This window comes from Gopherus flavomarginatus, chromosome 1 (genome assembly GCF_025201925.1).
Source record: "Gopherus flavomarginatus isolate rGopFla2 chromosome 1, rGopFla2.mat.asm, whole genome shotgun sequence".
Lineage (NCBI taxonomy): Eukaryota > Metazoa > Chordata > Testudines > Testudinidae > Gopherus > Gopherus flavomarginatus.
In genome coordinates this window covers 334,306,829-334,451,007 of record NC_066617.1, presented here as the reverse complement: position 1 = coordinate 334,451,007, position 144,179 = coordinate 334,306,829, and the positions used below count along the sequence as shown (strand labels likewise).

General features: G+C 42.1%; 2 protein-coding genes across 4 annotated transcripts in view; one reads left to right on the top strand and one right to left on the bottom strand.

The window, feature by feature from the left end:
• The first annotated feature begins 35,337 nt into the window (after nucleotides 1-35,337).
• Nucleotides 35,338-94,423, top strand: ZC3H12C (zinc finger CCCH-type containing 12C). 2 transcript variants are annotated; one of them, XM_050927870.1, is made up of 8 exons: nucleotides 60,999-61,499; nucleotides 62,151-62,285; nucleotides 65,006-65,191; nucleotides 68,075-68,838; nucleotides 80,202-80,341; nucleotides 85,372-85,606; nucleotides 87,507-87,613; nucleotides 89,632-94,423. In XM_050927870.1, the coding sequence occupies exons 3-8, from the start codon at nucleotides 65,165-65,167 to the stop codon at nucleotides 91,026-91,028; spliced, it is 2,670 nt and encodes an 889-aa protein (XP_050783827.1). In that variant the 5' UTR covers nucleotides 60,999-61,499; nucleotides 62,151-62,285; nucleotides 65,006-65,164; the 3' UTR covers nucleotides 91,029-94,423. The 2 variants fall into 2 exon arrangements, with proteins under 2 accessions (XP_050783837.1, XP_050783827.1); XM_050927880.1 differs by lacking the exons at nucleotides 60,999-61,499; nucleotides 62,151-62,285; nucleotides 65,006-65,191 and adding exons at nucleotides 35,338-35,541; nucleotides 36,195-36,326.
• Nucleotides 94,424-135,882: 41,459 nt separating this feature from the next.
• The window catches only part of RDX (radixin), a 100,213-nt gene continuing 91,916 nt past the window's right edge, over nucleotides 135,883-144,179 (bottom strand). For both annotated transcript variants that reach the window (XM_050928005.1, XM_050928012.1), the window contains exons 11-14: nucleotides 142,000-142,160; nucleotides 139,992-140,084; nucleotides 139,332-139,577; nucleotides 135,883-138,282 (exon numbers count right to left, since the gene is read on the bottom strand). In XM_050928005.1, coding sequence (XP_050783962.1) covers nucleotides 138,118-138,282; nucleotides 139,332-139,577; nucleotides 139,992-140,084; nucleotides 142,000-142,160 — 665 coding nt within the window. In that variant the 3' untranslated portion in view covers nucleotides 135,883-138,117. The remainder of the gene's footprint in view (nucleotides 138,283-139,331; nucleotides 139,578-139,991; nucleotides 140,085-141,999; nucleotides 142,161-144,179) is intronic.

The window sequence follows — 144,179 nt, the reverse complement described above, 5'->3', positions numbered from 1 at the left end:
TCATGGCCCTTCTCTGAACTCTCCAATTTAGCAACATCCTTCTTGAATTTTGGGCACCAGAACTGGACACAGTATTCCAGCAGTGGTTGCACAGGTTCCAAATCCAGAGGTAAAGTAACCTCTCTCCTCCTACTCAAGATTCTCCTCTTTAAGGTGAGCATTAGATCTTTTGGCCATGGCATCGCACTGGGTGCTCACGTTCATCTGATTATCCACCATGACCCCACAAATCTTTTTCAGAGTCATTGTTTCCCAGAAAAGAGACCCCATCCTGTAAGTATGGCCTACATTTTTCATTTCTAGATGTAGGCATTTACATTTCATCCTATTAAAAAGCATATTTTTTGTTTGCACCCAGTTTACCCAGTGATGCAGATCAGTCTTAATCAGTGGTCTGTCCTTTTCATTATTTACCATCCCCCAGTTTGAGTCATCGTCAAACTTTAATAGTGAAGATTTTGTTTTAATTGATGAAAATGTTAAACAGCATAAGATCAAGTACTGATCCTGCAGGACCCCACTAGAAACACACCTGCTCGATGATGATTCCTCTTTACAATTACATTTGGAGACTTAGTAGTCAGTCAGTTTTTAATCCATTTAATGAGTGCCATGTTTATTTTGCAGTAGAACCTCAGACTTACAAACACCAGAGTTATGAATTGACTGGTCAGCCACACACCTCCATTTGGAGCTGGAAGTATGCAATAAGACATCAGCAGAGACAAAATAAAAAAAAATACAGTACAGTACTGTGTTAAATGTAAACTATTAAAAAAATAAAGGGAAAGTTTAAAAAAAGTTGACAAGATAAGGAAACTGCCTCTGTACTTGCTTCATTTAAATTAAGATGGTTAAAAGCAGCATTTTTCTTCTGCATAGTAAAGTTTCAAAGCTTTATTAAGTCAATGTTCAGTTGTAAACTTTAGAAAGCTATTCTAGCTTGCCTGCATATATATATACCTGCCCCTGGAAATTTCCACTACATGCATCTCACGAAGTGGGTATTCACCCACGAAAGCTCATGCTCCAAAACGTCTGTTAGTCTATAAGGTGCCACAGGATTCTTTTCAAACTTTAGAAAGAACAACATAACATTTTGTTCAGTTACGAACTTTCAGAGTTACGAACAACCTCCATTCCCGAAATGTTTGTAACTCTGAGATTCTACTGAATGAGGTTCTACCAAAATGAGATGCAGTACCAAGTCAAATGCCTGGCATAATTCTAAGTAGATTACATCAATACTATTATCTTTATCAACCAAATTTTCTATCTCTTCAAAAAAGACATCAAGTTAGTTTGACAGGATCTATTTTACATAAAACCATGTTGATAGCAGTGGCGTAGCCAGGTGGAGGGAACAGGGGGAGCAATTAAAAAAAAAAAAGGTGTCACCCACTGTGGCGGTGCTCCAGGTCTTTGGCGGCAGGCTCGCTCACTCTGGGCTTCTTCAGCGGCACTGAAGGTCCCGCTGCCAAAGTGCTACCGAAGACCCAGAGCACTGCCGAGTGAGTAAAATAAAAGTACAGAAGCGCTTTTTTTAATCGCTCCCCCAGGTGAGTACAAAGGCACCGGGAAATTGACAAGGCGCCACTTGTGCTCAGTGGGGGAGCCGGCGCTCTGCCCACTCCCCCCCCCAGCTATGCTACTGGTGGATAGGCATTGATTATATTACCTTCCTTTAATTCTTTATTCATCAAATCCTGTATCAAACCGTTCCATTAACCTAGCCAGGGATCAAAGTCAGACTGACAGATCTATAATTATCCGGAGCATTTAACCTGTTAAAATATTGGCACAACATTAGCTTTCTTCCAATCTTCTGGAACTTCCCCAGCACAGGTGCTGGAACTAGGGGTGCTGCTGCACCACTTGGCTTGATGTAGTTTCCATCATATATATGGTTTACAGTTTGGTTCAATGACTCTCAGCACCTCCACTGTACAAATTGCTCCAGCACCTCTGTTCCCCAGTGCTTCCAGAATTATTGAAAATCAACATTAATGGTCCAGTGAGCTCCTCAGTCAGCTCTTTTAAACCTCTTGAATGCAAATTATCTAGATGGGCTGATTTTAAAACATCTAACCTTAGTAGCTGCTGTTTAAAATCCTCCAGCAATTCAAGCAGAATGAAAAGAGTGCTATCTTATACATGACTACATCACCTGCTTTTTCCCTCGACATACAGAACAGAAACATTTATTGAACACTTCTGCCTTTTTGGCATTATTGTTGATAATTCTACTATCTCTATCTAGTAATAAAAGGGTTAATTGGGGGGGAAGCAGTTTTTTGTAACTGCCCTCAAGGTACGATCAGCCAGCAAGCTTTTTTTCCTGATTATGTAATGCCTTTAATGTGACATCTATTAGCTGTGTATTGTTAATGCTATCCTGCTGGAGAGGTTTGAGGTGGACTTCTGTGGATAGACAAAATGTTTCTTTACAGCATGGGCAGATAAGTTAGTGTCTTAATCAGCTTGATAGCTGTTATTTTTCCACGGTGCCTCTGGTCTGGTAACTAAGGCCGCAGTTCAGGAAAGCTTTCCTATTCAGGACAAAGTTAAGCACATGCTTAAGTACTTCTTTAAATCCTATCGATTTCAACAGGGAGACAGTAGGTGCTGAAGTATTTCTCTAAATTAGGGCTTAAAATAGCAAGGGCAGTGTAATTTTTCTCATTTCACTGTTAAAAGAAATGGACTAACTTCACCCCTGCTGTAACTCCACTGACTTCAACAGACTAACTCCAGGGATGAATGCATTATTCCATCTTTCTCTCATAATTGCTTTCTATGAGCCTGATCCAAAGCCCAGAGAAGTCAGTGGGTCTCTTTCTACTGACTTCAATGGGATTTGAATTAGGCTGTGTTGGCATTACTTCTCCTTTTTCCCATTTTTTCTTCCTTTGTCTTCTGTTGGTACAGATTTTTACTGCCTGAAATATATTGTGGATTATGGCTACCAGTTGTGGAAGCCTGATTCTTTTAGCATTCTGTATCATGTTCTGCCAACTACTCCATCTGCACTTGAAAGGCTGCAGATAAAAAAATTAGCTCTGCTGGAATTATACTGGGACACAGAAAACTGTAAAATAAAATAATTGTATAGTAGATCAACTGCTGTATTTTAAGATGATGTACTTATGGCACATACTAATTCGTGCCACATGCAATACTATACTATGAATTACTGGTATATAGATTTTGCTTTTGTTTACGTGTGTGTAAATGTACTGCTTGTACAAGGGGCACCAGATTGACAGCCCTGAAGACTGAAATTCTTATTTATCCACAGTGATAGTACAGGCTTCCATCTCATCTATGTATTTCAGACTTAAGGTGGACAGATCCTCTCTAGGGGTAAGACTAATTCACTCCCCATGCCCATTCTGTCCCTGGCCTCTCTGCTGAGCCTGACAACAACATTCTAGTAGTGTTAGTTGTGGGACTAGTTTTTCAAGTGGTTTAGACACTGGGGAGCAGGATTAAGAGCACCAAATTCATGTCATCCAGGCGAACAAAGAGACATTTGATTATAACAGTTTTCAATTAATATCAGTTGGAACTGGCTATGAACCAGCAACACAGAGATGAAAAACACTGTATTCTATTACGACTCCCCTAAGTCATCAATTTCCCATTAGTTATTGTTCTATTTTAAAAAATTCATCTACTAACTAATTTACCACTTACAGAAGTATAATTCTCAGATGTCCAGAAACTAGTCTTCCCAGGACTCATTCCAGTACTGCCTCTCGTTAGTTCTCTCTGCCTTATAAAACCCTGGTCTCTATGTCAGATTTTAAATGAAACTGTTTTTACCATTTTGTAAGAGAGACCTGGTTTTGGTCCTCTATCCTAATTTCTCTGTCAGGAAGCAAAGAGGGATGGCAGAGCCAGGAACTCAAAACACAAATTAAGAAGAGCCTAAGAGCAGAACTGGAATTCAGACCTTTAACAAAGGCCAAGAAAAGAACAGAAAGCATGGCACAAGCACTGGTCCATGATTTTAATAAGGGGATAAAGGCTGCTCTTTTATGAGCTATTTGCTTTCTGAGAACCTGATCTTACAAACAATTATTAATGCACGCAGAGTTATTTCACAGAGGAAGGATGGTTCAGAGGTTACAGCACTGGCTTAGCCTGTCAAAGAACCAGGTTCAATTCACTGCTTTGTACTCTGTCATCTTTGGCCAGTCACTTAGCCTTTCTGTGCCTCAGTTCCTGGGGATAACTTTTCCCTACCTCACAGAGGTGTTGAGGGGATAAAGAAATTAAAGGTTGTGAAGTCTTTCGATATCTACTGATAAGCTCTGTATAAGAAAGAGGCATTATTTTTATTATTCATTGTTCAAAGACCCATTGGCTTCAATGCAACTCCACATGGGCATAACTACATTCATGTAATGGTTTGTAGGATTGGGGTTCTATAGTCATAGCAGAACTTCAGGGATGGCCATGGGAGTCACACAGAAGGCTGAGGGCAACACATGGCCAGGTTTAGAGATGTCTCCATAACACAGCAGTCTCCCCTTTGTGGTAATAAAATACACTCCTGATTACATTCGTGCAGGTCACAATATAGATTCCCAATCTTCCTGTTTAGCAGGAAACCTTCACTACCTTTTATTTCACCTTCCACTAGCCTAGCGCTCTCACATCAAATCAGGACCCATTATTTTCCTCCCATGTCCACACAGGGCTGGTATGGGATAAGGGGTTTGGAAGATGTTGGGGGCAAAGATACAATTACAAAATGAACCTTGAGGCCTAGAGATAAGGAAGCCCTGCCAGAGAAGCCCAAATTTGCTAGAACTGGCTTTGACAATCTAATAGCAGAATTTTGCCATTTGATTTGAATTAAAAAAAAGATCAAAATGAAACATTCAGATGCCAACATTTTTAAAGCAAAAGAACAGACAGTAACAACGCTATTACATCTGTTGGGGGACCAAATTTGATAGTGCAGACCTCTCTGTTGCAGAATACAAGAGAAACAATTATTTATTAAACAAGCACTGGCGGTGAAAGACATTTTATAAAGAGATGCTGATGACTTCTACAGAACTTGGCACTGTGTGTGGATCCATTCACAGACTGATGCTGTTCTTCCCAGAAGTATTGACTTTGATCTTACCCTGCTGTACCTGTTTTCTTCCTGCTGCTGCTTCCTTTTTTCTTCCCTCTGCATCCAGTGCGATAGAACTGAGTCATTTGCAGAATGTTACTTCAAAAACAGCAGCAGGTACTTGCATTCTCTCATAACTATTCTTGTCTAGAAAAATACAACAGGTTATGCCACTTTTACAAGTTTGCTGCGACAAAGACGAACATCCATTTAAAAGGGTGCTGGATTGTTTCAGTTTGAAACAGATAATTGGTTTTTTTACAATATGTTTGTATAACCAAACAAGCAAGTGTTAAAGGGGCTTCTCTGGTAAAGGTGAAGGATAAAACTTGTAAATTGACTAACATTTTACTATGGGAGCTGTGAGAATGGAAGTGACAGATCACTATTATGCATTTCTAAAAAACGTTGGCAATAGCAGCTCCTATGGTAATTCAGTGAATCTAGAGATTAGAAAAAACACCTGTACTGCAGAATTTAAAGCCGCAGATTCTGATCTCTGCTACACCAGTGTAAATTCAGAGCAATTCTATGGATTTCAATGGAGTCTGAAGTCAATGGAGTTACTCCAGATTTAGGTCCTGATCCATAGCCTGTTGAAATGAGTGGGAATATTTTCATTGATTTCAATGAATTTTAGATTAGCCTTTTATAATGTAAATGAAATCAGAATCTGGTCCAGAGGATTTTATTCAGATTTATTCTATAGAATATAAAAATATTGTTTGTATGCTGTTTGTGTTGGACTACAGCTAGGATGCAATTTCTAGTAAATGTCATTACCATGACAGCAAAAGCAATGACCTAACACTGACCTCCATAAAATGAAATTCAATCAACATTTAAGAAATTACTGTATTAAGACTGTGAAACAGATATCAGCAAATAACTGGGGAGGAAAAAAACCACCGCTAAATCACATTTCATTGCTTGTAATACTTTTACTGCACAGCATCTGGAAGTGTTGGAAAAGAACAATGTAACCGCAATAGAGAATAGCTGTAGTAAATGTATGCTATTTACTGGGGAGATCAGCAGGGCAACTAACGTTCCTTTGCTTTATTGTAACCAATAACTTTCCGCTGCTTCAGAAGTCATATAGGATTGAGACTAGTGCAGGCTAGTGAAGAAAACCAGTGAGGATTGTATTCACTGGAAGGTTCAAGTTAAATGGGCTCTTAACTTTTAAAAGGCCAGTTTAAAGACAGTCTAATGAATTTTCAATCTCAGTCACATTGTTAGTGGTTTTTGTACTGCGAATAAATTCCCATTCGTACTTGCTGGCAGTCTGAGAGAGGCCAAGAAGAGCACAGGCATGGAGACCAAGCTCTTACTCCTCTAGAAGTCAGCTGCAAAATGCAGATGAAGTACCGTGTATTATCCAGGAGGAGTGGAGAGGAGCTGTGAGATTAAATAGAAGACCTCATCATCCAAGACTGTCCTTCATGCACTCTTTAATGCAATATTAAAGAGAAGCTCTTTTCCAATCAACAGCTAAGAGAATATTATACCTTGTGAACACAAGATTTCAGAGAATGAGTCCAGGTGGCTAACGTCCACAATATATGTTTCACATCATTCGAAAGAAGGAGAAATCTGTAATCTCCATTTCTTAATAGCTAAGATTAAACAATCCATTTTGGGAGAAATGCTTAAAATAACTTGTCAGTTAGCAAAAGAAAAACGACGAAGTGAAGGTGAAATGTGCATCTCTCAAAATATGTATAATTCATGCTCTATACATAAGAAGGAAGGAGCTGCTGTCAGGGACTGAAGGAGTAAGGATCAAAGGATTGCTGAAGGTGGCTTCCAGAAACTCAAATGAAGAGAGTGCTAGATTCACAACTAATTACTAATGTACCAAACCAATGCACAAACTATCAAAATCCTACTCCAGAGCAGGGCTATTGAGGAAAACTTTCCCGTCTGAGATTAGTTGAACAGAACAGAACTCGCTTTCAATCAGTTTCCAAACCAGGAAATATTGAGCTGCACCAATTCCTATGGAGGAATGCCAAAGTGAAGGCTTTAGTGGGGGTAGAGTAAAGGAGAATGAATGTTCCAAAGACACACAGTGGTTCTGTTCTGAAAAGTGACGGTAGCAATACCCTTGTGGAGTTTCATGTTCATTCTGTCAACAGTTTCCACGTCAAACTTGTTCAGGTTGATCTTTTGTCTTACCTGCTAGTCCTGCAGATTTGACTTGGGCTTTAAAAGTCAAGCTGTGATCTTGCTTGTTTATGCATCACCAACAGAAATAGAGACTCTATGGATGACTGCAGAGGTGCTAACCGAATGTAGAATTTGGCCCACCAACTGGAACTTGGTAAAACATTAGAGCTGGTAAAAAAGGAAAAATCACTTTTAATTAAAAAAAAAAAATCAAAAGAATCATTTGGTTTGCGGGACTTGAACAATTTTTCATTGTTTTACTTCCTAACAAAATAAAGAATGATATTCAGAATAGCCAAGATTTTCAAAAGTGATTAGTGATTTTGGGTGTCCAATTTGAGACATCTTAAAGGGGCCTGACTTTGGGACACTTTAACAGACTTGCAACCCTTGCTGGCAAGGTGCAGTACGACAACTGGAGTCAGAGAAAACCTGTGCTGCATACTGACAAAAAGCAGGTGATATATAAAGGCTTGAGGCTCTGGAGGATATATTTTTTTGCTACAGGCTGTCAGGCAGTTACAAGCGAAGACAATGGGCATCATAAAAAATGTTTACTTTTGTTCACCTTAATTATCTACCAAGGAGAAAACACAAGCCAAGGCAGGGTTAGTGGATGCCACTGTGAGCCAGCTAGGAAATGGAAATGGAAACAGAAAGACACACACACACCCCTCTTCTGAGTCATTACCACCTTGTACTAGCATAGAGATACAACAGGATCTTTTTGCCTCTGGTCTCTCTCCCTGCTTCCACAGGCCAACCCCTCACATCTTTATCTGTTCCCCCAAAGGTTCTAAAGCTGTTCCTAGGCTACAGTCTTTGCTCCCACATCTACCTGACAATAACTCTCTCTCCCTCCTCACCTTCTACACTCTGAACCCTGTGCTGCAAGCTCACAGGATTTTATCACAAATCTTTATTTCTTGGCCCAGCCCCTGGAGGCTTGTGATTAGGCAAGAATCTCACCCGGTTTACTTGAAAAAAAAAAAAAAAGAGTTTCTAAATCTCATGGTTGCAGAGGAAAGCATGACCCGAGACAATAAATAAAACAAAAAGACTTTTAACAATAAGTGAATTGTACCAATGAACCTTGGCAAGTGGATACTAGGGATACAGGAAAAATGGAACCCCCAGTATGAATCAAAGAAACCCAAGGCAGTAAATGTATTAAGAAGCAGCCTAAAGTTGACTTACAATATCAGTGTCTGATCACTTTTTCATGCTGTCCCTACCCAGTTAGGTAAATGCACATGGCTAAGCATTTGGGTACAATTAAACTTTAAAGTACTTGCAACTGAATCTGATATATATTTTTAAAAAACATAAGACAACACCCATAGAATGGACTACATGTGGTAAAACTGAATGATAGAGAACAAGTTCTTGTAACACCAATAGGATCTCTAAAACAAACTGACTTAAACCTCACTGGGTTAAATGTATCCAAGGTTGTATCTCAATCACACTCAATCAAACTCTCCATAAGGGGTGGGGTATATTCCAATGAATATATTGGAAATTGCTGTGGGTGGAACTGAATTAAGAGTTGAAATACTAGGTGCTGCTAACATAGAGGTATTGGCAAACAAACTAAGTTATATTCCAGCTGAAACACAAGAATTGGAAAAGTCCATCAGTACATCCTTGTTAAAATTAAAAATGGGGCAACAATTATTTTCTAAAATACTGCTAGTATGGCAACAGTAACGTGAAAAGAATGTATTACTTTTAGCAGAGGCTATGGAAACAACATAAGGAAATGTGTCCTAAGCATTAGCTGTACACAAGCCCAGGAAATAAGTCAGCAATTAGTCATTCAAATGATCTGCGAAGGCATGCAAAAAAATGTGTGTTGTTTGCGGAAAAAAATGTAACTGAGGAGAAAAAAAAAAGACAACTGATGTCTTTGTGCAAATTGGTAAACTTTATCTTTCATAAGACTCAAATAACCATTCAAGTGTATGTAATAACTGTTTTAACTGCCTACCCTAGCCACACCTAGCTGCATAAACAGAGAAGGTTACAATTTAGACATGAAAGATAAAATGTAAAAAACTTGAGTAGGAAGGAGGACACAATCCTGACTGACCATCGGGTGAAATCTGTATATTGAGAGCGGTGAGCATAAGATATTTGCTTGGTATATGTATTCTGTGTGTGTTGCTGATAAACAGATGTTTACAGCACAGCTGTGTAAGGCCTGCTCACTGGGAAAAGGTTCCGTAGGGCCCTGAGGGAAAGAGTGGTACTAAAATTGACCAGGTTTCTTCCTGAACCCCATGGGTAAGGATAGGTGCCTTATACCCTGAGCCCTCAGAAGGGAAAGGATGGAGGTGTCTTAATTGATTAGGTCATGCCTTGAGCCCTCGATAGGGCATAGGTGGGGTGCCCTAAACTGAGTGGGTAACAAACTCTTGTATAGCTGTAGTCCCCTTGCCACATAGGGTGGCTTGAGAAAGGCAGCTCCTACAGACAGCAAAGAGGCTGAGGAAATTGAAACAGACTGCCTACCTAACCTGTGCTTCAGAGAGACAAACAGCCAGTTGAGGTCAGGGCAGGTGACCAGTGACAAGTCCCTCAGATCAGTGGTTGTCAACCAGGGGTACACACAGAGATCTTCTAGGGGTGCATCAACTCATCTAGGTAATTGTGTAGTTTTACAACAGGCTACATAAAAAGCTCTAGTAAAGTCAATACAAACTAAAATTTCATACGACTTGTTTATACTGTTCTATATACTAGACAGTGAAAAGTAAGTACAATATTAATATTCCAATTGATTTTATAATTATCTGGTAAAAATGAGAACATAAGCAATTGTTCAGTAATAGTGTGCTGTGATACTTCTGTGTATTTATGTCTGAATTTGTAAGCAAGTAGTTTTTAAGTGAGGTGAAATTAGGATGACCAGACTTCCCGATTTTATCAGGATTGTGCCAATATTTACTTGTTTGTCCCGCGTCCCGACCGATGTTCAGTTGGGACACGAATTGTCCCGATATTTTGCCCTCCGGCGCACAGGCAGAGGGGACTCGCACCCCCACCCCACTCCTCCCTCCCCCATTGGATCCCTCCTCAAATCCCCGCCCTGGCCCTGCCCCCAGCCCCACCCCCTCATTGCCTTATTGGATCCCTCCCCAATTCCCTGTCCTGGCCCCGCCTCTTTCCCTAGCATGCCACATTCCTCCTCCTCACCCCTCCCTCCCAGGCTTACGCTAATCAGCTGTATGGCAGCGCAAGCGCTGGAGGGACGGGGGAGAAGGAGAATGCGGCAGCCAGCTCAGGGGAGGTGGAGGCACAGCAGAGGCGAGCTGGTGTGGGTGGGTGGGGCATGGAATTGGTGTTTTTTTGTTTGTTTGTTTTGCCTCCACCACCAGCTCTTGGATTTTGTTTTTTTTTTTCCTCTGCCGGCAACCCTGCCGCATCCAGATATTTCACGTCTCTCATCTGGTCACCCTAGGTGAAATTTGGGGGTATGCAGGACAAATTAGTCTCCTGAAAGCAGTACAGTAGTCTGGAAAGGTTGAGAGCCACTGAGCCAGATCTTTGATACGGTGGGAATAGCCATGACATATACACTGAGCCAAGGTCAGGGGACTGTGTTGGGGGTGTGTGGGGAGAGAGCTGACTCCCAGAAGTCAGGTTACAGCAGCTAGGGGAACCCACCTCCATCCTGAATTGCTGTCTGCTGCAGAAGATCCAAGACTGCATTTGGGTTTGTGGCAGGGCCCGCTTGCTTCTGCCTCTGCTCAAGTCCACAAACTACATAGAGATCTTTTGACTAATAAAATACACAGTGCAGTTTATTTACAATGATCGTTTACAGCACCCTTATACTCCATACAGGGCTGGATTTAGGGGCAGGCAACCTGCCTATGGTGCTGGCCTGGGGTACTGTTTTTGTTGTTAGTGACAAAAGGGAAAAATAGAATGTTTGATGTAAAATGTTTCAGGTATTCCATATGTGGATTCATTTTTCACTAACCTCCTAGGATGTTCTGGACCTTTGTAGAATCTCATGGAACCTTCCAGACTTTGAGAACTACATTTTCCTTGAACCTCCTAGAACGTTGTCAGCTATGCTCTTGCGGCTATATAAGGAGCAGGGTGTTGCCAGTCAGTCAGTGAGATATAAGAACAAAGTGAGAGCCCAGCTGTGATATTGTGTACCTTGTTTTATTGCGTAATTATGAAAGTGTACTTGTGTTTTTAAGACTTGAAGAGTGCAAATAGTGACTAATAAAGGACATATTTAATGAGATGCCAGAGATATCTGTCAAACAGAGAACAGGGAACTGCCTGGGCTTCCCAACAAAGGGTACCACACTCTTTCTTCAAGCTCCAACTCCCCAATGAGCTATGTCCTGTTAAAAGATTCTGGAGGGCCATCCTCTTTATTTTTACTTGGCTGTTGGCTTTTGAAGGAGTGAGTGTTTAATTATTTTTTTGTGCAACTGATTGGTTACTCATTTATTTTATATCCTTCATTCTTTTGTCTGTTTCCTTTCCTTTAATTTTACCCCTATTTTTATTCCAGGGAAAGTGTTATTTATCCTTATCTTTTGGTCCAAGGTTCCCTGAAACTACAATCTATAAGATTTTAGAGGTCATAGCTGTGGTCTGTTAGTGTCTCCATCTAATGACCAGGTGAATAAAATGAGTCAAAAGAACCATGGGTCCTAGAGTGGGTCACTAAGCCCTCAGAAAGGAGGGATTCTACCACACTTGAGGACCATGCACAAGGAGGTGGCTATACAGAACTTCTCAGGCATAGACCTCACGGTCCTTTACATGGGAGGTAAGTACCAGTAGTCCCAGTTTACAGCTGGTGAAACTAAGGCACAGAGAGATGAAGTAATTTCCAAGATTGTCCAGCATGCCAGTGGCAGAGCGAGTAATAAGCCGTGGGTCTCCTGAATCCTAGCCCGGTGCCTTATCCAGTAGGATACATGTCTCCCTATCAAAAAAAAAATGTTCCCCTAAGCAAAGACTCTTAACTAGATAAACACAAGAACTGTAATTCTGTGGATATCACCAATACTTTCAATTGCATCCAGAAGTGAAGAAGCAGCCAGTGCCTACATAGACCTCAGCATAGGTGTAATATTCAAGCCAGGCAGCATCACACAGGAAGTGGAGAGCTGTTTTCCATTGGCTGGAGCTTCTAGATGGCTTTCAAGGATACTTCTAAATTTAAAACATTAGCCTGGAGATGATGCCTTAGAGAGGAAGTGCTGCATCCAGTTACAGAGGAAAGGTACCCTATGCCATGGATACTATCTGGGGCCCTTGGAAATCTGGGACATGTGTGGTTGGACTCCTGCCTGCATAATACAACACAGACTCTTCCCCCACTTGTGGGATTCCAGAGATCAGGCTTCAGCCTGAGCCTGAATGTCTACACAGCAGTTTTGCAGCCCCGCAACCTGAGCCTGGTAAGCCCAAGTCAGCTGACCCGTCCCCTTTGTAGGTGTTTAGTTGCTGTGTAGATGTACCCTTAGTGTCTCTCAAGTATTTAAAAGTGATGATGTCACTTCCCTGCCTTATATGGCTTTTGTATATGAGGGGAACCCTTTGTTTCAAAGCTTGGTTACCACACCAGCCAGTGGAAAAAACACCAACATCCCAAGATGGAGTCCAGCACCAGGTGACTTGGTCACATGTCCCTGTAGTGTCACAGCAGCCATTACTTGGAGGCTGTCTTGTACTGTCCTCTGAAAGGCACCCCAGGTGGGAAATAAGCTTCTTCTAAGTCCTATTGTTCTCCCTAATGGTTTTTCATAGACTATCAGGGTTGGAAGAGACTTTGGGAGTTCATCTAGTCCAACCCCTTGCTCAAAGCAGGACCAATCCCAAGACAGATTTTTTACCCCAATTCCCTAAATGGCCCCCTCAAGGATTGAACTCACAATGCTGGGTTTAGTAGGCCAACGCTCATACCGCTGAGCTATCCCTCCCCACAATTTGAATAGACCCTTCCCAGCCAGCCATCTAGACTGAAAGCCTCTTGTCTAGCGGGCGTTCCCCATATGTAAACACATTTGTAATACAGATACATAGTCAATATTCCGAACTTCAGATACAAAAATGATACATGCACACAAATAGGATAATCATATTCAGTAAATCATAACCTTTTCAATGATATCTCACATGACCTATCTTGCATAAAATAAGTCATAAGAATGGCCACACTGGGTCAGACCAGGGGTCCATCTAGCCCAGGATCCTGTCTTCTGACAGTGGCCCTCAGGTGCCCCCAAGGGAACGAACAGGTAATCATCAAGTGATCCATTCTCTGTCACTCATACCCAGCTTCCGGCAAACAGAGGCTAGGGACACCATCCCTACCCATCCTGGCTAATAGCCATTGATGGACCTATCCTCCATGAACTTATCTAGTTCTTTGATACTTATGCCATAATCATATAATAATAATATCTCTATGAAGAATATGGGGTGCAGTGTCACTGTCGTAAAGGGCTTTGACTATCAAGACAGAGTCCTTGAACTGGACACTATATTCAATGGGAAGCCAGTACAGAGAGCAGAACAATGTACTGAAACAGACAAGGGAGTGGTATTTTGTACAAACTAGCATTTCTAGCTGATTGAGACATAAGGAATTGTCACAATCAAGCCTGCAGATGTCAAATGCATGGATCACCATGGCCAGGTTTGTGCATGAAGGATAGGGTGCACCCTTCTGTCCAGTCACATATGGAGGCATGTAGTTTTTGGCTACTATGACTATTTGGATATGCAGTACCTTCTAGGTGACCAAAAGAATCTCAAGGCTGCAGACTAAGAACAAAGTTTGGGACTGCAGGATGCCATTTACAATTTTCCTTCTTCCCATTCAGTCCAGGAAACAAACGGGGGAAAACATTAGTTGTGGTGTGGCTGGCCTATTTGTCTTCACCTCTTTAGGTTTTTGCCTGAACTATTTATGCAGTAACTTTTCAATTGGAAGAGAGATGTTTTTGATCAGTACATTTTTAGATACCTGTAATACTTAAATGGCCTCCCCATTAGCATAGTATCTGAGCACTCCAGTCTTCTCTTAATGTATTTATCCTCACAACACCCTTGTGAGGGACATTCTATTATACCCATTTTACTGATCGGTTACTGAGGCACAGAAACTAAGGCCCAGAGCAACAAATACCTAATTTACACTGATTTCAAAGGATCTGGGACTAAGCAACTTGTCCAATGTCACAATCTGCCGCAATACAGAGAACTGAACCTGGATCTCTCAAGCCCTATGTTAGCACCCTAACCACTGGACCATCTTTTTTTTTCCCCCAGAATTTCAGTGGGAACTGGGCAACTAACTCCCTTAGCCACTTTTGAAAATTCCACCCCACATCCTTAGCTGCTGTAACTTGACAAAGTTCCATTGAGTTCAGAGCAACAGCAAGTTACACCCGATAAGGATCTGACCTTAAGTCTTTAATCAAAAAGCAACATGTGCACGAGTTCCTCCAATAGTCACTGGCTGACAGTTATCATAACTATTTTGTGCAATGATCACAGGTGCTGTAATAACAGAAACATGATCTTAGCTGGTTTGTCAGTTACTGTAAACACAATAGGAGAAGTATGCAATGCTTTTGGTTTTAGATTACTGCAAAACCCATTAGCAGTTGCATTTAAAGAGAACAAGGATCTTCCTATAACCACTAGCACATAACCTTATGATGAACCATATTTCCTTTTAAATGTTAGACCCTACTTTTGAAAGCTTTCTTTGAACAGAAGAATACATCAGCATTTAACAAAGCCCTTGCACAATTTCACTGGGGAGAAAATAATCTCAATCAAAATGTTTTCTGATCAGAATCTATTCAGCAAATGAAAGGAGGAAAACTGGCAGGATACAAATGCATTAAGGGGTGGGTGCACGTGCACGTGTGCACACACACCTCCAATGCTTGTGATGAATCAAGAGCAATATATAGCATGTCATGCTGTCTTAATCATTTATGTCATTCTTTCTGATAATGCACAGATGTTGGAAGCCAGTAGAAGAAGTGAAAATCATAAAAAATGCTTGGATAGAAAATTATTTAGAACAACTCATTGAATAAAAATGCAACTGCAAAGACAATGGGTATTGGAACACGATTTTATATTCAAAACTTACACTACAGTACATAAAAAGGGACCATCCCATAAACTCGCTTTAGCTCTTAAAAATACATATGCAAACTTCTCAATTGCTCACAGATCACATTACACCAGCAGCAACATTACTATAACAAAAATGTAATTAGCAGAGTCCCCCTCACACAACTCCCAACTTCCTGCCAGGAAGAAAAATTTACCCTTTGGTGGTGCTGGAGAAGGATGGGATCCACTTTACTGGGGGCTATATTGCCTTTTTTAAACATTTTCATTCATAGTTCTGTTACTTTGACATGAGATGAAACATTTTCAAGAAGGCTGATGCCATTCCAGAGCTCTATTTTGCTTGAGAAACAAGAGAATTCTTCCAATCAGTAAAAAGTTTGACTTAAATTATATTTATGTACATGTGGCTGGTATACTCCGTCACCATTTGGAGGAGGGGTGTTATGGTTTCGCAACTTAGCTTGAATGATTGCCCCTAATCTCAGGGCAATGTGGCCTAATTTCTGGGGTCAACAAGATGGCCCTCCTAAGCTGGGCTGTCGGCTCAACAGTCAAAGTCAATGGGGTCACCCTCCCAGTCGGGGCTGTGTGGCCTAAAGGCCAAAGTCCATAAAGCTGCCCTTTTGGTAAGGGCTGTTGGGTTTAATGGTCAAGGTCCATATAGCTGCACCCTCTGTCAGGTCTGTGTAGCCTAGTGGCTAGTGTCAATAGGGTTGCCCTTTCTGTCATGGCTGTATGGCCTAGTGGCCAGAGTCAATAGGGTTGGAGGGAAGCACCACTGCCTCAGGGTGGGTAGCAGCCCTGGTAGGGGGATCCAGGCCCAGGTCCTCCCTACTCCACTGGGTACCAGCCCCCGGCCCTGGCAATGGCAGGGTTGCCCACCATCAGCTCGGCAGAGAGCCTGTTGAAATTAATCTCCAGTTCTACAATCGATTCCCCATTAAGTTCCCCTAGGTCACTTCCTACCCGTTCTTCTGCAGCTTGTGGTCTAGGAGTTCCCACAGTCTCTTTCCTCTGTGACCTCAGGAACCTGGGGGTCATGGGTCATCACTGTCTGTCTGGCCTCCACATCCTGAAGTGCCGACGGTCCTTCTGCAGTAGCCTGCAGTGCACCTCTGTTCCCTCCAGCAGTAAGCCCAGACTGAGCTGAGTTGCTCCCTTTTAAATCCTGGTTCCAGCTGGAGCATGCCCAGCAAACTCAAGGATGCATGACCTCCTTGACCCGCAGGATAGGATTAACCCCAGCTGAAGCCAGTGCAGAGCTGGGTACACCCTGTCACAGTACAGTAATAAAAATGTGCTAATAGGGCAACATTTCCCGCTGCATGGAGGGCTAATACAATGCCACTACACCACCTAAATCCAACTTGTGCCGAGAGCCTCCAAACAGAGCTCAAGGATGTCATTCTGAAGTGTCAAAAACAAAATCTGTAGCTCAGTCTTGAACACCTGGAGCCAGACTATGGCTTTATGCCATGCTCCATGTTGTTCTTTACACCATTCCTCTGTTTGTCCAGCCCACATGAGGGCTTCGCACAGTAGCAAATCCTGCTCACAGACCCAGTCCATGAAGTGGGGCCAATGCACCAGAGAACAATGGAGCAAAAAAAAAAATCATCCCTGTGAACCCCAATGAGGCACTTTCTCCCCCAGTGCTCCTTCTGAGCCTGGGTACAAAATGCACACTATCCCCCAGAATTCCTTCAGGGCTCCCGGGAGCACTGGGGTAGCAGCGCTGAAACCCTTTCAAAGGGTGTTTCATTCCCTCAGCAACAGGCCAGGACTCAACCAGTTTACAGTTCCAAAAGGTATACAACAGACTTGCCTTTTTCATGGCATGACAATCCTAACAACCATTCCTCCACTCAAGTCATCCCATGGTCCAATCCACTAATTCACCTAGTCCAAACAGGAGGAACTGTCCAAGGAAACAAAGTGGATATAAGAAATCAGATTCCAGACATCTAATACCTATACACTGCACAGGAACATTTCCTAGGCACAGGCCAGAAGGAGACAGTATGAACTAAAATTGATGCTGATTATCTGCCATCAACAGTCAATCCACAAGCTCATGAGTGATGAAGCACCTGCCAAGGGGAAGCGGCAACTGCATTCATTTTCTAAAACATCAAAGCCAAAAGAGGTGCCTCAGGAAAGACAAATGCATTCACCTGACAGTAGAAACCAGAGCCAAAAATAACAGGTTTTATGCTCATTTATGGACCACCATAGGGTAAAGGATTCATAAAGGAGCTCTCTGATACCATGTCAGCAGTGGTGGCGAAATACCCCAGCCTTGTTGATATGCATGTTGAAATCTCCCAGGATGACAAGACCTCAATGCACAAACTGGAAAAGTCATCATCTCCTCACTTGATTCCCTAGGACTTTCATAAGTCATCCCTGATCCAACCCACACAGACAGTCACACCCCTGATCGTCAGCTGAGATATTAGTTTCAAGGACATCACAAACCTTGACACAGTCTTGAACAAACTATCATCTTACTAAGGCAGTGGTCAGAGACCTTCTAACTCCCATGCACCAAGAAAGGCCCATGATTCTGATTTGATCATGAAGACTGATGGACTCCAACAAATGCCAAAGCATGTTGAAGGACAACAAAACCACCCACAGAATGAGGAATCAAAGACTTGGTGGATCACCATCGTGCACCAGCCTCAACCATTGACACATTGGCCCCCCAACTGACCCCTTCCTCCCTGTCACCCACATAGATCTCCTTGGTTTTCTGACAACCTGTGCCAGAGGAAGAGAGGAGGCAGAAATCTGAGCACCGATGGAGGAAAACAAAGGCTGATACAAAGAGAATTAAACATAACTAATTCCTCCAAGCATATGCTGTACTACTGATGAAGGGAACCTTCCTTTCAGCCTCCATTGAAGTTGCCAAATCCCACCCAAAAGAGCTATCCAGGGTAGTAAACTGCTTCATCAATCCTGAGTGCCTAAAATCTTCATCAGAACCAAGCAGTGCAGAGAATTATCATCCTACTTCACACACATTCAGGAAGCCTTCTCAAACAACACAGATCCACCCCCACCCACCATCCAATAGCTTGCCTGCATTCACTCATCTAGGAGTTTGGACATGCTAACACAGAGGTTCTCAAACTGGGGGGGAGGGTTGAAAAATGTATTCTGGGGGTGCGTGAGCAGAGCAGCTATATATGTAACTGGAGCAGGGAGAGGAGGGAAAGACTACAGACACAAAGAAGGGGGACATAATCAAATAAGTTTGAGAGTCACTGCCCTAAAGGAGTCCTGACACGAAACTTGTAAATCTCACCCATGCCATTCCTGGCTCATGAAAGAGAGTCATGAACAATTGGTGCCACCTCTGACTGAAACAGCCAACCCATCATTAAAAGAAGGAATCTTCCCTTCCTCTTTCAAACACACAACAGTCCCATCAACACTGAAGAAACCCATCCTGGATACATCAGTTCTAGATAACTAACACCAAGTGTCAAACCTCCCATTCCTGAGTAAGATCATAGAGAAACTAGCCAAATGCCAACTTCTATCTCATCTAATTGAAACTAATATCCTAGACCTTGCACAGTGTGATTCAGGCCAGGACACTGAACAGCAAATGCATTAGTGGAACTGAAGGATGACCTCCTGCTGTCAATAGATAAAAGACAGACATCCATTCTCATCCTCCTGGCCTTGTATTCAGCATTCAACACTGTTGACTATGAGGTACAGCTGTCTTGCCTGAGAGAGAGAGAGAGCACAGGGCTCCAGGGTAATGCACTAAAATGGTCCGAGTCCTTCCTGGAGGGATGCAGCAAATCAGTAGTGATGGGAAACTGCACCTCTGCCCCTAGACCCTCACTTGAGGGAGTCTAAGAAGGATAATTTCTCTCTTCTGGACCTTTTCAAAATCTACTTGCAACTGCTAGGTAAACTGGTGAGATGACAGGGACTCAAGTGCAGGCAATATACAGAGGACACACAGCTCAACTTATCCTTCATCACACATGACCACACCACTACCACCAAGATGGACCAGGGCTTTGAGAGAGTCAGCGCATGGATGAAGAACAGCTGAAAAACTGAACCCAAGCAAAAAGAGAGAGGTGATGACGTTGGGAAGAGGAAAATCCTTTGAAGAGTTTGCAACCAGAGAGCAATCTCTGCTGGTTGCATGTACACACCCACAATTGGTCAATTCTGTCTGTAGCTTAGGAGTGCTCCTGCATTCCTCACTGATGCTAAGCATCTCACATAGCAGCATCCGTGAATAATGCTTTCTAGCATCTTTGGCATGCTAGGAGACTCCATCCCATTGTGGAAGACGATAACCTGGCCTCTATTACTCATGCCTTTGTCACCTCTCATCTGGACTACAGCAATGCAATATACCTGGAAGTGAAGTCTTGAGCATTTGGGAAACATCAGCTGGTACAGAAAGCTGCCATGTATCTTCTCAGCAACACAGGCTACCATGAAATCGTCAAACCTGTCCTTCACTCCCTACAGTGCTTTCCCATAGAATATTGAGTCAATACTGACTAAAGTTCTGGGATAAAGACCATGGTCAACAATTTCAGGGCCTAAGTTTATTTAAATAAAAAAAAATTATAAATCTACTTTTCACCATGCAGGCTCTTTCTTCACACTATTTTTTCGGGGATCGGGGGGGAAGAGAATCTTATGAGCACTGTTACATAGGAGGTCAGCTATATCAGCGATTTTCAAACTGTAGGTCGGGACCCCAAAGTAGGTCACAATCCCATTTTAATGGGTTCGTCGGGACCAGCATAAGACTTGCTGGAACCCAGGGCTGAACATGAAGCTTGAGCTCCACACCCACCTGGGGCAATGGAGCTTGATCTGTGGCCTCTTTCCCCCAACCCAGAGTGGCGGGACTTGGGCTCCACCCCCCGCCCCCAGGGTCATGTAGTAACTTTACTGTCAGAAGGGGGTGGGCAATGAAGTTTGAGAACCCCTGGACTAGATGATCCCAATGGTCCTTACTGGGCTTGTAATCTATGAATCTCACTTCTGGCACAATGGAATTTCCCCTCCTTCACTGTCTCTTCATCTGAGCTTCACTCTATAGCTACCCTTCCTCCCCAACCTATCCTCCTCATCCCCTTTCCCTTCCATTGAGCTAATCCCCTCCTAAGTAAACTCACCTCACTAAAAAACAAACATGATGTTTGCCACCATCACATTGTTCACTTTGCTTTTGTGTTATAGCTCTTCCGCTACCCTGTGCAATATTGTCTCATTGTTTCCTTGTACTCTCCTGTCTGTCTTTATCCATTTGTTGTTGCTTGTCTTATTCTGAGACTGAAAGCTCTTTAGGGCAAGGACTGCCTTTTTGTTGTGTCTGTACAACAGCTAGAACAACGGGGTCTTGGTCCATGACTGGGGCTCCTACACACTATTGTAATACAAACAAATAACAATAACGCTTATGTGTGCAGCCCAAGATTGCAGAATGAACTCGTATAGAAGCAAAGTACTCACGACCTGCCACTCTAAGTGCAAGACCTTCTCTAACAACCATATAAGAACGTGGGTTTATTATTTTCAAAATGTCAAAACAAAAAACACTCCACTGCACGCACTTCACCCCTAGGGAAAGGATGAGAGAACAAACATCTGTGAGAGATGTTAGTCATGTTGCTGAATGCATAACTGGAAGGCACTCGCATACTACAGCAATGAGCACAGGACAAGAACTTCTATAGACTAAAATATGGAATCCTCTTTCGAGGGATCCCCCAAGGGCAGTCATAACCATTGGAGCAGTGCTACTGGGAGGGGAGGAGAAAGAGCAGAGCTCCTGAGCTGGTACAGAGACATGGGGCCTCCTGAGGATCCCAGGGGTTTGTGGGGATTGAGGGTAGATCCACAGCTCATTCCACTGGGCAGGAAGAGAAGAGGCAGGGGGCAAACTCTTCCCCCGACCTAGAAGCACAATATGGAAGAAACTCCACAAGCAGAGCTTTATATCATTTACTAACCTTCCCGTGAGTTCCATTATATAAAGGGGACAGTCCAGCCCTGTGTTATTATTTCTCATTACCCCAGAATTCATTTGGCACGTCACAGAAAGATGATAAGACATGGTCCCTGCCTCAGAGAGCTTCAAATCTAGATAGAGACAAGAAGGTTGTAAACAAACAAAAACTGGGGTTGGGGGGTCAGAGTGGAACAGACAAGGGTTATAACAATAAGGTTGCTTAGTAAGCCATGCTGCCAAAAATTTGTCTTCCCCTCCAATTTACTTCCTTTTCTGGAATGTAGTGGGGGTTGCAGGTGGTCGCCAGTAGTATCTACACTTTACGACCTGTAGATTTATTTCATGGGTGATCAGTGAGCAATTCATTCAGCTATTCATTGAGCTACATAGTCCTTTGAAGTAGTGAATATGCTTGCTAGTTAGATAGCATTTTAGAGCACATGTAAGGTGTATTGCTCTTAGGGCCTTCAGTGTAGTGGCAGTGGAGGACTCAGCACCTCCCAGGATAGAACTTTTAACAAGAGTTTATTTTAATTGGAACAGTTGCCCCAGGGAGTGATGCAGGTTGGCTTCCCCCACAGTGTGAATGTTTATGTATAAATATAAATGACTACTGCCTTTCATCTGTGAAAAATGAAACCACGCCCAATGCCTTTTTTGATTTAAAATCCACATGAAGGGAGCTCTTCCTCTTGTGCTTTACAGATGTTTCCAGAAATGCATTGCGCTCACAGGATTTTTATAAATCATTTTATATTGGTTTTATTTGCACAGGTGTAGCAATTGCCATTATTTCAATTATTTTTACTGTGTATACAGCAAATGTAAAGTTAAGCACAGGGAAACTCTACTGACTTCCAGTCTCTTTAGATAATTACAGATTTCAGAGTAGCAGCTATGTTAGTCTGTATCCGCAAAAAGAACAGGAGTACTTGTGGCACCTTAGCGACTAACAAATTTATGCTCAAATAAATTTGTTAGTCTCTAAGGTGCCACAAGTACCCCGTTCTTTCTTTAAATAATTAGTCCCACGCTCTTTTTTTGGCACGGGGAGAGGAGTGAAGGGGACACCTAGCACTGTATAAGCAGGTACCTGAGTCAAGCATATTCAGGCAGTCATATGGATCACCTCTGCCCAGGTTGTTGTCCTTTCTTAGCTGGTGCTGTAGTTGTGCAGCAATGCACATTCACTCCTGCAATTATTTATTCACAACTCAAGTCAGAAATCAACATGCCTCATATACAAACGTGTTAATCACTTCATGTAAATGAAAATGAATGGCCTAGCATAAATGAAATGAAAGCAATGGGATTTTCCAAAAAAATGATCTGGCCTTCCTCAAGAGAAAAATGAAAACATCTATGTGAAGACCTCTCCTCCTCACGCTGGTCCTTGCATTCCCTGGAGCACAAACACTGAGGCTGGAACTAGCAGCAGGAATAGACCCTAGACTACAGTGTGCTCCACTTGAGCTCCATGAATGAAATGCTTCCCACAGGTCCAGATACATGGGCTGGTACTCTACTAAATGCCTGGATCTCGCAAGCTGTGGAGTAGTCCTGTGATATACTGCGTGCCTTTGACTCCCATTGATGAGGAGCACTCAGCATCTTGAGTGCTCCTCATTTAGCCCTATAGGCACAATATCACCTTAAAAGGGAACAGTTGTTTCTGTATAGAAAACACATGTCCAATACGTATGAACCGAGAAAAAGGTCAGATCTTGGAAATGCTCTAGTGAAAAAAGTGGTAGGTCTTGGAAAAGTCCTAGATGATGGAGCTAGAGAGGGAGGCCTCAAAGATGATGCTCAGGCTATGGGCCTGGTAGTTTCGTCAGTGCCTTATAAAGATATTTATCTCGTTTGAAAAGTACTTGGTATTATAATTAGTTGTGATTTATGTAGTGTATAAGAAGAGGTAGTATCCTTTTAAATATCATGTGAGCCCTCTATTAGAGCTCACTGTGTTCTATGTTTTAGAAGATGCTATAAACCATTAAGAACAGAAGTATATAAGTTATTAGGCCTTGCAAGTTTGAGTATTTTCAGTTGTTCAGTAACCATGGTTATCTGGGACCCAACTGCATCCCTGTTTTTTTATTCATATTGTTTTGCTTTCTAAAGAGAGAAACAAAATTTATAAACACATTGAAAGGCACCTCTCTGCTACTCTGGGCCTCTTTGACATTATCTAAAGAAACAATACAACAAAAAGAGAACCAGCAGCAAGACCCCAGGAAAAACTTCAGCAACACTATCCCCGACACAGCCCAATAGGCAGTACTTTCCTCACCAACTTCCATCCCATTAGCCACATAAGCAAAAGGACAGTCCTTGAGCATGTCCTGAAGATCAATGATCATTGACTATTTTGGACCAAAGGCAAAAGTTTGTTTCATAGTCAAGGGACATTGAGAACATGCTACTGCCAGCTCTGTCTGTCTTAAAATCAATGGTTGTCCAGTTTGTGCACCTCTGACTACAGCTGTAGCAATAGTATGGCTCGAGGAGAGAAACTGTCTTTCAAGTAGGCAAATGCCAAGCCATTTAGGACTTTATTTCAAAACCAGCACCTGAAATGTCATCCAGAAACACACAGGCACCTAGTATATTCTGATCATCATACATATTTTCCAATTACTTTTACATTAAGTCCATATTAAGTAGCAGTAGTAATATTTGTAGATTACTATACGAAAGATTTGTAAATAAATGATAGTGTGAGCACAAGTGTAGTGAGCAGGTGTAGCCTCCTTCAGAGACAGACCAGGCAGAATCACAACCAGCCCCTTGGATTTTAGAGCCAGAAGCTGACGGGCAAGACAGGAAGCAGAAGTATAAAAGGTGGGCCCTGCAGCTCAGTTGGGTGGAAGGCTGCTGAGGGAGGCAGACGCTTCTCCCCCGCTGCTAGAGCGGGATGTTGAAGAGGACGGTTGCTGCCCCGAGGACTTGCCTGAGCTTCCAGAACACCCTGCTACTCCCAGTGCCGAGAAGCTGCTCAGATCCTTCTCCCTCTTCCCAGGGAGTGACTGCATCCTGCACACTCTGTAGTCTCCAAACACTCCTCCCACTTCCCAAGGAGTGTCTGCCCTTTCCTTTATAAGTCCAGCCCAGCTCATTCCTCCACAGCTGGACTCCCTTACTCATTCAGGGGATTACCTGGCCACCTGATTGCCCTCAGCTGTGGCCCATTGGGTTAACTAACCTCTTTCTTTGCCTTTATTAACCCTTTCAGGGCAAGTGTGGGGTGAACACCCTATCACAACAGGCATCTTGCAGCATCAATCATTACCATAAGATTTCCAACCTTCAAGGTGCACATCTTGTCAAATCCACTTTGGATCTGGGTTAGATCTAATGACAGTAGGGACATGGTTAGATCCATGACTCCAACCTGCACTGCCCCCTGAAGTTTGTAGGGGAGAAGGGCTCACATTTGAGGCTCTGATTCAGACTCATCTCTACTAGGGACAAAGCTAGCAGGAAGGTGAAAAGCTACATCATCCTTTTCAGATGGTTGCTGGGGGATGGGCCCACAGCTGCAACAGAGCAGAATCTGAACACAACACTTCTAGATGAGCAAACAATTGTGACAATCCAAGAGACAAAAAAAAAAAAAAAAAAAAAAAAAAGGACAAAACTAAAGTTAAGTCATGATGTTTGTTTTCAGTTTGATATACACAAGAAAAGTGAAGGCACATGCCATTGTCCTGTGTACACATGCATCTCAGAATCATTGCTAGTAGCCCCCTGTCATGCTGTCTGGAGTCGTTCATGATGGTGAGTTCCAAACTCAATGGTAGATTGGAATGTCTGACCTACATTTTGACAAACTTCTTGTATGCACTGTAATGAGATGTGGACTCCTGAAACACTACAGGTATTACCATGCAGTCACAGGCAATCCCATTGGGGCATTCTAGTCTATCTTGACACCCAGGCAAGTTAGACTTAGTGATAGGTGGTTGCTATCCACCAAAGATCACAAAACAGTCATGTTACTTCCAGTGCTAAGAGACTTTTCACTTACCCGAAGTCAATCTGTACCTCAGCTCTCACAACAAAGATGCTTGTAGCCAATCCTATAATACAATAATTAAGGATTTATTAACTTGCAAAAAGAAATGAGAGAGTTATTTACAGGTTAAAGAAGGCAAAATTATATACAACAATGAGTTACAGTCTATGGCTCCAAAAGAGTTGTAGCAATCTGTTAGCGCTGAATGTCTTTTAGGACTAAGCCAGGTTGATCCTGGGGATCTCTGCTTCTATTTGGTAGTTAGAACCTTGTGAGAGCCCAAACAGCAAAAAGAGGTGAAAAATTTTCTTGCCCACTATCTTTATTTCCTTCTTCCAGAATACAAGCTAATGGGACAAGGCCTTTTGCACATAGCCTCCTCATGGATGTGCAGGGGCAATTAGCAAGGTCTTTGTATTTTGATGTCCCACAATGGCCCATTTAGTTTTGACAGTCCTTCCTGATGGGCAAGAGGTAATACTTTTCATGGGGATTTACCATTTTGCACAAGGTAAAGTTTGCTCTTATTTGGTGAGTTACATAATTCAGAACAAACATGTGTTACACTTATAAAGCACATAGGCATGAGAACTAGGGGCATGGGGGGTGCTGCAGCACCTCCGGGCACCCAGCCCTGCGTGCCCAGGGCTTTGCTCCTGGCTTCAGCTCTGGGTGTGGGGGTGTGGACAGGAGTAAGGAGGCTGGCTTTCAGCACCTCACTATTAAAAATGTTCCAGCACCACTGATAAATCAAAAATTTTACTATTACCTTATAGCATGGGATACAGACTTTATAGGTAGGATTAATATATGTAGCAACTTACAATAATTTCATAAAGTTTAAACACATTGTTATAAGTCAAATACTCATTGTAACCATATTAACACACAGGTGAGCTGGACTGGTTTCCAGCAATGAAATTGTCAAATGCTTGGCTGAAGCTTAAAGAGTTGGCAAAAGTTGGTGCCTGGTCTGGCAGTGTCACTGCCCCATGTCCCAAGAAACTATTAGAAAAAAAAATACAGTACACTCTATTTGAAGTTTCTCGTTGAGATCCAGAAGTATCAGTCTCTCAAGGTCTGAGATGAGGTTGGCCATGTTGTATTTTCTTTGGCTGTGTCTTGGACCCCAGGCAAATTAGATGTCCACCAACAATACCATGTCTAGCCTCTTTCTGAGCATCTTCTTGAAGCCATGAAATACACACAAGCCATCAAAGATCACATAGGTAATCTTGGTACCTCCTTGGACAACGTGGAGATCACCTGGAGTGGTAAATGTAACATTATAACACATATCAGAGGGATAGCCGTGTTAGTCTGGAACTGTAAAAGCAGCAAAGAATCCTTGGCACCTTATAGACTAACAGATGTTTTGGAGCATGAGCTTTCGTGGGTGAATACCCACTTCGTCAGATGCATGTAGTGGAAATTTCCAGGGGCAGGTATATATATGCAGGCAAGCTGGAGATAATGAGGTAGTTCAATCAGGGAGGATGAGGCCCTGTTCTAGCAGTTGAGGTGTGAAAACCAAGGGAGGAGAAACTGGTTTTTGTAATTGGCAAGCCATTCACAGTCTTTGTTTAATCCTGAGCTGATGGTGTCAAATTTGCAGATGAACTGAAGCTCAGCAGTTTCTCTTTGAAGTCTGGAAAACCTGTAGGAGAACACTTCAACCTCCCTGGCCACACTATAGCAGACCTTAAGGTGGCCATCCTGCAGCAAAAAAACTTCAGGACCAGACTTCAAAGAGAAATTGCTGAGCTTCAGTTCATCTGCAAATTTGACACCATCAGCTCAGGATTAAACAAAGACTGTGAATGGCTTGCCAATTACAAAAACCAGTTTCTCCTCCCTTGGTTTTCACACCTCAACTGCTAGAACAGGGCCTCATCCTCCCTGATTGAACTACCTCATTATCTCTAGCTTGCCTGCATATATATACCTGCCCCTGGAAATTTCCACTACATGCATCTGACGAAGTGGGTATTCACCCACGAAAGCTCATGCTCCAAAAGGCCTGTTAGTCTATAAGGTGCCATAGGATTCTTTGCTGCTTTTACATTATATCACAGGCTACCACTGAAACAATTGGCTTCAGATCGTGGCTTTCTGAGGACTTTATAGCAATAATGGCAGAAGCACACAAGCAGGGAAATGTCCAAGAATGTAAATAGTTGAAAGGTAATTTCCAGATCATGGCAAAACATGACTGTGAGATCTACATCAACTCCCTGGTTGATGAAGCAGAGGACAGCCTAAAGCACAACAGTCTGAATCCTGCTCTCACAGACCTGGCAGGCAGCCATAAACAGCCTAATAGCATTCCCTTCATGAAACCAGATGGCTCTCCTTGCTCATCAATAGACGTGGTCCTGGACAGATGGAAAATACATTATGAAAGCATGCAGATGACTGTCCAGAGCTATATGACCTGGCAAACTGTACAGCCACAGACCCAGGGAGACACATTGATACTCGGACACTCAAGGAAGTATGAAAAGCCATCCAAAATTTACAGAATGGACTTGTTGCTGGACCTGATGGTATTCCACCTGAACTGTTGAAAGGTGCCTTGAAACCAGTAAACACATGCCTGCATGGACTTTTTAAAAGTGTGGGTATCAGGCAGGGTACCAGCAGAATGGAAAGATGGCATCATAGTGTCCCTGTACAAGGGTAAAGGATCTCACACAAAGTGTCACAGCTATAGACTTATCTCATTGCTATTAGTCCCAGGAAAGGTCTTCGTTCATATTTAGTTTGATAGGATGCAATTTTGCCTTAACAGACATCATCATTCGCAGCAATGAGGTTTCACTTCCTGGCGGTCAACAACGGACACCATGCTTAGCCTCTGGCTTGTGGCTGAGCTGCATTGAGAATTTAGCTGCCTGCTTCACGTGGCATATATCAACATCAAAGCGGCTTTGGAACTCGTTGACAGGTCATCGCTTTGGTTTGCAATGAAAAGAGTTGTCGTTCCAGATGTTCTGCTATATCTGGCGTGCCATCTTCACACTGGTACTGTTGTGAGAGTGCATATTGGTTCATAGCTTTCGCCACATTTCTACACAAACTCAGATGTGCAACAGGAATATATTCTCACCCTGGCATTATTCTGGTGGGCTATTAACTGGATATTAGGGCTTACCATGCCAGACATCAGAATCAAGGTTGGTCAAGAATTGTTCACCGACCAAGACTATACCAACAATGTGGCTTTGCTTTTGGAGAAACTAGAGAATTTCTGCCCTGCCCCTCAAGGTTTCCAAGAGACCATCCACACCATGGAATTGAACATCTCATAGCAGAAGACCAAGATCCAGAATCCTGGAGCTGGGCCACCAGAACATCTGGTACAGGTTGGGTTGAACATCAGGAAGAGCGCTGAAGCCTTCATCTACCTAGGCTGCAAGCAGAGTTCAAACTGTCACAGCAAACGAGATATCCACCAATGAATAGATCTCACCATCTCCTGCATGAAGTCCACGTCTCACCTATGGATACAAAAATGTCTCTGTTCTGAGACAAAGTCCAGGATCTATCAAACCTGTGTACTGCATGTATTGCTATACAGGTCAGAAACCTGAGGCCTCTTTCAGGCAGACCTGGAGCAGCTAGAGGAAATTCCACATGCACTGTCAGCACCAAATCCTGAGCATAAAGTTGTTAGACTTTGTGCAAAATGTCACATTCTTGCAAAGATCTGGTCTTCTTCCAATTGCTCACTACATTCAAAAGCAGCATTGCATGTTCTTTGGCTATGTCACCAGGAGGGACAAAGCACATCATGCTCTCCTCATCAATATGTGAAGGGATTCATGTACTGATCCTATTTGGCACTATTTTAAGCCTTGCTCTGTTATTTCTACAAAGCTGTTCTGAGTTTTCTATAGACTGACACATTAAAATAATAAATTGAAAGTTTCAGATAAATTATCCTCCACCACAAGATGTATGATAGTAATAGAGAATAGGGTTTTTTTTTTAAAAGAAACCATTATAAATCATTTAAATTGTTCATAAAAATAGACCTGAAAAGAGTAATATTTCTGAACAGTGAACCGCAATGAAGCATATTTTTAGAACATCTTGCATGATAGATATATGTAAAAGTCTTATTCATTTCCAGGATTACCTCCCACACATCATCTTGAAAATTTACTCCAAAACACCAAAAATACAGACAATACCTTAATTACAGGTTTAGGAAGGTAATAAAAACTCTTGGGAACACTTTTTGGCACCCTATTTTTCTGTGTATGTTTTAAGCATTGTAGACACATTGGTTTGCACAAAAAGGAGTGCCTTTGTTGAGTTGCTTCTTGCAAATTTTGATACTTTCAATGGTAGGAATGTGTTTCTTTAATGTCCAACTTAAAAAGTTTAAAAGTTCCAATATGCATGGAGTGAGGCTATTAATCTGACACAGCTGCCTGTACACTTCCCTTTTAAGTGATGAAACAGTGGGGTAGGTACTCACCCTTCCCTTTTCCACGGTCCTAAAAGGACAGGTTTGGATTCTCTTTTGGTAGAATTTATGCCACTTACTTTTCCTCTCCCCTCCCCCTACCCCCACCGCCCCTACACACACAGACAGGGCACACGCCAGGGCAGACTAACGAGAGGATGGGAGCATGAAGGGGCTATTTCTGACTAACAGAATGAGCAGCATTCCAGAGTGCCCCAAGGATTGCATGAGACAGAAAGGTGGCTGCTTAAAGCCACTTTTGCCTATTGACCCATGTACAGCTAAGGCTCCAACTCCATCACCTGTTTCATTGGTTCAATACATTAGCAAGGAAAGGAAATAAATTCAGGGTGTGCAGTACTACAGAGGACTTGGAACCTCAGTCACAGCTATCACAGTATTGTTAGCCCAAGCATTATATTTTTTAAAAATAGTGTTTATTTGCCTTCAGTCTTTCAAACTTTTCTCACAACCGTTAGCACTAGAAAAATGACAAAGCTGACATCTATCATAATCACATGACACCAAGACCTGGAGTTTTAAGCAAAAACACCAAATATCGTGACAGTTGACAATACTACTGTCACATTAATCACAGTCAGAGCCAATAAAGTAAATGATAGAGTCTTGAGGTTAGTAGCTAGACCAAACAGAATTTCCATTAAAGTCAATAGACATTTTGCTTGTTTGAGGGTTGCAGTAACTGTTCCACTGTATTTGCCAGAGAGACATCACAGAGTAGAATTATGTAAGAGAGAAACTTCCCTGGAAATAAGCTCAAATGAATAGTTTTGCTGCACTAGGTCATGCTGTACAGAAAAAAATGACATTTTCACTTTACAAAAACACAAATTATTTGAAACCAAGAGACAATTTTGCTCCCAAAGTTATAAAAGAAAGTATAGCCAGAAAACAGCCTGAAACAGGAATTAGGGAAACCATATTGACCGTAGAAGATCAGGAAAGCACCATAGTGCTGTGCCAATTGTTAGCAGCTGTCAAATGTATCAACAGTCAAATTAATGTGTCTTTCAAAAGAGCTCCTTTAAAATCAATCTGTTTTTAAAAAGTTACTAAGTTTCCATTTTTGTATTATTTTGTACTATCCAGAGGCATCCATTAGGCTTGGGGCTTCATTAAGCTAAGCACTAGATGAACAGGGTTTCTACCCCATTCCAGCAATGCAAAGGAGACAAATCTGTTCATGTCTGACCAGATGAGAATTCCCCTAATGGGGGCAAGCTGTCAGCTGGCATAAAGCCAGTATAGCCAGCTCCTACATTACCCCTGCCTCCAGGCCCCAGCACAGAGTATGTTGCTGGAGCACTGCTGACCTCCAGCTATTCTCAGCTAATACACAGTCCATTTAGGCCACTGCCAGATAACATAGGTTAGAACAGCCCCCAGGCTGCTCTAATTTGTACTGGGGCCAAACTGAGCAGAGAACAGGTTGTTATAACTGGCTCTCTAGTGGCTCCCAACTCTGCTGTACCAATGGGTCTTGGCCACAGTGGAGAATTTGTCCTATAGTGAGAATCTCTGCCCTGAAGAGTTTTCAATTTAAGTGAAGCCATGATGCAAATACGTAGGTATAGCAAACACTAGCAAACCAGAATGAAGGATGGAAAACAAATGTAACAGTAATAGGAAGACGTTACATAGGCAAACCAAATGAAGAATTTGAGGGGTGTTTGGGTTCTCCTGCATTCCATCTGCTTTTACAGGCCTCTAATTCCTTATTTACAATTAATTAGCTCACAAGCAGCTGGAATAAAGAAGACCCAAGATTCTGTGACCCATCAGCTCTCCAGGGCCCAGCAGTGGTACAAAGGCAACAGACTGCAAACCTCTGAAATATAAATTTCATCATAATTCACTTTTCCCCCCAATATGTTATCCATCATATGTACATTGCTGTGCTAATGAAGACTGCAGCACTTGTGGACCATGTCATAAGAGTGAAAATTTATTTTACCAAAGATATTGACTGGAGATAGATTGTGATCCATCCCAAGTCTTCATAGTACATAGTCTGTCACGATTTGGTGGCAAGATAAAAAAGATAAGAGCATTTTGTCAGGACAATAGAGGACTCACATTCCTACACAGGCATTTGGTAGAATAGGTTGAATTGTGACAAAGTTTACAAGGTTAGCTTTGTCTCTGCTGGAAGTCTGTCTCTCTCTTCTTAGTTTTTAATACTGAAATATTTGTCAATGACAACCACATAAACATGTTAAAGGCTATGAGTGACAATAATTGATACCATATATTTTGCACATGCTCAGTCTAGTGGTGAGTTGTGATCTCAAAATTAAAGATTCATTCATACAATCTGACAGCCTTCCTGGCATTAAGCCACATCTATCGACATTCAGGAACAGACGCAGTAGGATGGTGAAAAGGAACAGACTACTTTGTTGCCATAAATGCAAAAAGAAGGTGGGAGGAATAGTTGTCTAGTAATTAGAGCATGGGACTGGAGTCAGGATTTCTGGGCTCTGTTTCCAACTCTCTCACTGACTCACTTTGTGATATTTGGCAAAATGCTTAAGGTCTCAGAGCCTCACTCCTCATCTGTACTAATAGACACAATGCTACTTACCTCCCGCACAGGAATATTGTGAAGCTTAATTAACACATGAAAACACTTGGAGATCCTCAAATGAAAATATTATTACCAGTCATAATATTTGGAAGGCACTAAGGCAGTAGCTCTCAACCTTTTTCTTTCTGAACCCTCCTGCCCAATATGCTATAAAAATTCCACGGCCCACCTGTGCCACAATTGTTTTTCTGCATATCCAGTAGATTACACGCCAGGGCTGCCATTAGGGTGCAGCAACCTGGGCAATTGCCTGGGGCCCCTACACCACAGGACTTTGGCTTCAGCCCTGGGTCGCAGGGCTCGGGCTTTGGCTTTCTGCCCTGGATCCCAGCAAGCCTAATGGCAGCCCTGCTCTCTGGTTTATTTTGGCAGACCCCTGGAAACCTGCCCGTGACCTCCCAAGGGCCCCAGACCTCTGGCTGAGAACTGCTACACTAGAAAATACCAAGAAAAATTTACTGATGGCAACTCATTTTGTAGGATCAAAGTCAATGCGAAGTACTGATCTAATCACTTGTGGCTGGAGAGCCTAATCATTTAGTCTAAATTAGCTAAGGATACCACATATTAACTGTGATTAACTTCCACTTTGTTTTCAAGAATTTTCAGCACATTGCCTCATCCAACAGCAGGAGAGGTTTCTAAGAAGTTTAAGATTGTAGCATTTTATTTACTACAAGTTATCTGTCCATATGACTTTGGTGCTACCTAGCCCCACTTTCACTCTAGAATATGAATTTTTGAAATTATTAGTGATATTGTTGTCCCTTGAGTTAGTTCCTTTCCCTAGCCAATTGGTCAGCATTAAATTTCTGAATGAAACTATGTTGATATTTCTGGGTAAAAGTCATCTCAGAAGGTAGATATCATACTGGATCTGTTGGCTCCAAGTAACATTGACGGATGCACCATATTGTGCATCTACATGCAGCAATGACACCACAATCAAAAACAAATGGAGCCCCCAGAAGAGTGTTGCTACTTCTTATCAGCATGTGGATCAATCCATCTCAATGATAAAATATCTCCTTATTTCTTTAATTGTTAGCTGAGAGCTAACATTTGATCAAAGTTTATATTCCTGGGTGTTATTCAGTGTTGGAAGTCAGCTGCAACAAGAAGAAACTAAATGAAAGTGAATCCTATGTCTCATCTGTCAGGTGAAAAGCTGTGTTGTTGCAAGGTCTCGTCTAGTGGTTCTCCAACTTTTTTTTTCCGCAGACCACTTGAAAATTGGTGAGGGTCTCTGCGGACCACTTAATTATCTTTCCAAATGTTGTTTGTACTGGTAGCTAACTATTGTAAAGCACTTTGGATAAAAGCACTTTGGATAAAAGCACTATATAAAAAAACCCGTAATAATAATTAACGTGGTTTTGTTCTACAAATAAAAGCACACAACTCATATTCTAACATGACTAATCTTACCTTTCCAGTGTGATGGATGTGTCCTCTCTCCTCAGCAGCAGCAGCTGCCAAGCTGGAGTTGGGAGGGGGGTATCTCCGCACAACAGCAGTCACAGAGCTGAGGGTGGGAAGGAGGGCCATCTGACCCTGGCAGCCGCAGCCCTGGAGCTGGGGAAAGTTACCTCTTTCTCTGGCTGCTGCAGCCCTGCACATCCCATATTCCCTCCACCCCCTCTTCTGACTACACTGCCCCCCCACCTACCCCCATTCCACCAAGGCCACCACCTCACCTTACATGTGCGTCTTCTCCAGGATCAAGGCACCTAATCAGTGGAGTCATGCCTGCGCGGCTCCACTAATTAGGTGGGTGGCACTTCATTCTCTCATGTGCAACCACGCAGGCATACACCTTAGAGGGAACTATCTGTGGATCACCTGAATGGAGCTCGCCGACCACTGGTGGCCCACAGTCTGAGAACCTCTGGTCTAGTCAACATGTTAAGGCCCCACACAGTTAAAAATGGTTTAGTCTTGCAATATAGATCCAGACAAACCATTTTGACTGTATTCCTGAGTTGTAGTATGCTCTTCTTTAGCCTTGGTATGCTAGGGATTTACACCCCTCCCACCCACACACACTTTTGCTTCCACTAATTCAGTTATACTGGCATTAGTAATGTTGGGAGCACTACAGTAGATTTCTCACTGTTTTTGGCAACTGTTTTCAACACGGTGCTAATTAGATTTGCTCAGAACTGGCAGTTGAACCTGTGGTGGCAGCAGCTGGATTGTTTTGTTAAAATATCACAGTATAGACAAGTCTGATTTAACAGTTCTGCAAGCCTGAAGTGTCTGGGTACTGTATTGTAATCAACACATTAACTTTTCAGTGTAAACTTTCTGGCTCTTTCCTGTGCAACCGGAACTACAGCCCTAGCATATTACTAGCACCAGTGTCCTTATTTAGGCACCAAACAAGTGTTTGCAGTTCTGTTTTTTTGCTGCTAGAGTTAAATTGGGAAAATGTGGTTCCCTCACCTCCATGCCTACCCCAAGTCCAGCCTCTTTCCTTTAGCAGTTTTTTTAACGTAGACTGTTACTAGTTATCTATACAAGAAGTTAAGATTTCAGCAGAAAACCCATTCTCTCTCTCTCTCTTTCATCAGGCGAGAGAGCTCCAGGGCAGGGAGGGGAGCAGCACCTCCCTAGGACGATCCCTGAGGGCTCCTCCCGTCTCCCCTCGGTTTCCAATTTCAATTTTTAGAGATCTCCAGCAGCAGGTGCTGGTTTCCAACCCAGCCTCCCTCCAGCAGGAGGAGGCGGTGGCTTGCTTGGTGCTGCCAGAGGAGAGGCACTAAGCACAGGCGTCCCCTTTCAGCGCGTCTGTCTCCCAAGCAGCTCCTGCCAGGAACAGGGGAGGAGGAAGTAAAATGCAGCAGCCCCAGCGATGCTAGGGGAGAAGCAGGCGTCTCGCCCCAGGCTAACGTGAAGTCGGCTCCCCCAGCCAGCATCGCAGTGAGCCGAGCCAAGGGGCCCCGAGGCGGCTGCGGCTCGGGACATGCTGCTGCAAGGAGCCTGCGGGCAGGTTGTGGAGCAACAGATTCGTTCCGTTGGGCAGCGGTGGGACGGAGCGGGAGGGATCCCGATCGTTCCCGGGGCAGAGTCCCGCGTAACGGAGCAGACGGGGGTAGGAGCGGGGGGCGCAGGGAGCGTGTAGCCCGGACTGGGACCCAGGGGTCAGAGAGCTGACGGGAGGGGGGCGTAGCCGGGGCCGCGGGAACTGGGGCACAGCAAGGGCAGGAGGAGTTAGGAGGATCTGGGGGGCGTGGGCGGGGCAGGGCGCTGGAGTGGGAGCAAGAGTTGGGGTTGTAGCCCGGCCGGGCAGGAGCTGGGGGCGGGGGTCTAGGGGGACGTGGGGGTGTGGCCGGGGCGGAGAGCTGGGGAGCGGGGTATCCGGGGCAGGAGAGGCTGGGGGGTGTAGCTAGGCCAGGGAGTTCGGGGGGCACAAAGGGGACGGGGGCAGGTGGGGGGCGCAGCCAGGACCGGGGCCAGGGAGCGGGGCCGTGGTAACAGTGGCGCAGAGTGGGCGCCTCCCGGGCGTATCCTGTGGCCATGGCGGCGGCCGGAGAGTTTCCGCTCCGCGCTGCAGAGTCTGGAGACGGAGGCAGCGGGCCGGGCCGGGCCGGGTCGGCGTGTGACTAAAGGTGGCCCCGGGGCTGCTGCCCGCTTTGTTTCCAGGCCTTGGCTGCTGCTGGCTCCTCGAGGTCGCGTTGGTGAGATCACCGGGCTAGCGGCGCGCCGAGCGGCCGCGCTGGATGCCGGGCGGCTGCCGCTGTGAGGCGAGGCGGACGCTCCGTGGTTTCATGCGAGGTAGGTAGGAGAGCCGGTACCTGCCGAGCCCCGCAGACGCGGAGCCGCCCCCTGCCCCCACGAGCAGCCCGGTCCCTCCTCCATCCGCTCTCCCCAGGCAGCCCCTCCAGCCTCCCATCCCTTCTCCCTGCGTCCCACCAAGCGCCCGCTCCAATTCGACCCTTTCCCCAACACACCCTCCTGCCTCAGTCCCCCAAATGCCTCTTTCAGTCCAGCCAGCCACTCCAGAGACAAGGCGGAGGAAGTAATGTCTTTTATTGGACCAGCTTCTGTTGGTGAAAGAGACGCTTTCGAGTTATACAGACCTCTTCAGAAGCTGGTCCAGTAAAATATATTATCTCGCCTACCTTGTCTCTCTAATGTTCTGGGACCCACAGGGCCACAACACCACTCCAAAAACAAGCGTCCTCGAAGTCTTCTCCAGAGACATCCCAAATCCAGTCTCTTCCTCCCCCAAAATAACATAGTTTAACTTTAATCCTCGCTTTTGTTAGTTATCTCTACTCTTGTTCATATTTATGAAGATAGCATGTGTAATCCAAGGGCTGGCCAGAGCTGTGCTGTGTTCTTTAGGAAAGGATTGCATTTTAGGATTGGAAAGACTCTGAGACCATAACGTTTCAATTTTCTTTATCCTAGCTTGCTGTCTGGTTACCTTGCAAGAGGTATTAGATCACAACTGTGAAAACTGGGGACAGGGGGTGGGGAGTAATAGGAGCCTATATAAGAAAAAGACTGCGAAATCGGGACTGTCCCTATCAAATCGGGACATCTGGTCACCCTAACCTCTTGTGACATGGGAAGAAGCCTTTTGACTCCCATGCATAGTGGTGTTTGATCAGTTCCTTTCAAGTACTCAGTTTAAACTGCTTCACTTTCTTAGGTGTACCATAGTGGAAATATTTATTTAAAGTCAAGAGTAGTTGACTTTGTGTAGCCAATAATTAATCTTTACTATTCAGATAATTCTTTAAAACTGTTTCTGTACCTCTGTGTTCAGAGGTCATAGAAACAGTTATATTAAGGGGCATGTTTAACTTACTATATAGCCAATTTAAGGAAGAGTTTAAAAGTAGTTTCATGTGCAGAACTTGCCCTAGAGTTCCCTCTTTGCTGGTTATTATGGTTTTGAATATACTTCTCAGTATTTAACAGACAAAATAATTCATTCCCACATTGCTAGGTGAAAATGTCACAAATAGGGAAAACAAGGAAATCCACTATACCAAAAATGCTATTACGTACACTAAACAAATATAATTTTTTTTGGCCAGTTATAGATGTTGTTTGTAACGCTTGCTGAAAATTTTTCAGACTCAAGTGTGGGGTTTTTTTTTGTTTTTAGAAAATTGTTTGCACCTTCTGTTGTCTTGATTTAGACTTAATTTTGCAAACACCTGTGAGAAATTTTATGCATATGCAACAATGTTTGTAGGATTTAGGTTCTAGACTGTGAACTCTTTGGGATAGGGGCCTGTTTTATGCTGTGTTTGTACAGCACCTAGCAAAATGGAGCTCAACTCCTATTTGAGACCTTTGAACGCTTCTATACAAATAATTTTGGTACAGTCCAATAATATTTTGTTCCAGATAACTCCTGATTGTTAGTTTGAGCGGGGGAAAAAAACCACAGCTCTGAGTAGTGCCTCACATTTAGTGGCCAGCAAAGGTCACTAATGTCAACTTTGACCGCATATTCTGAAGAGGAGTGTTTAGAAGTTTAACACCGCCTTCTGATCTAGAAAGAAACTAAGCCATTCATGTACCTCTGGGTTTTCAAGGTAACATGTTGCTCCCTTTCCAATATATCTGTTAAACGTTTACTGGCAGGGATTGTCTGTATCAGTGGTTCTCAACCAGGGTCCATTCAGTTTACTGGAACATTAGTTAATACTTACTGTATTTAGTATATGTAGCTGCAATGCAAGAGTGCATTTCTCTAGATGTACTTGGTGAAGTATTCCTTGAAGTGGATAGTAGTGAATGGCTACTGGAAAGCAATGCTATTTTATTACCAGCTTGCTATGTCAACATTCAGTAACTTTACAGGTGCTTTAGTTATGTAGGGTAGTGGAATCACTTCTTAAATTAGGCTTAAAGAACATCGGTCACATGGAAGTTTCATAATTTGGCATGCATTATCCCAGTATGCTATCAGTCTCCTGTATTCAGATTGCTTGTGAGTTTAGAAAAATACCACACATCTTGATTTAAAAAAAAAAAAAATCAGATGGCCTTTTCCTAGGGTGTAAAAGTTGGAGAATCAAAAAACTAATTGAGCATAGGTATTATCCAGGACTTTGCTCATCTGTTTGTGGAGACTGGTGTTTATGCACAGACAGAGTCTCAGAATGTTGGACTGAGTATTAATCTGTTGGAATGATTTAATTACTAACTTTACTGGATGGATCAGTGCTTTAAAAATATCAAGCAGTGATATTCCAGAGACTCTCTTTGCTGCTCAAGGAGGACTAGATTTTTGATACTGGTTAACCTTGAAAGTGTTAGAGGTTCAGTTTGGTTCTGATGCGCACCCAAAACGTTTTGTTTATTCAGACTGTAACTCTCTCAGTTACATAAACTTGAGTTGGAAATCTCATGAGACTAAGCTTTTTTTTGTGAGATTTCTGGTAGTCCCTGCTCCCAGTTGAAAATATCCCCAACAATGAAATAAAGACAAGCAATGCAAAGGCAATGAAAATGAATTTAAAAATAAAAATAAAAAAATCAGACTACAAATTTGGTTTGGGTAAGATCTTTTTTAGCCAACATAGCTTGCCTGTAAACAGCCCAGCAATTCATAGATTTAGGCTAAAAGGGATTTGGGTTCTAGTTTAACTTCCTGCATTACATAGATCATAGAACTTCACCCAGTAATTCTTCGATCAGGCCAATAACTTCTTGTTGAGCTAGAATTTCATCTTTTTAGAAACATATCCAATCTTTATCTGAAGACTTCTAGTGATAGTTATTCCAATGGTCTAGCCATTGGATCTCATTAGGCCTTTGTCTTCTAGATTATAGCGTTCCTATTATTCATATCTCTTTAAGTATATTTTAGCCATTAAAAAAATCTTTGATATGTACAAGTGGGAATGGGAGAGGGATAATGGTTACTCAGAGAAATGGTAGTAAATTTAGGGAATTTAATGCTGTTATTTGCAACGTTATTTAACTTTTTCTCCCCTTTTTGAAACTATTATGTTGTCTCTCTCACTTTTCTGTGCCACATTTGGGACATGGCTAGGATGAGTTATTGGATGGATATCGTTAAAGAAAATGAAGAATTCTAGAGCACGGGTTCTCAAACTTGGTTCATGGCTTATTCAGAGTAAGCCCCTGGCGGCCGTGTGATGCTTTGTTCACCTAAGTGTGGCGAACCATGGCCACTGGGAGCTGCCAGCAGCTTTACCTGCAGACGCTCAGGTTAACAAAGTGTCTTGTGACCTGCCAGGAGCTTACCTTAAACAAGCCACGAACCAATTTTGGGAACCCCTGTTCTAGAAACTTTCCTAAACTTATTTATTTCCAGAGTGCCTATTGCCAGGGCAGCTAGCTAAGTGTTTCCATCTGTTATTAAGACAACTGCAAAATAAAGACTACCTGGAGGTCCTGAAAGCTACATTTAGTTTACTAGGTGAAAGGCTTAAGTACAGGGTCTCTGTGATAGTCTCTGAATTGCTTCTGGTTTCATGTGCAAGTTAATGAAGACTCCCACAGTTACATTTATAGGATAAAACAAGTATGTCAACCACTGACTACCTGGAGGTAGGAAGGAGCTTCCCTTGTAGTCAGGTTGTTCCATTGCTGTCCGTTATGAGGATTTTTGCCTCTTTCTTTGAAACATCTGGTACTGACTGCCTACTGTTGGAGACACAGTACTGGATTAGAACTGTTACTGCTCTGCTCTGATATTGTAGTTCTTTTGTTAATCCAGGGGTAGGCAACCTATGGCACGCATGCCAAAAGCAGCACGCGAGCTGATTTTCAGTGCTCTCACACTGCCTGGGTCCTGGCCATCGGTATGGGTGGCTCTGCATTTTAATTTAAATTTAAATGAAGCTTCTTACACATTTTAAAAACTTTATTTACAACAATAGTTTAGTTATATATTATAGACCTATAGAAAGAGACCTTCTAAAAACATTCAGATGTGTTGCTGGCACGCAGAACCTTAAACTAGAGTGAATAAATGAAGACTCGGCACACCGCTTCTGAAAGGTTGCCGACCCTTGTGTTAATCAAATTGTGATCAAAATAAACAGACCTTGCATTGGGCCTGTCATAAACAGATAGCTAAGGGTTAATGTCTCTTTCACCTGAAGCACCTGACCAGAGGACCAATCAGGAAACCGGATTTTTTCAACTTTGGGTGGAGGGAATTTAGTGTCTAAGTCTTTTGTCTGTCTGCCTGCTTTCTCTGAGCTTTGGAGAAGTAGTTTCTACTTTCTAGTCTTCTGTTTCTAAGTGTAAGGACAAAGAGATCAGATAGTAAGTTATATGGTTTCTTTTCTTTGGGTATTTGCATGAATATAAGTGCTGGAGTGCTTTGATTTGTATTCTTTTTGAATAAGGCTGTTTATTCAATATTCTTTTAAGCAATTGACCCTGTATTGTATCATCTTAATACAGAGAGCCCATTTGTATGTATTTTTCTTTCTTTTTATATAAAGCTTTCTTTTAAGACCGGTTGGAGTTTTTCTTTGCTTCAGGGAAATTGAGTCTGTACTCACCAGGGAATTGGTGGGAGGAAGAAATTGGGGAGATCTGTGTGTTGGATTTGCTAGCCTGATTTTGCATTCCCTCTGGGGGAATAGGAAAGTACTTTTTGTTCCAGGATTGGGAACGGAGAGGGGGAGTCACTCTGTGTAGTTTCACAGAGCTTGTGTCTGTGTATCTCTCCAGGAGCACCTGGAGAGGGGAAGGGAAAAAGGATTATTTCCCTTTGTTGTGAGACTCAAGGGATTTGGGTGTTGGGGTCCCCAGGGAAGGTTTTTCAGGGGGACCAGAGTGCCCCAAAACACTCTAATTTTTTGGGTGGTGGCAGCAGGTACCAGGTCCAAGCTGGTAACTAAGCTTGGAGGTTTTCATGCTAACCCCCATATTTTGGACGCTAAGGTCCAAATCTGGGACTAAGGTTATGATAGGGCCCTAAACATTAATACATCCAGATGCTGGTGGACTTACCAAAGGACCAAATTCTAAAGGTGTGGATACTTTAACTGAGAGCTGTGCCACCAGTTTTAAAATATTTGATTACTGTGCCATATGGGCACAGGAGTCAATGTACATAGAGCCAGTTGCAGGTTTAGGGGCTTAGATAAAGCAAATGGCTCATAGATTATCTTCAACACTGTTCCACAAAACAGTATTTAAGGCACTCTGAGATAACTTCGGTGTTGAATATTCACTTGCTATATCTTAATACTTGTATTGTGGTAGCACTTAAAGACCCCAGTCAGGATCAAGGTTTATATACACATTATACAAACACATAAAACATAGTCCTTATCCCAGACAGTTTACAGTCCAGATAGACAAGACAGAACATAAGCAAACTGTCAAAAGGTATTGTTACCTGACCAAGTGCCCTGAAACTTGAAGATCTTGCAAGTGAACAGTAACTTATAGTCATTGGTAACTAAAGTTGCTGATAGAGCTAGAAAAAGCAGCATATGGACACCTTGCCATTGTCCATCATTAGGAGAAAGTAGACAATTATACAGACACTTAGTTCTGTACCCATTTATGAGGTTCAAGGTACAATAAGGGTTTTCAGTGTCATTTGTAAAAGAATAATGGAAGATGTTTAGCCTTGGAAAACTTTATTGACTAGTCATGCTTAAGATGCTTCCCATCTACAGTCATTCTAATTATTTCATGTAAATACATTGCTTTTACTATAGATCTGGAGTGAGAAACCCAGGATTTGCACCAGCCATTCTGGCTATATTATATATTTTCCAAGAATTGGCATTTGTTTTCTGTTTCTATAAGTTGCGTATTAAAAGTAGCATATAAACAGAATACTGTGGGAGAATCAAGCAAAAAGTGAGACAGTCTCTCAGACCTCCTCACCCCATCCTCAATCGCTTTCATTAACTAAGAATAATTGATTCTTAAAGAGAAGACCAACCTTTCTAGAGTAACAAAAATGCAAAATAAAAAAAACATTTTAAACAAGCACTTCCTTTGTATAGTATTCCATACTGAGCCATTGGCTCTTTCACAAGACAGCTCAAAACAAACAAAAACACTTTAAAATTCTCAGTATTGGGTTGTGGAAGGAAGCATCTTCCTAAAGTGCCACTCTTGGGCCTCAAATAAGTACCAGTTCCCAAACCCTGTATATCTTCTTGGCCAATGTTGCCTCTTCTATTTGATCCCAAGGTTCTTCACTCTCTCCAGGATCCCCTCACAAACAGTATCAGAATCTACGCTTTCCTTTCTCTGGCCAGGTATCTATGTTGATCTTTCCACAGTCCTTACCTAGCACACCTACTCTTTCCACAACTCCCACCTTGTGAAATACTTGTACATACTGCTTCATTCTTCCCGGAATTCTTTGCTGTAGAGCAGGGATCGGCAACCTTTGGCACGTGGCCCACCAGGGAAATCCGCTGGTGGGCCGGTTTGGTTTGTTTACCTGCAGCATCTGCAGGGTCGGGCTGATCGCAGCTCCCACTGGCCATGGTTCGCCATTCCAAGCCAATGGGGGCTGCGGAAAGCATCATGGGCCAAGGGATGTGCTGGCCACTGCTTCCTGCAGCCCCCATTGGCCTAGCAACCTTTCAGAAGTGGTGTCTTCATTTATTCACTCTAATTTAAGGTTTCGCATGCCAGTAATACATTTTAACGTTTTTAGGAGGTCTCTTTCTATAAGTCTATAATATATAACTAAACTATTGTTGTATGTAAAGTAAATAAGGTTTTTAAAATGTTTAAGAAGCTTAATTTAAAATTAAATTAAAATGCAGAGCCCCCCGGACCAGTGGCCAGGACTTGGGCAGTGTGAGTGCCACTGAAAATCAGCTCAAGTGCTGAAGGCGGCATGCGTGCCATAGGTTGCCTACCCCTGTCTTAGGTAGACAGAAATCAGAGGCTGCCTAAACTCCATTAGCCTTTTCAACATGTTAACAGAGGCCAAAATTGGTTGTCAGTATGGTGGTTCTGAAATACCTGTTCTCCTATGCCATCCTCCCAGATCACTTTAGTTCACATATGAACTGTGATTGATGAGGCGCAAGGGTTGGAAGCACCAGCAATAGGTCACACACAATCTCACTGATGGTGAGATAATATTTTGAAACTTTGATTTGGTGAAAACTTTTATTCTACGATAGCATCACCCAAATCCCAAACTGAAGAATTTTCCAATGGCGAACCTATGTCTGCGTCTGACAAAAATAGTGTCTTCTCTGGCCAGTTCCTCTTGATGAGTTAGAGGGAATGTTGACCTTTCACCTCAACCCATGTACCTCAAGGCTAACAAAATCTAGCAGAGAAGTACTGGACTCATTTTTGGTTGAGATGCTAGCTTCCACCATAGGAGTTGTCATATGCCTTTTGTTACACTACTTCTACTAGCATAGACAGATGGTATCAACACATCCATTCTTTCACTCTGCCAGGCTGCTAATCTATTGCTCTAGGACTAGCAGGTCTATCAGTTCCTTGACTGTCTGTGACTATCACTTTTGAGTCATCAAGTTGTCCAGCCTGTCAAATGTCAAGCATAGTTGCATGGCTGCATCTCCAAGGAAAAGAGATCCCTGAAAACCACTTTGAGTATTTTCTCAGAGATCCCCAACTTGTCTAGGATGGCAGAACTGATCATCTTCATAGTTTGTGGTAACATCCTCTCCTAGGGCCTGATATGCCATCTCTCCTTCTCCCCTCAAAAAGGAACTGATTGAATACCTAAGATGATGATGACTCCTGCCCTGCAATAGCCACCTTCTGTAGATGACCAAATATGCCTCTGGAAATAGTTCCATTTCTGACTAGGAAACAGTTGAGATTTACAAACACCCAGGGCACTGCACCTGGTTTTGCAAGTCTGTATAGCAGCTGCTTCTGGAATTGCTGCTGCTATTCTTGTTGAACTGCCAATTGGGCTTTTGCCATTGTTGCTGAACTGTAAGTTGGGCTTCTTACTGTTTCTGGGACTGCCATTGCTGTTCCTGGTAAACTGCAGTGTGGACTTTTTGAAGATGCTTCTGGGCTAAAGCCTATGCTTGTTGCTCAGAGACTGAAATCTGAGCTTTCTGCTTCAGCTGTTGTTCCACCAGCCACTTATCCTTTTTTTTTTCCTCTTTATACGTTTTATTGTGGAAGTTTTGTGAAAAATTCCACAACTTTTGGTACTAGATGTAAGCTGGTGGATTCCTCACCCTGCTCCAACAAAATGCTGCACACAACTTATACAAAGTCAAGAGTTACCTGCTAGCTGGGATTTTGGTTTGTAACCAAAATCAATTCAAATTAAACTACCTAAACCTTCTCCTCAAATTTGGCTGCTGTAGCTTTCCTTCCTTGGGGCTGGCCCCAGCTTTCTTTTGAAAGGGAAAGTCCTATGTCCCTTACTGAGGATGGAGTTTGACAAACCACACCTGCTCAATGAATTAAACAATTAACCTGCAGGGCTCCAATGCCTGCCTACAGTGTGGGACTGTAGGAGAATCCTACCACCCTTCTACAAGACCTATCCAAAAATAGTTACACCTTTTCTTTTGTAAATTCCAGACTACAGGCCTCAAGGCTGCACAGACTTTTAGGGTCAGTTTTCTTCAAGCTGTTTACTTCTTCTGGGCAATGGCTGGACTATCTCATTAAATTCCAGATACCAACATTGAACAGATTGGGCACATCGTGTTTCCCTGGTCTCTAGAGCAAGAAGAAACCTTGTATACGCCACTGGTGCTACAAATAGTTTAACTTCATCTATTTATCCTTCTTCCTGTTCACTTAGTACTTGCACAGGCTGTTAAATTGTTTTTCTGCATATAGGTGAACTCAGCAAGGTGCAAACATTATTCATTTCTCTGGGGTAGTAAAAGAAACAATTTTCATTCTGATCTTTAAACCAAAAAGTTTCCACTGAACACTGTAAGTAAGGATTGATATGTTAACCCGAATTAGAGCAGTTATGTGGAAAGTAATCTTGCATTTAATGATAGATATTACAATTTTATGTTGCTAAGAGAGTTAATACATCTGAATGTTAATAGCTTTGCAGTTTCTGAACTGCAAATTCAGACATGTCACATGCATTTGTCATTGTCAGAAGATTTAACTGCATGACAAGTTTTAACTTTTAAAAGTAAGACATTTTGAGTTTAGAGCAAAAGGGTGTGAAATATTATTCTTAAGGAGAAACATACTCTGTTCATAGCCCTAGAACTCAATCTGCTTGTCCATTTTTTTTTAAATAAAAATTCTCATTAGGCTGAGACGAACTAATCGTATGAAAATGCAACCCTTAAAGAATCTGACAATTTTAAAGTTGGAAAAAGATAGAGCAATGTGGTGGTAGTGGGGTTTTTTTATGATGTACTAGATTATTTTCAAAAATAAAGGAATAGAAGTCTTTATCTTAGAAATATCAGGAATGTCAAGTATGTTCCTGACTTACTTTCCTTGAGGACTTCTTGGAGGTCTCTTTGTATTCTATGGCTGTAGTAAATCCAAACAAAATCTGTAGCTAAATGATGGCTAGATACATTGTCAAATATATTGAGCCTTTTAAAAATACATTTGTTTCTTTATTTTGATTTAGAACTAAGTGGTGGGCGGCAGGGAGGGAGGTGAAGAGAAACCCACTTAATACCAGATCTAGGTGCCTGCCATATTTTTAAAGTTACATTAACAAGTCCTAGCACCTTCCCAAAAATAATAAACCAGAGAAAACAATCAAATTTAGACATCCTAACAGTACCTTACCACACCCCCAAATTTCCAACTTTATTGGGCTTCTCTCTCTCTCCCCAAGAGTCTGACTAAAGAGATGAATTTTGCTGCACTCTCTGGCTATTTCACTCCAAGAGAGGGAGTAAATTTCAAAGTTGGAAGCCCCTCATGGAGAATCCATTGCTGGAAGCTGTCTGTGAGGAAACTCCAGCCCAAGCTGACAACTGTGATAGTATGACTTGGGCAGAAAGGTGGTGTCTCAAAGAGGCAGGACCAAAGCCATTTAGGACGTTATAAGGGCAAACCAATACTTTAAACTCCACCAGAAACCCTGGAGCACTGGTGTCATGTACATCTTGCAAGACATCACCTGTTAAGCAGGTGGCCACATTAGAACCAAAAGACTCTGGAACTTTTCACACACTGCAGCAGCATCCACATAGAAGTTATTGCATGGCATACTGGTGTGCTGTAGAGTTACATCCTGGCATGTTGTGCAGTAGCTTGCTGTGTAGACAAGCCCTAATGTTTTCTGTCGTATTCATTTCTGGCTTTTTTAAGGGATAGTTCTCCAGCACAGATGAGCCCAGTAGCCCTAATATAGTATAATGGATGTTACATAGGGCAGTGGTTCTCAAAGCCGGTCTGTCACTTGTTCAGGGAAAGCCCCTGGTGGGCTGGGCCAGTTTGTTTACCTGCCGTGTCCGCAGGTTCGGCCGATCACGGCTCCCACTGGCCACAGTTCACTGCTCCAGGCCAATGGTTCACCCCCATTGGCCTGAGGTGGTGAACTGTGGCCAGTGGGAGCCGTGATTGGCCGAACCTGCGGACACGGCAGGTAAATTAACCGGCTGGCCCGCCTGGGGCTTTCCCTGAACAAGCAGCAGACCGGCTTTGAGAACCACTGATGTAGGGTATCCAGCTCTTTTAAATTGTTTAAATAGAGTGCTCTCTCACATAACCATGTTGATTTTTCTTCTGACAGAACAGTTTGAATAAAAGCATTCTCTTAAGCATGTCAGTTATACGCTATACAGTTGTAGATGTTGGCTGGTCGCCAAATATTGTCACAAGGAAAGTTAATTACAGACACTTCATGTGGAGAAAGTATACAGACTGTCCATGTGATTCATTCTGAAGAAGGGAAAAGATCAGCATCTAACATTCATCAATGAAAATACATTTTCTAGAAAGAATGGTGTTTTGAAGTATAAATACACTTACTCTTAAGCAGTAAGGCCAGTTGTAAAGCAGCATAACAATAAACAAGACTGCTGACTTTCTTTAACCAAATATATTCAGGCAGTGCTCTGATACACACCTTTCTATGTGATAATCTAGAAACACACAGAGAAATTTGCTGTACTGATATCTCTCAGAATAGTCACTCAATAGCTATCTGGATTAGTGTTTTTTGGTTTTTTTTTTTTTTAATTGTTTTGGAAAATAAACAGTTAAGAGATGGGAATCTGAATAAATATTTATTCTTATGAAGTGTAACAATGAGGTGTTGTGCGCCACTTCATTTCTTTTTGTCCTTCAAGGGGATGTATTAGTTTGAAATTTGATCAATTAAAAACAATCAGTTAAAAGTTGTTCTACCAGCCTCTGAGTCCCACTGACAACTTTTGAGTTTCACTGTAACATTTGCCTATGTTTTAAAAAAACCTCTCTCTTGCCATTCTGTGAAAGACTCATACAAGCAGGGGACACTGCCTGATCAGGCCCTGCTCCTACAATTGGATACTCACAGGTGGACTCTTGTGCCCACACGAAGCCCTACTGTAGTTAAGAGAGCTCTCTGTGGCCGCAAGGATCTACGTATGCAGGTTCACTTACAGGCTCAAGACCTGAATAACTAAACAGTGGAAATGGTAAAACCAACTATACACCAAGTGTACAAAGTAAACTGAAAGGAAGAACTTTTTCCTCTAATCTCTTTCTGTTGTTGTAATTTTAGGCATTATTCCTATAAATAAGAGGTGAGAATTTTCAGACTGCAGTTTTTAAAAGTTGACTGTGTCCCTTTAAATAAATACAGTGGTTGTGGAGGATTATTTTTCCTAACCATTAAAACAATGTACTTTGGTTCAGTTGAAATGAAATCCCTTGCTTCAAAGGTTATGTTCCATTTCACTTCAGTATGACTACTGTTACTTAGTGGTTTCATTGCAACATTTTAGGTGAAATTCTGGCCCCATTGTGGTCACTGGGAGTTTTGCCATTAGATATGTCTGAGCTGGAGCTGAAAGTGTAACTTCCAACCTGGGTAGACACACACGATAGCTTTAATTGAGCTATCCTGCTAAAAATAGTGGTGGGACAGACTAGCTGCCCTGAGTACAATCCCATCTGAGACTCTAGGTCAGGGGTTGGCAACCTTTCAGAAGTGGTGTGCTGAGTCTTCATTTATTCATTCTAATTTAAGGTTTCGCATGCCAGTAATACATTTTAATGTTTTTAGAGGATCTCTTTCTGTAAGTCTATAATATATAACTAAATGATTGTTATATGTAAAGTAAATAAGGTTTTTAAAATGTTTAAGAAGCTTCATTTAAAATTAAATTGAAATGCAGAGCCCCCTGGACTGGTGGCCAGGACCTGGGCAATGCAAGTGCCAGTGAAAACCAGCTCATGTGCCGCCTTCGGCACCTGTGCCATAGGTTGCCTACCCCTGCTCTAGGTACATACTTGGATGTTTAGCTTGTCCAATTGCCTGTGCTGCTGCGGCTGTTTTCTAGCAGGCTAGCTTGATCAGACCTAGCAAGTATCTGTTTACCACAGCTGGAAGTTAAATCTCCAGCTGCAGTGTAGAGGTACCCGTAGATTTCAGTGGAGCTGGATTTCACCATTTTTCTTATTCTGAATCTTTTTCATGCCGTCAGATATTGCTTAGAGCATGAACAAGCCTCTGCCATTCCTTCCTACCCTAGGCCACTCTTTGCATGTCCTCTATGTTGTTGAGTCTCATGATTTTTCCCTCTGTGAATGGTGTTTGACGGGAATTTTTTTCAGTCAGATCCTTGTGCATATTCCTTTAGTTGCTGTGACCCAGCTGGGAAGGGGGATTACAGGAATGCCCTGATTCCGGTATGCACATTTTGGTTCAACAGTTAATATCATGGGAGGGTTTAAATGAAAGACAGGGTCATAATGGCCATTAATATCATTGTGAAATATATGTACAGATACTATGTAAGGAGGTGTGTGTGTATATTTATATGTGTTTGTGTGTTTTTAAAGTTTATATCAAGACAGAGTTGACAAACATCTAGGATGAGTGCAGATGAAGGATTATAAAAATTTCAGAAAGGAACTAAGAGAGATAGAAACACAGTAGGGGAAGAGACCCTTATTTTGGATACACTTCTAAGGTTTGCTGGTCTGTGTTTGGGGAACAAAGATGACATCCCATCATCCTGCACCTAGCCAGCAAGCAGGCAATGCGTTTACATTCATCACACACAGCCTTGGTTGAAACACTGCAGAGGCCATTTTGGGGTGAGATAAATTTCTTAATTTAACAGGCTAACCTCCATCTAAAGTTTAGTCTCTAGAAAGTGTTATATTTGTATATGTAATTTTTTTGTTTCCATTATCATCACCCACTATCTCTTGAATCTTTGATGATAACCTTGTTGTTTGCACTATAAATCAGTGGTTCTTTACCTTTACTGCAGCCTGCACCCCCTTGGTTCTCAAAATATGTCCTTGCACCCCTTATAAAAATCAAAATATGTTCTCGCACCCTTTATCAAAAAATTGTTGAAGTAGGTCAGTTCTTTAAACCTAGATATATTTGTTTGTATATTATAGTAATAATTAAAAATGTATAATGTTAATAAATACATAGGTTTGATGAAACAAAGTAGTTGTACTTATGTGCCTGTGCTTAATTTGGCATGTCTTGCACCCCCAGAAAGGGCATCTCGCATTCTCAGGGGGTGCATGCCCTCCAGGTTAAGAACCACAGCTACAAATAGATCTTGGTGCTGGGTATTAAGCCAGGTGCTGATCCTGAGATGAATCATACAAGCTGGTGTGTACACTGTTCCCTTGGGGACAGCACGCCTGACATTTCTGTGAATGTTCAGTGGATAAGGGGCTAGACACTAAAGGGGAGCTCTTCAAAGGGGCTCAGGGATGGGTGCATTTATTAACCTACAAAGCAAAGGAAGAGCTGATAGTCCTGAGGAGAGTGCTTGGCTGACTAACAGGCTAGTGGTGTGGGAGCTGACACTCAGTTAAGCAAAGGCAAATCTCCCTCTCACTGAAGGCAGGGTGTCATGGTAAAATCCCCACTCTGAACCTTAGCGTCCAAAAGATGGGGTACCAGCATGAATTCCTCTAAGCTCAATTACCAGCTTAGTACTTGTAGCGCTGCCACCAACCAGGAATTCCAGTGCCTGGTACACTCTGGTCCCCCAAAACCTTGCCCAGGGACCCCCAAGACCCAGACCCTCTGGATCTTAACACAAGGAAAGTAAACCCTTTCCCTCACTGTTGCCTCTCCCAGGCTTCCCCTCCCTGGGTTACCCTGGAAGATCACTGTGATTCAAATTCCTTGAATCTTAAAACAGAGAGGAAAATCCACCTTCCCCCCTCCTTCTCTTTCCCCCTCCCAGATTCTTCCTGAGAGAGAGAGTAATCCTGACACAGGGAGAAATTAGCCTCTCTCTCCCCCTTCCCTCCTTTCTCTCCGCCAATTCCCTGGTGAATCCAGACCCCATCCCCTGGGGTCTCACACCAGAATACAAAAACAATCAGGTTCTTAAACAAGAAAAACTTTTAATTAAAGCAAGAAAAAAACAGTAAAAATTATCTTTGTAAATTAAAATGGAATAGGTGCAGGGTCTTTCAGCTATAGACACTGGGAATACCCTCCCAGCCTAAGTACACAAGTACAAATTAAAATCTTTTCAGCAAAATACCAATTTGAACTCCTTTCAGCCAAATACGCATTTGCAAATAAAGAAAACAAACATAAGCCTAACTCGCTTTATCTACCTAGTACTCACTATTCCGAACTTATAAGAGCCTGTATTGGAGAGATTGGAGAGAAACCTGGTTGCACATCTGGTCCCTCTGAGCCCCCAGAGTGAACAACAACCAAAAACTAACAGCACACACAAAAACTTCCCTCCCTCAGGATTTGAAAGTATCCTGTCCTTTGATTGGTCCTCTGGTCAGGTAACAGCCAGGCTCACAGATCTTGTTAATCCTTTACAGGCAAAAGAGATATGAAATACTTCTGTTCTATTAACTCTTACTTATCTGTTTATGACACAGGGCAATAACAAGGTGACTCAGTCCTGGATACCCCCAGAGCCATCACAGCTGCCCAACAGAATGTCTGCCATGGCAAATGCTGGCTTCATTCTTAATATACATCCCAGATATTTTCATCTTTTCTGGATATCTTTAGAAATGAGGGGTTGTAGAACTCTGACAATTCTTGGCATTTGCTGCAAATTATTCCATTTAATATGTAGTATTTTCCTGCGGCATTTGCTTTTTGAAGGCAGTCATACATGCTTAAGTATACTTTTGGATTTTCAGCTTTCAAATTCATATATTAAGATGGAAATAAAATGTGAGTTAAAATGTGTAGTTTTGTCTTCAAATTGGTCATTTAAATTTTTTTACAAATCTTGTTTAAACTGGTGAATGCAGCTGCCACCTTGCCAATTCATGACATCGTATCTTTCTGGAGATCTCTATTGGCTTGTACATTACCACCAGTGTACTCACTCCTTGTAATGTTTGAGTTTGGGAGCTATTGGGATTCTCATTAGATTTGTTTTTTTCATAACTCATTATTAATCCTGCCTTTTTTGCTATGCTGAACTGTCTTTTGGTCTTTGTTTTCTCGTTAGTTTAGATGTCATTTAGAAATCAGCAAAATCTATCTCTTCCAGTGTACTATTGTGGAACCAAGTGAAGTCTGTGTTGTATTGTTCTACACGTTTTCACATAGTGAAATCAATTACATTGCCAAACAGGAGCGGTGAGAGAGTGCATCCTTGTTTGACACGAATGGCTCTAATAAATGATTCACTCAAGTCTATATAACTCTGCAAGCTGCACCTTGATATAAAGCCTTGATGATGTTAATTATTTTTACTGGCAAAACTTCGAGATGTTCCAGAATGAATTGTGATGCAGACTGTCAAATGCTTTCTTAACATTTTCTTACCACAGAGTGCTTACTTAGGGATGACTAGGCAGGTATTTTAGGCCCTGATACTGCTGGCAGCTCTGTGTGGACGGGCCATTTACTTTGATGGGTCCGCACATGGGCATTGCATTGCTTCTACAATGAGCAGCTTGCATGGTTAGGGCCTTAGTCAGCAAACATCCAAGAAAAGGTAGAGCTATATTTATACCCACAAAATATAGTGGGAATAAATGCTATTATGTTAACATTTTTAATTTTTGTCCTCATTAATACAAATATTATATCATGCCATCAACAACAGTGCAACTGTTTGGATGTCTTAGTCTGTGTGCACTGCAATTAAAAACCCATGGCTAGTCCATGCTAACTGATTCGGGCTCCTGAGGCTCAGATTACAGGTATGCTTAATTGCAGTGTAGACTTCCAGCCTCGGACTGCAGCCTGAGCTCTGGGACCCTCCCACCTCATTGGGTCCTAGAACCTGAACTCAAGTCCAGGCCTGACAGTCTATGTTACAGTTAAATTACCCCTTAGCCTAGGCCCCATGAGCTTGCGTCAGCTAGCACAGGCCAGCAGTTGGTGTTTTAATTGCAGATATACCCATAGATCACAAAGATTTAGTGTGCTTTAACAAGATTTGTAAAAAAATGGTCTCTTGATATTTGAGGACTCTTTCATACAGAGAGGCTACAGTGATACATATCCATATCTTACCAAGTTATATGGATGTATAAAAATGGATGAGTCTCCTCTCCAAAGCCAAAATATTCCTTGCCACTTTGTTTTAATTCAAGCTATGGTTATTTTAGATTGTTAGAGTCCTTTAATATTTTTACCACAAATAAGAGAAGCAGGGCCGCCCAGATGGAGGGGCAAGTGGGGCTCCGCAGGGGCCCCCAGGAGAATGGCTGAGGCTCCCGCACCAGCCCGCCCCGCCTCCGCTCCTCTCCCGGACCCACAGCACATTCAGGAGCTTCGCTCCACAGCGGCAGCGTAGCTCCGCCCCGCTCAGAGCCTCATGGTAAGGGGTCGGGGCTGCGAGCTCCATGCCAAGCGGAAGGAACTCAGACCCCGCTGGAGCTCGCAGCCTCGCCCACTTACCATGCAGCTCTGAGTAGGGCGGAGCTCAGGGGCCCTGCCGGAGCCACGCTGCAGCTGTGGAGCGAAGCTCCTGGATGTGCTCCCGGTGAGGGGGAGGCTAAGGGACAGGGAGACCTGGGGATAGGGAGGGGGCTGGGGCCAGGGGAGTTGATTAAGGGCCAGGAAGTCCCAGTGACAGTCAGGGCACATGGAGGGGGCAGAGGTTGTGGGGGGACAGGGAATGGGGTCTGTCATGACTCAGCGGGGAGGTGAATAGGGGTCGGGGCAGTCAGGGGACAGGGAGCAGGTTTGGGGTCCCAGGGTGGTGGTGGGGGTCTCTGGGGGCTGCTGAGGGGACAAAGAGCAGGATGGGTTGGGGATTCTGAGGGGGGCAGTCGGGGGGCAGGAAGTGGGTGGGGGTTGGATAGAGGGCAGGGCCAGGCTGTTTGGGAGGCACAGCCTTCCTTTCCCTAAAGCTCATTCAGCAGTTTGACGCTTGCAGAGCCAAGCTGTTAGCTTTTCCATTAGGGCTACCTTCCCTTTCACTTCTCAAATGCCAAATTATAGTCTATATTTAATTTTAGTGCCATAGGGAGATTCATGTCAGGGTAGGGTTGCTTCATTTAAAATTAGCCACTAGGGGAGGGATCACATGAGAAAAGCAATATCCTTCTCAACCCTACCAAGGGAGATCCCCTCCCCTGCATTCCCTGAGGCTTCAAAGGGGTTAATTCAGTGGTTCTCAAACTTTTATACTGGTGACCCTTTTCAAATAGCAAATCTCTGAGTGCAACCCCCCCCTTATAAATTAAAAACACTTTTTTAATATATTTAACACTATTATAAATGCTGGAGGCAAAGGATGTTTTGAAGTGGAGGCTGCCAGCTCGCGACCCCCAGTAATAACCTCGTGACCCCCTGTTTGAGAACCCCTGGGTTAATTTAATTTTAGCACTCTGTGTCCATTCACATGCATGTACTATTTTGAGCATGTCAGTTTTCACAACATAGCTCATCCCAAATTCTGGAACAAGCTCAAATGCTCAGTTCGTGGAGTATGTACATAAGCTATACTAAAGACAAACCCACAGTAACCGTCTCCAGTTTGTGAGGGACCCCATGGAGCCAACCTCCATGCATCTATCTGTTTCCTAGAGACTAAGTCCATTAATGGCTGTTAGCCAGGATGGGTAAGGAATGGTGTCTCTAGCCTCTGTTTGTCAGAGGGTGGAGAGGCATGGCAGAAGAGAGATCATTTGATCATTTCCTGTTAGGTTTATTTCCTCTGGGGCACTTGGCATTGGCCATTGTTGGTAGACAGGATACTGAGCTGGATGGACCTTTGGTTTGACCCAGTATGCCTGCTCTTATGTTCTAACCTAAATGAACCTGAAGTTATGGAAACAGATACGACTCAAGGAAGCCAGCAGAGTATCAGAAACCTGGAAAAATCTCTGACTGGATAGGCTCAGGTGTTTGGTCACAAGCTGAGGTAGTTCAAAAGTTTTGGATTTTTTTTAAGCAGAATTTTTTTATTGTTTCTTTAAACAATCAAACGCAGCAAATATTTGGCCACACACTTCTGAAACCCCAAACCGTAATCAGGTTTTGGCAGACTAATTTCAGCTTTTCAATTAAAAAAACCACAACAAATTTTGAAGGAAAGCAGACATTGTCCGTGATTTTTTTCTGCTTTTTAAAATCCCTAGTTTTCGATCCAGAAAAAGTTTTGACGGAAAATATTTGTCCAACCCTTTTAATGAGCTTTAGTACCTTTTAGCACTAGCTGATGCTGAGAATCAGTGATACCTTGTAAAGAAGTTTTCTCAAAACTGGGTTTGTGCTGAGAGGCAGAAGATTTATTTTTCCCAGGGCTGCCCGTGGGTGCGAAGTACATGGGGCAATTTGTGCCAGGCCCCGCAGGGGCCCCATGAGAATATAGTATTGTATAGTATTGCAATTTTTTTTATGGAAGGGGCCCCCGAAATTGCTTTGCCCCAGGCCTCCTGAATCCTCTGGGCAACCCTGAAGAGAAGTGGCTCTGAATTTAGAATAAGCAACTAAGACTATTTAGAAGAAATTTTGAAGAGAGACTGAATAGCAAAGAGAGGGTAAATTGAGTGCTCCCATTGCCTGTGACTCTTGCTGCCTTATTGAGGCATTTTGCATTAGCCACTGCAAGAATCAGAATATTAGAACAGGTGGTTCTGGTATTTCAGTTCTTATAAGAATTGTTCTTTCTTACAGAATAGCTTGGAAATTACAATTTCACTTCCTCCTTGCCTAGGGAAAACTATTGCTCATCTTTTTCATAAAAGTGTGTAGTTATCTTGATTGGCAGGGACCTTTCCGCTATTTAGTTCATCCCACAGCATAGTTGTAGGATTCATTTTGTAGTGCAGATCTGCATGTGGATTTAGTCTATATACAGGTTTGCTCAGTTTTGAAGGTGGTGCTTTAAGGTGCTGTATTTTGAATGTTTTGCACCTGTTAAGATATTAATTAGTGATCAACAAACACTGAGAAGATTGCCAACTCCTAATTTTAGGAATAAAAGGTTCTTTTCTGGAGCTCCCAAGTGCAACATTAAATATATGGATATTTTTGTAATGCAATAATAGTCAGAATTGTCTGAAGTGTGAATGCTAAAATCAAAATCTTTCTACTTGTCACTATGTATATAATGATATGTGCTTAACTTGTCTTCTAAAATACAATTTTGTTTCTGCAAGAATATATTTTTGTGGATTATAGTGGCCTTTGTACGAGGTTGTGCAACAAGGAAACATGTTGGGATAAATCACATTGTTTCTAGTATTTTGCTGCAGCAGTACTTTTAGCAAGTTGAAATTACTGGAGGACTGTGACTTTTTAATTAATATAATTTTGTTTTAAGTAAGCTTTTGTTTTCAGCATGTTTTGAAATAACAAGAGTTTGCTAGAACTTGAGGTTTGTGCTGGACATTTTCTATAGTAGTGATATCCTGATAACTTTGCCTTACCTCCATTTGGCCATTCTGTTTAAGTTTCCCAGCTGCTCCAGCTCTCCCTCTGAGGCCATGTCTACATCTAAAATTTTGCAGCGCTGGTTGTTACAGCTGTATTAGTACAGCTGTATAGGGCCAGCGCTGCAGAGTGGCCACACTTACAGCAACCAGCGCTGCAAGTGGTGTTAGATGTGGCCACACTGCAGCGCTGTTGGGTGGCTTCAAGGGGGGTTCGGGGAACGCGAGAGCAAACCGGGAAAGGAGACCAGCTTCGCCGGGGTTTGCTCTCGCGTTCCCCGAACAAGCAGGTCTCCTTCCCTGCGGTTTGCAGGGTGGTTCGGGGAACGCGAGAGCAAACCGCGGCGAAGCTGGTCTCCTTTCCCGGTTTGCTCTCGCGTTCCCCGAACCACCCTGCAAACCGCAGGGAAGACCTGCTTGCTCGGGGTTCGGGGAACGAGAGAGCAAACCGGGAAAGGAGACCAGCTTCGCCGCGGTTTGCTCTCGCGTTCCCGGAACCACCCTGCAAACCGCAGGGAAGACCTGCTTGCTCGGGGTTCGGGGAACGAGAGAGCAAACCGAGGAAGGAGACCAGCTTCGCTGCGGTTTGCTCTCGCGTTCCCCGAACCACCCTGCAAACCGCAGGGAAGACCTGCTTGCTCGGGGTTCGGGGAACGAGAGCAAACCGGGAAAGGAGACCAGCTTCGCCGCGGTTTGCTCTCGCGTTCCCGGAACCACCCTGCAAACCGCAGGGAAGACCTGCTTGCTCGGGGTTCGGGGAACGCGAGAGCAAACCGAGGAAGGAGACCAGCTTCGCTGCGGTTTGCTCTCGCGTTCCCCGAACCACCCTGCAAACCGCAGGGAAGACCTGCTTGCTCGGGGTTCGGGGAACGAGAGAGCAAACCGGGAAAGGAGACCAGCTTCGCCGCGGTTTGCTCTCGCGTTCCCGGAACCACCCAGCAAACCTCAGGGAAGGAGACCTGCTTGCTCGGGGTTCGGGGAACGCGAGAGCAAGACGGGGAAGGAGACCAGCTTGATTACCAGAGGCTTCCTCAGGTATGCTGGGATACCTGCTTATTCCACGGAGGTCAAGAAAAGCGCTGGTAAGTGTCTATACTTGATTACCAGCGCTGGATCACCAGCGCTGGATCCTCTACACCCGAGACAAAACGGGAGTACGGCCAGCGCTGCAAACAGGGAGTTGCAGCGCTGGTGGTGCCCTGCAGATGTGTACACCTCCTAAGTTGCAGCGCTGTAACTCCCTCACCAGCGCTGCAACTTTCTGATGTAGACAAGCCCTGAGTCTTTCACCTCTTCCCATGCAGTTCCTCCTCCTTCTCCTGGTTGCATTTCCTCCAGGACTCTAGTATTCTCCCCCGTCTTTTTGTGTGCAACCCTGAAATCTCCTTTCATCCTGATGTCCTCCAAAGTTAGTCAGGGCTAGTTTTCTGTAACCATCTTATGTTCTTTGCATGGTAGTCTATTTAATGTTCTAATAAAATAGTGCTAGGAACTTAATGATGAGCTTTGATACAATTTCTGGTCTCTCTAAAGAGCAGGAAAATAGAACCATTAGCCTCTCCAAGATGGGTAAGAGGCTAGAAGTCGGAGGACCCACTATGCATTCTGCATTTCAATGACCAGCTATAATCTTAATTTTCTGTATTGTATTTTAAATATAGCAGTGGGAAATGGCTAGACTGGTCATTTTGCTGGATCTGAAGGTTTTAGCTGCAGAAGTAGAGCTTTCTTTGTTCATATGCTGTGTGTATTTCTAGTAATGCCATTATAGCCTGTCACAGATGTGACAGAGATCCTCATTGTTTCCTGCTAAGGTTTCTTTGTTGCCCTCGTTGTTCCCAGTAGGAAATCTAGTGTACTTGTTAAAACCCTAATATTAATGTTCTTCTGTCAGCATGAGCGTGATTTGATAAAATGGTTCTGACGTCTCTTAAATCTTGAGCATTTCCAATTTATTTTAAGGAAGTGTTGAGAAAATTATTCAGGTGAGAAAACTATTGAAACTGGTTTGAACAATTGACTAATGTTTTTACATAATGTACAATTGCATTAAATTGCATTTAAATTTAATGTAATTACATATTTTAAAGTAGTTTACACTGGCTTACTTAAAATATAACCTCCTGACCTATTTGATATCTTAAACACCTAATTTGATCTTGGTCTTTGTCAAAGTTGCACTACACCATTTTCCAATAATGCTCGCAGGGAGATGAACCACAGGTAACTTAAAGTAGCTTTCTTTGTTTCAAAAAGGCATGGGATCTGGAAACGGGGTTTTTAAACAAGAAAATAGTGAAGGGGTGACTTGTACCAAATGGTAACCTAATATTTAAAATAACATTAAAGTCAGGTCATCCACCTGCACTAATGTGCATTTGTGTTATAGAACAATAAATATGCTACCTGTATTATACTACCAAAGTTCTCCTCAGTTCATCGTTTCTGTGCTTTGACTACATCATATGTCCCTTTTGCCAAAATAAGCATTTCTGTCACCAGGTACAAAGTGTCCATCTCAACTCTGACAGTACTGCTTGCATTTAAGGTCAGTGCCTATCACTAGGTAAACCAGACTGGCTCCTTATTTCTCCTACAGATGTTTTAATATGCTTAACATTATCCAATACCAGCAACTGAGGTAGTCTAAATACCACAGCAGGGACTGATTAGCTTTTTCAGATCACTGCCTTTATTTGCTATTTGCAAAGAAGCTTAATCCAGTGCTGGAGACCAGGCTTCCTGCTGTGCACTTGGGTAGCTTTCTCTCATTCTTTGTGTTCACAGTGGCAAAAATTAGTGAGAAGACTTCTGCCTCAGAATTAAAAACTTCAAAATAGTAACGACAGTAGCTGTTCTTGTGGGTGTATAATGGACAGTGTAAAGAGATTGTATTTTGTTGGATTTTTGATTTGTAGTTATCTAAATTCATCTGCTGCTGTCTCCAGAAGGTTTAGGTGCAGAAATGCGTGCAGCATTGGATTTTGCACTTGATAATATTTGCTTTATATCGGTAAATCTGGACATCTGATAAACTTTTGTCTTACAGCATGATGATGGGTGGATTCATTTGTTTTCCTGAAACGTTTTAAAATTCAAAGACAATTTGGAAAATGCCTGAAATTAACAATCCAAATAATAAACTATTTTGTATTCTGGGCACCCTCTAAAGCACAGCAAATGGTCTCAAATAGATTTCCTCAGCCTGTGAGAATAGACAAACAGATGCTTCAGCTTGATTTTCAGTATTGCGTATCTGCTCATTGAATGGAACTGAAAGTCATTTAATATACTTGTGCCTCAGCCTTGTTTCATCTGAACTGAGCTTTCCTATGTAAAGTGACTAAAAACAAAGGGCCATGATTTGAAAGTCCGAGCTTTCTTACCAAACACCAGAACTAGACATTGGGCTGTTCATAGGATCCAATTATTTGGGAGGGAAGAAGGGAACAAGTGGGTATTCTGGTGCCCATGCCCCCTGGATGTAGCTTTAAAACAAACAAAAAAAAAAAAGAGGTGACCCAGGTGCTAGTTAGACCCAGAGAAAATATTGGATTTTAGGAGTTTAAAAGAAGTATAATTGGGCTGCAGTATCAGTATTTACAGTGATTTACAGTTCATATAAAGTATGAAGACTTTCCAGTCTCCTACTGTTCCATTGCGTAACATTGGATAGCTTTGTACATATTTTGGCCTTTCTGACAATAACTTGAGGCCCCTTGAAGTTCGGGGTGGGGGGCGGGGAGAGTGAATGTCCCCTTTGCCTCCCTGGTAGCACATGACTGTTGTCATGTTGCTCAATATAGTAAATTGCAGGTCTTTTATTAATAAAAAAAATTGTTTGGACATTTTCTTTTAGCTTAGACACATACTGTCTCCACAAGAAAGAAAAATTTTAAAACTTGCTTACCTAGTGACTTAACTTCCAAAATATTTATTTAGATTGTCTATACAAACTGCAGGAAACCAGGGAGATTTCTTCAAGTGTAAATCTGTAATATAAGTTTTTCTTCTTACAAAAGCATGAACATTGATGACTGCAACAAGTAAATTTATTGTTGAAGTGGTGCTAGCACAGCTCCTCTTTCCTTTATATAAGTTTATTAATGTTTACTAATGTCCATTAGTAAGAAAAATCCCATATTTTATGCTTAAAATTGATATTTTTGCAGTTTAATAATTTATCAAAACATTTTCCATTGAAACTGAAATACTCTAAACGTATTTTGGTTTTAGTTGTGTATAAGCACAAGTTCATCAGGCTTATTGGTACATATATAAAAGTAAAGTTTCAGAAAATTTTAGAGAGTGCTTTTGAATGTATTTATGTATAATATTGGCTCCTTAACAGACCTCCTGTTGCACTGCATTGATAAGGATTTATTTTATTTAAAAAAGAAAATACACACAATCACTGCTGTGATATTTCCTTATTTTTAATTTTCCCAGCAAAAGCTACAAAGTTTTTGTAATAGACTTGGCTATATCCTTTAGGTTTTGTTTTTTATAGAAACTTTTACTACTTAAAATAATTCCTTTCTTTGTTGCATGTATTAGAAACAATGAGGAAAAGCTGAAGTCTGCCCAAGCCAGGTGTTTCTTCTTGGCAGCCTGCTCCCTAATGACTCTGGCGCTCATACAGCAGCTGCCTGCTAGTCGTCTTTGTATGGTCTATTGTTGCTGCACACTCCTCGTTAATACACATGCTGCCTGGGGCAGACCCTGAGAATGACATCAACTTGCTTATCTTAGAAACCTACAAACCTGATGCAGGGTTGGGAGGTTGCCTTGCATCTGCCTGGCCAACTAATTGTGAATTCTCTGGCCTATGATTGGCTGTTGTTCCACTCAGTAATAGGTTAAGCAAAGACATTGCCATTCCATCTGTTCAACCATTCATTGTTCTGCTTGCTTGCCTGGAAGTCTGAAGCTGAAATCGTGTTAAGGAGTTGCTTCTGGAACTGCTACAAGAAACCAATGTCTCTGTGTTTTCCAGTTAACGTAAGTATTTGGACTACTCTCTGCAGGGATTGAAAAGTTTCACCATTCTAACACTTCAGTACATCTTACTGCGTTCTGAACAAAATAAATAGCCATATACATCACAAAATCTCCAAATTTTGGGGGCATCTTAAAAAAAAAAAAAGAGAGCGAATTTACATCTGAAAAATAATTGCATGAAAGGGTGATCTTTAACATGGTACGTTCTGGAAGGAACTTGTAGGGGCATCAGTAATGTATTGCTGGGGGGTGGAAATGGCCGTCAGAACTCTTCAGAGGAACTAGATTTTCTGCATCCTTTGGGTGACTTCGACTTAAATTTCAATGTTTTATCCTTTTGTAAATATGCTATAGTTGATACAGTTTTTTCCTTTGGAAAAAACTATTTTATCGAATTGCCCATTTTACTAAATTATGGTGAAATTTGAAAAGTTAGCTGAGATTAGGAGGAACATCACTTGGGGACAATATCTGAACTTAAAGGGATGGATTTAGGTCAGGATATAACATTAATTCTTTGGGGCTACACTCAGGTGGTAACATGATCTAATCAAAGCCTCTGTGATTTCAAAGTCATTCTTACATTTATAAAATTAGCCAACACGTTATTGTGCAGTTTTTAATCTATTTTGTTTTCTATTTTGGGTTCAGATATTAGGTTGAAGAACACATACAATGTACACTCCATGAACCAGTGTTCCAAGAATCCTCTAAAGAAAAAACACTACAAAGACCTTCATATACCAGTTGGGAGGGAAAGAGGACACACAAAAGGGTTAAAAAGAGGTTTGCATTTCTACCACATGCCCTATTGTGTGAACATATGCATAAGTCTATTGAAAGTTTTCAGAAGATGGGCAGGCCACCAGTTGCTGGTCTCCTGCAGTTCCAGTAGACATCTGTTGCCCCAGAGCATTAACCAATCTGTTCAATGGGACATCCTTCCTTTGTTAGATAGTGATGCAGACAACAGTACTCCCTTGAAATACAATGGTAATTAAACATACAGAAACTACTGCAGGAGGTATTTGTTACATATTCATTATTTTATTTGCATTGTTGCAATATCTTTGTCTTTTGGGAAGCTAGGACATTTGTTTCTATATTGGTAGTCTGATATTCTGTATGACAAACATTTTATATATTATTTTTAACAAGCTGTGGTCTAAATATTTACTGCTTGCTGTTTAGAATATCTAGGAATAATTTAAGTATCCTTGTGTAAAAAACCAAACTCTTTCACTGTTGTAGGATTTGTCTTTAAAAACGTGGAAGCTCTTTTAAGAACACATTCAATTGCTATTATAAAATTTTTGTTATGACACTCTGTTTCACTTATTGCTTTTTGCACCATGTAAAGTTTGCATTAAACTATTATGAATTTCAGCAGTAATTGGACAGCTTTCGTAATATTAAAAGTTTAGATCTGTTTCCACCTGATGTCTTGAACAGTAGAAATGTCTAATTCAAAATAAATTAATGCTGGTAGTTAGTGGAAAATAGTTTTGCTACTGAATTTGAAGAACAGTAGAAGGAAAAAGGATGCAATTCTGTAACATAATGGCATTGTATTCCTCCACAGTGGTAAATGTAAACCCCTTACTTAACAAGTGTGTTTGATGATAAATGGGCACAGTATTTGATGATGATAGTAATCCTATAATAATGGAGCCTGTTTAAATATGAAGCCACATTTGGTTTTATAGCTTTGAAGGGGGAGGGTTATGATTTGCAGGCATTTTGGTGTAAAGAATATAAGTACGTATGCATTCATAAATTAAGAACCCCTCCTTTTCTGTGTAATGATTGGATTGTTGTTTATCACACAAAATAGCCAATAGAGATTATCTATTTTATATTTAAATTTTTTATAAATTCAAAAATTATTGCTTAGTAGTTGTATTGAAAGCATAAGAACTAAGTACAATGATTTAATTATTAGGTTTATTTCTTTGGCCACTCATTTGTGTAGGTACTTTTTTATTATTATATCTATATATAAAATAAAAATAAAAAGTGTATCAACACACACACATATATATATATCTATATCTCAAAATAGTTCATAGCAAGTATTTTCATCTCAATTACATGGTATCTATAAAGTTATACTGGGAACATGGTTTATAAGAAAAGAGTTTTATTGAAAACTTTTACATTTTTATGTTACTCCTTGAACAAATTCATTCTCTTTATTTCTCGTGGGCTTCATTATGCTGTCAACAGGTGCATTAACATTTGGCTGAAAGAAGCAAAAATAATTTAGGTTAGTTTGCTCAGGTAGAGTGACTGCCATTTCTCTCTTCACTATCTAATAAACTCTATTAGGATTGAATTATGTTATCTAATTTTCATCATTCTAATCAATGAATATTGTATAGGACATTGTGTTGGGAGCTCCCAAGCCTAACATTCTAAGGAGGTGCTGCAGCAGATTATTTGCTGCCTATCACAGATGTTGTAGAATTTGTCTGAACATACACAGAACTTGCATGCAGTCTGACAGCAGGAATAGTATGCTGCTTATGCAACGCTTAAAGGTAGTATTTCAGAATCCTTATGCTTTGTGGTTGTAGTGGATTTTTATATTAAAACATTAGTCAAAATAACAATAGTATGCTTAAGTCAATTAAATACTCTGTGTGGGCTTTGAAAGCTGCAACTGCTGTAGTATCTCTTTGCAGAAGAGAAGGTTACTCACCCAGTGCCGTAACTGAGGTTCTTTGAGATATGTGTCATTCTGAAAGAATATTATGTTTATTATGTTTATAGTTACCATAAAACTTTAATGAGAAACAATAGCCACAATAAAACTTTAATGAGAAACAATTAGAATATGACATCAGGAAATAACAATACATTAATCTTAACTAATCTAAATGTATGTTAAGATAGGTTTATCCTGCTCTGATAGTGTCCAAAAAAAAAGTACTACTTTTAGTTCAGTGCTAAAATGGCATTTCACAGTACATGGATTTGGGCAGTGACCCATTATCTTGGTGTATTTTATTAGGGCAATACATGATCTGACCCAACTTTTCAGTCCAGCTTAAAAATGTTGCCCATTAAATATACTTCCTCCAGTCAGAGCAGATTGTGGGGTTTATGGAACAATGATGTCGGAGCGTCCAGATTGGTTTGGCAGCTGCATTGTTCTCAGAGGGTAAACCAGACGTACTTAAGTCCCAGTCTTTTTCATAGGCTTTTGTTCATACCAAATTATTCTTTCACTGTGCTAGCATTCATGATGGCATGTTAAAGGAGTGCATCCTAGCAACTAAAGGCTGGTTGCTAGGCAGCCTAGCTTCCAATAGGTTTTTCTTGTTTAAGATACTTTTTGGTGGCAGTTCTATGAAGGCCACAGTGTGGGTTTTTAACTGTATCCTTTTATTGAGATACTGTTGTGATTTGTTACTGGCACTAGGCTATCCAGTGTATTACAGTAGTTAATAAATCACCAAGTGTAAAGGTTCACTTCCTAAATTCCCTTTGTATTTAATCTGCAGTACTGCTTGAACTCATAAAGATCCCTATAAAGAAAATGAACATTGACTGATATACTGCAAGAGACAGCATCACAATCACTCTGCCTTTTAACTAAATCAGGTCTATACAGAAGAATGTATTCTACTTTTAACTTCTATCAGTCTAAACTAGATTGAAAAATGCTCTTTGCTTTCAAACCAAAAATGGTAAGTTATCAAGTAGGACAATCTAGTTAATACAGCTATTTACTGAAAATCTGTACTGCTGTGGAGATGTCCTGACAATGCTTTTAAAAACTTTTTTTATTAAATCATGGTTGGCATTTTCACTTCTCTCACATTTGTCTCGAGAACTCTTCATGAGTTGTCATTTTTATTCTGTATACTTTTTTTTTTTTCCCCAGCAAATGAAATAAAACTCCGCAAATGACTCAGTACTCTTAAATACATGCAATTTATTTATTGGGTTGGGAGGTTATTTATTCAAACAGAAGAAATTTTGTATCTTGGGTAAATTTAAACTATGAATAATTGTTAATAGAATGGAGACAATGGAGTTGTGTTTAATACAATGAAATCACATTGAGAAAAATCAGTCTGTTTTGTGGCCACGCTATATATGACATTCAAGCACTGCCTTTTATGTGTGTATCTTGCTTAATTTTTTCCTGCATGAACTAGAAGAGCTGTTGTTTGTTTTCTGTTTCATCCTTATCTAATTCATGTTACTGTTTTAATGTTAGTCCTGCAATATGAGCAATTTAGCCCACTTTTAACAATGAGAGAGAAGCAGACATTTTACTTTTTCATAACAGAAACAGTTCTGCTTTATGCCAGAATTCTCTTTCAGGAGAACAAAAAGTAAAGGAAGTAATAAGTTCCTTTTAAATAGATTATGGAGATAACTTTTATGAGGCAATAGATATTTGAAATATTGTTAATCTACAACAATGTGAACTCCTCCATTAAACTTGGGTGGGTGGGGCTTTTATAAGGCACAGAAAACCACAATCCACTTTATTCCATATCTCCTATATACTTTCCATCTCTGCATTTAGGACCTGATCCAGAAAAGTACTTATGCACATGCCTAAGCTTAAGCATGTAACAGCCACTATATTGAAATTAGTATTTAAGTGCTTTGCTGGATTGCTCTCATTTACTTCAGTAGACTTTGAATCGGCCCATAGTTCTAAGCCTTGCTTTGTTTTAGTCAGAAGTGCTACTTTGAGAATATTCGAAGTGTTTCTTGATTTGCCTGGACTTTATAAAGGAATTTAGGAATGTGTAGTGATGTTTACCTGACTGAATGAATACTCTGTTTCAGGATTCATTGGACTATGTTTATTCTATCATTAACCCATTTTCTGTAAGGTGGCTTCTTAAGCATATTTCCCTAATTAGTGAAATATAAAGGGGAACAAAGGGGACCCAAGGAACTATAGATTAGTCAGCCTAATTTTGATATCTGTAAAGTTACACATTATTAAACAATCAATTTATAAGCACTTAGAGGATATTAAGTTTATAAGTAATAGCCAATATGGATTTGTCAAGAACAAATCATGCCAAACCAACCTAATGTCCTTGTTTGACAGGGTTACTGGCCAAGTGCATAGAAAGCAAGCTATAAACAACATATATCTTTATTTTTAGTAAGCCTTTTAACACAGTTCCACATGATAGTCTTATAAGCAAACTAGGGAAAGTGGTCTAGATGAAATTATGATAGGGTGAATACAATACTGGTTATTAAACTGTATTTAAAGAGTAATTATCAATTGTTTGCTGTCAGACCGGGGCGGGGCAGAGGGAGGAGGAATATATCTAGTGGGATTCCACAGTGGTCTATCCTGGGTCTGATACAATTCGGTATTTTCATTAATGACTTGGTGGTGGAGTGGAGAGTATAATTATAAAATTTGCAGATGACACCAAGATGGGAGTGTTGCTAACATGTTGGAGAACAGGGTTAGAATTCAAAATGACCTTGACAAATTGGAGAATTTGTCTGAAATCAGCATGTTGACATTCAGTAAAGACAAATGCAAAGTACTACACTTAGGAAGGAAAAATCAAATGCACAATTATAAAATGGGGTATAACTCAATACTGTAATACTTCAGAAGAAGATCAAGGGGTTATAGTGGATCACAAATTGAATATGAGCCAATAGTGTGAAGCAGTTGCGAAAAAAGGAAATGTCATTCTGGTGTGTATTAACAGGAGTGTTGTACGTAAGACACCGGTGGTATTATCCCACTCTACTCGGCATGGTGAGGTCTCAGCTGGAGTTCTATGTCCAGTTCTGGGCACCACAATTGAAGAAAGATGTGGATACATTGCAGTGAATCTAGAGGAGAGCAACAAAAATTATAAAAGGCTTAAAAAGCAACATATGAGGAGAGGTTAAAAAAACTGCGTATGTTTTAGTCTTGAGAAAAGAAGACTGAGGGCGGACCTGATAAGTCATCAAAGATGTTAAGAAGTGTTATAAAGAGGAGGGTGGTCAGTTGTTCCCCATGTCCACTGAAGGTAGGACAAGTAGGAACGAGCTTAAGCTTCAGCAAAGGAGATTTGTTTTATATTAAGAAAACCTTTCTAACTATAAGGGAAGTTAAATTCTGGACTAGGCTTCCAAGGGAGATGATGGAATCCCTGCCATTGGAGGCTTTTAAGAACAGGTTAGACAAACACATGTCAAGGATGGTGTAGATGTACTTGGTCCTGCCCTGGTGAAGGAAGCTAGACTAGATGACCTGAGGTCCCTTCCGACCCTACCTTTTTTGAATATATTCGTCAGTTTAGATGTAAATATTTTTTGAAAACTGTTGAATAATAATAATAATACTCTGTTCATCAATCAAACAGGATTGGAAAGTTCTCTCTGTTTGAAGAAGTGTATGAAACTTGCTGCACGTAAACACTAGTTTGTTTACAAATGTAACCAAACTGTAAGTGAAGGGGGAATTTTCTCAAACGTGAATGTATTTTTAAGTTGGCAAAGAAGCAGAGTCCCAAAAGAAACAACAAGAAACCCCAAAACAAAATAAGAGCTAACTAGTTACAACACTTTTATTTCTTCTGTAGGAATACGGGACACTTTATATTCAGGAATACAGGAAAAACAGCAAAGTGGAATCGAATATATGCAGCAGCTTCATGGGCTTGAAGGATCATCTGGGGCATGACCTAGGCCATCTTTATGTGGAGCGCACTGACACACAAATAAATGCAGTTGGATCTTGGTCAATGGTGGAGAAACCAACAATGGATAAAGTTAACTCTAGGAAGGAAGATGCAGATAAGGAGGCATCGGAGGAGACTGGAAGCTCCAGTTGTGATTCAGAAGAGAGCACAAATTCTGATAACGAGTCAGAGAGACTGAATAACATTACAGCAGAATCACATCTACTACCTAAGACTCACCGACAACTGTGCAGGTCTCCCTGCTTACAGCCTCATGTACTAAAACGGAATGAAATCTTACAAGACCTTAAGATAGAGGAGGCACAGATAGGATCTAAGGAAGTAAAGAAGCCCCCTGATGTGGTGAAGGAATATCAAACCAAACTGGAGTTTGCACTTAAGTTAGGTTACTCTGAAGAACAGATTCAACTTGTGCTAAATAAACTTGGCACTGATGCTTTAATCAACGATATTTTGGGAGAACTTGTCAAACTTGGAAATAAAACTGAGACTGACCAGCCTGTAAATAATGTTAACACTAACATAATGCATGAAGCATCTTCCATAGAGTCTCAGAGGTCTGGGTCTCCACTTCAGGAGGATGTGACTGAAGATGGAGATAACCTGAGGCCAATAGTTATTGATGGCAGCAATGTGGCAATGAGGTATGTGGCAAAGAGGCATTGATTTACTGATACATTACATTACCTATTGTATGGAAATTGCATTCTCTTGCCCAGTTAGAGCACTGATGTGCTGTATGATTACACATCTATAACAGTACATTGGTTCTCATTTGTATAATCATAGTATGCTTATTTTTCATCAAGGCTGTATGCAAACCACTGTATTCAAAGGGCCATTAGCCAGTTAGAGTGCATGATCAATAATTGCAACTATACATTAATTATGCAGATCTCTCTACTTTGGCTATTATTAAATTCTCTCCACTTTGATCAACATTAATTATAGATCTGGAAAAGAGAACAATGAGGGGGCACGTTTGATAAATGACATGAAATTACTATGATCTCTTGAAATCAGAGAAATCTATGAGGAACTTAAGAGGGACCTAACAAAGCTAAGTTTATGGGCAGCAACATAATACAAGAACAAGGAAACATCCAGTGAAAGACAGTAAATTCAAACCTGATCAAAGAAACTTCTTTCTTTACACAATGCCACTAGGTATCACTGAAACCAACTGTTTAGCAGGCACCATTTCTATGAATAGTTGCACCATCCAAAGTTATCTATGATAAGGTAAAATAGCTGGGGTATAACCCCTCATGCTTCAAGTCATAAATCAAACACTAATGGATTGTCTTAGTAAAAAAATTATCATATTGGATAGGTTTATTCCACAATGAGGCATCTTTCCTCTGAAATAGCTGGTACTGGCCACTGTCAGAGATAGGATACTGGACTAGATGTTAGAGCAATTCCTGAGACTGCAGTCTTCAGAATTTCAATGACATGCCCACAGAAGAACATGTCTGCACACCTCACACACCCATCTTCACCTGTAACTGTAGATAAGGAAATACTCTTGGGACTTGTCTATATTGCCTGCTGGATCGATGGGCAGCAATCGATCCAGCAGGCAGGGGCGGCTCCAGGCACCAGCATGCCAAGCGCGTGTTGGGGCGGCAAGCCACTGGGGGTGCTCTGCCAGTCGCTGCAAGGGCGGCAGGTAGGTTGCCTTCGGCGGCTTGCCTGCGGAGGGTCCGCTGGTCCCGCGGCGGCGGACCTCCCGCAGGCGTGCCTGCCTGCCGTGCTTGGGGCAGCAAAATGCCTAGAGCCGCCCCTGCCAGCGGAGGTCGATTTATCACGTCTAGTCTAGATGCGATAAATCGACCACCAAGCACTCGTCGATTCTGGCACTGCACCAGGGCGAGAGGTGCAGGCAGAGTCGATGGGGGAGTGTCAGCAGTCAACTTACTGCAGTGAAGATACCACAGTAAGTAGATCTAAGTACGGCAACTTCAGCTACATTATTCATGACTTAGATCAACTCCCCTCCACTCCCAAAGTGTAGACCGGGGCCATAGTTGTGCACATAGGAGGGAGCTAGCCTTCCTTACTGGTCAAGGAGGAGTGGAGAAGGGAAGTATTGAAGATACTGGGATGAGAAATGTCAGAAATCAAGGTGGCCATACTTTATGTGGGCGTATGGATAAGGAGTTGTTTGGTAGCTAATTGGAGCACAGGGATTTATATTAGCCAATCCAACCATAGTATTTAGAAGGAAAAGCCATTTCGACATAGTAATAATTTGTGGATACTTCTTGTTATCTTGGTATAAGAAACTTCATGGCTTGTGGCATCTGAGTTTATTTAGTTCATGATCATAATTACGTGGTAAACAGAGTATTGTCAAATATAATTTAAGTATAAGTAACTCTAGCAGCTGGATAATTTCAGTTGATTTAAGTAAAAGCAATTAACCCGTAAATGCAGGTTGCTACCTTCTTTCCAAACTGAATGCTAGTATTTCCTATCCGCTCACCTTTTAATTTCTTTGGCCAAGTTGCACATCTTTTTAGTTTTCTCCTAATTCTTTCCATGTGATATGCTGTCTTGTTTTTTAGCTGTCTCTTACTATAAAAGAGCCTGATTGTAAATACTGAATATGTTCAAGTTAACATAACAAGTAGACAGTATCCTAATACTCTAACTAAAAGTGATCCAGAAACTTCTGAAATATATCCACATTTTGATTAAAACTTAATTTTACATGGTTACAGAACTGTTTTTATAAAATGTTTAGAAGTGTCCTTTTTAGCAAAAACTGAGATACAGGTTTGGAAGACTGCCATTATAGTTTTGCTCATTGTTGGTTTATTCCTTCTTAGTTTTTTAACTGTTAAAGCCAAATCCTCCATGCTCTGTGACAGCTTTGTGCTAATCTGTTGATGCAAAGATGCCATAAAGATGGTTGAACCAATGATAAGGATTACTTCTGTGTACAGGAATTTTCAGATGGGGCTTGACTAAGGGGAAAAGGGGTCATTGGTTAAGGGATCCCAGTGCCTTGAGTATCCCTAGCAGCAATTTCTGGAACCCAAATGGCCCCTAGGTGCCAGGAGCAGCATCTCTAATCTGGACCTGATTACTGACCCAGCACTGAAGCAGTTTGAGGGGAGCAATGCTGGCAAACTTGTTATAAGCCTCACTTCCCTACACGTTACACCAGATACCCCTTGGAAGCAACTGAGAACTTGGCCATCCATTTTTAATGGACACTCAACTCTATATAAATTCAGACATGCAGACTTTCCTATGTTCAGTTGTTGCCTTAACCACCTCTGTGAAATGAGTCAAATTTGAATGTGTGCTGTGCTACATAGAACCCAATTTGATTAAAACAATATTTTTTTCTGCACCAAGATGCTGCACAAAAAAGTCAGAAGTTTGCAGTGTCTTTTGTGGGTTTTCATGGCATATAAAAGACGCTAATGATAATTATAGGGCTAGATTCTGGTTTTTACAACCAGAAGTATGTTGAACAAGGTGCAGAGAGGCTGGGCTGTTTTATAGTGTAGAATTTTGGATGACTTTGCCACAATTTCTCTATCTAGATCAGTGGCCCATAAACTGTGGGGCATCACCCCTTGGGGGGACAGGGAGGGAGTGCCACCCAGCCCCATTCTGTCTATTACCTGGCCCCTCTCCCAGCCCCTGGCTCCAGCCATAGCTCTGCTCCAGCCCTTGCTCCGATCCCAGGCCAGCTCTGCCCTCATTCCCTCTCTGCCCCCATCCCCAGTTCTGCTACCAGCTTTGCCTTCAGCCCAAGATCCTCTGCTGAGCTACTTGTGCAGTAATGGAGTAGGGGTGTGGACAGAGTCCATTACTGGTAAGGGGGGCACAATCAGAGACGTTTGAGCACCACCGATCTAGATGTTTCAGTGATGTGATGTGCATGAATGAGTGGTGAGTACCTGCCTATGCTTAATCGGCTGTTCAACTATCATTGCAGTGCATGCTTTCCCACTCCTCATTACACCTAGTTGATTAACATTAAGGAGCTATGATACTTCTTGCCTATTTTTGAATAGCTAGCGGGAGGCAATGACCGTATTCCTGAAAAATATTGTGCATAATTCCTGACTGGGAATGAAAGATCTGGGGAGGCATCCTCTTTCCCATCTTGCATAACCTACCGTGCACACATATGCTTCTCCAGGAATGGTCTGATCTGTAGTTTTATTTCTGTACTCTTGTGTCCACAGGCAAGAAGAGATAATCACTTGATATGATAGCATTTAGCTACTACAATGATGGAATAGAATAGAACCTAAATGGAAAGTGCTAATTTATCTGAGAGATCTAATAGGTGTATTAGGGAAAATACACTGTCGGTAGGTTCTGGACTAACAAATCACTAGAGACGTGGAGAGATCTTGATGGCTTAAATAATGTTGATGCCTTCAATCCATCAAACTGATATTTTGACATGGCTTCTCCGGTAGTTTGTCCTCTAAACTGAAAACAGTGGTTGAGTTGGTCCTCTTATATTACAGGTCCTCTTGTATTATCTTCAGATATTGGCTGAAGTAGTGAATTGGTTTGTTAAAACTTTTTCTTTGGTACCTGGCAGAGAGGCTGCTGCCTGCAGTTGGTGGTTTGTAGTTTAGTACTACCTAATAAATGCTCATAAAAGTTTTACTGGGCCACCTTGGATGTTTTTTTTTTCTTTAATTCTCTTAGCTTTCATATTGCCACTGATTTTAGTTACTTGGTGTAAGGGAGAAGTTAACCATAAGCAGTTACACTTAACATATGGGAAACTGTCATTGGAGTGTTCTTGCAGGTTCAATTTTTCTTTTTGTGTAAATTGTAAAACTTGTAAAAAGCAAGTCCGTGAGCAACCAAGAATGGATATTTTAAATTCCTTTGAGATTGTTGTTGCCCTCTCTGTCTGCTGTACATCTGTATAAACTAACTGGAAGTGCCAAAATCCTCAAATGGCAAAAGATATAATAAATAAAAGGCTTCTATGGCACTTGTGGTTCAGTCCTGCTGTATCTAAGCAATGATACACATGGTCCTTTCAAAGTGCTATATAAAACTGATATTGCATACTGTGAGGTGTTATTTACATGTAGATGATTATATTACTATTTTGTATTACACACATCAGTACACTTTGCCCACAGAATAAAACAAACATTTCTCCATTACTGAATAATGCTACCAAAACCTGTGTCAATATTCTCTTACAATATGAATTACAAATTGGTTGATTGTCACTCTCCTCATTGTGCCTACATCTTTGAATCAATCTCTGTTTTATATCCTTTAAAAAATTCCACTTGGAGTATCTCTGTAAGAAACGAGTATTCCATACTTCTCACAATATCAAAAAGTCTAAATAATCCTAAATTGCCATTTTTTTTTTAAATAAATGCTTTGACAGATAATTGAGGCTAATATTTGACCTATCCCTTGAAAAACAAAATGTGTTAATCTAATAATAGTTGTTTATATTCTAAATATTTATTTCTAAAAAATATACTACTGCAATATTGCCAGCTGCACAAGTTAAAAAATTGAGTCTGGCTCCAACTCACAAGATTTCTTTTTTAATTAAACAATTGGATGTATTTTCTAACTCTCTGCTGAATCCCAATATGCATGTGAAAATGAGTGTTGCCAATTTATAATCAGAAATATGATTGACACCCCATATCAATTTTGTGACTCAGCATACACATTAACTCTGAACCCTCAGCCCCACATCAGTTCCACATACGCAACCACACAACAATTCTGCACCTTCCAGTCCCATATCTGCCCCTTGCCCAATGTGCATCTTTGCTCTTCTTGCTGTTCCAGAGGTTCTTCATTCTTTCCTCCCAAACCTCATGGAGACGCAGCTTTAGGAGGTCCTTTTCTCCACCTTAACAGGACTGTGTTGCAGGATTAGAGGGGAGGAGAGAACGGCTGGCCCATTTTTCATAGAAGTTGGAGGAGGGAGCAGAAATTGGGCTTTTTCTGCTCTCTCTCTCTTCCCTTTTCTTCATTCAAACACTTCTCTCAGCTCCTAAAGAGGCAGGGGGGAGAGCTTTGCCTGTCTTCTGCAGCATAACACCAAGAAATAATGAAGAGTTGTTGTTTGCATAGGACCTGTACACTGCATGTAGTGCTTTTGCAGTGCCAAAAGAAGCAGCACAATTCAAGACAAGTACTTAGCCACAGGTAGTTACTTTTAAAAAATAAGTTAATTTGTCTGCATATTGCTAGTTCTACACTTTAATCCCATTTTATAGTCTGAAAATGCTTAAGTGGATGTTGTTGTTTCTTTAATAATAGAATTTCAGATTTTACAAAAATGTTTTTCTTTTAAGCAGTTCCACAATTAAAATGCTCATCTGTGCTCAAAAAGATAACTTCAGAGCTTGACTGAAATCTTCCTCTGAGAATAACACAAACTCAGACACAGAATAACCAAATAGCCCGTGGTATATTTGCCACCAACATCACTTCTGGGACTTCAGTGAGCTATTGGATACTGTGTTTTCTTCCTTCAGTTCCCAGCTTTGACTTTTTAAAATATTCTCAATCACATTGCCTCCTCCTGTCGTCTTAAGCAAAACAAGTTAAAGCAACAAAATGAACCACATTTGACAGATGCTAGACTCTCAAGTAACCGTGGTTGAATAGAACAAAAAGTAATGTATAATAGCATAACATTTTCTTTAAGCTTCCATATAACTGTAGTGACCTCCTGTTAACCAAAAAGTTTTGGCTTCACTCATTTGAGCTAGATGTAATTTCCATCTAACAATCCAAGTGCATATTTCTATCAAACGTCAGCAAAGTTCCTCAAGCTCTGTGGCTTGGCTGTCCTTGCTTGCTGAGTATGTGCTAAGGTAGTCATGATATTTATCTTTCAATGACGGTTATCCATCGGCCAAATGTGGCAGTTCCTGTGTACCCAGCTGTCTTTCACTATCTTGAGGCCACTTCCAGGAATATACAGTATTATTTTCCCAGCAAGAACTGTTCACATGGATAGGATCTCACTAATAGCAAGTTATGGGTGCAACTTCTCTTAAAATCCTTTTAGAACTCTCCAAGTTGTAGATGGATGGTTCTTGCTTCAAGAGATGTCCCAGTGTGCTCTGTGCTAGTAACTGAACCCTCACAGGAGTACAGAGTGAGCTCATGTAAGTGGTCTTTTAAAAAATGTCAGTTTGCAACTTTTTTTTAAGAGATTCCAAAGGATATTTAAAAATACAAACTGACATATATTTTAAAATTATATATGCCTGTTATCACATGCTCCAGTGAGGCTTTATGACAGACATATGGGTACACCTAGCATAACACATTCTAGGACATCTCTGAAACTTTTCTGGTCCTAAAAAGAATAATGTTCTAAAAGTCTCCTTTATGTGTGGTACTACTGTGGGTCCCCTGGCTACTTGGGATATTTAGCATGTAACCATACATTCGTTTTAAAAAAAAAATCTAAGTATTTGTAGGACAGTAGCCTAACATGCTGTTCCCAGAGATATAGAAAAATGCTTATACACACAGAAGGAAGCAAACATGGGAGAGCCAAATCCAGGAATGTTCAGGGGGAAAATTTTTCCTTTGCCAAATGGGAAAAGGGCAAAATTAGTAAGTTGTTTTTTGTTTCGTTTTGTTTTGTTTTTTGTTCCGCCTCCATGTTTTTTAAGAACTGTAGGGGGTGGGGATGTGTTTTGTTTTTTTTGTTTTTTTTATGGAGAGGTTCTTGATGCACCAAAACATACACAGCAAACTTCTTTGTTTTAAGTAAAAATGGATTTTTATACTTAGTAAAAATATAAATGTGCGTCAAAAATTAAAATGTAACAGCACGTGACCTGAAGGAAAAAAAATATTTAAAGAGAAACAATTAAATTTAAACTTCCTGTGAACTTACCAAAAACATTTATTTATATGTTACCATATCTTTCTTACAGAAATACCTATTTTCAGATGTCAAACGTACAATCTAGTGTGCTAACTGGTTTCAGCTTTACAAACAATAGTGAGATTTGTATGTGTGTGTGTGTGTGTGTGTGTGTGTAGTTAAGATATTGAAATGGTAGAGCAGTTCTTTTCCACAATGATTATGAAAAATACTATCTGGAAACTAGTATCAGAGGGGGAGCCGTGTTAGTCTAGCTCTGTAAAAACTGACAAAATGTCCTGTGGCACCTTATAGACTAACAAACATATTGGAGCATAAGCTGTTAGTCTATAAGGTGCCACAGGACTCTTTGTCACTTTTTATCTGGAAACTGTTTCTTCCCCTATACAAACTCCACTAAAATATATGAATATGTGGCAAATTCAACTCTGTGCATTGTTTGAAAAATGTATGTTCTTTTATCAATCAGACTGTTAAACTTGTTCTCACAAGTTAGCATTGTGGATAAAAAAATTAGCAGGATTAAAAAAATCTGAGAAGGGAAAAGCAAGTTTACCCAGAGTAGTTATAGTAGATAAAGTTTTTGAAGGGATAGAAACCCTCCTGCTTCAACTGGTAGTAGCTACTGTTAGAAATGGGGTACTAGACTAGAAGGGCACTGGTCTTATCTAGCACAGCAATTTCTGTATTGTATATACGATATATATTTACACAGTGTGCAAGGAAAAAAATTAGTGAGTCAATATGGAGAAGGAAAGAGTTTCCAGATAATATTTTGTTCTCTTTACAGTTTGTGGTTTGATTTAAAACAAAAATAAAAATCCATCTCTGAATAAAATGTGTGCAACAAATTTCAGTTAGCTAAGAACCTTTTTAGAATAGAAGTGTTTGCAGGCCATCAACTAGAAGGCCCAGTGCAATTACAAAATATGTGTGTGTGTATATATATATTCTATAACTTACAAAATATGGGACCTTCGTGGCTATCTGAATATTGCAGCATGGCACCATTGAAGTCATGCATGCATTGTATATAGTCATCTTTTTAGAAGTATACCACAACTATTTTTGACAATTTGAAGGTTTAGTGTTGTAGTTAAAATATGTAGCCACTATTTAAATTTTAGCCTGAGGGCTAAGAAAGTAATGTGAAAATGTTCTCATCACGTACTCTCACAAGCTCTTTAACTGTGCTAGCCCATAGGCAACACTTCAGAGAGTTTTTGCTCAGAAAAATATCACTATCTTATTGCTTTTCTATTTTTTAAAATTAAAACACCACCTACCACTTGAATGAGTATATGCAATTGTAAAAAGACACCGGAGGGATAAATGAATAAAAGAATCATTCATACCCACAGTGTAAAGGACAGATAGACACTTTTCCTCAAATCCACTAAGTACACTAGATCAAGCTGGTTCAGCAAACAACACCAAAGCAGAACACCGCAGATGGCTCCGACATTTTGTCATAAATACTACTTCCAGTCTGCACCTTTGCTTACATTTTTAAAGTCTGCTGCTCATCTTTGAATAGATTTCTAGACTTGAAAAATCATCTTCCCTAACAAAGAAATACAAACACTACTTACTTTCCAAATATTGACAAGCAGGCAGCAGAAAAATAAAATTTTCCATCTCCTGTCCTCTCACTTACATGAAATACAGCTGAAGGAAGCACATAGCCAAAAGCAGAGGCAAAGCTGCACATGACAGCAGTGTTCAAGAGCACTACACATTTTAGTCACACTGATATTTTCCTCATAAATATCGTAGTCAATCATCTTATGAATTCCTGTTGGATAAGTATTACTTATGTAATAATAGTGTTGGCCAAACTTCTGAGGGAGAGCTATGAAAGCTGAAACCTCGAGTGAGTTATGATCTCCTGTGTAGTCAGCAGAGCATCTAAAATTGGTGTACTGTGGCCACCATTCCAGAACTTTACATATAAATTCATAATATCAAACTCTTCTGACCCACAACAGAAATTCTATGACATGTGTTATTCAGGAAGTCAAAGATAGTCCTAATAGATGGTCTTCTGGCCTTAAAATGTATAGGAGAAATCCTGGCCTCATTGAAATCAATAGCAAAATCCCATTGTCTTCAATGAGGCCAGTATTTCATCCTGTAAATCTGAGAAATGAAGCCATTTCTGATGTGAAACATAAAAGCTCTTTAACACAGCATGACAATATTAAACAACTGTTTACTGTAGAAAGTGAAAAATACCTTTACCCTGTTGGAAAAAAGGGTCAGTTTTGGGTTGTTACCAGGAATTTGGGCTGGTTGCTGGAACATACACAGAACTCTTTTTGAAAAGTGCTGTAAGATCTTTAATGACTACACATCATGATGATGCCTAACTCTTATATCATGCTTTACAAAAGATGTCAGTATCATTATCCCCATTTTACAGATGTGGAAACCGAGGCACAGAAATGGGGGAAGTGACTTGCCTAAAGTCACCCAGCAAACCTGGATACTATTCTTGGGTCCTGAAGTCCTGACTCCCAGTCCAGTGTTCTGTGTCCTAGGCCATGAAACCTCATTTGTCTCCCATCCAAGTATGGACTAGGCCCACCCATCCTGAACATGTGAAATCTGACTGCATCTCAGTGGAAGGTGGGATGACTGGACATACTGTTGGCTTTTTGCTTTGTGTGTGTCTTTAAATCATGGTACCTTCACCCTGTATGCATATTAATCTGCTTACTATTTCTGGGGAGTTGTAAAGAACTTTAACAAGCCACATTATTCTCTTTTGGCCAATTAGAATCAAGAATAAGTGTAAGCTACAGTATTTCTTTTTTAAAAAGCTGTTATACTGGCATATTGTGCATGTCACAATGGCAGTATGGTCATTGTTTCATAGACTGCAGTACCCAAAGTTATAAGGGATGTCAAATTGCATAATCAGACTTAAGTCCAGAGTTCCAGATGAGTACTAATGAAGCTCTAAAAGTAGGGAAGAGATATTTATAGGATCCTCCCCTCTGAATTTGTAATGGGGATACATGAGAATCAACAAGAGCATTATTATTAGACTCAAATACACAAAAATGACTCTGTCATACACTGGTTTAGTTTGTGATCCTGTCTGTAGGGGCTGGCCCTGGCAATAGTAAATCAAATAGGGCTTTTTCTTCTTTTGGTGTTGAAGATCCCAGATCAAGTCTTTGTTGATAACAGTTGTATTTGTCTGATTGTGGCCTTAATTCTTTACACTGAAACCCCACACACACTAGCATGGATTACACCCTATCCCTGTGTTGTCCATATGTAGGTTTGTGTTGCCAAAGTGTTGGACGTACTCCTGGCAGTTTCATCACATGATGTAATCTTTAAGTAAAGATTAATCTTTAATTCCTGGAGACTCCAGGGCAATCCTAGAGGGTTGGCAACCCTAATGTAGGGACATGGTTTGATGGGGCTCAATACTTCATCTTGGGAATCTTGAGACACTAGCTCCTCAGTTCACTCTATGACAACCAGTGGGAGAGCCTGTGTAACTAGGGAGACCAAAAGCCACGTCGTTGCTCTAAACAGACTTTTTCAACCTGTACTCCCTTTTTCCCCTGTTCCTGCCAATAGTTTGCCACCTTCTCCCTCCCTGCATTATTCCCAAACTTCCCCAAAATGACCTTGTATGGGTAAACAGTACAATATTTTAGGGGGCTGAAAATGTACTCTAAAACAGTACAAATGAAAAAAAGAAACTTGTATAAAACAGAAATAAAATCTTTTTAAAACTGTGTACTGTCTTTTTTCATATACATTTGAAATAACTCTATCTCTCCCTTTAAATACATGTGTGCATTATAAATACCATATATTAACAATACTGTGTAACAAATACTCATTTGGTTTGACAACAGCTCTTTACTTCTATCTTCCTCTATCTCCTCATTTTGATTTTCTCCCTTTGATGGGGGAAGGGGCAGTGTTGGGGAGGGAATTCAGATTAACCCTGAATTTGCCAATAGAAATCCTGGATTAAGTTAATAACATTACTAAGAATAATCAGCTGTGTTTGCTATGTTCTGCTTGATTCATGATCACATGGAAAGTAATGGTTGTAAAACAGGAAATTAAGTGTTTCTGTGATGTCTGTTTCAGCCATGGGAACAAAGAAGTATTTTCTTGTAGAGGAATAAAATTGGCAGTAGACTGGTTTTTGGAAAGACACCACAAAGATGTTACAGTGTTTGTGCCAGCATGGAGAAAAGAACAGTCAAGACCTGATGCTCTTATCACAGGTAAGCTCTGTTCTGACATCACTGTCTTAAGTTTTGTTTTGTATAAAGTAAGAGGTTCCTAATGACTAATCATGAGCATTAACTGAACAAACCATTTGAAATTAATTTTTTTATACAGTAAAACATCTTTGGTCTAAGACCTTTTCAGGTAGGGAGAAAAAGGCAAGGGAATGTATGGCCAGTACACAGCAAGATCCCGTTATTTTGTGTGCTTGCCAGATGAGCTTTCCCTGCAAGTTTCTAGTTAAATCTTTAAGGTTATGGGTTTTTTTAATCCATCTGCTGTATATCATTAAAACGATTTTTTTTTGAAAGAATTGTAGTGAGTATGTAGATGATTGTAGCTGCTCAGAAACAATTTCCTTTTAATGATCGGGAAGAATGCCTTTTTTGTTGTAAGGTAGTTCCAGTAATACATACTGATGGGCAACAGTAGTACCAATGAGCTGCATTTGAGAGGAGAAAGGCATACCCCCTTGCGCTGTTATTTTTTCATGTAGTACATTACTAAATTTAGTCTTAGAAAGTCTTGAGTGAAAACTCCAAAAGTCTTGAGTCAGCCAGTGCACTGAAATCCACCCAATATTGTCTTCTAGAGAAGATGGACTTCTAGGTGGCTGCTTTGAGTGGAGTTCAAATTGAAGAGATCTGTTTACAGGGACAAGAGACTCTTACAGAAGCTACTTTCTTTTGTGGCCAGAAAGTCTCCTCCCTTTTGGGTAACAAATGGAACCCCTCTTGGAAGTGTAATTTAGAGAAAGCTGAAAGACTCCATTGAGAAACTGGTGTTCTGCTTTGCCTTTTTGGTGCTCCAAAACATAGAAAAAGAAAACAATTTGATCTGAATGTGCTTGTTCTTCCCAGGTAAAAATGAAGGACTCACACCAGGGAAGGATCCTTTCTCCTTATCACATTTTGGATTATGGCAGAAGAGAGGGAGGGAAGCTTCTTGATTCAATGTGAAAGCTAGTTAAGCTGAATAGAGTTCTCAAGACCACTCATTCAAGGCAAAAGATAATGAAACAAACTCTGCAATAAAGGCTGCCATTTGTCCTTGCCTTCTGGTTGAAGAAATGGCTCCTAAAAATGCCACCTAAAATGAAAGAAGGCTCAAATGAATAGTCAGCGTAGTTTCTAAAGAAAAGTAGCAGTATTTTGAGCACCAGACTTCATTGCCAAAATGGAGTAATCTTTGCAGAATTTGAGTTTTTATTTGCTCAACTACTTTTAGAACATACCTTATTAAGGATGAGCTACCACCTGGAAACATTTGTTATATCTCATCATAGCATTAAATGGAGGATCTGTCTCTCTGAAGTACTAAGACTGATTTTATGATAGGCTGCATTGAAGATAAGAAAATAAGATATTTGTAACTCAGAGGAAATATTCCTATCAGCATGTCATAAAGGGCAGGTTCAGTTGTGCTGGTCAGTAGTTACTTGTGTAGGAGATTTGGGAAGGACATCAGTCAGACAGCTTTTGACCTTCAGACTTAATTCATCCCAAGCTGTGGCTATAGATTATGATGGTGGGGTGGGCCCTGCAACAGAGGATTTTGAGAAAGAGGCCAAGCCTAGAGTCAGTAGGTTCTTTCTGGAGCTTTAAGAATCCATTTTACCTTGTTCAATTGTGTCTCTGTCAGCACCTTGGCAATGGGAGGAAAAGTAAAAAGTGGAGAAAGCACAGAAGTCTATATTGCTAGCATATCCTTGCATCTTCTGTAGAACAGAGGCACTTCACAGTTATCTTTTGCAACAAGTCTATGGGGAGTTTCCTTATTCAGAGTCATAGATTCCAAGGGCAGAAGGAACCATTGTGAACATCTAGCCTGACCTCTTGTATAACACAGGCCGTAGAACTTCCCCCAGATAAATCCTAGAGCATATATTTTAGAAAAACATCTAATCTTGATTGAAAAATTGTCAGTGATAGAAAATCCACTACTATCCTTTGTAAATTTTTCCAGTGGTTAGTTATTATAGCCACTAAAAATGTATATCTTATTTCCAGTCTGAATTTCTCTAGCTTCAACTTCCATCCAGTGGATCATGTTATACCTTACTCTGCTAGATTGAAGAGCCCGTTACTAAATATTTGTTTGTCGTGTAGGTACTTACAGACTGTAATCAAGTCACCCCTTAATCATCTACTCTTTGTTAGACTCAAAGAGCTCATTATATTTAGTTTATCGCTATAAGCCAAGGGTGGGCAAACTACAGCCCATGGGCCATGTCCAACCTGTCAGATGTTTTAATCTGGCCCTCAAACTCCTGCTGGGAAGCGGGCTCTGGGGCTTGCCCTGCTCTGGCGCTCCAGCTGTGGAGCAGGATTGGGAACTTGACCTGCTCTGCACATGCCGTGGTTCCACATGGCTCCTGGAAGCAGCAGCATGATCCCCCCTCCAGCTTCCATGCATAGGGGCAGTCAGGGGGCTTCGCACACTGCCCCTGCCCCAAGTGCTGTCCCTGCAGCTCCCATTGACCTGGAAGTGCGGATGGGGCAGCATGCACAGCCACCTGGCCAGCTCCATGTAGGAGCTAGAGGGGGAAAATGCTGCTGCCTCTGCAAACTGCGGGGGTGGCGCCTGTGGACAGGACAGCGCGCTGGACACGCCTGTGCTTCGGAGCTGGAGGGGGGACATGCCACTGCTTCTGGGAGCTGCTTGAGATAAATGCCACCCAGAACCTGCTCCCTTGACCTCCTTCTGTGCCCCTGATCCCCCCCTCCCACCCTCTGAACCCCTCGGTCCCAGCCCGGAGCACCCTCCTGTACCCCAAGCCTCTCATCCCCACCCCAGAGCCCAGACCCCCAGCCGGAGCCATCACCCCCTTCCTGCACCTCAACCCCCAATTTTGTGAGCGTTCATGGCCCCTCATACAAATTCCATACCCAGATGTGGCCCTCAGGCCAAAAAGTTTGCCCATCCCTGCTATAAGCCATATTTTCTAGTCCTTGAATAATTTTCGTGGCTCTTCTCTGAACCCTCTCCAATTTATCAACATCTTTCTTGAGTTGTGGGCATCAGAACTGGACATAGTATTCTAGCAGCTATGGCACCAGTGCCAAATATAGAGGTAAAATAACTTCTCTACTCCTACTCAAGATTCCTGTTTACGCATCTCAGGATCGCATTAGCTCTTTGGCCACAGCATCACATTGGAAGCTCATGTTCAGCTGGAACACTCAAGCCTTTTTCAGGGTCACTGCTTCCTATGATAGTGTCCCATTAAGCAAGTGTAACCTACATTCTTTGTTCCTAGATGTATAAATTTACCTTTAGCCATATTAAAACCCGTGTTGTTTGCTTATGCACAGTTTATCTAGCCATCCAGATCAGTCTGTATCACTGACCTGTCCTCTTCATTATTTACCACTCCCCAATTTTTGTGTCATCTGCAAACTTTAGCAGTGATGATTTTGTTTTCTTTCAGGTCATTGATAAAAATGTTAAATAGCATAGGGCCAAGAACTGATTCCCCACTGGAAACACAACCACTTAATCACAGTTATCCTTTGACAATTACCTTTTGAGATCTGCATCCTGATAAATCTTGTGAAATAATTTCTGCATTCAAACTCAGCTGGAACTTGTGGCCTTCCTGAGTTTTGAAGAGGTCTTAGATGGAATAGGTGTAAAAATAGTGGTGATTGAAGAACAGGACATAATCTTTGAAGCACAGCTTTTTTGCCTTATCAGTGGTCCTCTAAATATGATAGAACTTGAATCCTGCCATAATGAAGAACAGTTACTATTCCATTCAAAATTTTAATAAGTCATTGGGCAATAGGAAGATTGAAAAGGAGGACTGGGTACTGAAAACACTAGTCTTTGAATCTTATGTATTTCTAATGAGTAGAACAATTGATACACCAAATACAAATCTTACAGATCTGTTAATGCCAGCATTTCTTCCTATGACATCTTTGTTCCAGGCAGAAGAGATTCTGTCATGAGTTTTTTGTACTCCAAAAAGCAGTTTAGCTATCTGAGGTCAAAAATTGCTTGTAAGCCTATCGAGCTTGTCAACACAAGGAACAGAGAAAATGCCTTTGTGAGCCAAGGTGTTTCTCCAAGGTGTTAAATACCCTTATTTAACAGGATCAAGGAGCTTCTGTGGTTTTGATTTGGCCTGTTTTTGTGGATTGAAAGGAAATGAGACATTTTGACCTTTAGAGAAGGGAGACAAATTCTATATCATTATTCATTTGACAATATGGATGGAAACTTGAATTTGTTCTAAAACTTGGTGTTGCAGCTGTGAAGCCAGCTTTTTTGTGGGCCCTGTCAGAAGGTAGTTTAGAGTCTGCATGTTTGAGAAATGGAGGCAATGTAATGTCCACAATACCAAACTTCACAACAGGCTGGAAAATGGGTTCCTGTGCGCAGTAGTACCAGTGACTCCTTGTGGGGGAGTCATCTTTCTGCTGATTTTTTTTTCCTTCATATCTGTCTGTCAATCACTTGTGGAGAGAGAAGGCTCCATTAATATGGACTACTGGGACAATTTCAGAAGCTTAACCTCAGCGAGTACCAAGTGAGGATGAAGAGATTTATCTTTACTTAAGAATGCGGTCACTGGACAACCTAGATTACAGTCAGGATACAATAGGACATGGCCACGCAGTACCGGGCAGAGTAGGGAGCTCCTTTGCCTCGTGTGAGCTCTCCTTCTGACATCAGAGCAGTTTGAGATTTTTACTCTTCTAATAACCAAACTTAGGAAATAGTGTATCTGTTAACTGCTGCAGAGCTAGCAAAGGGAGCACAAAACGCAGTCTTCTCTGATGATCTGATAAAAATGGTGTAGAATTAATTTATTTTTTTAAACATATTGGTTGATTGAATGTAAATTTAAAATAATGTACATCAGATGTTTTCTACTGAATTATAAGTATTTTAAGGTGAGGCATATTTTGGCCCTAAACACTTTTTGACCTTTTGCCTCAACCCTAAGATCTGTAAAGATAAACAAATTCTTGATTTCACTTCAGACATTAAATCTTTGACTATTTCTTAATACTTCTAGATCAAGAAATCCTGCGCAAGTTAGAAAAAGAGAAAATTCTGGTGTTTACACCATCCCGTCGTGTGCAGGGGAGAAGGGTGGTATGCTATGATGACAGATTCATAGTGAAGCTGGCCTTTGAGTCAGATGGTATCATTGTGTCTAATGATAACTACAGGGATCTAGCTAATGAAAAGCCAGAATGGAAGAAGTTCATAGATGAGCGATTGTTGATGTATTCATTTGTCAATGACAAGTAAGTAGCCTTGATTTTTGTACCGCTTGTTAGAAAACTAATGGAAAAAGGGCACTTTGAGGGCTTCCGTTAACATGTTAGGTTCCATCAAAATTATTAGCTACACATGAGAAAATAAAAGGATGTTGTAGTTCCAGGCTTTGCTCCTAATCTTCTAAACCTTCAACCTAAACCTCTGCTTTTTGCCAATGCTCTCCATAATGGTAATAACCGCTATCAAAATGTATTATTTACCTTTCCCACCTTCCTGGAAAGAACCCAAAGATTGAAAAAGGATTAGACTACTTACTGGGCCCATGTAATTCCCATGATGCTCAGATACTTTGTATATTGAGTGTATTCCATAGTATAAAATACCTAGGTGATAGTTTTGCTTTGGCTGTTCTGTGAACAACAAAGAATCTTTAGTCATTTCTAAGACCGGCAAGCCTGACTTCAGTACTGGGGCAAACTAGTTGAAACCATAAGAAAGAACAGAATTGTTGGACACATAGATGAACATAATTTGTCGGGAAAGAGTCAACATAATTTCTGTAAAGGGAAATCATGCTTCCCTAATCTACTAGAATTCTTTCAGGGAGTCAATAAGCATGTGGATATAGTGTACTTAGATTTTCAGAAAGCCTTTGACAAAGTCCCTCACCAAAAGCTCTTGAGCAAAGTAAGCTGTCATGGGATAAGAGGGAAGGTCCTCTCAAAGACTGGTAACTGGTTAAAAGATAGGAAACAAAGGGTAGAAATAAATGGGTTTCCGAATGGAGAGGGGTAAACAGTGGTGTCCCCCGGGGTCTTTACTGGGACCAGTCCAATTCAACATATTCATACATGATCTGGAAAAAGGGGTAAACAGTGACATGGCAAAATTTGCAGATTATATAAAATTTCTTAGGGTTCAAAAAAGACGTAGATAAGTTCATGGCAGATAGGTCCGTCAGTTGCTATTAGCTAGGATGGACAGGGATGGTGTCCCTAGCCTCCATTTGCCAGAAGCTGGGAATGGGCAACAGGGAAGTATCACTTGAGAGTTACTTGTTCTGTTCGTTCCCTCTGGGGCACCTGGCACTGGCCACTATCGGAAGACAGGATAGTGGGCTAGATGGACCTTTTGGTGTGACCCAATATGACCTTTCTTGTGTTTAAGACAAAAATTTTAACCTTTTAATTTTTAAATTAGGGCATTTCAACACATGAAGGTTAATCCTGAACAAGGTCGGGTGTGAATTTAAAATAGGTTAACTGTTCCTGATTAACTCCATGAGTGGAGACTCTTTTTTCCAGAATAAAGGTGCCGCTTTGAGTTAGTCAGGACTATCTCTTCTGGAATAACTCCCCTTAGCCACCTAAATAGAAGTGGCATAAACTTAAAATATGCTTATCACCTACAGCTCCTGTTGACCCCAGTGGAAGAGTAGGGGTTGTTCAGCACCTCGAACAATCAGGCCACTTCTGTTGCAGGCTTAAATATTGATGTAGGCACTCAGTTTTAAAAATTTTGGCTGGTGCTGCTGGGTTATAGGGCAGTGCTGTGATATGTTGCATAGTCCTGCAGACTGTGAAATAGTTTGCAGGACAGCCAGGGAGTATATTTTTGGAATTTTTTTGGGGGGGGGGAGGGTTTCTGGCAAGCAGATGCTGTAGTGCAGAAGCAGTCTTTCGAAACTACACGTTGGAACTAAATCATTTGTTGAATAGTCCTGATTTGACAACTTCCTCTTAGTTGCAAAATGTGGGTTTTCTTTGTTAAACCCTTTCCTGGAAAATGTTTACTACTTTAGAATAAAGCTGACATAAGGTATGACAGATAAATTGTAACGGGTAGTCCACAGCTGTAATTTGGTTGCAACAGGAACATGAAAATGAAATGTGTTCAGTTCTTTTATGCGTTTGTTGTATGTTATAGGTTCATGCCTCCTGATGATCCTCTTGGCCGTCATGGCCCAAGCCTTGACAATTTTCTACGGAAGAAACCTATTGTACCGGAACATAGGAAGCAACCATGTCCATATGGTAACTTGATTTAAATACAAAATTTATTGTATAGTTAGAGATAAAAGCCAAACTGCTTCCTTTCTTTATAGCTGTGCCAATAAAAATAAGATGTTTTTACAGAGCTATCTTATATTGACAAGTACTGAAATCCTGACTCTGTTGAAGTCAGTGGGAGTTTTCCCATGGATTTCAGTGGAGCCAAGATTTCTACTGACATGTCTTATTCATTTATCAGTTGGAAAAGAATGTGTTAGTATTTGTATCAATCACTTAAACTAAAGAAACAACTTCATTAGCCATCAGTAAGTACCAGGATGTTAGTTACTGGGGCCAGCCGCTACAAGGAGATATGTTCACATTGACTAAGCCAGTATGTTACGTGCTCCTCCTGCAAGGCAAGCTAGACTTGGTCATCTAAAGTGCAGAAGAGATTTTAGTCTGATTTAGGGTACCATCGTGTTTAATGTGTGTGGCCACAGTGCATTATAAAGTGATACCCCAGATGGAACTTGAACTTCCCTGGCCTGCAGACACTCAGGACAAGCTAGTCTAATGTGAAAGTATGTAATACATTAGCTTTTTGGCTGTGATCATGACCCCACTGTTGCGGATCCACAGGATCGGTGCTATGCCCACAACTATAGAACAGTCTTTTGGAGGAACCCCGTTGATGGGCCAGACTCCCCAGGGGTCTCACTCTTCTTTCAAGGCTATACAGCCTCACCACCTCCTTAGGCTGAAACGCTGGCCTTCAGCACCCTCCTTCACACCATGTGCTTTGTTCATTGTGCTCAACTGAGACAGACTGCTGTCAGAAATTTGTATGCTCTTTGGGGATTGAAGCACCTGACCAAGCATTTACAGGGACACTCAAGCAGCATTTTCAAAACAGTAAGGTTTACTAGTCAACTGGAACACAGCACAGAAAATCCTTAGGTCAGCCCAGTGCCCCAGCCAAGCTCTAGTGAACTCCGTTTTCAAGCTGTGTGTCTCTGTCTGACCTCCTCAGTTAGTTCCCAAGTGAGAGCTCCCAAACTTCTTTCAGAGCTCATGCTCATCTTCCACCTCACATCTTCACGTCCTTTGTTCTTGAGCTGGGGTCTCTACTCACCTTTGCTGCTGAAAATGTTATGTTGTCTCTCTAGACCCCTTGTTGATCTAGGTTGGTTTCAGCGAGTTCTTTAATGACTCACTTCATTCCACCCAGTCCGGGAGATGACACATAAGAGACACCAATGTCTCCTAGCCTTCCCTGAGAGCAAATTTAGTGTCGTTGTGTGTGTCATCTCTCTTTCTCCACCCATCCATTGGGTAGCCATGCAACTTATAGGGGAAACTGAAGCACACGTGGGGATGGGGAATTACAAAAAATTCCCACTCCAAGAACAGCTTCCTACATGCTAAAAAATGACTCCTTCAACTGAAATGTTAGCAGCTTAAGCTTCTGGTGCCAGGGGTTACTGGTTTGATCACACTGACAACCATGAGGTCTACATGCATGAAGACTGATTATTGCACATGCATAATATTTAGTTCATCTCATTGGCAATACCTCATGGAAGACTTTTCCTTTAAATTAAATGAATTAAAAATGTAAAGGTTGTGGATATTACTTAAAAGTAGGCAGAAAATTACATTTTGGAGGGGTAGGAAGAGTGGGGTTCAAAACCATAGATCTCAAATGAAAGCAAGATTGGACTCCACATAATGCTCAGTTTAGGAGAGCAGAGGATCAGAAAGTGGAAGCATAGGAGGGATGTTTCAGGACAGAATTGAGATACATTGGCAAGTCTAGTGAATATTTCCTGCTTGCACTGTCTCAAACTAGTGCTATATAGGTCTTTTACCTTCTTGAACATTACCACAATCTTTTCCACAGAGCAAGAAAGTAGGTTTCAAAGCCTCACTTCGGTGACACACAGTTCAAAAATCTTTTCAATTCACTCACAAATTTTAAAAAATTGAGAGCTTCCAATTCAAATGGCTAAATATTTTTTTCTTTTCTTTTTTACCTCAAATTGTATAACTTTTAATAGGAAAGAAATGTACCTATGGACACAAATGCAAATACTACCACCCAGAAAGAGGAAATCAACCTCAGCGGTCTGTCGCTGATGAACTTCGAGCCATGTCTAGAAGCACAGCTGCCAAAGCTGCAAGTGAAGGAGGACTGGTAAAAAGCAACAGTGTTCCTTGTAGCACTAAGATTGATGGCACTTCTGATCTCAAACGTGCTGCTCCAAAGAGGCAATCAGATCCTAGTATAAGGACTCAAGTCTACCAAGACTTGGAGGAAAAGCTTCCCACCAAAAACAAATTGGAAACCAGGTCTGTTCCTTCTTTAGTTAGTTTACCAAATTCTTCAGTTGTAAAACCCCAAAGTACTGCACCTTTAAGCAATGGCCTTCCATCCGGGGTTCATTTCCCACCTCAGGATCAAAGACCACAGGGACAATATCCTCCAATGATGATGGCAACCAAAAATCATGGAACGCCAATGCCTTATGAGCAGTACCCAAAATGTGAGTCTCCAGTGGACGTAGGCTACTACTCTATGCTGAACGCTTATTCAAATCTAAGTATCTCTGGTCCACGCAGTCCTGAAAGGCGTTTCTCCTTAGACACCGATTATAGGATTAGCTCTGTAGCTTCTGATTGTAGCAGTGAAGGTAGTATGAGCTGTGGTAGTAGCGATTCCTATGTGGGTTACAATGATCGGTCTTATATGAGTTCACCTGACCCACAATTAGAAGAGAACTTAAAATGCCAACATGTGCACCCACATAGCCGCCTTAATTCACAGCCCTTCCTGCAGAGTTACCATGATCCTTTAACAAGAGTGCAAAGTTACAGTCATGAAGAACCAAAGCATCATCACAAACTTCCTACTCCATACATGTCTGTACATCTACAGCATCCTACAGTTGGTGCTTGTTCTAGTTGCCCTAATGACTACTCTGCTCTTCAAAGTTTGCAACATTCAAAGACCGTGCATCTGGGGAGGGCCCTTGTATCCACAAGAATAGATAGCATTTCAGACTCACGTTTATATGATAATTCTCTGTTAAGACAAAGGAAGCCTTATTCCAGCCAAGATGGGCTTGGAAGTTGGGATAGGCAGAGTTATGGGATTGATGCGTACGGCTATCGTCAGACTTACTCCTTGCCTAGTAACCCCACTCAGCCATGTTACGAGCAGTTCGCCTTCCAAAGTTTACCTGAGCAGCAAGACCAGACTTGGTGCATACCTTACTGTGGAATCCCTCAAGAGCCTCCAAGATATCAAGACACACGGGAGAAGGTTTATATAAACTTATGCAACATCTTCCCTCCTGATCTTGTGAGAATTGTTATGAAAAGGAATCCTCACATGACAGATGCTCAGCAACTTGCTGCAGCCATTTTAGTGGAAAAATCCCAGCTAGGTTATTGAAAGATGATGCATCTTTGTGGTGTCTAGTAGTTTTCAGTTCAGCTTTAATGCTGAGGGAGGTTTGCTACAATAGCATATGTGATCTCCTTCTCAGCAAGGAGGTTATACAGTAATCCATTTATGTGAAAATACAGTATCATGGAATCTGTATGTATAGCCCCATGCATTGGAAGTAACAGGCTTGTTTTACATTCTAACTTGAAATTTTTAAATGGTTTTAAGTTATGTTCATGACTGAAATCTTTCCAGTCTGAGTTTTAATATATGTGTGTATATGTTATCTGTGGTCTCCAGTAATAATCTTTGGTGCATCAGGGGTTTATATGCAGCACTTTCTACCTTTTTTGTTACATGTTTTATTAACTTACTGGATGTTTGTCCTTCAGCTGCAAGGCATTAAAAGAATCTACAGAAAATTGAAAGAATTTTAATAGACCTGGCAAACAATTTTCAAGCCAAGCTTAATTTGAACTTTAAACAGCAATTAATTTATTATTATTTATTTATTTTGTGGGCTTCTTTGTGCTATAATCATTTATTTATAGAAAACAAAGATTTACTATGGCACTAACTTTATTTTTTGAATAAAATATTAAGTTACCAGTTAAAGTTGAAATGGGTAACGATATATTAGTAATTTACAGTATGGCACTTTTCATTGCTCTTTTAAGAATAGTTTTTAATAATTTGATTCAGTTGATTTAATAAGAGCAGATGCAATCAAAAGTAAAGGAACTCATTTCCATTACGTTTTGGATAAGGCAAAGCCTGGTGGTCTGATTTGCAAAGATTCTGAGCATATGCAACTTCCTTTGAATCCAATAAAAGCTGCAGCTGCTCAGAACTGCCTAAAATCAGGCCATGAATGTTTCAGTTCAGATACACTGTTATCCAGCTCTGGTGCTTCTGGTCAGTAGAAATGGAACTGAAAGTTTAGGATTCCATTAAATTGTTTTATGTTCATCTTTTTTTTCTTTTTAAATTGTATTTGTACACAGGTATACTGGATAAAATATGCTTTTTCATAAAATATTACCTGTTTTTAAACGAATCTAAATATTCTCAATGCAAGTTTTGTATTTAAGATAATGTTCAATTTTCTTGCTATTTATTAAGGCTGGCCTAAGATGGTTTTGTGTGTTGAGGATATGCAACATTTATTAACTGCACTGTGGTAATGGTATTGTAGCTGAAAATGATAACTTAAACCTTTTTGTAAGATACTGTATATGTTCTAGAAGTTAAGTTGTGGCCTGTTGTATTATGTAGGCCTAATTCTTGCCACAAATAGTATAGCTATAGAAACAGATTAAAATAGTCTGTTCTAGTATTAGTAAGGGATATTTCTGGTTTTAAGTCATGGGTTTTACTATTGCTTCAAACTTTTTTTTATACAGGATTTGCAATCATTGACAGATGGTTGTCTTTACATGATATAGTCAGTTGCCTATAGTTTTAGGATCCCATGTAGAGTAACATCGTTCAGTGTTGTTAATTCACTGGTTTACAATATAATTGATGATCATTTTGATACACTTGCTGCAATTTAAAGTAAGGCCCTGAAGAACCAGAAAGTACCTATACTGTTGATACAAATTGTATCTTTTTAACTGAGAACTATTTTGATTTGTAGATCTAGTTAAAACACAAATGTGTAACTATAATTAGACTTTTGGGCAACATTTTATCCCTTATTTAAAATAATAGATTTCAATCTAGAATAGAGTTAGACAAATAAAACTACAGTAATTTATTTAGATAAGTGTCTGTCTCAATTTTATATTTTTATCATTTTGTTTTTAAAAAAGCTATTGGCCTTTTCTTCCTTCTAAAGCATACCTAATGTGAACTTACTAAAATAAAGGTAAAATGCTGCCTGAAAATAATGTCCAAGCACTTTTTGAATAGGAAAACATTTTCACTACTTGTGTGACACTGTGTGTTGCAAGAAGTAGGATTAGGGTATACAGTAAATGCTTCTAAAAAGCATTGAGCTTATAGACGTATTCAATAATCTGAACCATGTTCAGCAAACTTAATTCAGAAAGGTTTCTTCTCTATAGCTTTTATGGTTGATTTTTTGAGGTGGGATCTGCATTCATCTATCCCTTGTAACACAATACAGGTGGTGCTGTACATAAGCTATCTTGAGAAGTTTAAGGGACAAACCTGTTAACCTGTGACAATATTTTTTCCCTTGATTTTGTTGGTCACTATCTGTAGAACATGTTTTAATGTAGAGGTTAGTAAAATGTGACTCTGAGGTTATAAACAGTAAGTGAGTCTTGTCTTAGTTGTACACTAAGATTTTTTAATCACATTACGCTTGTAAGTAGTACACGATAGTGTAGGTGCATCTGTTTTAATAAGGATTATACTAGAGTTTTGTCTCTACTGCATTTCTACATTTCTATTTGTATGTATGAATTAACTTCTACCAAAAGCTGAATTCCTTTAAACATTTGAAGAGATGTATATGTAATAAATGCATTTCATTTTTTTTTTTCAGTCAGAAAGTCTCCTAATACATGTAGCAATTTGATATATAATATTAAATCATTACTCTTGGCCACATTATTAAAACAGTGAGAGGAGTAACATGGCACTGTATGCTGCAGTGCACAGATAAGAGCTATCAGCATTGGATGCTTCCTTGTATATTTAATACGGTATTGAATCATTTAAAGCAAGTTGATTGCTAGAAGCATTCTTTTATACCATGTCAAATTGTGCTTTGTCCTAAAGCACTAAAATTGCTTTACAACATGTAAGAACAAGCGTTATTTGGCAGCTTTTAATATTGTATCATGATATGCTAGTTCAATTCAAGCTTTGTTATATTGTGCAAAGGAAATTTACTGCTGACAAAATATTGCCTGTTGGTATATCTCTCTTTGTGAGTAATAAAACCAAATGAGCAATACCTTCCGTGAGCTCGTCATCCGGGAAGAGTTCACTCTAGCTATTTAATAGCTTAGAGAAATGACACACCAGTACCTATAGGACAGTGATAATACCTGTGAAACTTTACATTTGTTTTATGTTAAATGCATTGATGCAAATAATAAACTGTAAAATAAGGTGTGATTTATATATATATTTAAGACGTCAAACTGGGATATTGACTGCTTGCTTTTGTTCTGTTTGAATAATATGGCTTTCATGTGTGGATAAAGTATTCAGAGCAAAGCCTTATGCCATCATTGAAGAGAGGGGAACATTTTACTTTGTCTGCAGTATTTTTAGGAGAATTATTTTGATACATTTACCATAAATTATGTATTTTAAAAATAAAACACTGCTTTTATAGATGCACAATATTTTAAAGGGTACACATTTCCAAAATACATCCACTCACAACTTTTATTTATCTAGCTAGATTGTCAATATTAGCTTTTTAAACACATCTCAAAGATAACTTTTTTTAAAATTAATTAAACGTGCATAGGCAATTCTTTTTTCTCTAGTGTTTTAACTTCAGTGAAATAACACCAAGACTGAGTTTGGCCCATATTTTATATCAAAGCCAGTGTTAACCACTGTTCCCACTGTGTAAGATTTTTAAAGCATTCTTCCTTTTATCTTTAAATCTCAGTTACAACCAACTACTGTTCTTCTGAGGTAAAATCTTGACTTTGCAGGTAACCTCTTCTGTGCACTATGCCTAAATTAAAAAGTCAAACCAAACCAAACCAAACCAAACCCTAGCAATTGTGATGGCAGAGCTGAAAGTTTCACATTCAGCCTAATAAAATATTGTTCAGGCTTAGAGTGACTACAGGTGGCACTCACACTAGAAGGTCAGGAAGTGAATTGTTGCTGTGTTTTGGGCCCTTCTTGGAAGGTGTATGTGAATATACAAAGAGAAGAGGAGAGTTTGGCCTTAGGGGTAGGAGGAGAATATCATCTAAAAATAAAGATGTGGATGAAAACCAGAGTATCTTATTTAGTCAAACCTAAAAGTCTGCAGCCTTTACCTTAGGAAAGTGACAGACTTATGAAGGAGCATTATTGGCTGGGATGGTGGATGTGAAGGTTTTCAAGTCTAGGCACCAATATCGCCACAGTAAGCAATTACCAAAACATTTGTCTGGTGAAGATTTGAGTGTGTTAGGACTGAAATACTGGCACATGGCTATCATAATATCAGAATGTTTAAAAAATATCCAATTGACTTTAATATTGCTATCGGACAGATATAATACTGTGCAATTAAGAGACCATTGTAAAAAATAAAACATTGTTTAGAAGTTATTTTTGATTTACAATGTAAGTAAGTTATTCTTGTTAATTTATTACTTGCATTATAAAGATGAGATGGAATATCTTTAGATCTAATTTTTAATTACTATAGAAGAAAAATATCAAAACAAAGCAAATTATTGATTAAAGCAAAGATATCCTTAATGGCCATGTTTTGTTTTTAAAAGTTAGGGTTTTTTAAATGTCTGATCTTACATTTTATGTATTTTGTAAATTAGAAAAAAATGGAAGCCGTAGTATAGTTTAAGAATTTTATTTGAATTATATAAAATACTTGTAGACGTTGTTTAGCTTGAATATGTAAATAATTCTGTAGTAATAATTCATTTTAAATAACTGTTCTAACTAAAGCTTTTCTAGACAACTACACTTATATCTAGACTTTACGTTCACGTCTGTGGGAAAAGTTTCATTTACGCTCAACCTAAGACTTAATCAGCAACTGGTGTTCTGATGATCTAATTGTGTATATTACTGGGCAGTCTGTGCACATGTGAAACGTACTCCTGTATGTACTTTTTTTGCAGTGCATTACAAACTTTTATTTTTGTATATAAAATATACAGTAGCAGCATATAAAGGTTTCTACCAAATTATAGTGAATTTATACATAGTTTTGCCGGCTCTGAAATTCAGTTCTTAGTGTGTTCAGTTTTTTTTAATTGTATTCTACTATATCTGTGTTAATGATCTAAGTTAAAATTGTTATGCCCTCTTTAAAGTGTGAAAAGCTTGTCCTTTGTTCTCAAGAGATTTTTTTCCATTCCTTATTTAGTCTTTGTGATAATTAGAGACCCCAATCCTGCAAAAATGTAGGCATATGTCTAACCTTAAACACATGAGTAATCTCATTAATTTCAATGGGACTACTCCCAGGTTTACAGCTAGGCATGGGCATAAGTGTTTGCAACATTGGGGCGTGAGTTTGGGTATATTTTAGACTGGAACCTGGTGAACATTTTAATGTGTAGGATCAAATTCTCTGCTTTTATAAATGCGTGAAACGGCACTAACACCAGCAGAGAATTTGGCCAACACTGCACGTGTTCTAGTGATTAAAATGCAGACAGATATTTCCATCTAACAATTGGTCCAGATTCTTATTCACACCACATAATCTATTTTCAACCACACAATCTATTTTTCTTTCTGTAAGGCAACTTCTTTCTCAGGTGAATTATAAGTTAATATTTGAAAAAAATTAAGTGGAATTCATAATGAGACTGACATTTAAAAAAAAAAAGTTTCACCAACAAAATACAAAAATGCAGACATAGTGGCACGAGTCATGGTCTGTTCTGTGTGTGTGTGTGTGTGTGTGTGTGTGTGTGTGTGTGTGTGACACACACACATAACTTGTATTGATTAAGTGGGATTTTAGTGTTTGTCCTGATGTCCCCTCTGGCAGAAAAAGCTTGTCAGAGAAGAGTTTGGACCACCTGATAAACTTACTCTCTCCCGTCACTGGCTGTTGTGTACTACTTCTGTGATGTGACTGTTCACATCTGTTAGCAGTATTTTAGACCTTAAGAAAAACCATTGCAAAACATGTACATGGAAATCTTATATTAGAGAAAAAATAAAGATATCTTTTCTCACGATTGGATTGTTTTTGTTTCATAAAGACAACCTTGCTAGAGCAACACAAACGCTAGAAATTAAATTATAAATGTCATTCATAACCACACAATAAAAACGTTTAGCTTGAGCTTGGTACAGATAATATAATTCAGTATAGCTAAAAAAAAGCATTTTAAATGCATAATAGCTTCATGGACTGTCAGTTCATTCTTAGAGGTAACTTGTGTTTCATTGGTTTAACTCTTGTCCCCATGGCATATATTTTTAATTTCCCTAATACAGAAAATCCAGGCAGTTAAATAGGATTGTCAGTAATTTTAGCAGCAGAATTTGTATTAGAGGCTCTATGTATGAACAGACCTTGACTTCTTTCAAATACTGCCATCAATCTGTTTTTTAATTGCATAATCCTGGTAGATTGTACTGAAAAGGATTGTGTGGTAACAAATAACTCTTAAATCAAGGACAGCACAAACTACCAGTCTTTGGAAAGAGCTCTCAAAAACATGGATCCCTGGAGTTGACTCAACAGCCACTGACCATTATGTGGGTGAACAGACAAGGGTGGGTGATAAGAATGACAATGTAAATAGTACTGCACTGGAAACCGCTGTCAGTGGGTTTTGAGTGCTGATAAATTACAGGCCTAAGACCAAAGTTATGCACAGCTGTGAGCACCTGCTGTGATATTACATACATCCATGACATTTCATTGGCTGTTGGTGACATTGCATCATCACAGGGCTAAAATAGAGGCAGTGGATTGAAAATACAAGTTTCCCACTAACAAGGAAGTCTGACAAGACTACAGCAATGTATCTCTGAGAGTGCTACTCACAAAACTCATTTCTCATGCTTTGTCCAACGTCTATCCCTTTCATAGTAAGGGAAGAACAATTGGTATGAAACTTGTTTCCATAAAATGTTGAGCAGAAAGCACTTATCAAACTCATGCTTGAATGTGGTGCTTTTGGCACAGTACTATGAAATAATATGCTTTCATTATCTTTTTTTATAGGCTGTTTCACTGCCCAATTGCTCCAGAATAATTTTTTTCTCTAATCTAAGTTCTTCTTTGCTTCAACCCATTGCTACTTAACTTGCCATCTTCTGACACTGATGACTGTTACTTTCATTATAGTAAAAGCAGCAAAGAATCCTGTGACACCTTATAGACTAACAGATGTTTTGGAGCATGGACATTATAGTGTCATCATGCATAATTATGACTCTCTGCATTTTTTCTAGCCTACTTTCCTCTCATCGCATGTACTGGCCTCCAGTCCTATCATTTTTGTGTGTTTGTCTTTTATCAGTACTGTGGTAACCAGTTCTGTTTGGGCCAGGCCCATGCTATGGAGCAGGGCTAGTAAATATTACATCCGCAGAACTGGCCTAAAAGAAAAAGTTGCAAATTTAAAGAAATGTCAGACCTTATCTTTACCTGTTATCCAGCTGCACTGTGATAGTCTTTTACATGATCATCTATAAATGGTTTTTGTGGCCACAGGTACATGTGTAACATAAATGCAGTACTGTGTATAACTCTGTATGCCACATTCAATATGTCATTTATATATTTAAAAAAAAAGTCAGTGAATGAGAAAAGAGCCTTCCAGGATTGTTAAAAGTGTGGTAAAGACCGATCAGCTTTAGTGGGAGCAGGATTTGGCCCTTTCTGCAGATACATAAAGTGCAATTTCCGAGAGCATTTACATGACTTGGGAGCACAAGTCCCCCTGACTTTCACTAAAAGTTGTGATCCCAGACATGTAACATTTGTCTTCAAGAGAGATTTAACTGTTGACTATGATTTTTTTCCCCTTAAGATGCTCCGTGTTCACATATCAATACCCCTCAGGTGTGCCATAGTCGCACTATAAGCGAGGCAGCCACAATATCCTGAGGTGTAGGGCAGACTCCTAGTTTGCTTGTCTTGCACGTTGCTAAAGTGTTTTGGGAAATCCCACTCCATAACTACCAAATCAAAATCATCTTTCCTTAAAACATTGACTGGTAGCTCCTACTGAGAGCCAGTTCTCTCTGCAGGCAGGTTTTCTAAACCTTTTATCAGTTTTTCACACAGAATCACAGACTTTAAGGTCAGAAGGGACCATTATGATCATCTAGTCTGACCTCCTGCACAATGCAGGCTACAGAATCTCACCCACCCACTCCTGTATCAAACCTGTGAGCCACTGAAATCCTCAAATCATGGTTTAAAGACTTCAAAGTGCAGGGAATCTTCCAGCAAGTGACCCATGCCCCACGCTGCAAAGGAAGGTGAAAAAACCCCAGGGCCTCAGCCAATCTGCCTTGGGGGAAAATTCCTTCCCAACCCCAAATATGGTGATCAGCTAAACACCTGAGCATGTGGAAAAGACTCACCAGCCAGACACTCAGGTAAAAATTCTCTGCAGTAACTCAGATCCCATCCATCTAACATCCCATTTTTGTTGCTGTCCTTTGAATTCTTTCCAGTTTGTCCACCAGTGCTGAGAAGAGCAGGACAGTTCCCTCCTGTCTCTTGCATATGACACGTTAATGCAGCCCAGAGTGATATTTACCTTTTTTGCAATCTCATTGCATTGTTGACTTGCATTCAGTGTGTGAGCTGTTATCAGCCCCAGGCCTTCCTCTGCAGTGTATTACTGCCTAGCCAGTTAGTCCCCCATTTTGTATTTGTGCATTTCATTTTTCCTCCTTAAGTGTAATGCTTTACACTTTTTATTGAATTTCCTCTTCATCAGACCCAGAACAGACTCCAGGCGGAGCCCCCACTAGATAACATACTCCTGGTTTGACAGTGAAACATTGGTAACTGCTCTTTGGGAATGTTTTTTTTTTTCAACCAGGTTTGCATGCACCTTATAATAACTTCATGTAGACCACATTTCCCTAGTTTGCTTATGAGACTGTCATGTATGAGTGTATCAAAAGCATCATTAAATTACTGCAATGTTGTCTAGTTCCTGGAGTAACCAGTACCCTCCTGATTCTTTCACCTACTCTTAATTAAAATTGGCACCATGTCTTTCCATTTTCCAGTCACTGGATAACAAACAAATTATTTTTGGATACTACTTTCAAAGGGAAGAAATGATATTCCTCAGAACATATGCAATTAAAAGAGCAAGTATGTTACATTTAATGTATGAATTACTACCATTAGATAACTACAACACTGAGCAAAATTATTTAAAAATAACTAACTTTTTATAGCATCTACTATATTTAACCATACATAGATGAGTTTAAGTTCTAAAGGTTGAAGGACCTTTCACTAAGTCTTGCTCAAACAGATCAAACAAAGGAAAGAAAAATACAGCCCCAATGCAAAAATGTATATCATAATATATAGGTGGAAAGTACTTTAGATCTGTTCAAGTGGAGGACATAGAGCCAAAATCTCCTCTTAATTATGTGGATGCAAGCCCACTGCAAGCTGTAGGTTGCACTGATATGGTTAAGAGCTAAATTTTATCCGCTCATCTTCACATATAGATATTAAACTAAGGGCTTGTCTACATTACCCACTGGACGGGCAGCGATCAATCCAGTGGGTGTCAATGTATCATGTCTAGTCTAGACGCAATAAATCAACCACTGAGCACTCTCCCATCAACTCCGGTACTCTGCCAGGGTGAGAGGCACAGGCAGTCAATGGGAGCGAGTCAGCCGTTGACTTACCATAGTGAAGACACCGTGGTAAGTAGATCTAAGTACATCGGTTTCAGCTACGTTATTCATGTATACACCTTTACCCTGATATAGCGCGACCTGATATAACGTGAATTTGGATATAACGGGGTGGGGCTGCGTGCTCCGGTGGATCAAAGCAAGTTCAGTATAACACGGTTTCACCTATAACGTGGTAAGATTTTTTTGGCTCCCGAGGACAGCATTCTATTGGGGTAGAGGTGTACTTCGGTTGAGCCTAGAGGCCAAGATCCCATTAACAGGTAAAGTTCTCTCCTCTACTGATTGAACCCTTTGATCAGAACACTAAAAAGTTTCCTAAAAACGGATGCCATCATCTGGTAACCCTGGCTGTGGCTGAACTGACTTTCCAGAGATATTTTTGCATTTTCCTTCCTGCTGAACTACCCCTCACCTTTTATGGATCTATCGCCTGTGCACCAGATCTCCCATTTTCCCACATGCTACCTTACCCTCACCTCTTGCACTCTACCCAGCACTGCATGTGATCCATGTTCTGCTGATTAATATCTGGACTGATGTCCCTGTGGCTTAGGATACCCTTAACCAATCCTGAGGTGCTCTGTGAATTGGACTATAATTAATTCCACTATTTAGTGTAGTTGTGCTATTAAAGTTGGGATTTAGGGCATTCCAGCCCATAAGGTATCAGGCAATACTTAAAATTAGCACTTAAGACTGAAACAACAGTAAGTTCCTGTAGCTATCACATACATTTGTACTTAAGCGCATTCTATAGATCTGTGTAGCCTAGCATATCAGTCTATTATGGCACTTTTATTAGCCTTATAAATGTTGACCAAATCCCTGCAGATGCCCTGTATCTAACACATCACAAACATCAGCTAGTGACTTGTAACATTTCATAAACCCATTTGTAGCTGTTTCGTGCAGGCAATCTGTCAGCAACTAGAACAGAGCAGCATTTATTTGCTGACCTCAAAGGGGACAGGTCTGTTACACTGGACCATTTCAGAAACATTTATAAGGCCAAGGGATGTTGCTTAGCTTAAGCCATAGAATAAAGCTGTTTTGTTTGTTTTTTTACTTGGTAACTTTAATACATCTGCGATGTCACTGCTTATTAGATTGACTCCAGGCTGGTCACTTTGACTTTTTTGATTCCTATCTTTGAGCTACCGCTACCTTCATACATTGGTTGAATATGATTTGGCCTCTAAGGACTGTCTGTAATCTTCTAGGTTCTTTGAGGTCACCCATGTATGTCTTTGAACTGTCCATCTTAGTTGACTAATGAAAGTGGAACAGCTGGAGTGCCAATCAATTCCTCCCTCCCCATAAGTGATTTTAGAGCTACCTCTGGTGGCCAGACATTCGTTTTTCTCCCTTTCTTAAATTGGCCTCCTGCATTTGGTTTTGTTTGGAAAAAAGGTCAGTATCATTATCCCTGTTTCACAGGTGGAGAAACTGAGGTACAGAGTGGTGAAGGGACTTGCCAAAGATCCCACCAGCAGGCTAGTGGCAGAGTCAGGTCTCCTGTCCCTCGTCTGTGCTCTATCCACTAGGCAGCACTGCCAGTCGTGCCAAAGGCAAAATTAACCCTTAACTGCATTGCAATCACTTCCTTAGTCATTATGACAAACTGCTAAGAAGACAAGAAACCTGAGCTACTATAATCAGCTCAAGAGTAACAGTTTGGAGGTGCCTGGATAGTAAAACACTGAGACACAACTGACCTTTATGGTTTTAAGTACCTGCAGACTGTACAACTGCTTTGATCTATCAGAGCTGAAGGTGCCATTAACCACTGTAGACTAGTCTTGGTTCATTGCATTTTGATTATGAAAGTAACTGGGCCCTTCTAGTTAATATGCTCATTCTCAATTTGCGTGCACACAACTCTCAGCTTTTTCAGATTTCAAGAGAGAGCCTCTTTAAAGATTGAGCGTGTTGGTATGGGAACGCAACGTTAGGGAGGCTCATTGCAACGTAATTGTCAAGCTGCTAGAGCAGCAAGAGTTCTTGAAATGACGGGAAAGAAGACCCACTAAGTGGCTGAATCATAGTGTTAAACATGGGGGGAAGCATCTTTATATTTTAAGAGTTTTGCTACATGTGCTGATGTAAGTGGCGTATGGGACAATTGCAGAGTCTCTGTGAAAAAAATTCAAACCACTTTTGAAGATGGCAAAATACAAACTAAAATGTTCAATATCGTTAATACACTGGATGATACTTACAAAAACAAAACAGATAAAATACCTAGTTTTAATTTATCCAGGTGTTGCAACAAACTAATGTGTACCACAATCTGGATAAATGTAAAGTAATGCACAATGGAAAAAATAACTCCAACTATACATACAATATGATGGGGGCTAATTTAGCTACAACGAGTCAGGAAAAAGATCTTGGAGTCAGCGTGGATAGTTCTCTGAAGATGTCCACGCAGTGTGCAGAGGCAGTCAAAAAAGCAAACAGGATGTTAGGAATCATTAAAAAGGGGATAGAGAATAAGACTGAGAATATATTATTGCCCTTATATAAATCCATGGTACGTCTGCATCTCAAATACTGTGTACAGATTTGGTCTCCTCACCTCAAAAAAGATATTCTAGCACTAGAAAAGGTTCAGAAAAGGGCAACTAAAATGATTAGGGTTTGGAGAGGGTCCCATGCGAGGAAAGATTAAAGAGGCTAGGACTCTTCAGCCTGGAAGAGAGGAGACTAAGGGGGGATATGATAGCGGTATATAAAATCATGAGTGATGTTGAGAAAGTGGATAAGGAAAAGTTATTTACTTATTCCCATAATACAAGAACTAGGGGTCACCAAATGAAATTAATAGGTAGTAGGTTTAAAACAAATAAAAGGAAGTTCTTCACACAGCGCACAGTCAACTTGTGGAACTCCTTACCTGAGGAGGCTGTGAAGGCTGGGACTATAACAATGTTTAAAAGGGAACTGGATAAATTCATGATGGCTAAGTCCATAAATGGCTATTAGCCAGGAAGGGTAAAGAATGGTGTCCCTAGCCTCTGTTCATTAGAGGATGGAGATGGATGGCAGGAGAGAGATCACTTAATCATTGCCTGTTAGGTTCACTCCTTCTGGGACACCTGGCATTGGCCACTGTCAGTAGACAGATACTGGGCTAGATGGTCCTTTGGTCTGACCTGGTACTGCCATTCTTATGTTCTTAATCTGCTGCATGTTGGGAGAACTTGGATTCCTGTTGGAACCCTCTGCCCTTCCAGCAGGAAGTTTTAGCACTAACTGAAGTTGGAAGCATGAGACAAGCAGAGAGGAGGCTGCTGGCCTTTAATCCTGTTCTGTGTTTCCTTACAGAATGAAATGTTCCTGGTGGTTTGTCTGAGTGAGTCTGGTTTGAGGTGAACACTTACTGGCACACCACACAGAGCAGACTGAGGAGCCTCAGGCCCAGTCCCCCAAAGTTGCGTAAAAGCAACACGGCAGACTTACTCTCCTGTGAACAGCCTCGTATCGGGATGGGGAACAGGGGCGGTGAGTTACAACTAAACCAGGAGTAGGCAACCTTTCAGAAGTGGTGTGCAGAGTCTTCGTTTTTATTCACTGTCAGAAATATATTTTAACATTTTTAGGTCTCCTTCTCTAAGTCTATAATATATAACTAAACTATTGTTGTATGTAAAGTAAATAAGGTTTTTTAAATGTTTAAGAAGCTTCATTCAAAACTACATTAAAATGCAGAGCCCCCTGGACCAATGGCCAGGACCTGGGCGGTGTGAGTGCCACTGAAAATCAACTCATGTGCCGCCTTTGGCACCCGTGCCATAGGTTGCCTGCCCCTGAACTAGACTGACCCCATTGCCTCCTGTGGATTCATGAAAGGCGCCAGCTCCACAGCCCTTGCAATCATCAACAAGGGAAAAGCCATGCAGCTTTCCCTCATGCTCTCCTGCCAGCATTCCTGCCTCTCAGCTGCAGGGGCCAGCCTCTTAATTCAGTCTCTGCTCATGGCCTTTCTGTTCATGCTGCCAATTGAGATGTGGCCGTCTTCCCCCTAGGAGCTGGACTGACACCAGCACCTCATTTTTGATCACTCAACAAACTGCCAGCAGCTGATGACAACCTTCAGGCACTGCCAATCAAGGCTGGATTTGAATGGCTCCATATCCCATGTTCAATCGCCTGAGCCACTTGGTCCTCAAATACAGGGGTCTTACTGCTCCCCTCTGTGGCAGCAGGTCACTTGAAATGCCAGCATGGCCCCTGGTGAGGTGTACATCATTCCTCCCCCGCACCCTGTATGCACTTGGTTTTGCTTTCTTGACCCTCAGGAAGGAAAGAGCATCATCAGACAATGAGTCTTTTGTTTAGATCTATCCTTTGTCATTTGACCTAGTTTCCACTTCTTGGATGACTCGTTTTTGAGGTTCAGATCATTGAAGCTCTCCAGGTGAAGCCAGACTGGTCTCTTGCCATACTTCCCAGCTTTCCCGTGCGTGGAAGAGTTTGCTCTTGGACGTTTAATAAAAAAAACTGCCAACTCTCTTGCACTGTTTTCCCCCTTAGACTTACTTCCCAGGAGATCTTACCTACCCACTTCCTGGGTTTGCTAAAATCTGCCTTCTTGAAATCCATTATCTTTATTGTTCAGTTTTCCCTCCTGCCATTCCTTAGAATCATGAACACTATTTCATTATCACTTTCACATAAATTCTCAACTCTTTCCTCCCTATTTGTCAATATCAAATCTACCTGTGGATTCGAGGTGGCGTTAAGGATAAAACCTAGAGCATGTTACTACAATAGACTTGGGCCCAAGTCCCTCCCTGACTAGGTGTCCGAGTCTGAGTTTTAACTGGACTGAAGTGATGGTGAGGGGGAAGGGAGAAATAACCAGAAGAGCTGGCAAAAATTCTGCCAGCCCCTTGAGTGGAGCATCTGCAGCCAGCAGTTCTATAAGTTTGCGAAGTGAGTGAGGATCCTCTTCTGCAGCAACTTTTTGATGAACCAGTAGCTGTGGTCACAATAAGTGCTGCTTTTCATTGAACGGTTACCATTCTGTAAATGAAAAGCTGCCCAGCTAACACAAGAGTCGCTTTACATAGGAAAATGGTTCTGTTAGCTGCTGTATTTAATACTGTGATCTAATTAACTCTCAATTGTTAACAGATACATACACAAGGCATATCAAAGCTGCTACTGATTTACAGTGGTTGCATTTTTAGATTTTGCATTAAAGAAAAAAAATTCAGTATTAAAAATAAAAGAAAGATCCTGTTAGTGTGTTGTATGGTACAAGGAAATTGGCTTCTTACCGTGTTCTCAATCTGTAACAGGCTTTTAATCAAATCTGACTCGTTCTCTCTCTCCCCTTACGCTTTTGACATTAAAAACAAATTTACTTGAATAACACCACCCTGCTACCAGCTCGCATGTGTTTTCTTAGCAATCCCGAGGAAAGGGGCTGGAACACTTGTAGGCTTTTGTTGAGCAATTTACCCGCTCTCATAAATTGTGGAATGAAGCAGTTCAAGACAGTAACAGTACTTAAGTCACTTAATCAGAGAAATTGAAAAATGTGTAGGTTTATGCTATTATATTTCACATTTAGAGGGAAAGTACACGTTTGGCTGAGCTCTGAAATACTGAACTAACCAAATGAAAAGCTGCTTGGCTGCCTCTGCACTAGCTTTTTCTATTACGACCTGGGTCATTGTATGGCTATATAGCCTTGGCTAGCCACAGATTGCCATTGTTTGAATCCAGATTAGATTGTGGTGATTCCGAGCAAAGGTGCTGACTTTCCTTTTTCCCCAAGGAGTGTTCCACCCCTGCTCTGTGGCTCACTCCTTCCCCCTGCTCCACGTGTCATCCTGCCGCTGGCTCTTCTCCGCTCCCTGATCCCTGAGCGCCTCCCACCAGCCCTGGGGCCCCACCAAACGGGCTCATCAGTTGCCAGCCTAAACTGGCTGTTGAGTGCTTGAGGTCCAGAGCTCCAGGGAGTTGGCATCCATGATTCTGACTGTGGTCGCAGTAATATTTATGGTGTGGAGCAGGGGGCCTGATCCAGCATCTATTGAAGTCAAGGGAGACTCCCATTAACTTCAGTGGACCTTAGATTGGACTCTCACTTTTAGAAGCCAGTTAAAGGGAAGACAATGGAAGGTCAATACTGATAGGGTGAAAATGACTAGATGAACACTCCATACGAAGATACTGGCTTTGTACCTTAAAGACCAAAGTTGGCAGACTTATGCTTGAGCTCCCTGTGGGCTCTGCTTCATTGTGGTTGTCAAGGGTTTTTTCCCCACTTTGAACTTTAGAGTACAAATGTGGGGACCTGCATGAACACTTCTAAGCTTTATTACTAGCTTAGATCTCTTAACGCTGCCACCAGCCAGAAATTCAGTGTCTGGCGCACTCCCTGTCCCCACCCCCCAGACTTTCCCCTCCCGGGGTTGCCTTGGGAGGCTTCACCAATTCCCTGGTGAACACAGATTTAAACTCCTTGGATCTTAAAGCAAAGAGGAATTAACCAACCCCCCTCCTTTCCCCCCGCCAATCCCTGGTGAGTTCAGACCCAACCCCTTGGATCTTAAAACAAGGAAAATCAATCAGATTCTTAAAAAGAAAGCTTTTAATTAAAAAAAGGAAAGGTAAAAATTATCTCTGTAAAATCAGGATGGAAAATGCTTTACAGGGTACTCAGATTCATATAGACCAGAGGGACCCCACCCACCAGCCTTAGGTTCAAAGTTACAGCAAACAGAGGTAAAATCCTTCCAGCAAAAAGAAACATTTACAAGTTGAGAAAGCAAACATAAGACTAACACGCCTTGCCTGGCTAAATTACTTACAAGTTTGAAACATGAAAGACTGATTCAGAAAGATTTGGAGAGCCTGGATTGATGTCCCGTCCCTCTCAGTCCCAAGAGCGAACAACGAAAAAACAAAAAGCACAAACAAAGATTTCCCTCCATCAAGATTTGAAAGTATCTTATCCCCCTATTGGTCCTCTGGTCAGGTGTCAGCCAGGTTTACTGAGCTTCTTAACCCTTTACAGGTAAAAGAGACATTAACCCTTAACTATCTGTTTATGACAGTGGTAGAGCATTTCCCCATCTTCTTGCATTATAAAATTACCTTACAGTGAGGTTTGAACAGGTCCTTCCAATGTATTTAATTACTAATTTGCTATAATAGTGCATAGTTTAAAAACAAAAAAATCCAAGGGTGAAATCCTGTCAATGGCAAAACTCCTATTGATTCCAATGGGAGCAGGATTTCACCCACCGCATCCTAGAAGGGGTCTAAAATACTTGTGTTTCAGGGCTTAAGGCAAGCTCTAACTCTTGAAGGTTAGGAAGAAATTGCTTGGGAGCAGGTTATGCCATCACCACTGCAGGGCAGGGCCACCCAGAGGATTCAGGGGGTCTGGGGCAAAGTGGGGGAGCTGCGGTGCTTGTACTCACCTGGCAGCGGGCTGGGTCTTCGGCGGCATTTCGGCGGAGGGAGCCCTTCAGTCACTCCATGTCTTTGGCAGCACTGAAGGGCCTCCCACCACCAAAATGCCACCAAAGACCTGGACCACTGCCGGGCCAGGGCTCGCAGGGCATTTCAGCGGTGGAGGGCCCTTCAGTCGCTCCACGTCTGCAGCAGCACTGAAGAGCCCACTGCTGCCAAAATGCTGGCTGAAGACCTGTACTGCTGCCAGGCCAGGGCTCGTGGGCAGGGCCGGCTTTAGGAAGTGTGGGGCCCAATTCGAACATTTTCAGCGGGGCCCTGGCAGGGATGACTTAAAAAAAAAAAAGTGGAAAAAAAAGCCTTTCATTTCTTTCATGTATTATTTACTTTCCATAACTATATAAATAATAAAATTATATGTTATGTACATTGCATCATATATGCCGTTGATTCCAATGGGAGCAGGAATGATTGCCGTTTCACATGTGTGGGTCCCAGCTGCTCCCTGCCCCCCTCATTGAAGCAGGTGTGCAGGTTTACTGTCCTGGAACTGCAGGGCAGCAGTGGACATGGGGCTGGCTGGAGGTAGGGTCTGGCTGAAGGCAGAGCAAGGGGTGCGGGGCTGGTTGGAGATAGGGGGCGTGTGGGGCGGGCTGGCTTTAGGCAGGGCCGCAGGGGGATGCAGCAGGGGTTGGCAGGGCTGGAGACAGAGGAGTGTGAGACTAGCTGGCTTCAGGCAGTGGGGTGCAGCAGGGGTTGGCTGGAGACAGGGCAGGGTGTGCAGGGCTGGTGCGGGCAGCAGTGTGTGGGGCTGGCTTTGGGCAGGGCCACAGGGGTGTTGGCAGGGATTGACTGGAGACACGGCAGGGGGTTTGACGGGGACTGGCTGTGGGCACGGGGTGCAGAGCTGGCTGCAGGCAGGGGGAGCGGGGCTGGTGTGGGCAGGGCAGGGGGTGCAGCAGAGGCAGCTGGAGCCCCAGCCCTTTAAATAGCCCCCAAGCTCCCTGCTATCCCAGGGCTTTGGGGGCTATTTAAAGTGCCCGGGGCTCCCCAGCTTCTACCCTGCCCTGGACCTTTTAAATAGCCACGGGAGCCCTGGGGAATGCATGGGGGTGGCGGGGCTCTGGCGGCTATTTAAAGGATGGGGGTGGCAGAGGCAGCTGGAGCCCTGGCCCTTTAAATAGCCTCCAGAGCCCCTCACTACCCCAGGGCTCTGGAGGCTATTTAAAAGGCCCGGAGCTCCAGCCGGGAGAGCGGGGCCTGCCGTGCTCTGGCCAAAGCTCCAGCCGGGAGAGCGGGGCCTGCCACGCTCCCGCCTGCGCTTCGCTCAAGGGAGCGGGACCACTGAAGACCCCCGAGCAGATCGCAGCCAGGGACCCGGGGTAAGTTTAAAAAAAAAAAAAAATGTCTAAGGCGAGGGGCCCTCTTAGGCACGGGGCCCGATTCCTGGGAATCGAGCAAATTGGCCTAAAGCCGGCCCTGCTCGCGGGGCCCGGGGCAAACTGCCCTACTTGCCCCCCGCCTCTGGGCGGACCTGCTGCAGGGTTTCCCACACCTGGAGCATCCAGTCCTAAGCTGCTGTCAGTAACAGGATACTGGAATAGATGAGCCACTCTGGCAATACTTGTGTTACTGAAGTTAAAACTGAATTATTGGAAGCCAAAGCTGCCATCTTACACATCAGCAGTAACAAAAGGGCACAAAGTCTTAGTTGTTTATTATTACTTTCAAATCAATAGCTGAGGACTCTTATTTATAAGTCAAGCTATTGGAATGTATTGTACTGTATCTTCCTTGCATCCAAACAGAGGAGTTAATAAATAATGACGACAGACAGAACACTTCAGCTAAAACAGCCTAACAGCAGATAATACATTTAACTGCACTTTGCAGTTGCACTCAACAAACCCTATTTGCATAAAAGCTTTCTATTACCATTGCTGCTGGTTTTTTGTTTTTTACTCTCAATATTTTTTTCAAACAGTAAACAGCTTGTGGGAATGGCTGCTTCCATCTGTGAATCTAGTACACAAGCACTTCGATCAAAGTCTAGCATTTGGGCGGATGCAAAATGGATACAGAGCAGAATGGAAAATTTCTCTGGACAGATTGAAGCGAGGACTGACCATCTCCTGTGGGGCATGGAAAGAAGAAAAAAACATAACTGTTGTTCTTCGAGATGTGTTGCTCATGTCCGTTCCATTCTGGGTGTGTGTGCGCCCATGTGCAGAGTCAGAGATTTCAGCCTTAGTGGTATCTGTAGGGTTGAATATGGTGCCCTCTGGAGTGCCACACCCATGCACTGGCACATTAGGCACAGCCGCCCTACACCTTCTCAGTTCCTTCTTGCCGGCAACTCTGACAGAGGGGCAGGAGGGCGGGTAATGGAATGCACATGAGCAACACATCTCACAGAACAAGAGTTATGAAAGGCAGGTAACCATTTTTAATTCGAGTGCTTGCTCATGTCAGTTCCTTTCTGGGTGACTCAGGAGCAGTATCCATGGAGGTGGGCTTAGAGTTTATGGCCTCAGCTTGCAGCACTATTCTACCGATGCCAGCATTGTCCTGGACCTGCTGGGTAAGGACATAATGGGACATGAACATGTGGACAGATGCCCAGATAGCAGCCCTCCAGATGTAATGGATAGGCACTGGGGCTAGGAAAGCTGCTGAAGAGACTTGTGCCTTGTCAAATGCATGATTAAGGCTGCGAGTCTTTCTGTGACTACTGCTGTGGCCAGCAGTAGCAGTTTGGTTGTGTGGGAAGGGGCTCAGGGTTAGGGGCAAGGGGCATTTACCTCAGGTGGGGAGGCTCCCCAGCTCCCACTGGCATGGCCCTGCAGCTACTAGGCAGAGGGACCATGGGGCTCTGTGTGCGCCTGTGCCCACAGGCCGCACCCCAGCAGATCCCATTGGCTGCAGTTCTCTGCCAATGGTAGCTGTGCAGCTGGTGCTTGCAGCAGGAGCTGCATGTGGAGTTCCCTGGCCCCACTGGTGCCTAGGAGCTTCAGGGACATGCAGAGCCAGGTAGGGAGCCCCTGCCAACTGCCTCCCCACCCCCCACAGCAGTGGAGGTCCCAGGCCATAAACATGGCCTGCTCCAATTCCCTGGCACCAGTGCAGTTCTGGATCACCTCCACCAGCATCTGTGACCCCCTGCACAAGTTTTAGTCAGGGGTATATGGTACATGTCAAGTACAGGTCATGGGGGGAGGGATAGCTCAGTGGTTTGAGCATGGGCCTGCTAAACCCAGGGTTGTGAGTTCAATCCTTGAGGGGGCTACCTAGGGATCTGGGGCAAAAGTGAGTACTTGGTCCTGCTAGTGAAGGCAGGGGGCTGGACTCAATAACCTTTCAAGGTCCCTTCCAGTTCTAGGAGATAAATGAAAATATACCTTTTTTTTCTGTTTACTGCCTGTGGCCTGTCCATGAATTTTACTAAAAGTACCTAATCATAGCCTTAGTCATGATCGCCAGAGGGGTCACCTTTGCCCAATTGTATCAGCAGTGAATGCAGGCAGTGATCCAGGAAGGACTTCAGGGTGTAGCCCAAAGATGGTATGTTGAGCACCCAATGGTCCAAGGTCAGCCGCAACCAGGCCAACAGGACAGGGTGCAGGGTTGAGAAGAGCAGGAGGGTGGATCCTGGGAAGTGACTGAGGTACCATCCTTGGACACACCCTCAAAAATGCCTGCTTCTGGAAGGGCCAGGCTGGGAAGACAAAGGGTATTGCCACTTAACCCCCTTGTCTCTGTCCTTTTTCCTGTAGATGCTTGGTCAGGGAGTCCCCCAGGACCTAGACTGGGGAGGTGGAGGATGAAATGACTTCCTAGCCTGCTGAGGACCATGAAGGCTCAAGGAGCAGAAAGTGGAATGGGTGTCTTGAACGCTGTGGAGCCTTGCATCAGAGAGCTCAGAGAAGAGTCCTGCTCCCTCAAATGGGAGGTTTTGATGCATGGCCCGAAAGGGTTAAACATCCTACAAAATAAATAACCCTCATGTGGAGGGATAATGTTTGTGTATTAATATATGTATGAGTAGGGTCAACAATGTAATCAACAGTCCCTGTCTATGCTGTATTCTGATAGTTCAGAGATCAAAAGAACATCCTATCATGTCAATGAATTGTAAACATGGGATATCTCAGTATTCATCTCTCTTTGAAATATACTGTGAATGGTGGAGGAACAAGCAAATTGCCTTATGTTAATTCTCCTTCAAAGTCATCCCAATTACCTTTTCTTCCCAGAAGAACTCCCAAATTGTATAAAAGATCCTTGGGTATTGATTCTGTCATCTCAGATCTGCTTACACTTCATCAGGAGAAGTTTGAGTCACAAGCCTGAGGTTTCAGTTATACTGGTATCCCCTGAATATGAGATTTGGACATTGGACTCTAACCTGCGAACTGAATTCTAAAGGAACTCTTTGCAACTACAAAGCTCACCCTCTCTGCTAAGAATCTAAACCTCAATGAAGTGAACTCATGTCTGTATGTATATTGATCTTTTAACCATTCTCTCATTTTTAAATAAATTTTAGTTTAGTTAATAAGAATTGGCTGTAACATGTATTTGGGTAAGATCTGGAATATTCAGTAACCTGGGAGGTAATGTGTCCGATCCTTTAGGACTGGTAGTCCCTTTTCTTTTATATGATGAAATAAGATTTTCAGGAATCTTCATCGTATTTGACTTAGGTACCTGGATGGAGGCCTGAGGCTGCATCACTTTAAGGGAATTGTGGTATTTGGACTTCTGAGTAACCAGTGAGGTAATAAAGAAGCTGTTTTATGCTGGTTTGGTAAATCTAAGTACTGGAATATCCACCAACTTTATGGGGATTGTCTGCCCCATTCTTTGCAGTTCACCCTAACTGAGGTACCATAGTTGGCCTCCATTGGGACCCCAGTCACAGAGGTCCTGAATAGTGCTCTGCATCTCCTGTGACAACATGGAGGACTGTAACCAGGAGCTGTGCCTCATCACCACCACAGAGGTGACCACCCTGGCTGCTGAGTCCTTAGTGTCCCAGGCCATCCAGAAGACACCTTTTGCTACTGTTCTGCCTTCCTCTACTAAAGCGGCAAGCTCCTGGGCTTGGTCCTGTGGGAAAGCCTCCTTAACCTGTGGGACTCCATCAGCAAGTTCAAAACTGTACCTGCCAAACAGGGCCTGGTGGTTAGACACCCAAAATTGTAGGCTGTCCACTGCATAACTTGTCCTGCCAAACAAGTCCAGTCTCTTGGCATCTTAGTTTTTTGGCTTGCCAATCACCAGTCCCTTCCTGTTCCTCTCATTGACAGTGGACATGACCAAAGGCCCCCGCTGGAGGGTGCATCTACAAATATTCAAATCCTTTTGCTAGGATGTAGTACTACTTTCCTGCCGCCTTAGAAGTAGGCAGAATAGAAGAGGGCTGCCATAGCAGTTTTGCAATTTTAAGGGCCCCTGTGTGGACAGGCAACTCGTCAATCTCCAAGTTCAAACTGGTAGCCACTCTTTTAAGGAGGGCCTGGTGCTCCTTGAAATCGTTGGGGAGACTGTCCATTTGGGAGGGGCCTGCGACTGCTTCATCTGGAGATGACTATGACAGCTGCACCACAGAGGGGAGGGGTGGCTTCCCCTTCCCTCTCAGGGGATGGCTCCTTAGGTGTTGGAGCCTGCTGTGCTGGCCCCGCATTGGATTTGGTACCATGTTCCAGCACCAGGGACAGTTTGTCTGAAGTGGCCAGAGACGAATGGTGTGGATACAGTACAAACATAATGGGTACACCCCCCAGATTCCAGTACAGCTATTGAGTGGGTCACTGTCTGTGTTGCCATGCCATCGCTGCAGGAGCCGCAGCGGTGTCATGGGTCAAATCAGAGACTGATTTCTCTCCTTCCATGATGGAGGAGGAGGTGTCTGAGTCAGAGGACAAATGCATGTTAGAGGGAAAAAACAAAATTACAAAAAACCCATTTGATTCGGGGGGAAGGGATTTTTTTTGGGGTGGGGGGGCATGTGTCAACACTGTGAAGAAACAATTGCCCAGCTATGCCCTGACAAGGATCTTTTGCAGCTTGTTTTTCACAGGACCTTCTAGAAATGTCTCCCTCGGCGTCCTCTCCTGTAGGCTCCCACTCCCCACTAAGTTGGGGGAGAGGGACTCTGCCAGAATTTCCTGGCTCAACCTTGGAGGAAGGGGGACTGAATTGGACCCTGCTTCTCTTCCCAGGGCACTTAGGACTCATTTCAGGACTTGGGGCAGGAGGGCCTTATCCTTGGGGTTCTAAATTGCCCCAGGATTTACTCCCCAGGCTGGCTGAATGTACTCCTTTTTGTCCATGCAGTCTCTCTGTGTCCTTCTCTAGGACTCCTGGTTGTTTTTCTGTGGAGGAGTCATGGCTTCTTAGGGGGCTGGAGGCCTCCCAATGTTTGTCTGAGTCAAAGCTCCATGCCCTAGCAGTGCGAGGGTCAGCTGACTGAGAACAGGCAGGGCATAGTTTGTCCTCTGTAGAGCCTATTCATGATGCCTCACAGATGGAGCATCTTTTATGCTTAGCCTGATGCTTGCACACCTGCTCTGTCATCCCTAAATGGGGCAAAGGAGCCCATTACAGAGGTGTTGCAGCAGTGACTCTAGGTGCCTTCAACTATGCACTGCTAAATACTTGGTCCAGGCCGAGAAGAGAACAGAGAAAGCTGATTGCCACTACCCTCTTCCCCCCCACCCCCCAAAAAAGAGGAGGGGACAAAGGAAAAGTCAGGAGCAAAGAGAATCACTACTGACACAATCTGTATTGGGGGACTGTGACTCTTGAGAGCCAGGCTCTCTCCCTCTCTGTGTGTGGGTGTGAGAGAGAGTGTGAACGCACTGTCACTTTAAGCCCCCCTCCCCCAACTCACATGGAAGTTTCGTTCCTCCTGGCCTGGCCCCCACCGGAGACCGAGCGGCGCAAGCAGGCAAGGTCCAGGGAGGGACTCCGCTCTGGGGGGCGGTGGGCTGGGCTGGGCTGGGCCACCACACCACTCTGGGCTTCTGTGGCTGGGGCGGTAGAGCTGGAGGGGGCAAGGAGAACCCCGCCGGCCCAGCACCGGGGAGGGGATGGAGAAGAGAGGATTCCAGCCACGGTCAGCAAGGGGAATGGTGCCTCACACACCTGCATATACCTAGGGACAGCCCTGAGCTCATACCTAGCAGAACTGTGAGAGATGCTGGGCTGCAGAAAGCATAGGCTTGATAGGATTTCACATCTTTCAAGACAGGTTGATATTCCCGTCTATCATTCCAAGATAGATAGTTGTGCATTATCGTCTTGCCCCCACTTGCTCCACCCAGCCATATTTCCTGTGCGCACGGGCAGGAAAGTGCGTGCATGCAAACACACACTTCCAGTGCCCACAGGGAGGAAAGTAAAAGTGAATTAAGCTAAACCTAATTAAGGCCACTTTAATTTTGAATAACAGGATCTACTCGGGGATTTAATGCAGTTTAGCTAATCCACTTCAAATTCACACCTTTAATTTGGATTAGTTTTTCTGGATATTCCTGTGTAGACAAGCCCTTGATAGTACCAACTTCCAGACTGAAGAGTATCAGGTATCATATTTAGAAGAATTCTGCAGTTATAGCTGATTACCAACAGAGTCCCTGGCTTAAGAACACTGGGAAGTTGGGAGTAATGTGGCATACTAGAAATGAAGAGCTAAGGGCTGAAGACAATAATTATTAGGAAGAGATTTGAAAGTGAATCTTCTACTCATCACTTTTGATTAAAGTTTCCACAAGAATTAAAAGGCAACTTGCTCTCTTAGGTCTCAGTTATTCCCCATTTCAAACCCACACTTCCTTCCATCCCACACAAACCTGGATTCCTTGTAATGAAAACTTTTTGCAGTGCTTTGCAAGTGAAACAATTTTGTTAACTGTTCAGAGATTATGTAAATAGCTGCAAAGAGGCAGCCATGTGCAATGCACAACAAGAAGTTTTATTGATTCTACAAAACCTAGGAATTATGCTACATATTTTTGAGCATCATCTACTAGCACCTTAACTAGGTACTGTTTACATATATACAGCTACAGAGCACTTCTGTGACACTAGTTCCATGGTTAAGTGAAATAATCATTTTCCCCCATTCTCTGTCTCCCAACCCAATTATTGTGACTAACATCACAATCCTGCAAATGCCTGTGCACATGCTTAACTTTAAGCATGTGAGTATTCTCACTGAGTTCAGTATGACTAACACGTGTGTTTGCAGGATCTGGCTCTGACATCACACGGAGTATTAGTTCAGTGCTGACTCAGAAGGAACCCATCCATTTAATCACCAGCTTCTGTGTTCTCTTTATAGCCTACATGTTTGACCACTCCCAGTTCTGCAGAACTGTGAGATCACAGCAGAAGGCATGAATTAGGCAATCCCCATTCTGGCTTGGTATCATATTATTATTCATTGGTGTGAATTAAAATTCTCATATGAATTGGCACATTTATATGTAAAAAATAGTAACAAGTAAAGGGATTCTTATTAATGTTAGAACATATTTATTCAGACACTTGTGCACAGCCCACATTTTACTGCGGTTTGTATACACAGTATGCCCATTTTAACTCCATACTAAAAAGGGATGTAGCAATGATTCCTAACACTGGAAATAGACATATTCATTTTTATACATAAAATTATCAATTGATAGGGTGCCATTTATATCATCAAGGCTTATTAAAAACTGTGTAGAAAATGAATACACCTTTAAAGGCATACACAATTATTTTATCTTACCGGCTGGATGTAGTGCTGGGCTTCACGCAGAAAAGATGTGGTCAGATCTGAGAGACCCATGAATTGTCACTGGACAAGTCCCTTACCTATTGTGCAATGCTCCATTTCACGTACCAGTTGAAATAGATTTGATTCCTGTGCCATAGGGAGAACAGCACATGAAGTATATCTAAAGGCTAATTCTCTCCTGGCAAAAGACAACGAAGGAAAACTTGAAAAAAAAAACAAACCATGTCAGAGAACCCATCCATCAATGTTAAGAATTGTTCTGACAGCAACTGAGTCCTTCTAGAAAGGTCTTACTGGAGAAATTAGCACTGGATTTAAAGTACTGTAAATTGTCCAGATTTACAGAAGCACAAAGGCAGGCCTTAGGAGACCCCAGGGTCTTCCGCTGGGCCTTAACATGGTCCTATCCTAAGGGCTGTAAGAGATTGTATTTTTGTAAACTTCACAAAAAGACACAGAAAAACAAAGCAGATTTAACAATAATAAAATTAGCACAGAAACACACTAAGCTAAAAGCACGATCACTATAGCTGCATGGGCAGCAAAGAATCCTGTGGCACCTTATAGACTAACAGACGTTTTGGAGCATGAGCTTTCGTGGGTGAATACCCACTTCCTCAGATGCATGTAATGGAAATATCCAGGGGCAGGTATATATATGTATGCTAGCAAGCAAGCTAGAGATAACGAGGTCAGTTCAATCAGGGAGGATGAGGCCCTGTTCTAGCAGTTGAGGTGTGAAAACCAAGAGAGGAGAAACTGGTTCTGTAATTGGCAAGCCATTCACAGTCTTAGCTGCATGGCAGAGCCTTATTTGTGAAGAGTCTATACATCATACCCATTAGATATTTTAAAGTAATAACACCTTCCTGAATTATTTCTGGTTGAACTTCATTCTTAAAATGTAAGGCAAATGGGGCAACAGCAGAAAAGAGTGATTTATGAAATTAGTGATCCTTGGAACAAAAATTCCTAACATTCAGGCCTTGTCTACACTGAGTTTTGAACTCTGTTTGAAAATTAAACTTAACTCCATTTAAACAGCAGTTCTAATCCTGGGGCCTAGTCCTGCTCTATTGCAGGTAATATGTTTTTTGAGGGTCTGAGGGTTAGCTGGCCAGCAAAGACTAAAGTGTTGTAAAATAGTGATTTAAAATCAAGCTGTGTGCTTGTTGTAAAATGTTGTGATCTCTTAATACAGGCCAGGCGAATGATACTTTCAAAAAGTTAGTTGAAAGTGCAGTGTGGGCTGGACCATCCATCATAACCAGAGCTGACACACATTGAGTGAAGAAGGGTTCTGCAGAACATTCAATCACAGCCAGTGCTCTTTCAGACTGCAAATGTCGTTTCTTTTTAGGCTAGCATATTTAAGTGCTATATATAGAAAAAGCTGTGGTGGTTCTTCGAGTGCTTGCTCATGTCCATTCCATATTAGGTGTGTGTGCTCCCACAAGTATTTCCCTCAGCAGTATCCATAGGGGACCAGTTCTGGTGCCCTCTGGAGTGGCGCCCGCATGGCACTGTATAAGGGACGCCACTGACTCCTCCCACCCTCAGTTCCTTCTTGCCGCCAGTGACGGTGCTGGAACGTCTGCTGCTATGGCTAGCGTTGATTCCTTCTCTTATGAACTTTGAAAACCTGTAATATAGTTGTATATAGTGAGTAGTTTCTTAGTGACCCTTCATAATAGTTCTCAAACTCTTCGTTAGTCCTGAACAGGACTCAGCTGGGGGACTGGGTGTCGTATCTGCAAGTTCTTTAAACCTAGGATGAAGAAGGAGTGTGATATCCGTCTAAGAGTGCTCCTAATGGAGTCGGAACTCACTTTGGCACCAGAGCAGTAGTCCAACTCCACACCAAGCACTGTGGCCTCTGTGCACAATGCTCCCTTAGCACTGTCCACAACCCAGCACCCGTCTCCCTCAGTGGCTCCGGTCAAGAAGCCGAAAAAGACTGAGGGGAAGATCTACCACTCGTACAGGAATGGAGAGGGCTGGGGGATGAGCCAGAACCCGTGTCAGGGAGCTCAACATCCCCCTCGGAAAGTCTGGCCCAACTCAAGTTGAGCTTTGCAGCCCATCCCGTACTTCGCCTGTGACTCTGGATAGCGGTGCAGGCCCCAGCCAGCATCAGGTGCCATTGATGCTGGAAGCCCTTCAAGCAGCTCAGGAGATCCTGATGCTCTCGGTGCCTCCCACACCAGCTCCAGCAGTACCCCGATCTCAGGGAAAATCCGCGTTGGGATCTATGCGTGTATCCCCATCTCAGCGGCACCACTCCCCATCGAGAGGGACCTCCCACCATCGCTCACCTGCCCGGAGCCCTCACACCTCAGGGACTGGAGAGGTAGGCTCAGCGGAGCCCTCTTTGTACCAGGAGCACTGATGGAATGACTCAAGGCGTACCTTGCCGGTAGATTGGCGTAGACCCTCTGAGGCACGCGCCACCTGACAAGAACTCCAGGACCAGCCCTGACTGTCTTCAATGGCCCAGTACCAATTGAGGATCAGGGACTGCACATTGCTGGACCATCATCGCCCGTTTCCTAGCAGTAGGTTGCCCTACTCAGGAAGATCCTCCCAGCAACTGGCCTGTATTAGCTCCAGGTCCAGTTTGATGTCCCGGTACCATTTAAGTGGCGTGAGGCGTGGATCACTGGGTGTCTGATGCAGATCTGCCCAATGCCATCGGTCCCCAAGATCCCAACAAAGACGCTAGTCTTGCTCGGACAGGTCGTCTTCGGGACACAGTGACCAGCACCCATCGGACAAGTGCCACTGCTCTACCTGATCCTGGTCGCCCGGTATTGACTACTCCATTTATACCTCTGGCATGGAGCAAGGTTCCCTGACTGTGGGACAAGCCCCAGTATCCATGGTGCAGCCTACATCATCAGCACTGAAACTTGTCCCATGGTCTCAGGCGCAGTAGCCAGTGCCATGGTACCCATGGAACCCTTGGGGGTTTGCTCAACCTTCACAGGCTGCTCAGTTGGTACTGAGAGCCTTGGAGAGGCCAGTGGCCTCAGTATCACATCTCCCTCCAGTGCTTGAGGAAGACCCAGGGGAACAGTTCAAACTGCAGCAGCCACAGGGCCAGGGGAGCCAGCCTCAGCAGGACCAGGACCACTTGAGCCACCTGCCAAACGGTTATTTTGAGGGTGCACCCGAGGGCAACCCACCAGACTATCCCCTGGATCCATCCGTCCTAGTGTTCTCCAACCACCTTTCCCTTTTTGTCCCTGCTTGGATCGCTATAACTTCAGACCGATGGGTCCTCAGCATAGTGGAGAAGGGTTATATCCTCCAATTCCTTTTGAACCCTCCCGCTCCCCATCCATCTTCCCCGTTCCTCTTCAGGGACCCCTTTCATGAGAGTCTCCTCGCACAGGAGGTAAAGAGGTTACTACAGCTGGGTGCGATGGAAGAAGTTCCTCTCGAATACCAGAAAAAGGGGTTCTGTTTCTGTTACTTTTTAATCCCAAAGGCAGTCTACGGCCCATCTTGGACCTGCGAGACCTCAACAAGTACCTAAAGAAGTTAAAGTTCCGCACGGTGTCCCTGGCTTCTATCATCCCTTCCTTGGATCCAGGAGGCTGGTATGCTGCCCTCGACTTGAAGGACGCATACTTCCACATAGCGATCTTTCAAGGACACAGACGCTTCCTCCAGTTTATGGTGGGGCCCCACCACTAGCACTTTGCGGTCATCCCGTTCAGTCTGGCGACAGCACCCAGAGTTTTTACTAAGTGCACGTCGTGGTAGTTAGTGGCTTACCTCAGGCACTGGAGTATCCAGATCTAACCGTACCTTGACGACTGGCTTGTCATGGGCAGCTCCAGGTCTCAAGTCCAAAGGCATATTGCGGTGTTTCAAGCCATATGCCGCTCTCTGGGCTTACTGGTAAACAACAAAAAGTTGACGTTAGAGGATAGAGTTCATTGGAGTGGTCCTGGATTCAACCTGTGCCAGGACGTTCCTGCCACTGGAAAGGTTTCACACATTGATGAACCTCATTGCAGAAGTCTTCATGTTCCCTTTGACTGCAGCCAGGGTCTGTCTGCACCTGCTGGGTCACAGCACTTACGTGGTCTGCCATGCCAGGCTCTGGATGTGGCCCCTGCAACAACGGCTGGGGACAGTATATTCCCAGTCCTGGGACCCCCTGGAAAAGATTGTTACCATTCCCTAGGTGATGCTCATCTCGCTGCGATGGTGGACCGACTACAGGACAGTCTTGGAGGGGGGTTGGTTCACCAACGCCCCTCACTCCATTAAGTTGGTGTCGGACACCTCGGACCTTGGCTGGGGTGCACATCTCGGTGACTTCCAGACTCTGGGGATGTGGACCCCGGAGAAGGCAAAGTTACACATAAATGTCAAAGAGCTCTGAGTCTGGCTGGTGTCTGGAGTCTTCCTGCCCCACCTGTTGGGCAAGGTGGTACAAGTCCTGATGGAAAACACAGCCTCAGTGTTCTACATCTACAGGCAAGGGGGACCGCGCTCGTTGGCTCTCTGTCAGGAGGTGCTCCATCTATGAGACTTCTGCATCAGTCATGAAAATCCACCTGGAAGCTGGTCACCTTCCTGGTGTCAAGAATACGCTGGCGGACCAGCTCAGCGGGGACTTCTCCTCTCACCACAAGTGGTCGCTCCATCCAGAGGTAGCCTGCATGATCTTCCAAAGGTGGGGAACTCCCCAAGTGCACCTGTTCACTACCAGACAGAAGAGGAAATGCCACCGGTTTTGGTCTCGGCATGGTCTGAGCAAGGGCTCCCTCCCGATGCCTTCCTCCTAGGGTGTTCAGGGAGTCTGATGTATGCAGTCTGTCAGATTCCACTCATCAGCAGGGACCTGGCAAAGATCAAGATTGACAAAGCACAGGTTGTTGTGATCACCCTGGCGTGGCCTCATCAGCACTGGTTTGGCATGCTCATGAACTTGTCAGTGTCCCCTCCCTGGCCCCTGCCCAACCAACCAGACCTGCTTTCACAGGACCACAATTGGCTTTTACCCCAACCTTGGGTCCCCTCACCTCATGGCGTTGATGCTGTGTGGCTGAACCCAGAGGAATAGACCTTTTCGGAAGGAGTCCAGGATGTCCCCTGGGGAGTAGGAAGCCCTCAACTAGACTGACTTACCTGGCCAAGTGGACAAGATTTTCCTACTGGGCATCCGGACGTGGCATCTCTCCCTTGTGTTCTTCCATACAGGCTATCCTGGACTACCTGCTCCATTTGAGGAACCAGGGCTTGGAACACACTTCCATTAGAGGGCATCTTACAGCCGTCTCCGCTTTTCACCTGCCGATCCAAGGATAGTCGATGTTTTCCCATGACATGATGGTCCGATTCTTGAGAGGGCTTGAGAAACGCTTCCCGCAGGTGTGGGCACTTGTCCCACAGTGGGATCTTAACTTGGTCTTCTCTAGGCTCACCGGCCCGCCCTTTGAACTGCTGAGTTCCTGCTCCCTTTCCCAGCTGTCATGGAAGGTCGCGTTCCTGGTGGTAGTGATGTCGGCGAGAAGAGTATCTGAACTAACAGCCTTGATCTCAGAACCGTCGTACATGGTCTTCTGTAAAGACAAGGTTCAGCTGTGGCCTGACCTGGCCTTCCTGTCGAAGGTAGTATCCACCTTCCGTCTGAGCCAGGACATCTTCCTCCCAGTGCTCTGTCCCAAACTGCACAAGACCAGCGAAGAGAGACATCTTCACCTGCTGGACATCTGAAGGGCCTTGGCTTTTTATTCAGAACGTACCAAGCCTTTCCATAAATCAACTCAGCTCTTCATTGCTATGGTGGATAGGATGAAGGACCTCCCAGTGTCCTCACAGAGGATTTCCAGTTGGATCTCCTTGTGCATAAGGACCTGTTACGACGTTGCGGGGGTCCCGCCACCAATTGTCAGAGCTCACTTGACGAGAACACAGGCATCTTCGGTGAACTTCCTGGCACACATCCCTAATCCAGGACATCAGTAGAGCTGCAATGGGGTCCTCTGTCCACATGTTCACGGCTCATTATGTCATCACTCAGCAGGCCAGGGACAACGCTGGGTTCAGCAGAACTGTGTTGCAATCTACATGTCCGTGAACTCCTACTCACCTCCATAGGTACTGCTTTGGAGTCACCTAATATGGAATGGACATGAGCAAGAAGAAAAGACAGTTACCTTTTCCGTAACTGGTGTTCTTTGGGATGTGTTGCTCATGTCCTTTCCAAAACCTGCCCTCCTTCCCCACTGGCAAGAAGGAACAGATGGTGAGGGAAGCCAGTGGGACGCCACTCCAGAGGGCACCAGAGCCGTTCCCCTACGGATACTGCTGAGGGAAAAACTACCAGCACTGGTGCATGTGTTGAGCACCCACACCTAATATGGAATGGACATGAGCAACACATCGTGAAGAACACCACTTACGGAACAGGGAACTATCTTTTCTTAGTTTATACAAGTCATTGCCCTATAAAGCTCATTAGAAAGAATGTTCAGCATCCTTAAGGATAGCCTCAGTGACAGAGTCCTGCTAGAGGTTGGTTTGTCGATATGAAGTTTGCACAAGAAGTTCTCTGATGGAAATTATTAGAGCTGGTCAACATTTTTTAATCTTAATTTCTTAAAATTTTGACAATTTTAAACACACATGGCTAAGCTGACCAAAATCATTTTCTAAATATTTATTTTGAACAAGAAAAAGGAAACTTGATTTTAAAAATGACAAAAATGTGAAAAAATTGTAATTTTTTTTTAAAAAGCATGCGACAAGCTCTTGAAGCCAGGTACTAGAGAAGCTTCAAATAAAAGCCTTAGGTAGATCAGTAATATGAGATAAGGAGTTGTTCATTCAAAAGTTAGCATTCAAGATGACATTTGGAAAAGGAATCACTGATCAGATTGATTTTCATTAAAATGATGCTCCTTCCATTCAATGAATGTAGATTTGGTTGTTTTTTATATTATTTAAAATAATTTAAAATTCTCAAATTGCAGACTTCTTTTATTTACTCGCTCAGTTAAGGTGTGTAAGGTATATAAATGTCTCACATCAAATTTCACTCTCAGGGCACTCCAGCACTGACTTGAAATGCCAGCAAATTGCCTATCAGAACTTCCAGTATTAGGACAAAATAAAAAAGAATGCTGCTAGTTTTTACTTAACATGATATTATAGATCCCAGCCTTGTTGAATTTAATACCAAATGAAGAATGTGACAGAGGAAGAGAGCTGGTTTGGTAAACCACAGAAAGAATGAAATTTCACCAAAAAACAGAAAAGTTCCATGAAAATGTTGGAAGATTTTTTTCTCTCTCTTTTGCCAACGCTGTAAACAGAAATCGGAAGTAGACTGAAGTTTTTATATGATCAGGACCTGGAAGCATTAAAAATACTGGACTAATTTTAAAATAAGACAATTGCTAAAGTAAAACTTGCCACTAACATTGACCCTTTGTATTTAAGTAAATGAAATTCTAAAAGTTTATGGCTCCAATCCTCCATTGAGTTTAATTAGATCCCCACTGAAGCCAATGAGATATCAATATATTTTACTGATTCATTTCATACATCTATTCTGGGACCTAGCTGTCATTTATCATATTAGAAACCTTCTGCTTAAACCATGCTCCTATTTAAAAATATATATGATCGGGCTCAATTTAAATGCAAAGCAAATTACAGTACATTCCCCAGCAAATAACTTTTCTTCCATCCATTAATCTCCAGAATGCAAGCTGATTTCAGTAGCAAAATATAATTTTACAGAACAGTTGGGAAGTGGATGGGTGGGGAAGACAGCTCCAATTTTACCTGGTAAGTGATTGCATAAAACCATAAACAGAACTGATTGGGGGAGAGTGGAAATTGCTAAGAGGGAAATTTGTGCTATCCTTTCTCTCCAAGCCTTTATATAAAATTCAGCAAAATCAAAGAAATGAATTTTAACAAACACTTTGCTACCCATGGGTTTTTGAGAAAATAATTTATCTCCCACATATATTTACTTCATTTAAGGTTACCAATCACTATTTCATATTAAATATATGCAGTGATTATGAAATGTTTCTTTAGATTGATCTTAATGATTAAACCTTTTTGCATATTTGCTTTAAAATTAGCTGCTTATAATTTCACAAACCTTTCCCTGCCATTTTAATTTGTCCTTTCCCATACTGAAATATAGATTGTTTAAAAGCATTAGAGCTAGTGATGATCTGATTTTAAGTCTGTACTTGAGCTGTTAGAACTTAAAGGACATAACTGACAAAAAAACTCAGACAGTGGCATCTGGCTGAGGAATAGGGACCTCGTTAGAGATTGGGATAAACAAGTGTGAAAAGGCTTCTACATTTATTAAGTCTAAAAGACAAGGTTACACCCCTGTAATTGGAGGTTCTTCGAGATGTGAGGTCCTTGATTGTATTCCAAATGCAGGTGTGCATGCGCACCATGCGCCAGAGCTGGAAAATTTCTGTAGCAGCGTCCATTGACCCACATAAGCGTCGTACACAGCCTCATGTTCCAGGTGAGGTTATGAGAAACCTTCAGGGACGACACCCCCTCAGTCACCCTTTTACTGATGAGCAGGGCAGTCTGCAGCAGAGGGGACAGAGGACAGGTATTGGAATACAAATAGGGACTACACATCTGAAAGAACTGCCGTTTTACAGGTAAGTAACCTCCTCTTCTCCTTCAAGTGCTGGTCCCAAGATGTATCCAAATGCAAGTAAGTTCCAAGCAGTGATCAGCACAGAGAGGGGTGCATGGATGCAAGAAGTATCACAGTCTACAGGACCACTCTTCTACCACCCCCTGGGCGATGGCGTAATGGGTCCTGAAGGTATGCATGGAATGCCACGTCGCCACCCAGCAGATGTTGTGCCAGGATACGACCACTACCAGGGAAGCAGAGGTGGCTGGCTGCGCCTGCACTGAGTACATTGTAATCCGGCCAATGACGTGGTGGTGGACAACTTGTAGCACGCACAGATGCAGGCAGAGACCCACTTTGAGATACAATGGGAGGAGAGGGCCTGACCTCAGGGTCCATCTGCAATGGACATGAATAGGCATAGAGAGACATGAAAGACACAGGTTCTGTCAAGGTAAAACACAAGTGCATGGCAGATGTCGAGTGAGTGTAAGGTCCTGTTTGCAGGAGTGGCATGCACCTTAGGATGGAAGACTGGGAGGTGAATTGACTGGTTGAAGTCGAACTCCAAGATTACTTTCAAGAGAAATTTGGCATGAAGGCATGTATAGGGGGGTGGGGAGTTAGCCATCATGGTTGTCAATTCGCTGACTTGCTGAGCGGAGATGATAGCCACAAGCAAGATGAACTTCGTGGAGGGGTGGGAGAGAAAGCATGTGGTTGGAGGCTTGAAGGGGACCTGGTGAGGGTGGAGAGCACAAGATTGAGGTTCTGAGGGGGTGAGGGGGTTGACCATCAGTGGGAAGCTGTTCAGCAGCCCCTTCGGGAAGTGGGCAGTGGTGGGGGGAGTAAATACCAAGCACCCGTCCGCAGGGGGGAGGAAGGAACTATGCACTGCCAGGTGGACAAAGACAGAGCTGAGGGTAAGACCTGAAGTCTTAAGCTCCAGGAAGTAGTCCTGGATGGAAGGGATGGAGATGATGTCAAGGAGGGGGTGATGGTGTTGAGCCCAGGAAGTGAAATGTTTCCATTTCTCCACTCAGCATATTCTTGTGGGAAACGACACCCTGCCAACCACACCGTGCAGAAGCTGGAGTCCCCCAGATGACCTGATCTTGACTGGCCAGCAGGGAAAGTTCATCTGCCTTATTGGGACTCGGATTGATGAGCATTGTACGTTTAGCATGTGCATTCTTGTTTTTGATAACTGTTAATAAATAGAGGTTAAGTAGGATATTACTGTGTAAGGCTTTCACTAGTAAAAGACCCCACAAACCTGCAGAGTATAACATTAAGCCCTGAGCCCATGGAAGGGTAAGGGTGGGTGTCTAAATTAAGTGAGTTATGCCTTGAGCCCTAGAAATTGGGTAAAGGTGGGTGCCCTAGAGTGTGCGAGTAACAGAGAATTTTGTGCAGGTAACACTGTCTGTCACACTTATTGGCTGCCAACACAACAGTGAGCTTGGGGCAGGGTGAGTATATAGATATTAAAACTCCTTAGCGGGGACATAGTATTTTCTTTCCTCCAGCTTGGAGATGGGGGGCAAGGAGGAAGGCGTGTGCCACAGGGCCCTGATTAGTTTCACCACTTCCTTGTGGACTGGCAATACCACTCTGTAGGAGGCTGCTGCACTTAATACATCGAATAGGGAGTCAGGGCTTCGCCAGTTACTCAGCTTTCAGCCCCAGGTGTGATGCCACTCTCTTCAAAAGCTCCTGGTGGGCCCTTGCATCGTACTGGGGGACCACGTGAGAAAGTCCCCGCTACCACCTCATTGGGCACAGACAAGGAGGAGGCAGGTACAGGTGGGTCTTCCAACTCCACTGCTTCTGCCAGGGGAGCCTCAGCTGAGGCTGGCTGTCCCTGGGGAGCTTGCTTCGACTCCACATCTGAATCAGAGGGCGGGAGGGAGACAGTCGCTGACCATCTTTCAGATGCCCCCGAGACTGACCTATGTCTCTGCGACAGGTAGGGAAACTCCCAGGGGCTCCATAGTTGTCAAGGGGCCAACCACTGGCCCTGTGGCCATGCAGCCATCGTGGCCCAGAGGGGAATGCCAATATCGCCGGTGGGTGGCCTTTGCTTGTGAGCAGACCTTTCTCCTTGCTGCTAAAGCCTGAGGAGGGACAGACTTGTCTGGGGGACCAGGATGGTACTGAGGCTGCCTGTCTACCCTGTTCCCGTCGGCTGTCTCCCTGGACCTCCGTTGGGGACCTGTACTGGGCTAATGGCTCTTGGTGCCACGACTCTGGTGACCAGCGACAACGTTCTGTGAACGAGTGATGGTACCCCGGTGATTGATGTCCCCACACACTGAGAACAGTGCCTCTCCATAGACCAGGAGTGGGAATGGGAGCAAGAGGATTGATGTCTCAGAGACGGTTGACGTGCCGCGCTGTTCTGTATCAGCGATCTAGACACCAGTGACAGGGCTCCAGGGACTGGCATCTCGACCTTCTGGAGCAGTGCTGAGGGCTGGGAGACTGACTCGGACGCTCCTGGCAACGGGGCTCTGGGGACTGGTGACACACTTCTGTAGATCTGTGCCAGACTGCTGGCGATTGACGCTGGGACCTCGAGGAACACAGCCTAGAGTCCTGGGATGAATACCGGGAGCTCTGGCAAGTAAGCCAACCCACATCTAGGGGCTGGTGGTGATATTCAGGTGAGTGATGGTGGGGCACCCCCTGCAGCGGGGAGCGATGCCGCACTGATGGAGACCACTGGAAGGGTCCCAGGGCAGATTTACCCCTCAAACGAGGCACCTCAGTGGCCAGCATGGGTAGCACTGGAAGGGACAATATGTCCTTGGCATCCTGAAAGGCCTTTCGCATGGATGGCATCACCAGATGCCGAGTGACTCTGCTGCTCCCCAGGGTGGCAGGTGGGTCTTGAGTGGGCTTGACCACTCAGCGGGAGTCAGAGCCCAACCTCTGTCCAGAGGGGAAGAACTGCCCTACGCAGGCGTTTGCTCTCCTTCAGCTCTCTCCCTCCCTATAGAGCATGTAGGACGATGCCCTTTACCAGTTTTTTTTTTCCCTTTTTAGCTGGTACCGGGAATGGGGATCAGCGCCAGTCAGAGGGTGGTGCCAACGCCACACTCCACACGGAATCTGCAGTGCTTGGAACAGAGTCAGATCTTGTTGGCTCCAAGGCTGGTGCAAGGGCAGACTCCACAAGGAACGCTCAAAAACAAATGTCCCACTCCTTTTTGGTCCACAGCCTGAAGCTCTTGCAAATGTGACACTTGTCACTCGTGGGTTTCCCCTAAACACTTCAGGCAGCTTTTACGGGGATCGTTGACTCTGACAGGTTTTTTGCAGCAGTCACAAGGCTTGAAGCCCCATGACTGGGGCATGCCCCACCCCTACGCTAAGTTCTGTACAGGACTAATTAACTACTTCTAACTTAACACTGAGGGAGCTTATTAACTATACAACTTTTAATAACTATATACAATGAATTTGCTTCTATGCACAGTTGAGATAGGAAAGCTTGCCAAAGCAAGGAGACGTACAAGCACCGTCACTGGTGGTAATCAGGAACTGAGGGAGGAGCTGGTGGCACCTCTTATACTGGTGCATATGTGCGCCAGAGGGCACCAAAGCTAGTCCCCTATGGATACCACTGAGGGAAAAACTTCCAGTACCGGTGCATGTGGTGATTGCACACACCTACAATGGAATGGTGTGACGAACTGGGAAAGTTCTTAATGTTTTCTCTGAGTACTGTGTTGGTGCCTCAGTGTCCCCTAGGCAGTTCTTAAGTATCTGGCAGAGCAAAGGGCCAGTGCACCTAAATGCCTGACACTCTGTCTCCTAGCAACTGATGGCCTGGGCCCCTCCTCTGCAAAGGTGCCAGCTGAAGGTGTTGGAGACAAAGGGATCAGGTGACCTCCTGGCCCGGGAAAGGGGCTGAGCAGAGAGGAGGGGCTGGGAGGGGTTGTTAGTCTGGAGCTGGCTGAGGGCAGACGTGGGGGTCAGGCTCACTGACCCCCAGAATGGACCCGGCCGAGGGGTCCGGTTCTCTGTACCTACAAGCTCTGTTTTAGACCCTGTTCCTGTCATCGAATAAACCTCTGTTTTACTGGCTGGCTAAGAGTCATGTCTGACTGCAAAGTGGGGGTGCAGGACCTGGTGGCTTCCCCAGGACGCCACTGAGGCGGGCTCGCTGTGGGAAGCGCCCGGAGGGGCAGAGGATGCTGAATGCTCCAAGGAGAGACCCAGGAGGTGAAGACGTGTGAGCTTCTTGCCCTGAACAAGTCTGCTCAAAGGGAGAGGAGGCTCCCCAAAGTCCTGCCTGGCTTGGTGGGGAGCAGTTCCAGAGCATCGCCCGGTGACTCCGTGACAATGGACACAAGCAAGCATTTGAAGAAGAGCATCTTACCCAATAATCATGCTGATGCCAATCCTTTAGTAACTAAAAACTAAAGGTTCAATAATAAAAGACAAGAGAAACAGTTATAAATGGTTAATAGATCATATACATACAAGTGATTGCAAATTCCTTATATCACATTTGAAGCAGTGATGGAATAAACTGCTAGCTTGCAAAAACTTCTCAGGAATTATCCAAACAGGGTGGGGGTCATAAGTCCTTGTTTAGAGCTTCCTTGTTAGAAATCCAGTCCAAAGAAATCAAGCAGGAAATGAAGACAAAATGGAGATGTCTCGCGTGCTTTTTTATACCCTCTTCCATGTGCATTGAATTCTACTGTCTCAAACAAAGCTCACAGCCCTGGTGCTTGAAAAAGTACTGGCCCAAGATGGAGTCCAGGGTCACATGACCACATCACATGTCCTTACATAGTTTACTGAACCACGGGGGGAGGGGGGCATTGGCCCCTTGGAGTCTAAGGCATCTGCAGGAAGAGCTATCTGGGCAGAATGAGTTTCTTCTATGGCCCACCGTGAGAGCTAAATGTCTTTGGTGGGCCATCGATACACAACTGTCTGTCCTTAATGTAAATACCAACTGGTGGGTGTTAACCAGGAATACAGCATAGGTGTAGGATGTGAGCACACAGCCAATATTTATAACTTCAAATACAAAGATGATACATGCATATAAACAGGATAATCACACCTAGCAAATCAGAACTTTTCCATTCTCTTCCTGTGCCACTATGGTATAACCCATGTCTCACCATCAAGGCCAACTCCATGCTTAAAATAATTTGGATAGAAAAAGGATTAACAAAAATTAAAAATGAAATACAAGATGATAGACTGCCCTCCTTCAATTACATGTGTAACAAATATCCACTATCTCACAGTTTTCTTTCTTTTAGCAGCTACGCTCAAGGATTCATGCAAGGAAGGGGGATAATTGATCTGTTTCAGCTATTTCTCAATATGGAAACAAAGGCACTTTGTAAGAATTCTTTATAAGTGGCTTAATGCTGTGCATTATCTTCTCAATCTCAATGAAAAACGAGGCGGGGAAAAAAAACCCAAACAACTTTGCCTTACTATCACAACAAAAACCTGGGAGGATATCTGGCTTCATGTAACGTGAAAGATACTTTACGTTCTTTATCCTTGCAATTCTTCCAGAACAAGATATTAAAAACGTACTACTGGATTCCAGGACATTTAAGGGTAGACTGACAACAGAGTGAATGGCAGCAATGCAAACAGCCACATGCCAACTTTTCATACATCCTCTATATCTGTCCAAAAAACCCCAAACCAAACCAAACCAAAACAAACCAACCAAGTGTTCTGGTACACCATATTCAGTGCTCTCTCAAACACTTCAAGTGTTGCTCTCTTTCCTTCTGAAGTTTGTGTATTTTAAGTGTGCTGGATTAATTGGTATTACCAGTTAACATTAAGAAATAGATTGTAGTAACTATTTCGGTGGCTAAAAGATTTATTTTGAGAAAATGGATATCTGCATTTCCTCCCTCATACACAAAGAACTCTCTGCTACTGAATATTGCATTTTTCCAGGTTTTGCAAATAATTAATGTTGAATTTTGTAAAATCGTGAATAGTGTGAAAAAAGTGAATATAGAGAAATGGTGTTTACCCTTTCACACAATACAAAAACCAGGGGTCACCCGATGAAATTAATGGGGAGCAGGTTTAATACAAACAAGAGGAAGTACTTTTTCACACAATGCACAGCTAACCTGTTGAACTTATTGCCATGGGATGTTATGATCACCATAAATATAACTGGGTTCAAAAAAGAACTGCATAAGTTCATGGAGGATAGGTCCATCAACGGCTATTATTCAAGTAAGTCAGGGACACAACCCCATTCTCAGGGCAACTCTAAACCTGTGACTACCAGAAGCTGGGAGTGGAAAACGGGTGGATCACTCCATAATTGCCCTGTTGTACTGCCCCTGAAGGCGGTTATAGGCGAGATGGACCATGACCCAATATGGCAGCTCTTCTGTTCTTAACAATAAAGGAAGAAATGAAGCAATTGAAGGAAACAAAAGTCAAGAACACAGGAGGTAGCAGACTTGCTCTCAGATCTTGCAAAGAGTTCTGCATGCATGCATTGCTGTAACTGCTTGAGTCTCATCTATGTCAGTGGTGCTGCATGTAGGTGCTCATGAAGGATTAGGACCCTGGATAGCTCAGAGCACAATCTGAAATAGAACAGACGGGAATACATCTCTACCCTGATATAACCCGATCCTCAGGAGCCAAAAATCCCTATCGCGTTATAGGTGAAACACCGTTATACTGGGGTAGCGGCGGCAGGGCTCCAGTGGTGATTTAAAGGGCCCAGAGCTCCCCGCAGCAGCTGGAGCTCCAGGCTCATTAAAGTGCCGTCCAAGCCCCGCTACCGGAGCCCCAGGGTTATCACGCTATATGCGAACCCGTGTTACATCAGGTCACATTATATCAGGGTAGAAGTGTAGTTTGAAGAGGTATGAACAACAGCACATCAGAAGGAGCTCAATATTACAGAAGAGAGGGCTATGTATTTGGATTCACTGTATGGAGTGAATACTAAATTGTTAGTTGAATTTTAATGTTATTTTACCTTTGCGATAGAAAAAGAAATCTTTCACAGATTTGTTCATTATATCCAAAATGCATTAAGAAGGATCCTAATATCTGTTGAAAAGTAGGCTGTAGGCTTTCCTAGAAAGCTCAGATCCCAGTTAGAGGTCAGGTATAACTGGCAAAGCATGTTTAAAAGAAAAGGCAAAATGGTTATCCTACCTGTAAATTTCAAGTCTTCACATGTGATCCACCCATTCAGAACACAGGGATTGTTCCAAACTCTTTGCTGGTTCTCACACACAATGACCAATCTGTGCTAGGAGCTTTTGCACTAACCAGGTCTTCTCTGTTGATGTACATTTCCATCTCCACTTGTTTCTGCTCTAGTATCTAAACACTACTCCTATGCACAAAAACACTCACTGACATGTTATTTAATAAAGCTAATATAAACTCCACAAGGGATTCTCTGGATTAGTGGATAAAATTCCCTTTTAACTATTTCTGGTTTTCCTAACTTCTGTCTGTCTGTCCTTAGAATGTGAGCAACTTGAGTACAAACTATATCTTTCTGTCTAGAAAGTGCCTAGCACATTGCAGGTGCTACATAAGCAAATAAGCCTAATCATTGGATTGGACTCTCAATGCCAATAATCTACACATTTCTTCCTTCACTACTACCCACAGAATACCTGGGCTTCAGCTTTAATACTAAAAAAGGAAGGGAAGTGAAGAAGCTGAAAAGAAGTCCAAAACATAGTTCTTTTGAATTACTCCACCTATGACGTATTCCTTAGAACGCTGCCAGGTCAAGAGGCAAATCAGTCAATAGGGGATCGCCAATTATCTGACAAATTTCTTCAGCTGAAACAAACTCAGCTGAGCCACAATTCCTCTCACAAAAGAAGCCCTGCCTAAATAGATCATTGGAAAAATAAAACTGGGCCAATTGTTTTGTTGGTTCCTCTGGAAAGTTACATTAACAATTAAACTATGAACTGCAAATTAGTGCTTTATTACTCATTATTAATCATGATTCATGTTATAAGCTGGTGTCAGGAAGAAATATTTCTTTCCCTTCTGCTATAGATTAGGAGAATTATGGGGATTTTACTTCCCTGAGAAATCAGTCATTGGCTACTGTTGAATAAAAGATACTCACCTTAGATACCATCATTAGAGATGCCACAAAAGCACTTAGACTATAGGACTCATTCATCATGAAAAGTCCCATGTTTCTAAAAAGTAATATTAACGCTTTGTAGAGATGTTCAACTACATGCATTGGGCTGTTCCCATTTACTTCAATGAGCCTTTGATCAGGCCATTGGTAAGGAAGCTTTCATTTTTCTATCACATTTTAAAGTGTTATAGTCTCAAGGATAGATTTCTTTATGAAGGACAGAAACAGCTTTAGGAGCTAGGGCCCAGTTACGTCTTTTGGTGAAGTTCTCCAGAAATGAAATATTAACAAAAACTTCTTTGACACTTAGAAGAGACCAGGTATTTAGCTTCTCCAAATCTGAATAGATGTGGAAAAAATTTTCCTAGTAATTTTCCTTTAGAAAACAGGTTTTACTGATGATTTTGTTGATTTTAAGTCCAATACTTTAAATATGATTTTTAGAAAATGGAGGAGTTTCTCCTTAGAAGCTTTCAATTACTTTGAGACAAGACATTAAGAATCAGGAAACAGTTTTCTCTCTTTCATGGATAGGTTTGAACAAGTTATTTTAAATTGCTCTGGAGACCATACATTGAGAATGAGGAGAAACCTGCTTTTAAGCTGCTGTTTCAGGATACCATCCCTATTCGGAACGCACCTAAGCATTTTCCTGAAACAGGAACTTACTTCAGCACAATGCTTAAGTGCTTTTCTGAACTGGGGCCTAAACATGCAGAGACATGAGCTATAGAATGATATGGTCTTGGATTTCTGCCGTAATTCCATTTTGGATAAAATGAATAAAAATGCATGAATGTGAATCTGGAGAACCTGTCAACAAGAGAAAATTTATGTTTTGGAAATATAACTATGAAGGGGAGAATACTTCTGAATAGCTGAATTTCCCTCTCCACCAAACTGGGGATCTATTAAGTCCCTAATAAGTAAATTAACTTGGTACACAGCATAGGCCCCAACTCTGCGGGTGGAGCACCCACGGGAGGGAAAGGGGTGAAGATGGGTGCACAGCACCTCCCTCTCCCCCCAGTGCCTTCTGCCAGCTGGGGACCACACTGATCAGCGCCTCCCCCCACCACACACACACCCCATGCCTCCCGCCCACCATGGAACAGCTGTTTCGCAGCATTCAGGAGACACTGGGGGCAGGGAAGGGCACTCGTGGGAGGGAGCAGAGCAGGGGTGGGAAGAGGCAGGGCAGGGGTGAGGTCTTGGGGGAAGAGGTTGAGTGGAGGCAGGGACTGGAGTGCAGCTGGAGGGGAGCACCCCCCAGCACATTAGAAAGTTGGCACGTATAGTGCACAGGGAGCATGGGAATGTTTCTAGCCTCCTGTTCTCTCCTCCCCATGAAAGAAAAATACCGTCATAGCGTTTACCTCCCAATTCAACCAAAATATTCTCTGAGGTTGGCATACCTATGCACGAATACTCTGAAAATGGGGCTTTTGGTATCCAACATTTCATCAGAAAGGGCTCTAGAGTTAGGGGAAAAGGACAAAAAAAAAATCAATCTACATGCATGGTAGAAAGCCAAAAGCATATAAGGTGTATTGTATGCCCTTTCATTTATTTTAACAACTCTGACATAACTAACAGAACGGAGGGCTCTGTGTTTGAGCCCATGCAAAGCCAAAGAGAAATGTGAGACTGAACTGTATGTCAACTGAGAGGAAGCCCGATTCATGTGCAAATTCTTTAGCAGATTACTTAGTCTAGCCATTTTTCTGGAAGAAGCTAGAAGCAGTGCATGTGCTCCACATCAGTGAAGAGGATGGGTAGAAAAGGCAAGCTTGCTTATAAATAAAAAGCATCTTTAGACACCTCTGTATTTGAAAGAACTATCCAGATAATATATGGCATTTTAATAAATAACATTAAAAATAATCAAAATGTTAAAGACAAACCAAAGACCAATAAAACTAAACTTTACTTTGCCTGAGGCTAAGTACAGTGCAGGCAGTGATTGAAAGTTCTTACATTACTCCATGCAGCTCTTATGTGGCCAAATTATCTTCTTGTCTCAAAAGAGTCAATTTACTCTGATGATTCATATCCTCTCTTGAATCAGCAATCACCAGTTTTTCCTCCCGGTTGTAGGCAGTAATTTCTGAAGCAGACTACTGTTCTTTGGGAATTTAATTTAAAACCATTTTTATTTTACTTTAACTACAATGTGAAATGTTAAGACTGATGATGATCCAGAATTCACTGCTCTGAAAAAAAGCTGTTGCAATGAGTTTGCCAAAGTAAAATATATTAAACAACAACAGTGGACCTCAAAGAAATTAACTGCATCTCTTTATTGTTAACCAATTAATGTTATCCAAAATAGCAGATGTAACTGTAGCTTAATTGTACAACACAAAACATGATGTTAAGGGGAAAGCATGTTGAAATTTGCTTCACCAAGTACTCATTAAATGCATTCATAATATCTCTGCATCAATAAGTGTTCCCAACTATTGGTAATAACCACTCTGGTTCATTGTGAAAATCCACATTTCAAATCATTGTTCCTGGTTATTTAGAAAAATTCACACAGCTTTATAAATGGATTAGATCCATTTTAATTCTAATCTATATATCGTAGATTTATGAACAGCAAATTTAACTGATATTTATCAATACTGATAAACTGATGTAGTAATGTTAGTGCACACATTTCAGGAAAAACCATAAAAACCCATTGAAAGCACAGTATTTCATCTGCTATGGCAGGTGGTTCTAATGCTCTGGAAATTCAAATGCTCATGCTTCAATGCAGGAAGCCTGAGATACACAAACTGTTCTTTCAATGCACTGCAAGTAGAAACAATAAACTTCCACCAACCTGTGTTTTGAAGCATGTGCACAACATTTGCACACCAGTCTTCTCAAGGTTAGCCAGCTATTTTTAGCTCCACAACCCAAAATATATTAAATCAACTTTATACCCTTCTCATGATATCATCCCACATAGTGTCTAACTGAGCAAAATCAAAAAAAGCTCAGCTGAACTGTTCATAAATAACTTGAAACTATTGTGCCTGAAAAAAATGTTTAATAAAATGGTATATTTTAATAGATAAGTGTAAATTTATGAGTGCATAATACCAAATGGAAGGTTGCTGAACCATCCTCAGAGAAAGCAGGGCTTTTTCCAACTAGACACTAACCAAGGTACTATAAAGTGAAGAATAACTGCAGTTCATGTCAGTTGTAAAATAATTTCTTAAAAGAAAGACTTGCTTTCTATGAACTATTTGACCCTCTAAAATAAAATTAAAAAATCTCGTTTAAATCTCCTTTTCCAGAGTTTGAGACAAATGAGTGACAATGATTAGACATCAGATACAACAACAATTACACACAGGCATCACTGAGAAATGGAGCTACAAGCCTCTTTTTTCCCCCCCAATTACAGGAATTTTCATTTGGTACAGAGAAAACCCATAAACACATTAAGTCAAACACATTCCACACCCCTCCTGTAAGATACCAGTGACAGGTTACAGTTTTAATGTACATCATATCATTCTATAATTTAACTCAACAAAAAGGCGGTTAAGCAGTATTTAGCACTATAAATCCATCTTGAAGTAAAACAAAATGTTAAGAGTAAAGATTCCTATCTTTCTATAGTATTATCAGAAGATGAAAGTCAATTTACACACTCAAGTTTACATGGTGTTTGAAGGACCTGTCATCATGTATATAGTAGTGAGGTAGGATACTGTCCCCTCCCTGGGACTGATGTTTTCATATGCTCCCTTGCCAGAAAGGTCCAGGTTTTTCTTATTGCAATTAAAATAATCATTAAAAAAAACAGGATACAAGATTCTTGTATTTTGTTTTTCTTTGCTTTGCTTTATTAGAACATTTCTACATATCTAAAGTGAAAAAAAACAATACTTATTTAGGCCAATTGCCAACAACTGCTGCCACAGGTAGTGTTCCATTTTAAAACATCTGCTGGAACCTACGACCTGCCATCTAGACCTTTGTGAACAAGTAGGCAAAGAAAACCATCAATGATGACAGGACATGAAACGCCCAAAGAATTCACCTTGGTGAAAAAATGATAAAGTCAGCAATATCAAACTCCTAAGGAAATGTGGCAACATGGGAAAATCGAATTTCAAACTGCATCACACTGAAATAGTATCCATCAATTTTACGTTCAGATCTAATGTCCTTTCTGACTGTGTTTTGGTAACACATACACACTTGACAACCATGATATAGTAAGCGCCAGTCTTCAAGAGAACAAGTGGCACGAACTATGAAAATGGAAAATAAAATGTGAAACAAGGGAAACCATCTGCCCCCATTCCCTTCTCTCTCCTCAAAAAAGCCAAAGAAGACAGATTGCCTTATTGTTGAATGGGTTCCCCTAAATTTGTCTTTTTACCATCACAGTCAAACTGGTATAAATGCTTTGGCAAAGTGGGGTGCAAACTTCAAATCTGCAAAGGCCTGCTCGTTTCTCTGTTGGTGGTTCAGCTTTACGAAGAACATATATGCAAAATAACAGCTCTCACATTGCCTCAAACTCATCAATACGTTGCTTTGTATTGCCTTGTCGAATTTGTCGAAGAGTCTTGTACTTGTCACGACCTGCTTTAACATTCTCAGCATGGAGGACATCATTTTGTGTTTTCTTGGTTTCATCTCTGGCTTGGGCCAACTCAGAACTTAGTGTCTGTGGGAATAAAATATTTGAGTTTCAGCTTTTTCACTACTCAGCACCAAGACTAAGGATTTCCTGACAACATATGACCTACAGTCTTGAACAGGGATTTGTTAAATTCCAACCATAGGAATGCTTCCTGCTGTGCTCAAGAAAAGTGAAAATACCCGACTGTGCTGAAGCTGTTGGATACATCATGCAGACTGAGGAGATAACAAACCTGTAGACAAAGGTTCTTCACATTCTAGCATCCCAGGAGGAGAATTCTAACAAGAGCAAGGGAACATAGTCTGGTAGGAGAAGCTAGGGCTTGACTTTACTCTAGTTTCTACTTAACTGAAAGGTTGCAGCTATTTACTTCTCTGCTTGAGTACCATGAACAGGATATGTACACAATTCAGAAAATATTGTTTATTGGTAAAATACTAATACTGAGAAAAAATAGGCGCTCACATTCATTTTAGTATCATCATAGAAAAATGGTACCCGTATGTTGTATTAGTAAATTGTCCAATGACAGATTACTTAAAAAAAAAAAAAAGAACAGAAAAAAATGAAACATTACCTTCTAGAGTCTAACCGTTTGAATGGAGATAAATTATGTCATAACTGGTTTATATTTTTAATTTGCTTTTTAGATTTATAGATACTGTGAGTTGCTGCTGAGAAACCCAAATAATACTCACTGGACAAAACACCAGTTAGTAAGGCACAACAATTTTTGGTTCAGAAATTAAAGGATTAAGTTTTAAGGATTACCAGGTACTACAGGTGAATTTACATTTTTAATATTTGATTGTAAATATTTGTGGTAGTGCGGCATCAAACTGGTATGTGCACTTTTTAAACTACACACAGAGTATGTTAGTCTACTCCAAGTCTTATTTACTCAGTTTTGTGCTGTTTAGTTACAAATCTAGTAAGTGATAAAATATGCAAAGGAAACTATACACAGAGTTTCACTAAAACGTTCTGTTTAAATACACAAGATTTTCAGCAATTAAGGAATGAAAAACTGAAGGCTTAATTATACCATTAAAGCAACCACAAACCTTCATTACCTGGAGCTGTTTCTTAACACGTTCATTTTTCTGTGTCTCTGTTACCCGTTCTTCCTCACTTCTGTGGTTCATGACACCATCAGAAGACAGTTCTGCACTAGCTTCAGCATTGTTCTCATCATGTTCATCATGCTCATTCTCTGTTGGAGGAATAACTGGTGGTGGAGGTGGTGGTGGTGGTGGAGCAGACATTACAGTCTTCAGTTCTTCTTTGGTCTTTTCCAAATCCTCTTGGGCTGCAAAAGCCTAAAAAATAATACTGCTACTTAGCATTTATATAGTTTCACCTTCAAAGTGATTTAAAAATAATCTAAGAATTAAAAAGAAAATAGTATAAATGTCTACATATATGGCAACCACTCCTGTACACTAGCAGAGTCATTTATAGACTGAAACCTGTGAGGATATAAGCCAGAGCAGAAAGGAGTTCTGATGAGAGTATTTTTTCTCCATATTGATTTAATCACTCAGTATTCCGAAATTAATTAAATTGGTATTTTGTATGGTTTGAAGAAGTTGGAGGACTAGATCTTTTGAGATGGGATTTTCAAAGGAGCCAAAGGCAGACATGCACCCAGCCTCACTAAATTTCAGTGGGAATTGTACACCTAACTTCCTGCTTTGAAAATCCCAACTTAATACACAATAAGAGTTTATTACTTTGTGCTGCCATTCTGAGGCTTCCTCTTCCTTCTTCTTCTTGGCCTCCTCTAGAAGTGCAATCTTGGCAGTGAACTCAGCAAGTTCTGCTGCCTAAAAACAAGAGAATTAAACAAGTAGAAAGGTTAATTTGCTACCCATTTTTGGCTCTGTAGTGGAAGAGCAAAGCCTTTGCTATGCTTTGGGCTAGAAGAATTAATTAACTAGGAGCTCAATCACTAAAAGTACTATTTTAAAAAGGTACAAAAAATATAGATGAGCTAGGAGACATTCTATGCTATACCTCACAGGAAGCATGGCCTAGTGAAGAGGGCTTTAAGTCACCTTTGTATGTCCCAGATTCTGAGCTGTCTGGGGCTGATACAGCCCCAGGCATGAATTAGAACAGGCCCAGGAGATCCTGACATTTACAGTAGCCTTACCTGGGCTACCTACATGCTGGTACCACAGCCCAAAATCTCAGAGCTTGTCTTCACTACTGGGGTAAGCTGATCTAAGTTACAGTACTCCAGTTACATGAATAACATAGCTGGAGTCAACGTAGCTTAGGTCGACTTACCGCGGTGTCTTCACTGTGTTGCATCAACAGGGGATGCTCTCCCGTTGACTTACCTTAATCCTCTCAGAGGCTGGAGTACCGGAGTTGACCAGAGAGCGTTCTGCCATCGATTTAGTGGGTCTTCACAAGACCCACTAAATTGACCCCTGCTGCATCAATTGCAGCAGCGCCGATCTCGCAGAATCATAGAAGATTAGGGTTGGAAGAGACGTCAAGAGGTCATCTAGTCCAACCCCCTGCTCAAAGCAGGACCAAGCCCAACTAAATCAAATCTAAATCCCCTGATAGTGAAGACCAGCCCTCAGTGCTATGGTAACCCTCCTTCTCACTCTCAGCCCTATCTGTTACAGATGCGGACTGCAGGGGGTCAGGGTAGGGCTGCTCCTACACTGGAGGAATTCTCCCTGGACAACTATGGTTCCTTTATAATATAGCATGTACAGACCAGGGTCTGGAATCAACCTACTATATTTTCTTACTTTCTACCTTAAGTGATTGAAAAGGGAAAAAACTTACGTAGTTGTAGTCAAACATAATATTTTCTTAAGCTTAATTTTTTTCCATTTAACAGAAAGCTCAGCCTCCCAATGGGATGAAAATGACTGGCCATCTTACAGTGAAAGAAACTAAGGGAAGCCATTCTGGTTCTCAACCAGATGAACCTGAAATATTAGGAGGAAGGTTTGTTTCAGAGTGGCTATATAGGATATATCTGTGAGGGAAGCATACTATGGCTTCTCTATTCCCGCCCCCAAATCTTATTTTTTGCTGTGAGTAGCAATACAGTGGGAGATAGCCATATTCTGGCAACTTCTCAACAATGATCTCTATGATAGCAGACTATGCCACCTATACAGGTAATTTTAGTTATTATGAAAAAATACTTCTACATTCTGGGTGGGATTTTCAAAAGCGCTCAGCACTGACTAACTCTGCTCCCAAAGAAATCAACAGGAATTTTATGGTTAATTTCACTGGCAGCAGAATTCAGCAACATTGAATGCTCCTGAAAACCTAACCCTGAAATTTTAATGTACAATTTATTTAAATACAAGCGTAATATGGTCCAGTAATGAGCAATCGAGCATAGCATGTTACCAGACACTAAAGGACTGCAATGTCTCCTGGAAACTGACTATGGGAAAACCTACAAAGGATGTCACTACATGTTATGAGTAACATATTTCAGTATCAATTCCATATACTTGTTGGCATTTTAAATTTATTATTAATAATGAACAGGTCAAACTATTGTGATTGCCACTTATGTAAAAGGTATCAATCTGCTTATCAAAGCCGGAAACTAATGTTCAGGGTAACTTACAGGTACCTATGTTCCATTAAGGAAGAGTATCTGTTTCTTTCAACAAAAAAGTAATTAATGTCAAACCCAAAAAGGCTGTATTTTCAACTTGTTGAAATAACTGTAGCTTGATTTCAACTGCTTACTAGCTGCTCCTGATTCTTCATCTGATCAGCAGCCTGTTTGGCTAGAGCAGCTTTTGCCTCCTCTGCAGCTCGACGGTCTTTTTCTAGGCGCTCTGCTTCCTCTTTTGCTCGCTTTCGTTCTTGATCCAGTTCTAGAGCTTTTCTTGTCTGTTCTTCCAGCTCTGTCCAAAGGAAGGTTCACAGAAGACACTGTTAGTTGGTTTTTGTACTGATAAATGTAAATGTATCAAAGTTTATATTCTCTATGAAGTCAATAAGTACCCAAACTGTAAGTTATTTAAATGGTGGTGAATTGTGTTCCTCATTTTCTGGGTGCCCCAACTGAGATGCTAGGGTTATGATTTGCAAAAATACTGAGAATTCTCAGCTGCAACTGAAATCAATAGGTGCTGCACTTTCAGCATATAAAGGTAATGGTAAGTACTCTGCAAAATCAGGTCCTAGGCATCTGAAATTGGACACCCAAATTTAGTACATACATTTGACCTTAACTTTCTCTCTGCCTCAGTCCCCCACCTGTAAAATTGAGATAATACCACCACCTAACAGGTCTTGTGGAGATTAATGTTTGTGAAGCATACAGATACACTAGTGGTAAGCCTCACAGAAAAGCCTATGAAAAAATTAATAATTCTGTCTTCAGAGCAGGGTTTGAATCACGTGCAGAAAATAAGGCTAAGGGCCACACTCTTTTATCCATGAGAATAAAAGAATTAAAAAATGGCTCATTCAGTGAGATAAGGCTTCATCCAGGCTGATAGGGTTTATTCTTCCCAGACTTGAGTCTAGGTCAGAATAAAACCTTAAAGATGCTGGCCTAGGAAAGACTGTGGGGCTGAGCAGCTTGTCAGCTGCAGCCCAAAGAAGACAGAGACACTAAGAAAAAGAAACTACAGCAAGCAGGCTGTCTCTTCCAGCTTAGAGATGGAGTAGCTGGGCAGGAAAGTTTTCAGTGAAAGGTTAGTGTTCAGGTAAGGGGAAAAATGTACAGACATTTGTTATATCCCTTTGCTCTGCATGTTAGGTACCTTTGGGTGCATAAATAATGCTTTGTTTCTTTAAGCTGTTTTGAGTCACTTTAATCAGCTGCTGTCACAGGCTCTCAGAGGAAAGGAGCTTACAGTTGCCAAATACAATTGGGTTTGTCAGATTAACGTGGTTAGTAAACAGGGGATTGCAGCCCCAAGAACCAGTCTAAAAGTGGTAGGACTCAGAGGTGAAAGTAAGCCCGTAAGGGCCGGTATGGCGTACTGGTAAGAAAAGGTGCAGTAGCGTACTGGCAAGAAAGTGCAGCATTCAGTGCCGGCTTACTTTCATCTCTGTTAGCTGCATAACAAACAGCTTAAACTCAGAGTTAATAAAAGTTTGGAAAGAGAAAAGTCACTGTCACATTTGTCTGTTGTTTCTCTCCCTCTCCTCCTCCAGCCAGGCTGCAGATGCAATTAGGCTCTGCATCCCCTCCACTCAGCAGGGGCTGCAGCAGCTCCCCTCTAGCTTGCAGCAGGGAGCAGGGGGACTGGCTGAGGGAGAAGCCTGCCCAGGATGCCTGCTGCATGCATAAAAACAGTTTAAACTCAGCTGTTGCCTGCGAGGTTCAGCCTGGTGATTAGGAGCGGTTTCTGGCATCCTTGTTAATTTCACTCACAGGTGTGTGCGCGCGCAAGTGAGTGAGTGAGTGAGTGTGAGAGAGACAGAGAGAGAGACCATGGCAGAGGCAGTTCTTTTCTGCCCCCTGGATGAGATCTCCAATACTATAATACACAAAAAATACAATAGGCATTTGGCTGCATAGCTTAAATCCAGAGCTAATAAAAGCCAGTAGAAGGGAAAAAGAACTCGCTGTCACATTGGTTTTTCTCCTCCGTCCTCCTCTAGCCAGGCTGCGGACTGGGCGAAGCTCCCTGCTTCCCCTCCTCCTACCTGGCACTCAGCAGGGGCTGCAGTGGCTCCCCTCTAGCTTGCCAGAGGGGCAAGGGGCTGCGCTGCACCATGTCCACCAGTGCCCCACTTTCCCTGGACCCTCTCTATTTCCTTGGAAGTCAGATATCAAGGATTATTTAATCTCTCTTCCAGGCACATAAAAGGGTGCAGGGGGCACACCAATGGGTGGCTAGTAGTAGGGGAAGGCAGGGGTGAATGAAGGACAACTGGAATAGCCTTCATGAAATATACAAGATACT

What these genes read in the sequence shown, in the direction of transcription:
- ZC3H12C (XM_050927870.1), top strand. Translation starts at nt 65,165, where the DNA reads ATGCTCTTTGCTTTCAAACCAAAAATG. An exon ending in GGCAGCAATGTGGCAATGAG is followed by an intron (nt 68,839 to 80,201) that starts GTATGTGGCAAA and finishes TGTCTGTTTCAG; the next exon opens with CCATGGGAACAAAGAAGTAT. An exon ending in TATTCATTTGTCAATGACAA is followed by an intron (nt 85,607 to 87,506) that starts GTAAGTAGCCTT and finishes TGTATGTTATAG; the next exon opens with GTTCATGCCTCCTGATGATC.